The sequence below is a fragment of the Saccostrea echinata genome, unplaced genomic scaffold, assembly GCF_033153115.1.
Source record: "Saccostrea echinata isolate AGI-Se365-2 ecotype Australia unplaced genomic scaffold, CSIRO_AGI_Sech_v1 ptg000033l, whole genome shotgun sequence".
Classification (NCBI taxonomy): Eukaryota; Metazoa; Mollusca; class Bivalvia; order Ostreida; family Ostreidae; genus Saccostrea; species Saccostrea echinata.
In genome coordinates, this window is record NW_026889782.1 from 37,415,734 (window position 1) to 37,530,697 (window position 114,964).

The 114,964-nt window shown below is 32.0% G+C and overlaps 5 protein-coding genes and 1 long non-coding RNA gene across 6 annotated transcripts; all 6 read right to left on the reverse strand.

The window, feature by feature from the left end:
* Positions 1-3,895: 3,895 nt before the first annotated feature.
* LOC133198523 (uncharacterized) lies at positions 3,896-6,302 on the reverse strand. The gene is made up of 3 exons (XM_061334606.1): positions 6,293-6,302; positions 5,936-6,026; positions 3,896-5,717 (listed from the first exon to the last, which is right to left on the reverse strand). The coding sequence occupies exons 1-3, from the start codon at positions 6,300-6,302 to the stop codon at positions 5,309-5,311; spliced, it is 510 nt and encodes a 169-aa protein (XP_061190590.1). The 3' UTR covers positions 3,896-5,308.
* Positions 6,303-10,739: 4,437 nt separating this feature from the next.
* On the reverse strand, positions 10,740-14,328 carry LOC133198524 (uncharacterized). Its single transcript, XM_061334607.1, has 4 exons — positions 14,289-14,328; positions 13,363-13,578; positions 11,621-11,724; positions 10,740-10,910 (listed from the first exon to the last, which is right to left on the reverse strand). The coding sequence occupies exons 1-4, from the start codon at positions 14,326-14,328 to the stop codon at positions 10,740-10,742; spliced, it is 531 nt and encodes a 176-aa protein (XP_061190591.1).
* Positions 14,329-19,150: 4,822 nt separating this feature from the next.
* LOC133198526 (disintegrin and metalloproteinase domain-containing protein 10 homolog) lies at positions 19,151-44,229 on the reverse strand. Its single transcript, XM_061334608.1, has 21 exons — positions 44,221-44,229; positions 43,624-43,771; positions 43,363-43,500; positions 39,625-39,738; positions 39,470-39,532; positions 37,311-37,404; positions 35,487-35,647; positions 34,593-34,777; positions 33,144-33,254; positions 28,695-28,896; positions 27,745-27,835; positions 26,878-26,909; positions 26,461-26,691; positions 26,002-26,156; positions 25,688-25,803; positions 25,165-25,249; positions 24,532-24,682; positions 24,073-24,192; positions 22,605-22,744; positions 20,161-20,283; positions 19,151-19,664 (listed from the first exon to the last, which is right to left on the reverse strand). The coding sequence occupies exons 1-21, from the start codon at positions 44,227-44,229 to the stop codon at positions 19,536-19,538; spliced, it is 2,598 nt and encodes an 865-aa protein (XP_061190592.1). The 3' UTR covers positions 19,151-19,535.
* A 12,429-nt stretch (positions 44,230-56,658) lies between these two features.
* Positions 56,659-83,534, reverse strand: LOC133199282 (disintegrin and metalloproteinase domain-containing protein 10-like). The gene is made up of 18 exons (XM_061335113.1): positions 83,469-83,534; positions 81,498-81,633; positions 77,754-77,875; positions 76,670-76,853; positions 69,375-69,471; positions 68,854-69,036; positions 68,618-68,776; positions 68,017-68,218; positions 66,991-67,163; positions 66,161-66,341; positions 65,695-65,854; positions 65,315-65,416; positions 64,793-64,877; positions 64,071-64,221; positions 62,667-62,786; positions 61,222-61,361; positions 58,298-58,420; positions 56,659-57,784 (listed from the first exon to the last, which is right to left on the reverse strand). Exons 1-18 carry the CDS (start codon positions 83,518-83,520, stop codon positions 57,656-57,658), a joined length of 2,499 nt encoding a protein of 832 aa, XP_061191097.1. The 5' UTR covers positions 83,521-83,534; the 3' UTR covers positions 56,659-57,655.
* On the reverse strand, positions 73,964-74,929 carry LOC133199283 (uncharacterized). Its single transcript, XR_009722784.1, has 3 exons — positions 74,705-74,929; positions 74,224-74,311; positions 73,964-73,992 (listed from the first exon to the last, which is right to left on the reverse strand). It is a non-coding gene; the product is annotated as an uncharacterized LOC133199283 (long non-coding RNA).
* Positions 83,535-86,364: 2,830 nt separating the features above from the next.
* On the reverse strand, positions 86,365-113,279 carry LOC133199297 (disintegrin and metalloproteinase domain-containing protein 10-like). The gene is made up of 18 exons (XM_061335123.1): positions 113,167-113,279; positions 110,039-110,177; positions 109,595-109,716; positions 108,777-108,963; positions 108,045-108,150; positions 107,447-107,626; positions 106,849-106,998; positions 105,320-105,515; positions 102,224-102,396; positions 100,024-100,222; positions 98,695-98,869; positions 96,004-96,099; positions 95,085-95,169; positions 94,754-94,886; positions 94,053-94,187; positions 92,909-93,048; positions 92,487-92,663; positions 86,365-88,393 (listed from the first exon to the last, which is right to left on the reverse strand). The coding sequence occupies exons 1-18, from the start codon at positions 113,222-113,224 to the stop codon at positions 88,277-88,279; spliced, it is 2,568 nt and encodes an 855-aa protein (XP_061191107.1). The 5' UTR covers positions 113,225-113,279; the 3' UTR covers positions 86,365-88,276.
* Positions 113,280-114,964: the final 1,685 nt, after the last annotated feature.

Here is a 114,964-nt window from a genome sequence, read left to right on the forward strand (position 1 = left end):
TTATTGATTGGTTTGATTGGGCTATTTGTATTCCTTTTCGGAACAATCAATTTTACGTAATATAGTTCATAATGACATCATCATATTCAATTTGTTCTATTAAGATAACTGGTTCATGCCATTAAAGGACTTTTTCATATTTTTGGTCATTCTATTTATATTTTTTAATATTTCAAAAGTCCATTTAAAAAAGAAAAGCTGGTGATTAAGAAATCTCAGACTTAAAAAAAATAAATATAAACGTTTTTATTACCATCTTCGTAGAGTGCATCAGTTGCATCCACTCAATGTTTTGAAATGCATTTAAACCTATTTCAAGTTAGGATGGTAATTATAAAAAAAAGATAAATTTGTACAAAATGGATAATGATTAAAGTAATGTGTGAAGTAGGGTGAGATTTAAACTGTACTTCAAAGTTTAAAAGACATTTTCCTACTGTCAGAACGGTTAAGATTGACATAAATAGTAAAGGTTTATTGTGAAAATTGAGGAGGAATAGCTTGAATACCTTGAGAGTCGAGTTGTCCTGTACTCTTTCTAGAGCTCATAGTTGGTCATTTGTAGTTGGATGAATAATAATAATAATAAAAGTGACAACTCACTGAACTACATACTAAACTGACCTCAACCCTCACTGTTACGAGAAAATTAACGAGAAAATTAACATTCCCTAAAACAAACTGAATGTTTTATGAGCTGAAAGGTTAAGACAATGAACAGTGATCGATCTAAAATAAATTCGAAAACAATACAAATCTACAAACAAGGCATAAACACGGACCCCCGGAAATCCAGAGGTGGGATCAGGTGTCTATGAGGAGTAAGAATCCCATGTTGACCGGTCAAACCTGTCGTGAGCCCTATGTAATGATCAGTTAGACGGAGCATTCCGTAGTTGAACTTTTATAAAAACAAAGGCCTAACAATTAGTATGAAATCCCTTTAATATCAACTTATCTGTCGGAAGCCTGCATCGCTTTAAAATTTATAGTATCGGAGCATGTTCTTGAGTATCGAATAAATTAGGAGACGTAAACACCCGATAGCGGAACATAACTACATAAACAAGGAAAGTTGACAATGGAAAAGCTGAAGTCATCTCGTTTATCGTACAGTTTAGTTGTTAGATGGCCCTTTTCGTCTATAGTCAGTAAAACATTCCAATATGAAACAGATGTGAAGACTCTGTCGTGTCTTTTATTTCAAGTTCGATGGAATATATAGAGTCGATTTATGAATTGAGTAACTATCATTAATTGTTAAACCGTCGAAGGTCACAGCAAGTGTTTTCTTATTTTCATGTAGAAGTTTTTTAATAAATTCTGCTTCATAAGAATATAAAAACAAATCGGCTAATCATGGAGCACAATTAGTGCCCTCCGAAATTCCAACAGTTTGTTGGAAGCCCTGGTCTCGGAAAACTACATAAATATTGCCAATGAGGAACTCCAGTATCCTTCAGAGTAATGGAATCAGAGTTCTTTTTAACAAAGTAATTTTGTATGACCAGTCCCAGGTTACGAAAATTTCACAGTTCCATTTTTATTGAAGAAGCAGTTTTTATTGATATAAAAAAAAGTCTTGCTTGGATTTTTATGTATTTTAGGAATCCAGGAGAGGCATGGTAGATAAAACACATATTGGTTGACTGGAAAGTTAAAAGTATTAAACACTGAAATGTGAATGTGAGTATGAAATGAATTTCCAGAGGTAGAATTAAAGCCAAGTTCTTCTAAAATACAGTAATAATAATCAGTCTTAAAAACAAAAAAAGATATTGTTACCAGCCTTGTCTGCTGGAGCCATAACAAATTGTTTACGTAGTCTTTCTAATTCTTTTTATCATCTCCAATTTAGTGAAAACGGAAGGACAGATGGTTTGCATATTGCCTTTAACTTCTTAATTTGGTTCTTTAGTTTATTTCTAAAACACTTAATCATTCTGGCAAAGTGTTTAGGTCTTCCCTTTCATATTTAGCCAACGTCTGCCTATCCCTCATCAAGAAGAAGACGAGATTATGCATACCAAATAATGATGGATAACAAAATTGATTTGCTTTGTAGCATGGTAAAGAAAAAAGAAAATTAGATTTAATTTTTCCATAGCGGATCCTAAAAGCTAGCTGTTAGTTTATGTCAATCATTTATGTACATATATATACGAGAAAAGCCCTTGTAAAAATAGTTTTTTGAAAAATGTACATTTTATTTTTATTTACTATTAATGAGATTATTTGATGAGATATTTATATTTTCATTATTTTAAGACTAAAACAAACATTGTACGTTTATACAGTACATAAGATTTATTCCGTGTCAATTAAATATATCTTAAGCCCCAGTTTGCGATTGCAACACAACCTACGAGCATGATTCCACAAAACTATAATTGTAATCACCGGTAACTTTTTCAAACCTACGAAAGCATACCGGTATTGAGCTCATTTTTGTAGGTATGCGAAAGTAACGCGTTATAATGCTAAAAATATTTTATTTACCTAAGAAAATGAGCTCAATGAGTTTTTGTACAAACATATTTTTTGCTGGGAACATTTTAGTTCGCGAAAAAAATATAGGTAAAATACATTCTTTTTCCTCGAGTTTACCTTTAGGCTATGACTTTGATATACTTTGAATCATCCGTGATTACTTACAAATGGTAGATCTTCCTGGAATTCGGAATCGTCCCTGTTAACTTACAGATAGTAGCTCTTTCTTAGACTGTGATTCGATCTTGCTTACTTACAGATGTTAGCTCCTTTAAGGACTCTAGATCTTTTGGGGATTTTGGATACTCCTTGTTTACTTACAGATGTTAGCTCTTTTAAGGACTCTGGATCTTTTAGGGATTTTGAATTATCCCTGTTAACTTACAGATAGTAGCTCTTTCTTGGACTCTGCTCCAACCTTGTTTACTTACAGAAGGTAGCTCCTTAAGAGACTCTGGATCTTCTTAGGATTTTGGATACTCGTTGTTTACTTACAGATGTTAGCTCCTTTAGGGACTCTGTATCTTTTGGGGACTTTGGTTACTCCTTGTTTACTTACAGAAGGTAGCTCCTTTAAAGACTCTGGATCTTCTTGGGATTTTGGATACTCGTTGTTTACTTACAGATGTTAGCTCCTTTAGGAACTCTGAATCTTTTGGGGATTTTGGTTACTCCTTGTTTACTTACTGAAGGTATCTCCTTTAAGGACTCTGGATTTTTATGGGATTTTAGATACTCCCTATTTACATACAGATTGAAGCTCCTTTAGGGACTCTGGATCTTTTGTGGATTTTGGATACTCCCTGTTTATTAATAAATGTTAGCTTCTTTAAGGTCTCTGGATCTTTTTGGGGATTTTAGATACTCCTTGTTTACTTACAGATGATAGCTCTTTCCGAGATTCTGGACTAGGACAGATCCTACGGATGCTACCAACAAGATAACAAACGTCCAGAATTTTACTTCCATTTTCTGCAAAGATGGTCAAAATCTTTGTACGTATGGTTTTATTCCTGTCTTAATTTTGCGAGATTATCAGAAGTTTTCATAAAATGATAGAATGGAGTTTTCTATTAAACATAGCTAGGAAACGTACATATTTATGTAGTATTGGGTATTTGGCACTTGTAAACATTCATTTAGTGTTCAGAGTAAATATTGCATCTGATAAGTACAAAGGATCAAATATATATTTAATGAGATACTCGAATATGTATATTACATTGTATTTATTGAAAACTAGTTATTTACATTAACAGTTATTTAAATTTGATATAAAATTTAATTAAAAAAAACACAAGATTTAAGAAAAACATGGATGTACAAAGATCATTTGTAAAAAGATTTCAAAAATAAAACAAAACATTTAACTGTTATACATTTTGTGATGATTGTAAAACTCCGCCAAAAGTTATAAAAATATTCAAATTATTTTAATAGTAATGACATATTACAACATGAAAATCAAGAGGGTGTAAAAAAAAAAAAAAAAAAAAACAAATGCAGAATCTGGTAAACTCACTTAAATAAAGGAAGCGAACATCTTTGTCTTGTTTTTGCAATTAATCTTACTGAGAAGAGAGTTGCCTGTCTCGTCAAAAGCTCTTTCTTTCTTTTTCAATGAAGATAACGAACGGTAATCAAGCTCAAAAGTCCATTTACACAATTACAATTTGTAAGCAAAGCAAACAGGGACCTCTGAAAACAGAGGTGGGATCAGGTTTCATGGAGGAGTGAGCATCCCCTGGAGACCGGTCACACCTGACGTTGCACCTTGTCATGATGCAACTATTTCTCTATAAAATACCGAAGGAAAAAAAAATCCTTATCACTGTGTATGTGATGAATCATAGAGAGTAAATGGGACCTTAAGGTATGTCAATCGTCATCTTATGTCAAAAGTATTGATCATTTCGTTTTCGTTGCAAATTTGAATTAAACAATGAAAATGATAGTGATACAATATAAATTATACAATATAAAATCTGCTTACAAAGTCAATAAGAAACAAAATTTATTGGGGACTATTTCTAATGGTGAAAGGAATCAAAATCAACACAATTGCCCAATTCGACATTTGGATATATCGATGACGTATTATTAATTAACAATAGTTATATCCATTCATATGTCGACTCTATTTATCCCAATTGATTTACATAACTGGGCCCAACTTTTCATTTTTTTTTTTTGGGGGGGGGGGAAATTCCACGGTAATTTCTAATCGATCAGCAACAAGCTCATGAAAAGCTTGATGTAAGAAAATATTTGTATTGCCGTTTTGATTCTCGAAATATGATATTTTTATTAATGCAGAAAGTTCTCGTTTTATGCGCATTAATTTGCACTATTTTTTCAATAATAAAATGATCTAAACTATTTTGCACAGAGTACTGTTATACTTATTGGCATGATAACATCTGGTTGAAAAGATGAAGGTTTAAAGGATTAACCTTAAAGTTACAATTTAAGTGCAGAAAGGTCAAATTAATTGTACTGCTGCTCCTTTGCGATTTTGATTGATGCTGTATGAGTAGATTGCTATACTTCTCAAAAATATCATTAATATACCCATGTCAGGAGTGACATACCTGAAATTAAGAGTTAAAATAATATAATCTTTTTCAGAATTCAATATATCCGGACGTATATTTTGCAGAATAAAACGACACTGAGTGATCTCTGCCCGGAGGTACATTGTGCATTATGAATACTATAAATAATTTTGCAGTTAGTTTGGTATCATCAATGACTTATTTTGAAATGAAATTCTGTATCTTTTGGGGGGATCCGGACATCTTATTTATTTAATCGTCTTTTAATTCTCTTTCATGTGTCCATACCTATTGTCACTGATTTGTGTAACATTATGAAGTGTTGTCGGAATGCCATACGTATCTTGTCCTGTCCTTTTTGGATCGTCATATAAATCTATATCACAATTATCAAGTTTTATGGCCGTCTTCATTCTACTGTCATACATATTATCTGTCATCGTTTTATCATGTAATAATGACTGGTCCCTGATTGTGACGTCATAGATTCCACTGCTCTGTTCCTTTGCATGATCATAGAGATCTTGATCATTATGAGTTGTTTGTCTCTGTTGTCTCAAAACATCATATTCTTCCGGTTCTTCTTTCTCATTTGTTAAAACAGCTTTCATTGCAACATCGTCTTTTGGTTCTTCTGAGGTTATCCTTTCTTTATTCTTTGTTTTCTTCAGTCTTCAATACAAATGAAAAAAAATTAATATAAATTTGAGAAAACTGCTCTGCTTACCTGTAAAATCATAAAGCAGCCCAGGGATCTATCATTTGTTGACATTTAGATGTACAGTGATGAAAATAAGTATCTTCAAATGAAAATTTTAAATCAATTTTTTTATTTTTTTTAATTTCATAAATTTCAATAGATATTTTTTTTATAAATAATGTTATTTTACCTTATAGTGACGCAGATAATCACTGTTAAAAGAATGACCAGACCCAAAAACGAAGGTATGATAATGATCAATATATTAAAGGAATCTGTAACTAGAAGAAAAAAAGACAAAACATTATGATCATTACAAGCTATGTTAATTGCTCCGCTCCCGATTTATGTTGTTTCAATATAATGGACAATTATTTACCGTTTGTCTTTTGACAAGGAGTACACGACGGGTGTGACCGATCGACACAGGATGCTTACTCCTCCATGGCACCTGATCCCATCTCTGATGTTTTTAGAGGTCCGTGTTTGTCCGCTCCCGATTTATGTTAGATTTCAATGGACCTTTGACCTTAATTACCTTAATTACTGTTCGTCATCTCCATATTACATACGTAAAGTGTCAAGTTTGGACGTAGAACCAAAATAGCAAGCTTTAAAAGCTATACATTATTTCTCTCTCTATATATAATTATATTTATTATCTAATCATTTGTCTTAAAAATTTCAAAATTTCATCATAGACAAAAATAGACTACACTGTACCCTGCATCTGATCGACTTGAAAATTGCTTGTTGTCTTTGATTTGTCCGAATCGCTCCTTTGAACTGTGAATCAAATGAAGAAATCTACGTTTTATATCTCTATGCATTTCAATTAAAGTAACAATTTAGACAATTTTTATAAAAGGTAGTTTACCAGCTGGTTCAATTAATAATTCGCAAATAAACGGAAACTTTTCCCTTCTTCCAGTCGTAGATTCAAGAACAATGCTGCCATTTCCCTTCTTGCTGAGAACACCGAGTGCCCTTTCTGTTAAAATAAATAAACGAAGTCTATCATTACAGCAACTAAATATCCATTGTAGGAAAATATACATTCAAGTAAATAAAAATCAGGTAAAATATTTAATCAATGGGAATTAAGTTTTCAAACAATCTATGATGAATATTTCATCTAAGATAATTTATTAGTATTATTTGAAACGGCTATTGAAACGGGTTTTGTGCTATCAAACACACACAGACACACACATACACACACACACACACAGTATATAATTTTTAATTCAGGAATGATGAACATCAAGAACGAGTCAGGACTTCTCAAACTTACACTTCAAAGGTATTCTTAAACTTTCGACAGCTACTTTCGGAAGAGATTTTGTGAAAGAGGGGACATATGAAATAGACAAAGATGTTTGGATGTAAAAGTAGAAAATTAAGAACAGTAACCAATCTCATAAATTAAAAGAGGAATACGAATAGCGAACAAGCAACAGCACGGAACAGAGGTCAGATCGATGAAAAAGCATGGTCAACGTAATTGTAATAATGTACACGTAATTTTTCCACGCGGGACATATTTCCGCTTACTCTGTGGGCACGCATACATATTTCCGCAAAATATCATCATAACGGACTAAAATGCTCAACTATATATACATAGTCAAAAGCATGGCATTTTCATTTCTAGTGAAATATTAAGATAACAAACACTAATCAAGCTCATAAGGTTATTGGAGCAATACAAACTGGGAACAGACTCTGTTCAACAGAGCAATCAGGGATCTTTAAAAACATCAGAGGTACCACGAAGGAGTAAACATTCTCTGTCGATGGCTACTATCGCCTTGTATTCTTTGTAATGATCAGGCAAACGGAAAATCCGGAGACAATCCAGTGTGTGAATAATTGCTAAACAGATTGCCTTTAAAACTATTCAACATTCGACTTAAAGATGGAATGTATTTGCTAAATAAGACGACGATCAGTTTGCATTTATAGGTCGTTAAATTTGTAAAAATATATTTGATTGACGAATTAATGTACAAATTTAACGTAACTTAAATATTAATAAACATAACAAGCATGTTTTTATCTTAAACAAATGGTACTTGCCATAAAATTACAGGCCTCACCAGGATCACAACAATTAGGGATGAAATCTCAATGTTTGTTTAATGACATATAACTAAAAAAAACAGTACGCACAGTAAAACACGTTTAGATAGAATGTTTGAATGACGAATACGTTATGTAGAATGAAGCTGATAACTCAAATGTACACAGTTTGAGGAAATATAATTTTTACTAATTAGGTGAGGTTTACGTAGGGAAGTTTTACTTGTAGATGAAATGAGAACAGTAATCAAGCTCAAAAGTTCATTGAAACAATGCAAATCGGAAGCAGAGCAAAAGCATTGAAATGGCTTATGTTTGTAAATTAATGGAGACATTATGAAAGTACTGCATTTTATATTTGTTCCCAAGGATTAAACAGCAAATGCAAATCCGTTGAAATATGACCCCCGTGACTGAATACTATACAGTAAATTTCAGATCTTTCTATGTCCATACCAAAAGCATTGCCCCGTGGACAATGCAGTTATACTATAGAAAATACAGCATGGCAGTAGCCAAACTAAACACTGAAAACTGATACAACCCTCGTAAAAATACTTTTGTTCACTGATTTTCTATAGTTTCCCATAGTATTAACTAATATATAAATGATTTAATAATACTGTAATTATAATTAAATAATACTGTAATGTTATAATTCATTAGTTAATAGTTTCATTGATGTAAAACTTACTGTCGAATAAGTTGATAGTTTGAGTTATCGTGAGACTTGATCTTATAACTTTATCTGAGATTTAGAACCCTTAAATATCGTAAGTTCCATACTAATGTTGTAAATTAGAAAAAAAACAAATTTATATGTTAGATGATAATTTTATGATTGTTGTAAATGCATCTATGTGTTTGATGATTTTTTTATGATTGTTGTAAATGCATCTATGTGTTGAATGATTTTTTTATGATTGTTGTAAATGCATCTATGTGTTGGATGATTTATTTTTTTTTATGATTGTTGTAAATGCATCTATGTGTTTGATGATTTTTTTATGATTGTTGTAAATGCATCTATGTGTTGGATGATTTTTTTAATGATTGTTGTAAAGTCTTTTGTACTGAATGATAAAAAAGATGTTTCCTTTTCATCAATTTTGTTCTTAGAAGTGGAAGATAGGAGGGTATATATATCTTCTCTAGCCCCAACGGAATACTGATGTAAACCTTATAATATTTATATGGTTTTGATAACATTTCTCAGCACATTTTGCTATAGATTTTTTAGACAAATTTGAGCTTCAACACACAATGAACACTTTATCGGAATGTCTTTAGGGACCATTAACAATCTTAATAATATTCCAAATCGACATCAAACAGATTTCAATTTAAGAGAAATACTTAAAGCATTTCAAAACGATATCTAAAATTTTTAATTCAAGAGAATATACAAGCATAATATATTGAGGAATAAATCACCATATTAAGTTGTATTTCTAGATTAGGTATACTGACAAGATATACTTGCCTTTGAATATCAGTAGAGTACTCTTTATTACTCCAAGACATGGAAATTCAGTAAAGTCATAAGAAAAATTTCCTCTTTCGTCAGGAAGACTGGCGTTATGTTCAACACACGATTCCCAAGCCTTCATCCATTCAGTTGTATTAGAATTACGATACTTGTTGACTAGGGTAATTTCGTCAATGTTATTTCTAATACCTGTTAATAATGATTATTAGATTAAAAAAGATCTATTATACCATAAGACATAGACTTTATTTGAAAGAAAAGATTGACATTTAGGGACCATGCAAAATATTTATAAAACACCGACAATATATTAGAGTCTTTTACCAAAATACTTCGAGGGAAGCACATGATAGGTAAAAGGAAGCATTTCAACTCGGAATTTCAGAAGAAACTAGCTGATATTTATTTTAAAAACCAGAATGAGTTTTCATCGAAACATTATATATGTTACGGTGTAAAATATGACCTTTTTGGAATTATCATAAATTACTATGTGAATTAACTTTTCGGACTTTGTGTAAATTGTTATTAAAACTTTTCGTATATTTCCGCAAATGTGTTTAATTCTATAAATTCTGCACAGCCTTAATCCCATCCGAGACACAATCAGAGATGGACACTTAATCCCTTAATTGACTTCTGTTTATATTTATTGACACTTAATCTTTAATCTACTTTAATTCCATTGTATACATGTCGCTTAAATGTCATCATTCGCTCAATAATTATTTAATGCTTGATTTCTTAATTGTTAATCCTTTTATTTTGTTCTATCATTGTTCAATATGTATGTTTTGTTGTTAAAAATTATGGTCAGTTAGAATCAGACCTTCGGTGCTGATACACCCCAAACTCATGTAAAAGTATGTTCAATGCTGATTCTATATAAAAGTACTAAAACTATAACGCGTGTTGGCTTATTGGAGGTTTTATGAATCTGGGTTCAACAATAAGAGGAAAACTCACGGTTGGCCCAGAATTTGAATTTGACGGACAATTTATCCCATAAAATATTCCCCATTCCTTATTTTTTATGCGCATGAGGATTGAATTGAAACAAATGTTCTTCATCGACCTGGACTATAGAAAATTCTCCAAGAAACACGCTATATCATTGAAATTACATGGGATATATTGAAGGACGTCAGTATTCCTATATATAAACTTTTTTGACAGATATAACTTACTTTGTAAACACAGAGTTGTGCACGTTGAAGTGTTTAGGCAGGCAATTCTTTGATAAGGTAGATCAACATCAGTTAGATACAAAGCATTGCATTGTTCCTCATGGGTTGGTTTAAACCCCGAAAAACTTTTGTAAGTCACTGAAATTTATCAAATGCGAATGATTTTATTCCCTATATATAATTTATTACTTCTTTTTGACTTTGAAAATTTTATTGAAAATCATACAGGCATTAATTTAATGATAAATAAATATATAACCATCTATGACTTTGTATAGTGAGATTGCCTCTGTTCCGCCACATGAAGTCTCAATCACATCAGTACATCGCCAATCACACAGTGATTCTGGAAGCTGCTTTTTCTCAAATTCTTCTATATTCTCTGGTATAACATAGCAGGAAGTGTTCTGCAGTATTAAGAGAACCATAGTAACAATTTTACCATTTTTTTTTACATAAATGAATAAGTAATCCTGGCAAATTGACATGACTTTCTAGACATGCTTTCAAACAAGAAAGAGAATTCAATTAAAGGAAATCAGCGATTTGAATTAAACTAGAATTAATATATTTTTGGAAACGTGAAAAATAAATCACTGTTAGGAAGAACCTAACTAAATATTGTTTAGAAATTGTAGCATAATAGATTTTTTTTCGGCTAAATCTGAACCAGAACAAATAAGATTGAAATTTTTTGCAATAAAAAAAGTCTTAGATGAAACTTTTAGTAAATTTGAAATGGTTTTGTTGCCTAAGATTTATTTTGGTACAATGTGGCAGAAATATTGAAAGCATATTGTTAAAAATAATCTTTTGCATAAATTTCAAACATGGCCTCTGATAATTCGTTAATTGTTAATTTTTAGTAATGAGTATTTCTTTTAAAAATCAGTATTGTAACACCATTATTCAGAGAAATAAACCACTAATTGAAACAAAGCAAGACATCTCTTTATGTTCTGTCAATAACAGGAATTGCCCTAGATGTTTAATACAACCTTTATCAAAGTTTTCCTTAGTAATATTCAGCGTTCTGTCCTGTTTCGAATATCTTTTTAAAATATAAAATTCAAACATAAACGAGATCAAACATTATACATGAAAAGACCACACGTACATGTATTCCAATATATGAACTCATCATCCTGTCCGGTGAATCAAATACAAGATTACAGTTGTTGTGCAGTTCACCATTGTGTGTCAGATTTAGATGATGACAGCCTATAAATAAGTTACAAAGGACTTAAATGTATACTGCATTACGAAAATTATAAAGGTCAAACTGATAATAACCTTGGAAATTATCAATATCATCTAAAGTTGGAATATTTTTTTTCAATTTTTGGAATCTGGACATCCATTTCCATTTATTGCGATAACCTAATTTTTGTTTTAAGGGAACCGACTGGGGTTTTATTGTGTGAAAACTACTATAGAGAAATCATTTAATTTTATACCATATGTACCTAACATTGACTTCCGTATACATCCCAAGTTTAGTGAAAATCTACCATCTGGTTAATTTTAGCAACCATCTCAAAATACTTGTACAGCTACATTTACTATAGGACTATATAGGAAAATACCATTTTTTCGCACTTCGGAGCAAATTATACCAATGCTACTTTATACTTTTTGCTCAAATTATATTATTTGATGGGTAATACAATATTGTACATTTCGTGCAAGAAACACAAAATTCTACCGTCTGTTTTCAGAGGGGGCATCTCAAAATGTCAAAATTCATATTTTCCTGTTTTTATGGAGTACAACAAAACATGACATATACCACATATTTACATTAAAAATAATAAAAATGATTGCGAGATTCTCAATTTCCCATGTAAAAATTTCAAGAGCATCTATTTTATATTTTTTAGTTTATGACATAATTAATGACCCGCTTAAAGAACTGCGGTTATTCATAACGTCAAAACACACTAATATGACGTTTATCTATCCATCATTTGAAAAATCGTTAAAAAAATAGCTATTTAAAAACATAATTAGATTTTTTAACCTGAGGTTTCCTAAATTTGTTAATATTTATAAATTATGTAAAAAATGGTTGCTTTAAAAGAGTAAATACGCTTTATTTTACTATGCTGCGCGAAGTATTGCGCAATGAAAACCCCAGTTAGCCCCTTAAGAAAGAGAGACGATTTTTTTTTTTCAGAGTATCCATCAGATAAAAAAAATCTTAAAATATAAACTTCATCAAAGAAGTTAATCTTCAGCGGATCACTAAAAATACAAGAGTATTTGTCCAAGGAAAAAAAAATAAATGAAAATGGAATAAATTCCAACGTTATGTTAAATGTGAGCAGAAGGGAAAGCTATTTTGTCTTCATAAAATGATATAATTACAACTGAGCCTGCAAATAATCTTTGAGGTAAAGTTACAACTATACTGCCCTTGCTTGCTGTCTCCATTATTTCTTTCTTATGGAAAAGGTGGAGATAACAAACAGTGATCGATCTAAAAGAAATCTATAAAAATACATATCTGTGAGCAGGGCATAAAACACGGTCCCTGAAAATTCCAGAGGTCAGGTGTCTAGAAGGAGTGAGCATTCCTTGTTGACTGGTCACTCCCGCCATGACCCGTATGTAATATCAGGTAGGCGGAATATTCCGTAGTCAAATTTAATATAAAAACAAAGGCCTAACAATTGGTATGAAACAAGTCAGCTAAAATACGTCCAAATGATGGGTTATATTTGTTTAAAAGGTCATTATAACGACCATAGAATACACAAAATGCTGAATTTAAAAAAGGTTTATGGTCATTCTAATCACATGGTTTTTATTTTTGTACAGGTGAGGAATTAAGTGTTAAAGAGCGAAGAGAATGCCTACCTCTGATTGAAAGCCATTGACGATGCCTTACGAAAACATCTCTGTCGTCAACAGTAAGCGTCCACACCGTTTCATTAGATTCCATGATAGAACTAAGATCATGCTCTGTTGCCTTGTTGTCTGGCTTCTTAAAGCCATAGAAAGAACACTTCTTATCGGCCTCCTCTCTTGGCACTTCGTAGTCAATGAACACGAGAGAAGTGTTGGCAGTTTCATCTGTAAAAATATCAATCATCAATATAAGAAATGTTTTCAGTTTTATCAATGAACTTAATGAGGAAAAATAGAAATCGAAATGTTTTATCCGTCACTAAACTTTGAAATGTAAAAATGCAATAAATACAAGAGAATTCTTTGATATTTGGTTGTTTTATATGCAAAAATTTAATAAAGGCAAAACTAGATCAAAGGGTAAGAGGATTTGTTGCTTCTTTTTTTAATATATAAAATGCATTTGCTTGTAATAAATGAAATACCAGGAAAAATTCGCAGTGTTGATTGTTAATCATTTGCACAACGGGAATGAAGGCATTTTTACGTTGAATATTTTTTTCAATTAATTTCTCGGCAGAGTTCAAAAGAGAGGTCGAAGATTTGACAGTTAGATATCTGAAATGTAAATTGACACAAAAAGATCGACATGTAGAATTTTTTTTCTCTAAGATTGCGATAAAAACAGGAGATATCTCTAGAAATTGATTTAATTCTGTGATTGTTGTGTTATTTATTTTTTACTTCTGCCGTGAATTATGAAGATTACGATCAGTTATCAATTTTGATACACACTGGAACAGAGCCAACGTGGAAATCAGAAAAAATAAGAAGTGATATAAGGTGCTATGGAGGAGTAAACATCCTCTGTCCGAAATACGAAATATATGGCTTATAATTATCTGAATTATTCAGTGATTAAGCTTAACTCTCACCTGTTAAGTTAAGGGTTTTTCTAACTACCTCAGACCCCATGGAAACCACGCATTTGTAAATTCCTTTGTCTTTTTCAGTTACCTCTACAATTAAAAGTGTATCTTCGGATGTAATTACTTGACACTGTCATTGTAATTAAGGAAGTCTGCTCCTTAGCCAGGAACAATAACTCTTAATTTTTTTTTATTATTATTATTTTTTTTTTGCAACAATCGAAATTTCATGCATTTTTTAATATAATTTAATGCTCTTTGAAGTATTAGAAACGGTCTTGTAATAAATAGTCATTTGCACTCCATAAAAGTACCAAAAATGTATATCTTTAGAGAAATCAAGATTCCTTTAATCTTGCCTTAGATACCAATGTTTATTAGCATGAAATAAAATTTTAAGTGATTTGAGATATTTGCGATGATACCACAGGCTTTTTATACTATGTTTTGTATAAGAATTAGTTAATAAAAGAACTTAGATACTACATAGTTATATAAAGATGCAATTTTTTTTCTGAATGCCTAGATACCTACATTTTTTTCATACTAAAATGTATCTGCTGATTAATTTTCAATTAGAAAATGCATAACTGGGGTTTTTATTTACGTTTCCAGAAAATATATATACATGTATATTACTTCTCCCTATATAATATTATTAGCTATAATGATGAGCAATGAAGACATAACATGGGTTCATACAAATATGTGAATTCAGTGATATTTTGCTGAGCATTTTCAGTTGTTTAATTGCTGATTTTCAGAACCTGACTACCTTAACTGTGAATTTAGGAATGAAATGTAAAGATAACGAATAGTAATCATGCTCAAAGTCCAATCAAACAATACGAGGGTCATTCAAAGAGTTCGTAGACTTTTGTCGTAAGATTTTTATTTAACGTCACATTGTAACAAAAAAAGAGCGATATTGTCTACGTATTTTTTGAATGACCCACGTACTAATCGTGAGCAGAGCAAACACGGACTTCTGAAAACAGAGGAGGTAGGATCAGGTGCCAGGGAAGATTGAGCAGTTCCTGTCGACCGGTCAGATTTGTTTTTAATTTCGGAGCTTAATTTACAACTTTCCCATGGATCATTCTAGACTTTAGTGCGATGTCAGTGTTTCAGTGTGACTACACATCGCTATGTCTAATTCAATATTAATGAACTGAATTTGCATACACTATAAATGAAATATGAAGATAACGAACAGTATTCAATCTCAAAAGACCACTGAAACAATATAAATTTGGAGCAGAGCAAACACGGACCTCAAAATTTAGAGGTGGGATCAGATGCCATGGAGGAATGTGCATCCCCTGCCGACCGGTCACACCCGCCGTGTGCTCATTGCCATGATAAACAAATAAGAAAGGACCTTAATTGCATAAAACTTGAAAAATATATTTACTCATCTGTAATATTTTCAACACCGCATTAAAAAATATATATTGCCAGTCTTCATCTTCTAACTTACCATTAATAACAATGGTAAGATTTATGGCATTCTGCAAAGTATTATCGACAGATGTTATATTCCATTCATCTGGTTGTATTTCGTATTTTGGTTGATAAAATCTTTTTGGAAATTGGCCAAGAATTACAATCCTGTTATTGGTTTGAAATATCCAATCGACGGAAGCATTTGAGGAATCCAAGAAGTGTAGAGCAGGTATTCCATACACAATGCATCTGATGATAAAGTTTTCTCCCTCTGTTATTTTTGTTATATTAGTTACCACTTCAACTGAAATGAGAAAAACAAAACTAAAACATATATATAAAAACTGCAATTATACATTCGACTACTTGACTTTCCATATTTTATGAAATGAATACAATAACAAATGTATTTAAATGTACAAAATGAAAGATTTGTAATGATGATAAAGGAGAATGAAAAAAAGGGGAAAGTAAAGAAAAAAGAAATCCGTAAGAGATAGGTTTTTTTTATGTCACTGCTTCAACCTAAAAAGAAGAAATGTTTGTATTATATACAAACAAAAAGCTGATCGTTATGTCATCGTTCTTGCAAGATTGTAATACAGTAAAACACGCTTATAGCGAAGAGCCTGGGATGTGCAATTTCAATTCGTTATAAACGTAATTCGTTATAACCGTTAATATTACAATACGTTTTAAAGCCACCGGGACTGAAAATCACTTCGCAATAAGCGTGAATTAATTATAAGCGTGTTCGCTATAACTTGTTTTACTCTAGAATGATGAATATCTTTATGGTGTAGGGATTGAAAATCATACTGAAAAATGTTATGCAACATAAGGATACAGTGATATCTCATGCAATACAGTGCTTAGTACATTCTCAAGCACCTTTAAATAAGTAGGTGTCTGACCGATCATGACAAGGAGCACACGATGGGTGTGTACGGTCGACAGGGGATGTTCACTCCTCCATATTTCATATGTTTGATACTTGAAATAAACAACATAAAAGATGTATATTTTTTGTAGAGGAGAAGAAAAAGTATGAAGACAGATGGCACAAGCACGGGTTAAACATTAATGTATAAATTCCTTACTCTTTCTGCTAATAAAAATCATTCCATCTTTTAGACCAAGGCGTCAAAAAGTCACAGAATAACATGTACATAATTTATATTAAAAAATCCATTTAGCAATTTAAATAACGATACCAAGGGCTTACCATTAAAATTACCCGCTGGTGTGACGATAGGTAGCAAAGCAGACAATACAAATAGACACGGTATCATTTTTCTACACACTTCCTTCACTCTGAAGCTTCTTATACGTTTCATTGTTCACTTTGAAGTACGGCAAATTCCTTTACATGGAAAATACAGCGGACGTTTGAAAAAAAAGAATATGCTTCTCGTTCCTGTATCGGAGATTTGTATCTCCCATGGTAAATGCAGATTTCTTATTTCCTGTTTCCTTGCCCTATTTGAATCTTCCTTGTTGTTTAGATTTATTCTAAGCTTCTTTATATGTAGAGATGTTTGATGTTTTGCGTCATGTAAGTCTGCCATGCAGGAGACAACTACATCCTGTTTGTATTGCTCTATCATCACATCATTACAAAGACAATAGATTCATTGCTGCAAATATATTAATGAAAAAAGTGAATTCATGAAAACTGCGCGATATCAATGATTACAAGGATTAAAAAAATTATACCTGGATTTTAAAATATCTTATTATTTTCACTTTTTAAAGTACATAAAATGTTTTACAGTATTCAGACATACATGAGAATAATTTGTACTTAACAAGTAGGTCATTTGAGTGGTTTTTATAGGGATGTATATGATTAACATTGAAGGGTTATTTTCCTACATCAATGTCTACCATCAGCCTTACATTGTTTAGCGTAATATTGAGGACACTGTTGTAGTACACTGAAATACACTGTTTTTATTCAGATAATTCTATAAGTACATATACATTCAGAGGATAAGCTTCAAAGTTTTTATTGTTCACAGGATCCTCAAACATAAATCTTCTTCCTGGGCGTGCGAATCAAACATGTGAAAAGAAATTTAGCTTATACATCTGCAAGAACGTCTCCTATAATAGCAACCTATGGATTTTCTCGTCTTATGGTAGATTATATATCAAAATTAGAAAATCTGACATCTTATGTTAGTAACACATTTTAAGCAATTTGCAAATGAGCCAAATGAGTAATATAGGCGCTGTTATTCCCCTGTTTAATTGTTGTCCTCTATAGAGACTACACCTTTGTCCTAGGACCATTGACTTTATCAAACTTGATTAAACAATAAATAGAGATGGTCGGGCATCAAAATGACTAAATGTTGAATTATTCATCAATTTCTTTTACGTTTCTATGAAACACTTTCCTAAAGAAAAAATAACCCTAATTGTGGTTATACACTAGCCTTGGGATCAATGTTTTGACCATACTTAAATATTCATATGACTATTTGTCACCCTTCTATTCTTCAGATGATTAAAATAAAAACCGTTAATATTCTCAAATAAATAAACCTGCGTCATTGGTTCACTGTATGATAATTGTACAAACTGATAAGGACACTGGTTTCTATGTTTATTTAATGCTTTAATTTATATTTAAACAGCTTTCATGATATATAGTTCATTCATGCATGAAATAAACACCCCGAAGTAAGACATTCGTAAAACATGTAATAATCTCTGCTGGAAAGAAGGAAAAATTAATCTGCAACACAAATCACCATAAATGACAAAATTCTACACAAGAGTTTGCAATGACTTACAAATCAACAGTTATTTTTTTTTCTTTTGGCATTGTTCTGACACAATTCTATAGCCATCATCTCTAATCTGTTTTTCACTATAGAGAGGTATTTCCAAACTGAATGATTTTTTTACTATAGAAAGGTATTTCCAAACTGAATGATTTTTTTTTCACAGTAGAGAGGTATTTACAAACTGAATGGTTTTTTGAGTTGGAATGAAAATGAATTTGTTTTTGTGCGTAGGATCACAACGTACACAGATTTTCTGTGTAAAAAAATTGAATTTGAGCAAAAGAAATAAGCGTGTCCATCTTTATGATATATCTTTATATCCTCAATAATATATAATATATTATCTCTTTATACAAAAATCTCAAAAAGCATAACAAAAGTGCATGCCTTTCGCACAATAACGGAATATGAAACAAACTCTTAAAGACTGATTATATAAACAGTGTGATGACAACAAACATTGCGTTCTATTTACGTAAATATCATTCATTTATACATTCAGCAATCATCAATTAGAGCGAGAAACACAATCAAAATTTCTTACATCTGATAATAAGTACATAATGTTTTCTAATATACATAAGTTTAAGTAAGATAAAAGCAAACAAAATGCTTTTTTCGAAAATCTGTCATTCAGTACAAAATGAAATAAATATGTATTCTAGATCTAGAGACAGCAAGTAAGTTAAAACATTGACCAGAATTTGGCACATTATAAAATCATCAGTTACAAAACATATACAACTGCTAATGTAAACAAAATAATTTATAGTCAAACACGTTTATAGCGAATTACTAGAAACGGTTGCATCCGATTCATAATCTCTTTTTTTTTTTTTGTTATCCAATTAACGTACTCATAAATTTGTAGTGCTGTGTGAAAAAAAATATTTTAACAGGATTGTCCATGACCGCTCAATGCCAATGTGCGCTATAAACTTGTTTCACTGTACACTGTACATGTCTGGACTTTTTTACTGTACATTTCTGGACATTTTGACTGTATATTTGTCTAGACTTTCCTCAGTTCCATATTTCGCCTGTTATTCCCCACTGCTCCCCTCCCGTCATCTCTTCCTTTGTTATTACCTCCTATGTAGTATGGACCTGGATTTTTCACCGGCCCCCTTTCCTTTTTATTCTAAATATGAAAGCTATTATCTTTATTAAAGCTCATTTTATGATCAAACAAATGTATGTAATTTTTTCACCATCATAAACTTTTCATTACTAGTGTTATTATTTTTCTTATGAAGAAACATTTTTGTTTGTCAGCAAATACAATCCATCAATAAATCAAATGCTGACTTCGCATTGAATTTTCTAGGGATTTTTCAGGGTTTTTTTCCAGATCATGACAAGGAGCACACGGTGGGTGTGACCGATCGGCAGGGGATGCTTACTCCTCCATGGCACCCGATCCCACCTCTGATGTTTTAGAGGTCCGTGTTTACTCTGCTCCTGATTTGTATTGTTTTTATGAACTATTGAGTTTGAATACTGTTTGTTATCTCCATATTTCATTTTCTGAATCTATGTAGCTTTTTTTTAAAACAGATTTGTATTGCAACTGATTTTTTGAATTTTCTCTGTTGATTTTATACGTTAAGATTACACATAAATGTTAAGATACCAACCTTTTTCCTGAATTTCTTTAGCTTTGGGTCTTCGCTCGGTGTGTTAACAGAGCAAACTTTGATGAAGACGCCCATCATAATCACAATCCCGACTACAATTAGCATTACACCCCACCAATGTTCCTGTAAAAATAAAGAGAATCACGACTCCGACTACAATAAGCATCACACATCACCAGTGTTCCTGTAAAAATAAACAAAATCACGACCCCGACTACAGTTAGCATCACACCCACCACTGCTAACCCTAACCCTAACACTGACGCCCCCGATTACAATAAGCATCAAACCCCAACAATGTTCCTGTAAAAAAATTAACAGAACACAGTAAGCATCACACCCCACCAATGCTCCGGTAAAAACAAACAGACTGTGTAGATATGCCAGATGGAGACACTGTTCTTCCTGTAAAAATAAAAACAAGTTCTTTGGAAAATACTACTGTTTTTGCTTCAATATATAGTTTAGTATCAAAAATACGAGGGTTGTTCGGAAAGTTCGCGGACTTCTGTCATATCTTTTTTACGTAACGTCATATTATATCAAGGTTTGGTAGAAATGTTTTTACATTAAATTCAAATGATTTTTATTATAAATTTTAGAGATATTATAATTTATTTCCAACTTATTCAGAGTTTAAAACTGTAAAAATCGGGTCGCGGAGCTGGTCAAAACTTTGTAATTTACAAACAATACCCTAAATAATGTCTGTAGTCATATCCTCTAAAAATGATACAAAAACGCAAAAACTTCTAGACGAAAGAATAAAAAAAATGTTTCATCGTTTCATATTTCAAATTATGAATTAATAGATTGCTTCGTGGAAAAGAAATCAATTTCAGAAGATAGGTAGTCCTGGGTAAAGAAGGCAAAAAAAGGTGACGTAGAACGTCACGGAGCAGCAGTTTACGATACAATTTCGTGTGTAATCTGGAAAACTCCAGAATAAACTCTGAAAATGTAAGAGAAAGGGAAATATATCAAAAGCCTGTCGTGCATGTGTGTGTAAATGGCTCAGGGGGCATTTGAATGATACAGACTCTGTTTGGGACGAGGACAATCTGTGAGGAAATGGATTATCTGTAAAAATCTATCCAAACACTTAAAGTTGGTTAGGTCATAGAAAGAGAAAGGCACTTCACAGTTGCTGATTTTGTGAAAGCACATTTACGCGCTAAAAAAAAATAAAACATAAAATACAATAAAATTATGCTACTGGAAGGATTGTTAGCAAAATAAATTTCAATTGATAGAGAAACGTTTTTAGTATGTGGATATTGGGCCAGACTATGTGAAATGTATAGGGAGATTATTTTGAGAACCTCATGATGCAATGTTTTTAACGTTATAATGTTGCTCCGGGGTTACCAAACATGTTGATTTTAAAATTAAGTAAATTAATTTCTATTGAATCGAATGGAATGAAACTTCATACACCAACAAAATGACATATGATAATGTGCTCATTTTTAATTTCTTGGAAATAGTATAACGAAGATTGAAACGGTCCGTGAACTTTCCGAACAACCCTCGTAAAGTGTTCACAAATCATGACAAATACAGGAATATAAAAAAAATACAGAAGGGAGTGGGGGTTAAGATTTATAGTTATTCCAAGTTTACAAGTGTATGATGGGATAATTGGGCCTTATAAAAACTCTGCAAAACAATACATTTTCACAATAACTATTACAAAAAAAGCGTTAAAAATCTCTTGTTTCAATGTTATTGACTTTTCTAGAACTTCAGTGCTTCACATATAAGCATGTCTTATTTTTGCAAATACTAAATACATTTACATTTTCGTAGAAATTTGTAAATTTTGTAAACATCCTTGGTAAAATTAAGTTTGGGATAAATCTATAGAGAACAGTCAAGCCAAAGAAGTCTAACACATATTAGCTTAATTGCAAAATAAATAAATCGATCTGTAGACCTTTCCACAAAAGATATTAGAACTAAGACAAAACCATTTCAAATCTTTAAAATGTAGTTAAGCTATATATGACCTAACAACCTTGCAACATTGTTAGGCCATTATTTACACACTGAATTGTCGACGGATTTTTCCCTGATTTCCCGATCATGTCAAGGAGCACACGGCGGGTGACCGGTTGGCAGAGGATGCTCACTCTTCCATGACACCTGATCCCACCTCTGATGTTTTAGTGGTCCGTGTTTGCTCCAAAAATTGTATTGATTAAAGAATTTTTGATCTTGAATATTGTTCGTTATCTCCATATATTTCATCTCTATAATATTTTAATTTGTTGTGAATAACCTTTTACAATGAATTGATATCCTTATAAAGCTAGGAAATCAAAATTATCTTAGTCTTAAGAACTGTTATAAACAAGAAAAAAATAATTTGACGCAATTGTGAAGAGTGATTAAATTTGTTTTGTTATAACACACAATCACTAAGTTATGACGTCTTTACATACAATGATCCAGTCTTTAATTGTGGTAAGAGTTTCTTCTCCAAAGATCAAATTTTTCAGTCGTTCCAGAGGACCCTCGTTATCCACGCCTCTACATCTGTGGAATACGTCACAATAGCCCTGATAGTTGTTACAGGGTGTGCCTAATATATGCATCAAAAACGTCAAAATACCTTCAATAGCTGTTATATATTGTATCTAAGATATTCACAAACATAAAAAAAAATAACTAACAATATGTCACAATACCCTTTATACTTGTTACAGGGTGTACCTATATATTTACAAAAAATTACTTATTCATAGTCGTAAATAAATACATATGTTTGTTGATAATTACATCAGTAAACAAGTAAATAGTTAAATAAATAAAATAATTAAATTAAATATAATCGTTAAATAAACAAAATAATTAAATTAAATATAATTTTATATAGAAAATATGTATTATTATCATTTTTAATGGTCATGTGCATACAAATTCGTTTTTCTTAATTACATTTATGAAATAAATATATTTTTACCTACAGAATATTAAATTTATTAGTTTTAATATTACTTTGATCGCTCAATCGCTAACCTCCTTTGCTCTGGACGTAGTATATAGTTGAAATATTTGCATTTTTGTTAAAGTTATTTGAATTTTATAATTGTTACCGCTACTTTGTACTAGATTTGCGCTAGAGAGTGTTTTATAAATGATATAAAACTCTTAAGATTATTATCAATACCGTATGATGGGATTTAAGCCACCATACCATTTTGGGACTACTAGCAAAAGTCTTGGCAGGGCTAATTATAATGCAGCCTATAATTAAATAAAAAAAATATTTCCCAAGAACAATGAATAAATTTATTCCTGAAATTGCTAAGATTGATAACGTTATTTATAAATTCGATAAAATTGTTATATTTGGCCAATCCCTAAAAACACATAAAACGGTATCTTTTATAATTATATCCGATTACCGATATACCGGCCAGTCCTATAAACCAATGCAGGTCTTGAATCGGATGTGTTGAACTTTGTTAAAGTTTTCTAGCACTATTTGTATCCATATGAAAATTTGAACCTATACTGATATTTGTGTATCTAAAAGCTTTTTCAGATTATCTGGCTATGAATAAAAATTAAATTTTCTCTTTTGCTGTATGTTTGATAAATTTTTTTTCTGTAATAAAAACATTATAAATAACGTTTACTAGATCCTTTTAATTGTGATATCTTAAGTTTGTGACTTCCATAGAAAACATTAATGAATTGGTGAGTAGCTTTTCGTAAATTTGTGTTTAATCTATTTTTTTTTTTTTTTTTTTTTTTTTTTTTTTTTTTGTAAAAAAAATGTGTTTTGATTATATAGATAGTTTACTTGTTCTTTTGTGTTTGTTATGGCCTTGTCTTTGTAGCTGTGTTTAATATATCTGATGTTTGTTTGTATATGTGTTTCTAAATCATAAACTATATATATACCTGAAGCTACCGAAATAGGTGAATTATCTCCTCTCTTATTCTTTACTTCTTTAACTAGGTTACTGAATATATCTGGAATTCCTTTTTGGCCCTCCGAGACGTAACACGTGTCATTGGCATCTTAAAGAAAAGAAATAATGATTATTATCACATTCTTACTTCATATTAATGAAAAAAAAAAGGAAAGAAAAAAGTTCCATTCTATTCTGATTGGACAGAGTTAGCGAAATAAAGGAGTACGTCATTAAGTTTTGGAAAACTTAAACAAGAATAGTCTTTTGCTTTCAAACTGAGAAAAATATAGATACATGTATGAAAACGCTGAAGATGAAAACCATGAGTGTCGTTTCTCGCCTCGCCACTTTTATATTGTGAGGCCGGATAACGGTATTGCAATTAGATAAATCAAACATCTTAATTTTGTGTTCCTGAATTTCAGAATGAAATAAAACTACAAACCTGGTTTACAAGATAAGTAACACAATTTTTCTTTCTGTTCAACAGAGAGAGACCCCGACATTCCAATGTAACAATCATCCCACGTAGAATTCCAGTGAGCATGTGAAGAATGGTTATAACCTATTCTTTTACAGAGGGACCCTTCACATACCTAAGGGAAAAATGTGGTGTATTAAAAAGCATTATAAAAAGTAGACTGCATTTACAGGAGGTCCTTTTAAGCGCTTAGGGACAAAATGGTGGTTTATTACAAATCACTGGAACATGGAGGCTGAATATCAGGACTTATATATATATAAAAGATTTATAATACAAGTTTTGATGACAAATAAGGTTTTTTTTCTAATAAGGAGGCTTAATATACTTTTAATGTACTGCTTTTAAACTTGGCTATTTTCTAAACCCTGGAACAGGTAATTTTTTTTTAACAGGTAGGTCAGGAAATCCAACGATTCAATTATCTCACTTTATATTGTACGGATTGAGAAAGTCTATTACCTTATATACAATTTGGAGTTCTACTCATTTTGAAAACTGGCTTTATTCTTAATAGATATTTGAATTTTTCATAAGTTCAGTTTAATTACAATGTATAAAACTATGTATGTAAAAATTTAGTTTGTCCATTCTTACCCCCTTTATGCAGACTTGAGTATAATCGTTACAATACGTCATATCCTCTTTATTTTTAGGAATTGGACACTTTGCGCTACTTCCGGTGAAGAAGTTAAGAATCAATACTCATAAATTATTTTAGATTTAATATGAACAACCAAATCTACTAAAATATACTTTTTTTGCATGCACTATCTGATATCAATTTTTTTTCACAACGTTTTTAAAAAACATTGTACGAATAAACATTCAAGGAAATATAAATTTGTTGTGAGATACATTGAACTAAAACGCATGAATTTGAATACCAAAAGATTTAGTTTCATTTTTGCTTGTTCTTTTAAATCTCAGTACTTCCTCAGGCATGTTTTCTTTTAATATAATTTTCTCGTGTTTGTTCTTTTTTATTTTTTCCAAAAAAATATAACTAATGCATTGAAAAATTCCTGATTAAATTTGTAATAATATTTTTCTTAAACAAAAATATTTAACGTAAATTACAGAAAAGTTTGATTTATGTTTTTTATGTAGAAAAGGATATTTGCATTTTTGCTCTTCGCTACAGTCCGTGGCAGCTCGACAAACCATCATATTTGCTGGTTTAAAATCACATTTGTCTGTACAACATGGGCCTTCAGTTGGACTAAAAATACACATCTTATTGTAATAATCCTTCTGAAATAGAGGCTTTTTGTGATATATAGAGAGTGGAAATTAATTACAGTAAGATAAAAGATGAGAATGTGATAATTTTAAACTGATGATGAAATTTAAAACGAAAGAATATCCTTTTTCATAACAGAGACCTTAAAACTTTTAAACTTATTTCAATTATGATCTAGCGGATTTTGGTACTTGTTTGTAAGGATCTTTATATTTACACATCTGTTTGTCGTTTGGATCGCTGCTCCGAGGGTGGCAGCAATTGTCTGTACAATCATCTTTATAGCCACAATCACACTGCTCCCCTTCCTCTACTATACCGTTACCACAGAATGCCGAGTTCGATGCTAAAAGAAAAAAATTATTTTTATATGTTAGTATTTTACTTCTCTCAATCAATTCAATTCAAACCTCAAAGGTCACTAAATGTAATAGATTAGAATAATTATGTATGTATCTTTACTTGACAAATGTAATTATCAACTTAAATATTAATTTTCTGCGTCAAGAAAAAAAAATGTGAAGAAAGGATTAGATGTTGCAAAACAAATGACAGCAAAACGTTATTGTATTTCCAGTTTCTGACTATTACTACAGCGTCTAACACTTATATTTCCTTTACTGTTAGAGAGAAGATAAGGTACCAATTACATTTGAAGCAGTTGTATTTCCCGTTCCTGCCGTTCACTACGGCGTCTAAGACTAACGTGATGTTTTCCTTACTACACTTGGAGAAATGGTCGTTGTTAGGACGGTTACCCTTGGTTGCGCTTGGATACATGATAAAGTTACCTGGATCTCCACCTGGAGCACAAATAGTTCCACTGTCATGCTGAAAATAAAATAATGTATAAATTAATAAATCAAATAGTTGATGAATAAATCAGCAAATAATCAATAAATCAATAAATAGAGTCAGCAAAAAAATTAAATACATTTTAAAAATTGCAATGAATACAGGAATGAAAATATAATTAAAAAGCTGAATTGATATCATGATACTATACACTTATTGGATGATCGTGAGGGAAATATGAAGATTTATTCAGCCAAGAAAAATCATATTCCCCGAAGGCTTTGCCCGAGGGGAATATGATATTTCTTGGCTGAATAAATCTTCATGTTTCCCGAACATTCATCCAATAAATTGTTTATTATACCAAAACAAGTAAAAACTTTAGATCTAAACATAAACTTTCAATTTCGGCAAATTCGCTTTCAAAAGTTTTTTTTTGTTTTTGTTTTTGTTTTTGTTTTTTGTTGTTTTTTTTTTAAATACCGTGTAAACTTAAATCTTCAAATTCGGCAAATTCACTTTCAATTTTAACAAAGTGTTACTGAAACAATTTACACAAGTCCATTAGCAATTTTGTTACGTGAACCAGACTATTGTGACATCTACTATTCTCTGGAGTTTTCGTTCAACGAACGATGACTATTGCGGGAAAATGCACTAGGTCTCCGAAAAGGTTGAATATGATGAAAAGAATGACGAATACATGGAAATATGAAGTTTTGTGTCCCTGTCACGTGATAATCTAGAACCAATCAGATAACGCGTTGTATGAGGTATAATGAGAAATATAATACGTATTATGGATTTTGCATATTGCTAATCCGAATAACATAGTATTCAAAAAATGGTTGTGGTACTCTGTTAAGAATGCAAGCAAAATTTCGAAAATGATAGAAATATATTTTTTAAAAATGATTATACTTAGGTGAAAGCAGTGACAGAGTCTCTGGGAAGAGATGGACTGTATATTCCCTTCGACTTAAATCAAGTATTACGTAATATTCGATATATTTGTATTCTAAATAGCGAGATTCAACTGTAGTTAATGATTAATTAAATTTCTATTTATATCGTTAGTCCCCTTAACCCCAAAACGCACATTTCAAAGCTTAAAACTCCATGTATATTTCTAAATATCAAAGTTTACTATCCCGGTATTCAGGCTCTTCTGTATACTTCTTCCCTGTTCTCGTACTGTCCTATAGCGCTCACATACGCCCCCTGCTGCAGCTGCACGGTGAAATATCCCTAAAATGTGAAGATAACAAACAGTAAACATGCTTCAAAGTTAAATTCAACAATACAAAACCAATATAAGAGATTGGATCAGGTGTCATGTGGGAGTAAACAATCCTGTCAAAGTGACACGCCCACCGTGAGCCATTTATAAAGCATGACAGTATACAGGATCTCTAAAGAATCTAACATTTTAATTCCTCTACATAGCTATTTTTAAGCAGTAAATCTAATTTTTTTATCTTCGTTATAGGCATATCCCTTTGAACTACAGACATTTTTAGAACCGCACGGCCGTAACGTAATAAAATTCCAGATTATAAAGCCAAGTGTGCTTTCCAGAAGGACAACGGTACGTTATAAAACGAATATATACATATAAAACTTTTTTACACACAGCATAAATACGAATTATATTTTTATTTCATTTCACTATAAATTCCATATAAACTTCCATACTTTTACACATTAATACGGCATATATGTTTTTTTATGAAAAAATTGTGGCCGCTCCACATCATCACACCCTTTGGTATATAAACCTGGAATTTCATATCCCTTTTTTATATTGAGGTTGTCTTACAGGAAATCACTTGGCTATATGAATCCGGTTTTTTTTACGTTTCTGCCGTCGAAAATATATATATGTATATGTTTCTTTGTGTAATATGATAAAATTTGAAAATGACAAAAAGTGCCAAGATCATGGAAATTTGATTCGTAAAAGATTTTTTTACAAGTTTTTTTTTTCGGAGGAGGAGCTAAGTGAAGTTATTTTTAGTGTCTCATATATGAAGTCAATATGAAACGAAGAAAAGGTTTGAAATAGGAACAGTTAGAAGGATAATTTTACCCGTGGGCGATCCAACCCAGGCTAGTCCGAGAGTGCCTTTTGAGAAATCCCGATAGGTGAAAGCAAACGCCAGACAGAAAGGATCATGATTGTCCAAGGAATTCAGATTCAAAAAATTACTGACGTCGATGTTCGGATTACAGAAGCTCAGAGCATTGGTCCGAAGATACGTGGTACACTGTAGGGATTCGTCCGTCATCATCTGATTTATAAAAAATCCGAAATTTATAATCTTTATTTAGGGAAATGTAAAATTATTAGGGATGTCAATTTTGTCAATAATTCATATTCGAAAATTCAATGAAAGTATTCGAATATATTCGAATATTCGATAAAAGAAATAAAATCTGTTTTATTTTAAATATGCATCATCCTACCCTCATGAAAGGTTTAGCGTAGGTATACTTATATTGGAAGTAAAATTGTATGAAGACTTTTGTAGGTGTACAATAAGAAATTTCATTTGATATTTGTCAACGTTTGAAATATATAATTGATTTAAAGGTAGAAAAGTATAATTTTAACAAATGAAACGTGTATTTATAGTAGCTTCAACTGAGGAACCAGTCGTCTTACAAAAGGCAAGACAGTCGTAATGGTATAATGTTCAGATTTCAATACGTGTAATAAATTACAATTATCTGCCTAATAAGAGATATGATTATAATCTTTGATACAATGTAAACAAATATTTCCATAGACAATTTTCCTAGGTAATTAACTTATTTCCCGATAATGAATATAAAATTCAGGATTATGTACAACCCGAGATAATTAAGTAATTTACACATTTATCCTGAAATTAAGCCCTTCAAAATATTAATTACAGATTAATTCTATCGGACATTCATTCAATGATCAATTAATTTTATTTTGATAAGTATACTCTTCACGCCTTTTAGACATTCTTAGATTTCATTTGTTGTTCTCGATTCTAGATCCGATCGTATCTAACTAATAAGAACTATGAGATTGCGTTTTGTATTATACATAAAGCATTATTGTACGATTCTTTAACACCTTACTCAAAACAAAATACATGTAATTTAGTAGATTTATAAGTTAAGAAAGTAGTGAAAGAAATCAGGCGATCGAAATTGATCGCTAGTAAATTAAACAGGGATAATTCCAGCACTGTTCTAATAAAAATTTATAAATCACAATACTTCTTTTTATGAAATCTGAAAAAAAAAACGAATATTCGAATCTTGAATTCATATTCTAATATCAACTCATCGAATGAATATTCGAATGTTCGAATATTCGTTGCCATCCCTAAAAATTATATAACCATGACACAAGGAAAATATTTGCAAGTAAACTGAAACACATTCCAGATATCTGTCGAATGAAACTATAATATATTTCAGATATCTGCACAATGCAAAGATTAACATATTTATATGTCTCTTTAATTTAAACTGTAATATGTTCCAGATATCTGTACATTGTAAACTGTTACATATCCCAGATGTCTGTACAATGTAAACTGTTATATATTCCAGATGTCTGTACAATGTAAACTGTAGTATATTCCAGATGTCTGTACAATGTAAACTGTTATATATTCCAGATGTCTGTACAATGTAAACTGTTATATATTCCAGATGTCTGTACAATGTAAACTGTAATATAGTCCAGATGTCTGTGCAATGTAAACTGTAATATATTCCAGATGTCTGTACAATTTAAACTGTGACATGTTATAGATATCTAAACAATGTAAACTGTTATATACTATTATATATTCCAGATGTCTGTACAATGTAAACTGTAATATAGTCCAGATGTCTGTACAATGTAAACTGTAATATATTCCAGATGTCTGTACAATGTAAACTGTAACTTGTTATAGATACCTGTACAATTTAAACTGTAACTTCTCCCAATGTAAACTGTTATATATTCCAGATATCTGCACAATGTGAAATGTAATATATTCCAGATGACTGTACAATGTAAACTGTAATATATTATAGATATCCGTACAATGTAAACTGTAATATATTATAGATATCTGCACAATGTAAACTGTTATATACTATTACAGTGCCCACTGCCCAATCCGACAACTGTGCAATCCGGCACACTGGACTTTCCGACCTCATATTTTATTCCCAAAAAATTCTTTAAATTTTATATAGAACAAAACACTGTATATTCCGACCACTGTACATTCCGAATTCCGGCGCTTTTTTGTCATCAAAACTAGATAATTACATTATGATTTCGCCTGGGTAATCCGACATAATTACACGGGTGTTCCGTAATTAGCCGCAGGCCAGGTGACATGAATGTCCCGTTTGGCCACAAGATTGGTCTACTTAGAGAGTAGTTAATTACATGTAAGTTTGAAAGTGTTTATGTTGGTTTTAAATGATCAGTTTTTTAATTAAAAAATTAGGCAATCAATTCTCTTTGTTGTTATCAGTTTTATTCTCGCATTCACGCGACAGAAAATAAAAAGAGTACATGATATTTTGATTACATTAAGATTTTTAGCTTGAAATTAAAATCAAACATGCAGTCAGTCCTTCATAAAGCCATGGCCCGAAAAAAAAGAGTACGGCGAACGTAACATGTAGACAATACACAAGTTGAATGGTACATCTTGTCTAAAAGAAAAAGTTTCATTTCAGGGTTAATATACACTGAATTAAGCAAGGCTGTGCACATAAAGGATTTGCCAGAAGCAAAAATACCGCTTTAAGTTGCCCATTAAATTATAAAATATTACGATTGTTTGATAAAAAACACAATGTTTTAGAGTTACGTCCGGTTGGTATGAAAAGTCGCGTGACGGTATTAAGAGCACAGTCTATATTGAGAAGTAAACAGTGGAGAAAATTCGGAGAGAAATGTAGTGTAGAAAAAAAAATACCACTGTGTAAAGAAGGTACATGTAAACGAAATATTTACTTAACCATCTACTGCTTTAGTAAAATGCTAAAAATTAAATTGCAACATCTCGAAGCGATCGGCAGTTGTTTTGTCCATTAGAAAAAGAAACATCGTATATAACTACAGAGTTTACTAATGCTCAAAGAAATGCTAATTAACGAAGGTATATTTTATACAACAAAGAAACACACAATTATGCAAACATGTTGACAATTAAATACACGTGTACTCTAAACCTAATGAAAAATGGTTTTTGAAGTCATTTGACACCAATCATAACGCTCAGAAATATTCAACACTGGGTAATCCGACACACTGTCTAATCCGACATTGATTTTATTTCCCGCAGCATGTCGGATAAGACAGGTTTCACTGTATATATTCCAGATGTCTGTACAATGTAAACTGTGATATATTCCAGGATCCGGTTGCACGAACGTTAGTTAAATTTAACTGGCCGTTAACTTTGCGTTAACCCGACGTTAAATTTAACGGCGAGTTAAACCGGTTGCACAAAAGTTAACTAACAGTTAAACCTTAATTAATTTTCAGATTTAACTGAGGTTACCTAGGTACATTAAATATTTAATTAAACATTATAATCAAGATCGCGGACTTGTTATCATTTCAAAATTTGTTTTCTGGGAAGGAAGAACTTATACAAAGATAATAGAAATGTCTGACTTGAGCAACTTGCAAATTCAATCCCGATTTTTATTTAGCAAGGTTGTATAATACATGTGCATATTGCGGATATGTGTTGCGATATTATCTGCAAAGAACGAATCATTCCATATGAGTGGAGATGTATGTATTTTTTTTATTCGATTATGCATACAATAAGTGACATTATATTTTATCACAAAGATCATCATTTTAAAAAAAATTAACTTCAGACAAGTTACTGAAAGGTAGGTTAATCGTTGAATTCTACATACATTAGGCATGTAAAACGAGTATGGTCCCACTTTTTGAAAGATTTTTTTTTTTTTTTGAAAATTTTTTTTTATTTTTATATTCAGTACCCCTCCCAAAAATCAATGCCTCGTGTTAGAACTTAATACAGAAAACTACATTATATACTTTGTAATTGTATTGCTTTTACTGCATGTAAAAGACTATATTTCAATGCAAAAAATTATATTTGAAGTAAATATCTTTAATAATATATTTAGTTTTAACAAATATAAGATAAACATTTAAAGTAAATAACTTTGCAAATAAAAACATTTATGAATTGACGTCATCTAAATTATGGCGTCAGAAATATTTCACCATAGGTAAGGGATATGCGCGTGTAGAACGGTTTTAACATAGAGTTTTAAAACTATAAGGCATCAATTAAATGTGAGTTAGCTAATTTGTTTTTAATAGACTTTCGAACAACAATATTTTAACTGACAGTTACGTAACTCGTCGTTAAAAATTTTACAGCTAGTTACGACACTAACTGGAAGTTAATCTAACTAACGTTCGTGCAATCGGATCCAGATGTCTGTACAATGTAAACTGTAACATGTAATAGATATCTGTACACTGGCGTCTTACTGTTGTTCTCTGTATCCTGAAACTCATTTCTTCAAAACATGGCGGCCCTGGTATCGGGCCCCAATAAGTCTGAAACTTGGTAAGTTTTTGAACTGTTGATTTTGGTAAAATCTTGTGATTTCAAATTTTCCAGGTCTTCCAACAATCTGTTGGAATTCCCATGGGTACCAATTGCGCCCCGTTCTTAGCGGACCTATTTTTGTATTCATATGAAGCAGAATTTGTCCAAAATCTTATACGTGAAAAGAACCGTTCACGGTAGCTCAGTCGGTAGAGCGCTCGCTTCGTGATCGGGAGGTCGTGAGTTCGAATCTCGGCCGCGACTGACCTAAGTCGATAAAAAATGGGTAGCAACTGTTCCTTCGCCATGCGCTCGGCACTTTGAAGTGAAAGTTGCGGGTCCTTCGGATGAGACCTTAAAAACCGAGGCCCCGTGTCACGGCAGGCGTTGGCACGATAAAGATCCCTCACTGCTCAATGGCCCTGAGTGCCGAGTAAAGGTCAAAATTTGAAGCCCTTCACCGGTATATGGTGACGTCTCTATATGAGTGAAAAATTTTCGAATGGGACGTAAAACAACATACAATCAATCAATATACGTGAAAAGAAGAAAACACTTGCTGTGGCCTTCAACTCGACATTTTGATATATCGACGACGTATTGTCAATTAACAATGGCTATCTCCATTCTTATGTCCATACGATATATCCCGGTGAGCTTGAGATAAAAGATACCACAGAGTCTGACACATGTTTCATATTTGGATATTTTACTTGTAAAAGACGTTAATGGTAATCTAAAAACCAAGCTTTATGATAAACGTGATGACTTTAACTTTTCAATCGTCAACTTCCCTTACTTATGCAGCAATATACCTTCATCACCTGTATACGGGGTATATAACTCTCAGTTCATTCGATACGCAAGAGCATGCTCTACGTATGTACAATTTCTAAAACGAGGTAAATTATTGACGAACAAGTTGATGAAACAAGAATATCAGCTGTCTCGTTTAAAGTCATCATTTCGTAAGTTCTATGGTCGATACAATGACTTTGTCAGCAAATACAATTTATCATTGAGTCAAATGCTGACTGACGTTTTTCATACTAATTGTTAGGCCATTATTTACACACTGAATTGTCGACCGATTTTTCCGTTATTTCCCGATCAAGACAAGGAGCATACGGCGGGTGTGACCGGTCGGCAGGGGATGCTCACTCCTCCATGGCACCTGATCCCACCTCTGATGTTTGGAGGTCCGTGTTTGCTCTGCTCCTATTTTGTATTGTATAATGGACTTTTGAGCTTGAATACTGTTCGTTATCTCCATATATTTCATTACAGGTGTAAATTGTGCAATAGTTTAATAATAATACTCTGTAATAGTTTTTTTTCTGTTCCGTTTTCCCGTGCTTATTAGTAGATGCCTAATAATTATAACTCACCTGTAAGGGCCAAGATTCATATATGTCCTCCTTGTATATAATGGAGTGAAAATCTAGGAGTCGGGGAGAATTCGGGAAGTACCGGTCCCCCGACTGGATGAAGTAAATTTTCTCTGGTGACAGCATTATGGTACCCTGAAATATACCACGCAGTACCGCGCCATGGACAGCGCTGTCTGGGACTCCTATAAATAAAATCAAAGTATTAAGAGTACTGATAGGCGGAAGTAAATAAACGGTATTAAAGTTTACATTTAAATATTGATTTGAGGCAGCTAAATGGCTCTTCGAAACATGTTGACCTTATAATAAAATACAATATTCTAATGCTGTCAAACAATACACATTAAAAAAATCTCTTTAGAAATATTTTCGTTTTCCAGTATAACTAAAATTCTAAGCCGTTTTCATATACTTATATATATTTTAAGAATATTAAAGAATCCTTTTCCTCTGGGGAGAAGTTCGGAAACTTTTAGATATTCTGAAAATATTTTTGTTGTAGTTGTTTACAAATAATCAATTAAATAAAAAAAATACTAAAAATTTCGAAAAATGTAATCATCTTACCAATACTTTATTTTTCTGTTCAGTTTTCTCTAGTAAATGTTACATAAAAAATACATTAAAAATTAAAATAATTAAAAAAGTAGGTGGAAACCAATCAAAATTCTAATGCTTCGATATAAAATTTTAGTGAACTCGTTGGTTTTATACTACAAAAAAAAGGTATGATCTCAAAATGAAATGTGACAAAATTATGTTCATAAATGGCTTCATGATGAGGAAGGCATTTGAGAATGTTATACAAGAATATTGCTTAATTTAAAACACGCACGCACATACACGCCCCCCACCCAACCCCCCAACCCCCACACACACACACGAAGTTACCTCGAACATGACCATCATATATAAAAGATGTATCTACGTGCTCCTCGGAGCCCTCTGGTTGGCGAGATTTGTGATCAGCTGAGAAAACGCTGTCAGGAGGATGGAGATTTAGATGGAAGTTTCTTAGAATAGAAAATAAAGACTTAAGAGTAACCCCAACCCTAAAATAGAAAACAAAAAATGAAGACTAACCCTTATCCTAAAATAGAAAACAAAGAGTGAAGACTGACCCTTATCCTAAAATATAAAGCAAAAAGTGAAGAGCTCCACAAATACAATACAGAGAAGTAAAGACACAAAGGATAAATCAAACAAACAAGAAACCTTTTTATAAATTTCTTAAATATCACGAGTTTCCACAAAAAATATAAATATCTTCTACGAGCTTAGAACATAAGTACGTTCTCGTAATGCCGTATATAATCATTTAAAATCCGATGTTCTGTAGTAAAAAAAAATAATTCTTAAAATGATGCAAGATGATGACTTATTCGATGGATGCATTATAAAATTATGTAAGATAATTATATATTCTATGGATGCATTTTATCAGGATGTACGTTATTTATTATTTGGAGAATTATATATGGATGTACTTTACTTATTCTATAGATGTATTATACAGGCAAGAAGTATTGAAAATGAGGGGTGGACAGCAAGACACAAAAGAATTATCTTATCTGAAAAATAGCTCATTCTCTCCATCTACTTGCTGCTGAGCTATCAATTTGATTCTGTGATCGAATCCGTCTTCTTCCCACCAGTCTTTCTTAATATCGCTTATTTCCTCGGAGAGACTTCTGATTGTGCTAAGTGAGTCTGTTATTTCCCCGAGGCTAGCTTGAAGACTAGAGAGTGAATGCACAGCACTGATCAACTCAGGTGTGAATTGGTTACCTGTAATGCTCGGTACAGAGAAAGTGTGTACTTCTACAAGTGATTTCTGCTCACTGCGGCTCCTGTTCGCGTTTGTTAAATACAAAATATCATAAGTTTTGCAAAATGCAAGCAAACACGGACTTGAAAAAACAGAATTCAGCAATCTTCAATACTTACTCCAAGAAATGTATACCTTACATACACACATTGGAAGAAATATAGCCTTTTTTAGGTCTGAAGAGCTTAGAAAGCAATGACTGGCCTTAGCTCTTTCACCTGATCAAGGTACTTAAAAATCTGGAAAATGGCCTTATCTACATAATAATACATCTCAGAACTCGCCAGCTTAATCAAGATACTTACAAATCTTGGAAGTGCACTGTCTGCATAATAATACATTTGATCAAACCTTTCCAGCTTCATCAAGATATTTACAAATCTTGAAAAGGGCCTTGTCTAAATATTCGACATCCCAAAAATGCCAGCTTTATCAAAAACTTTAAAAATCTCAAAAAAGCGTTTTCACATTATACATTAATCCAGCTTCATCAAGATATTTTCAGATCTTGAAAGGAACTTGTCTGCATCATACTACATCTCAAATCTTGCCATTTCATCAAGACACATACGGATCTTTACAAGGGCAATTTTTGCATAATACATCTATGATTCTAGACCTTACAAATCTCATCAAGATATCAAATCTTGAAAGAGTCATATTTACTTCATAACAGATGAAAACCAAACCAGATCATGATAGATGCATCAGGAAGGTAATCTTAAAACGGTCCATTCTACGAATATTCAGTACAACATCTTAAAGCCAATACTCTAAAATAGAAATGCTCTGAACCAAAACAGGATATTCGTATTTATTCAGTGTCGGAATACATAAATACGTTTTGGTTATGTACAAATTATGGAACATCAATAACATACATGTACCTTATGTACTTCTTTTCTACATCAACATCAATGTCCAAAAAGGAACAGAAAGCCACTTTGGCACCAAAGAGGTCTATTGAGTTAGAATTTAACTCTACAAAATAAATTAAAAATGTTTCATCACTCTTCAAGGTTAATATCAGGAAAAATCCAATTATCTTATTTACAGAATTTGAAAACAGCTTCGGTACATTTACTAGATCTTTCCACTTTAGAATTGTGAGCACTAGCAATTATGCCCGAAGTGTGTGGACCCCAAACATACTATCAATGAATTGAGAAATTCGCTAGTGATCTGCCACTTATCATAATCAATAACATTAAAGTCAGGTAAGGTATTATCCTCTCTTGGAATCCAAATTATATAAAGCGAAATAGCAAATCATACACTCTTGGTTTGATACTGAAAACTAGAGTTTGAATGACTATTGTACTGGCTTTCTGAACAATTTACGCACAATTTTGCAATCAATGTTCCACTGTGCTGCTTTCCATTATAAAGAAAATTGCAAGAAAATTTAATACCATCTATCAGGGTAATTCAGTGACGTTCAATTCTCTTCATATAGAACTCGTCAATGATTGGAATTTTTACTACTTATGATGTACAATTTTCATTTCCATTTCTGCAAGCTTGGCAACATTGCTAACATTCGAAAATACTATAACAGAAGATATCATTACATATTTTGATTAAATTTCATCAAGATTTATGCATAGAACTCTAGATCTGTTCTAACCATATCATGAAATTCAAAATAGATTAAATTGTTCCCGGTGAACTTAATTTTCTAAATGTAATTAATTGTGTCTCGTAACTTTTGTGTCAGATTTGTATTAAAAACATTGGAATTTTTGGACTTTGTTCATAATTGCTACCAAATATGAACCCATTCAAAAAATGATATTAAATAACTATCATGGCTTCTCAAGAGTTAAACGAAAAGTCTTAGACATTTCGTAAAACTGTACGGAACTAAATTCAAACCGAAAAGTTGACACATTAAAAAATATATAACCATCCTTCCACAAAAGGCAAAAGAGGTAACATAATTCCTGTGCATCTATATTAATGTGATCGTGACCAAATTATAAGTTAAATTTAATTAAAAGAAATTTATCTTTCTAATTTCTACGAAATTGTTTAATTCGCTTAAACTAGCATTAGCCTCTTTTTACCTGAACCATTGTTATCTGCAACCATAAGTGGATTGACCAGGAACTCTTTGCCTACGATCTGTGTCCAAATGCGTAACAGGTTCTCTGTTTGGTGCGTGTGTCTATTTGCTTTCAGAATCGTAGGCGAATTCTATACTTTTTTCTGTTTTTCAATTTTTGTGAGCTATGTACTAATGAAAGAAACTATACTGGCAGAGGATGAGTTTTTAACTGAAAAACAATTTTGTAGTTTTCTTTTAGTCACTAAAGCTTTCGTTGTTATTAAATTGTTATTAAATGGATTTTGTTACCTTCATGCGAAAGTTACGTAGAAGACTAAAACGGCTGTGCATGCTGCCTAGTCCCCTTCATCTTATTATGAATAAAACAGTGTTTAAACTTACAATTTATTTTGCACACCTTTACTTCTTGGAGAGAGTCGTAATAAACTACCAGTTGATAGCTGCTCCTTCTTTTGTGCAAGTTTTCCCACTCAAGGTCTTAATACGTCTTGAACAATAAAAACGTGTCAAAAATGACCGAAACCTCGTACCCGTTTGTTTGTACATACATGTAATCTTTTTTTCTGCAAAACTGCATGAGAAGAAGCTAGGCTCATCTCGAATAAACTGATTTCGATATTCACTTAAACAATTTGTATTTATCTGCTTCGACATAAGCAAGGAATAGTCTGTTGCAACGTAGCAGCGAACTTCGAATGACTTAAAACACGCGACTATCTACCTTACACGTAAGTGAATTATGCGAGGCAAGGATTTTACATATTCACCCGTTAACAAAATAAATAACCAAGCAATCTGCTTTACCGATAGACCTATACTGCATTCATAACCAACACACCTGTTTTCCCATAATTTTATAAATATATTTATACATTATTTCCCTATATATGCATAATTATATTCCTCATCTAATCATTTGACTTTAAGATATCAAAATGCCAACGTAGACAAAATAGAATGCTTTATCAGGAGACATACCCGACATAAGATCGATCTGAAATTTTTTTGTTGTCTTGGATCTGTCTGAGTCGGTGCTTTGAACTGTGAATCAAATGAAGAAATCTAAGTATTTATATTTCTATGCATTTCAACTGCAGCAAAAATTTAGACGATTTATATAAAAGGTAGTTTACCAGCTGGTTCATTTAATAATTCGCAAATAAACGGAAACATTTTCCTCCTCTCCAACGTAGATTCAAGAACAATGCTGCCATTCCCCTTCTTGCTGAGAACACCGAGTGCCCTTTCTGTGAAAATAAATGATGCCTACTATTACAGCAACTAGATATCCATTGCAGGAAAACACAAGTAATCAAAAATCATTTAAAATTATTTAATCAATGAGAATGTGGATTTGAAACAACTTATGATGAATATTTCCTCAAAATATATCTTATTAGGGACTTTGAAATGGCTTTTGTGCTTTTCAAAGAGGCAGTACTAAGGGTATTTAATTTTTAATTCATTTTTAAGAACATCAAGAAGCATTGCTGGATTTTTCAAATGTAAACTTCAAAGGGCTTCTTAAAGCTTTCTGCATCTATTCTGGGAAGAGATTTTGTGAAAGAGGGGACATATAAAATAGACAGAAAATAGATGTCTGGATGTAAAAGTAGAAAAAGACGAACAGTGACCAATCTCATAAATCAAGAGAAGAGTACAAATCACGAACAGAAAAAGCACGGACCTAGAGGTGAGAACTAGGAAAAAGCATGGCTAAGCTAATAAAGTACACGTAATTTTTCCACGCCGGACATATTTCCACTAACTCTGTGGGCATACACACATACACACATTTCCACGGAATATCATCATAGCGGACTAAAATAGTTCAATTACATACTCAGAAGTATGACATATTCATTACTAATGAAATATGAAAAAACGAACAGTAATTTAACCAAAAGTCTATTGGAACTATAAAAAGTGGGAGGAGAGCAAACACGGACCACTAAAAACACCAGAGGTGCCATGGAGGAGTAAACATACCCCGTCTACAGTCACATTCGCCGTGTGCTTTTTGGAATGATCGGACAAACAGACAAATCCGTACACTATTCAGTGTGAAAATAATTCCTTAACTTTATTTTTATAGATTAATTTATTAGTAATCTAATGCAACTAAATATAATTATAATAAATATAAATAAACAAAAATAAGCCTGTTTTTTGTCGTAAGCGAATAATAATTGCCCTAAAACTGCAGGCCCTACCAGCGTCCCAGGATCACGACAATTAGGAATCAAATCCCCTTATTTTTTTAATGACATAGAATTGTTTTAAAAAAAAACAGTAAAACGGTTCTCAAAATAAAACACTTTATATAAAATTTTTTGAATGACTAATACGTTATATATCATAAAGCTTATAAACCATATGCACACAGTTCGAGAAAATATATTATTACTGCGTAGGTGAAGTTTATGTATGGAAGTAGTACTTGTAGATGAAATGTATTATGGAGATAACGAACAGTAATCAAGCTCAAAAGTCCATTAAGACAATACAAATCAGGAGTAGAGCAAACAACAACCTCTAAAACATAAGAGGTAGGAGCGGTGCCATGGAGGAGTAAGCTTTTCAAATCGGGGAGCACAAGTATTTATATGGTTGGTAGTTGTAAACCGGAGGCATGATAAAGGTTCTGCATTTTATTTTTGTACCCAAGGATTAAACAGCAAATGCAAGTCCGTGGAAATATGGCTCCTCGTGAAAATGAATACGACTACAGTAAATGAGAATCTTTAAAAGATTTAATTTTAGATCTTATTTGTCCATACCAAAAGCAGTATCCCAGAGGACAAGGCTGTTATATGTATACTGTAGAAAATACAGCAGGACAGTAGCCAAACAGTTCCAAGGACGAAATCACTGAAAACTGAGGCAGCCTTCTAAAATGTCTTTTGTTAACTAAATTTTTACAGTTTCCCATAGTACTTACGAATAAAAACAGTGGCCAAAGGCATGTTATAATACTGTTTTATAATTTATTTGTTAATAGATTCATTAATGTAAAACTTACTCGTAAACTTCTGACAAATAAATTGATACTTTGAGTTACCGTGAGACTTTTATAACTTTATCTGAGACTTAGAGTCCTAATATCTCCTAAGGTCCATACAAATGATGTAAATTTTAGAGAAAAACAAATATGTGAATATACGAGTACAATATACCTGGTACGTATACTCCTCCTATGCACCTGATTCCACTCTGGAATTTCAAGGATCCGTGTTTTACTCCCTATTCACAGATTTGTATTTTTTGTATTCTATTTTGAGATCGATTTCTGTTCATTAACTTGACCTTCTAGGCATCTGATCCCACCTCTATAATTTTTGGGAGTCCGTGTTCACAGATTTGTTTTGTTGGTAGATTTTTTGAGATAGTGCATTGTTCATTATCTTCCATTTTTCATTTTTCATGTAAGAATTGGATAAAATAAGATATTAGAATTTAACATTCAAAGTAAAAAATATGTTGATTTACTATCTTTAAAACTAGTTAAATATACTTTACTATAGTGCATTTTATTAAGGAAATGTAAATTAATAAGGGAATGACTTTTTTTTACAAAGATTGATCGAAAGAAAATGTGTATGGCATAAAGCGATAGACCTTTCTTTGCTATTATGAGTATTTACTGGGTTTTCTAAGAGATAAATGTATAATAACACAGAGAACCAGTAGTTTAAAGGGGATTCATTTATGGAATATAATTTTTGCCTTTCTTTCCGGAAAACAGAACGTTTGCATCATTGTTGTAAAGTGTTTTGCAAATCGCATTGCACTGAATGATAAAAGTTTTATGTATTCTTTTCATCGATTTTGATCTGAAAAGTAGAAGTAGGAAGGTATGAATATCTTCTTTAGCCCAAACAAGACCCTGACTTGAACCTAATAGAAAGTATACGGTTTGATAATATTGCACAGCACATTCTTTTGTCAAAGATTCTAGAGACAAATTGGAGCGTCAACTTCAAAACACCATAAACAGTTTATAGTCTATAGTGACTATCAACAATGATAGCAAAGTTGCAAAAATGAAATCAAAAAGTTTTTAATTCAAAAGAAAATACTTAAGTACTGAGTATTCCAAAACGATATCTAAGCGATTTTGATTCAAGAGAAAATACAAGTATAAAACAAGATATTACGTTGAATTTCTAGAATAGATATGCTTAAAATATATACTTGCCGTTAAATATCAATTGAGTACTCCTTATTATTCCAAGACAGGGAAATTCAGTAAAATCATACAAAAAATTTCCCCTTTCGTCAGGAAGACTGGCATTATGTTCAACACACGATTTCCAAGCCTTGATCCATTCAGTCGAACTAGTATTACGATATTTGATGACAATTGTATTTTTTCTAATACCTGTTAATAATGATTATTAGATAAGAAGAAAATAAATAAAAATAGGGATCATGCAAAATATTTATAAAACACTTAAATATAGTAGATTACTTTACTCTGATAAAAAAAAAAGCAAAATGTGAAGAAAGCTTTATTTAGCACGTGATAAGTTCAAGGAAGCAATTTACAGCTGAATTTCATATGAAACTAGCAGATTTTTTTAAATCAGAAAAAGTTTAAATCGAAGCACTATAGACCTACTACATTATTTATTTATGCACATGAGAACTGAACTGTAATAATGTTCTTCATCTACAAGACTATAGAAATACTCGAAGAAAACACCTCATCATTAAAATAGTATCAAGAATTCTATGAGAAATCAGCATCCCTATATATATATATATATATATATATATATATATATATATATATATATATATATATATATATATATATATATATATATATATATATATATATATATATATATTGACAGATGAAAACTTACTTTGTAAACACAGAGTTGAGCACGTTGAAGTGTTTTGGCAGACAATTCTTTGATAAGGTAGATCAACATCAGGTAGATACAAAGCATTGCATTGATCCTCATGGAGTTGTTTAAACCCCCAGAAAGTTGTGTAATTCACTGAAATTTATCAAATGCAAATGATTTTATTCCCTATATATAATTTATTACTTCTTTTGACTTAGAATATTTTATTAAAATTCATATTACAAGCATTTATTTAATGATAAATAAATATATAACCATCTATGACTTTGTAGAGTGAAATTGCCTCTGTTCCTCCACACGAAGTCTCAATCACATCAGAACATCGCCAATCACAGAGCGATTCTGGAAGCTGCTTTTTCTCAAATTCTTTAATATTCTCTGGTATTACGTAACAGGAAGTGTTCTGTAGTATTAAAAGACCAATAGTAATATTTTACTATTTTTATTAATGAATAAACAGTCTTGGTAAAATAATATGTCTTCCTAGAGTCTTTCAATAAAAAAGAGCATTTTATTTAAGAAAATAAGAGATATAAATTAATTAAGAATCAATACAACTTTTAAAAACGTGGAAAAATAAATCGTACTTAGAACAAAACAAACAAAATGTTGTTTAGAAATTGTAATAAAATAATTTCCGAAAAATCCTACCCAAAACTTACTTAGGTATGTCACTCCTGATATGAGTTTTACAAGGATTTTTGTGAGAATTATATTGTAGGTAACTACTCATATAGCATGACTAAAATAGCAAAGAAAATTGGGGGTCAGTGGGTATCTTACTGAGCAACGGTACAATTAACTTATCCTTTTTTATACTTAAATTGTAACATTTAAATTGATCACTATTACCTTTGCCATATTTGACAATAAGAAATCCTTAGCATAATTTAAATTGTTTAATTTAAAAAATATTTAAAATTGAATTTTGACAAAATAATTTTGGAGTTAGATGTTTTGATCAAATTTTTCTCCAAAGCTGACAAGTAACATACCTTAAATTAAAATTATTTTCCTTAAAAAATTCATAAATAAAATCTAAAAATTTGAAAGAACCTTGCAGCCTTAAAGTTATTTCGATACAATGGGGCATAAATTTTAAACACAGGTTGTCTAAAATAATCTTTTGCATAAATTTAAAACAGGCGACATCCGATAATATCTTCAATGTTAGTAAATCAAAAGAAGATTTCTCTGAATGTTATATCAAACAAGAATTGTCCTAGATGTTTAATACTAGCGTTATCGTAGTTTACCTTAGAATTATTTAGCTTTCTGCCCTGTTTTGAATATCTTACTTTTCTAAAATGTAAGATAAAGACACAAACGAGATCATAGAAAAACCGCACGTACATGTATTCCAATATATGAACTTATCATCTTGTCCGGTGAATCAAATACAAGATTACAGTTGGGGTGCAGTTCACCATTGTGTGTCAGATTTATATGATGACAGCCTGTAAATAAGTTAAACAGGACTTAAATGTATACTTCATCAAGAAACTTATAAAGGTCAGGCTGATAATAATCTTGGAATTTATCAATATCATCTGAACATGGAATATTTATTAGAACTTTTGAAACCTGAACATTCGTTTCCTTTTATCATGATAACCTAAACTTTTGTTTTAAGAAAGAGAGAAGAATTTTTTTAGAATATTCATCAGATAAAAAAAATCTAAAAGTACAAATTAAACTTAATCACAGAAGATAATCTTTAGTGGATCACTTGAAATAAAAGAGTAGGTGTCAAAAGAAAGAAAAGAAATAAAATGGAATAAGATCCAACATTATGTGAAATATGAGCAGAAGGGAAAGCTCTTTCTGACGTCATAAAATAATATAATTACAACTTAGTCAAATTTGATATAAAAGCAAGGGCAACAATTGGTATCAAACACATCAGCCACAACACAACCAAATGATAGGTTATATTGTTAACAAGGTCATTATAACGACCATAGAATTTACAGAATGCTGATTTTAAACGAGGTTTATGATTATTTTAATCTCATGATTTTTATTTTTGTAAGTGTTAAAGAGCAAAAAGAATGTCTACCTCTGATTGAAAGCCATGGACGATGTCTTATGAAAACATATCTGTCGTCAACAGTAAACGTCCATACAATTTCATTAGACTGCATGATAGAACTAAGTTCATGTTCCGTTGCCTTATTATCCGGGGTCTTGAAGCCATAGAAAGAACACCTCTTATCTGCCTCTTCTCTGGGTACTGCGTAGTCAATGAACACGAAAGAAGAGTTGGTAGTATCATCTGTTAAAATATCAATCAGCAAAATGAGAGAGGTTCTCGGTTTTATCAATGAACTTAATGGGGAAAATAGAAATCAAAATTTTTTGTCCGTCACTAAACTTTGACCTATAAAAATTCAATAAATACAAGGGAAATCTGGTTAAATTTTGTGGTTTTATATGCATTAATTTAAAGTACACAGAATAAAGAAATGATACTGGCAGACGTGTCGCCCAGTATAAAAAGGCGTCACTCTTTTGAGTCTATAAGGGACACAGACTCAAGGAGTTCATTCGGTGCCCCTCGGATAATCCTCAGGGATATTAAACATATGTCATATGTACAGTCTTCAGATTCCCAGTTTTGGTATGAAACCAACAGTTCATACAAAAAATTGAAAGAATGTAAAGTTTCTATTAGAGATATATTCGAAGACTCCTTTTCCGATCCCATGTCTTCTATTTCAAAATGTTCTGCGAAAAACTGTAAAACCTGTGACATTTTGATAACTAACACTTCTTTCACCAGTAATCTTACTGGACAGAGCTTCTGTACCAAAACTTGGGAAAATCTGAACTGCAGATCTTTTAATGTTGTCTACGGAATAGAATGTAATCTTTGTGGACTTGTTTATGTTGGTGAAACCAAAGGATCACTCAATAAATGAACATCAGATCATAGATTTCAGATAAATAATGGGGGCCAGCAACTTCATACAAACATTTCAATTTACCTGATCATTCTATTTTGTCAATGAAAGTTAGAATTCTGGAAAAGATTTACCATCACACAGACAGTCCATCACTGAGTACACCTTTCCGTAGACGAGAAGAATTCTGGATAAGGAAGCTAGGAACAGCCTTTCCCTATGGATGTAATGACAATGTCGTTAGTGTTGGAAATCTTTCCAGTCCACAGTGTAACAATGTAAATGTGATGATACTTTTTAATCATACACAGAGACGTAAGCGTAGTCATGGGCATTGGTCTTACAATAAACCTTTAATACACGATGTCTCTTTTGATCCATTACTACCTTACGTAAATAACAGTAAGGTCTACATCATATTCGCACCAAACTTTACTCTGTCCCTTTGAAACTTTTAAATAGTCTTCTTGAAAAGGTCAAGGAAAGTCCATTTTTTGATTCCTCGACACCAGAATATAGGCTCGGATCTGTAATTATGGATATTGCCAACCATAGGCTTTTTAAATCCCCGCATTTTACTGAAGAAAATGCAGCTAAAACAATCCGTTTTTTTCCTTAAACCTCAATACGCCAACAAAGGAATTGACGCGGTTAATATAAGTAATATTCTTAATCAAAAAAGGGTCCAGTCTTGTAATCCACCATATTTCAAATTAAAGACTACACCTTGTATTTCCTACAAATATACATCGAATATTGCTTCCAAACGTTTCGATTACAAGAAAACTTAACAGGGCCTGGATATCGAATATCTGAAACATAATCCTCCTTCGTGTTCTTGTTCTTCTACGCCCTATAACTATAGTCCTGCTGGACACGTTATTACTAGTGACGTAAATATAGTTAATAATGAGGACCTTAGATCGCTAATTTTAAAAGGTCCTAAATTTAGGGAACCCAGATCCTTCAACTGGCGTCGGAATTTCATAAATATTATGGATTCTGTAGAGGACTACGCCAGGCGATGGGCCAGACATGAAAAAGAAGACCTTGACACTTTGTCAGAATGGATTAAATGTATCAGGTGTATGTTAAAATCGCGCATTAAAAGATTGAGAGGCAATATGAAAACCATCTATCCTTCTGTATTCAATAATCCAGAAGTGAAAAAAGAATTAGATATATAACATGATCAGTACGTACTGGTCCCTGCTGACAAAGCAAGTAACAACATTGTCTTTGCTTGTAAGACTCATAATATTGAATGTATTTTATAGGAACTTGGATTTAATTCTACAAGTGGTAATCCAACTTATACTCATAGTTCCCTTTCTAAGGAAGAAATTCTTCAAAATCATATTTTTGTATTTCATGTCAGTTTTGAATATTTTTAATATTCCAAACAACCAAAATGAATTTGAATTACCATATTTATATTGGATTCCGAAACTTCATAGAAATCCTTACAAACAAAGATACATAGCGGGTTCCAGTAAATGTTCAACCAAGCCTCTATCTTTACTCCTCACTAAGATATTAACAGTGCTGAAGGAGAAACTTCAAGAGTACTGTGCAACAATATATATTCGAGAAGTGGTGTAAATCAGATGTGGATACTTAAAAATTCCAAGGAACTTTTGGAAAATTTGAAATCACAAGAATTTACCAAAATCAACAGCTTTAAAAACTTACGACTTTTCAACTTTATACACAACCATTCCCCACGATAAATTAAAGTCCAGGCTTTTTGATCATTGACAGCTGCTTTTTCAATAAAAATGGAACTCGTATATATACTTATCTTGTCATTGGTCATTTGCAAAATTATTTTGTTAAAAAACATTCTGATTGTACACACAAGTACTCTGAAAATGACATTAAACAGATGCTTGAGTTTCTGATTGACAATATCAATGTGGTATTTGGAGACCAGGTCTTCCAACAATCTATTGGAATTCCCATGGGAACCAATTGTGCCCCGTTATTAGCAGACTTTTTTGTATTCTTATGAAGCAGAATTTGTCCAAAATTTTGTACGTGAATAGAAGAAAACACTTGCTGGGGCCTTCAACTCGACATGTAGATATATCGACGACGTATTGTCAATTAACAATGGCTATTTCCATTCTTATGTCCATACGATATATCCTCGTGAACTTGAGATAAAAGATACCACATAGTCTGACACATCTGTTTCATATTTGGATATTTTACTTGAAAAAGACGTTAATGGTAATCTAAAACGAAGCTTTATGATAAACGTGATGACTTTAACTTTTCAATCGTCAACTTCCCTTACTTATGCAGCAATATACCTTCATCACCTGCATACGGGGTATATATCTCTCAGTTGATTCGATACTCAAGATCATGCTCTACGTATGTACAATTTCTAAAACGAGGTATATTATTGACAAAAAAGTTGATGAAACAAGAATATATGCTGTCTCGTTTAAAGTCATCATTTCGTAAGTTCTACAATGACCTTGTCAGCAAATACAATTTATCATTGAGTCAAATGGTGACTGACTTTTTTCATACTAATTGTTAGGCCATTATTTACACACAGAATTGTCGACGGGTTTTTCCGTTATTTCCCGATCATGACTAGGAGCACCCGGCGGGTGTGACCGGTCGGCAGGGGATGCTTACTCCTCCATGGCACCTGATCCCACCTCTGATGTTTGGAGGTCCGTGTTTGCTCTGCTCCTATTTTGTATTGTTAAATGGACTTTTGAGCTCGAATACGGTTCATTATCTCCATATATTTCATGAAGGCAAAACATATCAAAGGGTTATCAGTTTTGTGTGTTTTTTTATGTAAAATGCATGTACTTGTAACAAATGTCGCCCGTGTGGCACAGTGGTTAGAACGTCTACTCGCGGAGTAAGGAGTTGGTCCTTACGTTGCGGGTGCGGGAGACCGGTCTTTCGGATGAGACCGTAAAAACCGAGGTCACGTGTCGTAGCAGATGCTGGCACGAAAAAGGTCCTTCACTGCTCAACGACCCTGAGTGCCGAGTATAGGTCAAAATTTGCTGCCTCCACCGGCAAGTGGTGGCGTCTCCATATGAGTGAAAAATTCTCGAGAGGGACCTTAAACAACATACAAAAAGTCTAATAAATCAAATAACACAAAGGAACTCACAATATTGATTGTTAATCTGTTAACATTCATAAAATCGAAATGAGGACATTTTTACGTTGAACATTTTTTTGATTAATTTCTCGGCAGTGTTCAAAAGGGAGTCAACGATTTGACAGTTAGATATCTTAAATGTAAATTGACACAATAGGTATGCAATAAAAACAGGAAATTTAATTAATCTTGTGATTGTTGTGTCATTTGTTTTAGGTTTTGGGAAATATGAAGAAAACGATCAGAGCAAATGTGGAAATTAGAAAAAGTGGGATAATGTGCTATGGAGGAGTAAACATCTTCTGTCTCCCAAATAGGAAATGTGCATATATGGCTTGCACTTATCTGAATTACTCAGTGATTAAGCTTAACTCTCACCTGTTAGGTTAAGGGTTCTTCTAACCATCTCAGACCCAAGGGAAACCACGCATGTGTAAATTCCTCTGTTTCTTACAGTTGCCTCTATAATTAAAAGTGTATCTTTGGATGTAAATACGAGTCAGTCGCCATCGTGGCGCAGTGGTTAGAGCGTTTGCTCTAGAGTCGCGATGTAAGGAGTTGATCCTTACGTCACGGGTTCGAATCCACTGCGCGACCTGGAGACCGGTACATCGGATGAGACCGTATAAACCGTGGACCCATTTCGTAGTAGGTGTTGGCAGGACAAATATCCCTCAGTGTTCAATGGCCCTGAGTGCAGAGTACAGGTATAAATTTGCAGCCCCCCACCGGCAAGTGGTGGCGTCTCAGATGAGTGAAATATTCTCGAGAGGGACGTTAAACAACAAACAAACAAATAAAACTAGACACTATCACTGTAATTAAGGAAGTCCGCTCCTTAGCCAGGAACAATAACTCTTAAAATTAATAATTACATGTAATGGAATAAATCTCAAAATTAAGACTGACATTGATTTTTCTTCATCTTCTAACTTACAGTCCCTGAAACGTTCTACTTTCCCATTTTTCCGTTCGCTCACCGTTCGTTCACCGTTCGTTCAGCGTGCGTTCATCGTTCCTTCACCGTGCGTTCACCGTTCGCTCTCCGTTCAGTTTTGCGTTCACCGTGCGCTCGCGTTCACCGTTCACAAAGCGTTCACCGTTCGCTCTTCGTTCCGTTCACTTTGCGTTCACCTTGCGTTCAGCGTTCACCTATCGTTCAGTTTTGATTGTCATTCGGAACTCCGAAGTGAAAGGACTTATCTTTTTGTAGGTAAGGAGCTACAGGGTTTTTTCAATTTAATAACTAACATATCGTGTTTGAAAAATCATTATTTCATGGGGAAGAATATCTACGATATATATATTTATTATTCTAACTTAGCTGTTAGGTTATTTATTAAATTACTCTGGAAAATAAATGTTGTTATAAGCACATTCTGTACCTATGTAGACCGATGCTGAAATATTAAATTTAACCAAGGGCAAAGTGCAAATACTTCAAGCACTGCAACAATTTGTTGTTTTGTTAAAGACGACAAATCGTTAATGGTGATATAATTATCCAAGCAAAATAATTACGCAGCAAAATTACGAAAACATTTATTTCTAACACTTTTTTTTTTCAATTACTACAGAAAATATGATAGAACTAGTTCTGAGAGTTATACATAGTACTGCGGATATCCTGTTAATTTATTATCTTTGGAGCAAATTAAATTGATAGTGTGTTAAAGGAAATATTTATTAAAAATGTAATACACTAAAGAATTTTCTCTACAATAATATGTTAAGTTTATATATAGTTATAGAGAAAAAAATTCTTTCTTCACCGTAACTTTATATGTTTGCCATTCGATATGATTAATACCCCCCCCCCCCCCATTTCCCCCTAAATCGGTTACTTAGTCAGTACTGTATTTCCAGAATATTTTAATTAACATTTAAAAAAAATGTTAAGGTCTTTTTTAGAACAAAAATTTCAGTCTCAAAACAAACATGCATCTAAAAAAGTCACAAAACAATAGTAGTTCAAAATGTACACGTGTCGGCGGTGGTATTTGGAATTGGCAGAGAGTATGTTTCAAATTCAAGTGTTAATACCCAATGTTTTTCATTCAATTCTTATTCAAATGTTGGAATCAAATCTAGAAATGATAAAAATAATTGTTATAACTTGTTGGAAATACTCGCACTTCGTCTTCGATGTGACGAAACTTTCACACCTGCACAGTGTCGAATGATTTTGATTGACAGGACAAGCACGTGGACTTCGTGTGAACTTGAAGCAGGAAAATAAAAACGGTCAAACAAATGGATATGATTTGTTGATTTAAAAAAAAAAGGTTACTTTCACTGTCTGATATATTTAGAAAAAAAAATTCAGAGTTTTTGTTTGATATAGGTACAAACATTTAGTGAAGCCTGAAAGGAGGGGGGGCTAAAACGGAATATTTATCTCTCTCTCTCTCTCTCTCTCTCTCTCTCTCTCTCTCTCTCTCATTTGTCTGTTTAATAAACACTATAACAGCATATTACTTAAATATAAAGATTTGAAAATTGAATTTATAACAAATAATATGAATATGCATCTTTGTATTATCTTGTCCGAGTATAATCACGGCCATCTACAGATACATGTAGAAGTCTGCTCAATAAATCATCATGAAAAATAGAAATGATACACAATATATTATTGTATTAAACATTCAAATACGAGCGTATAAATGCAAAACGTCCACTGACCTTTGTGATTAATTTTTTTTCATTACTTTACACGAAATCGCCTTAACATGGAGATATATGAATGGATGTTACAACCGCTTTAATTCATTCTGTAAGTCGGAAGTTTTCTCTGATTTGTTATCAAATAAGAATAAACATTTTTATTTTCCAACTAAAAAAACATCTTTTATACTTCAGCGTTCGGCAACAATTACAATGTTTTAATGCGATAAAAATCGTGTGATTAAAAACTTATTGTGCATGCATCGTCTTTCTTAGGACAATTTTGGAGAATTTATTTTATTGAATTATTTATTCATTCATTTATTGGTTTACCTATTTATTAATATTTATTTATTTATTTATTTTTTGGCACCTGACATTATAATACAATAAAATAGTTTCAATGCAAGGAAAAGATCAGAGGCATTCCGAAAATATCGTTCATCTTGCGTTCACCGTTCGTTCACCGTTCACTTTGCGTTCGCGTTTGCGCTCCGTTCGCGTTCTGCGTTCGCTCACCGTTCACCGTTCACACATCGTTCACCAAGTTGCGTTCAGCGTTCACACATCGTTCACTCACCGTTCGCTCTGCGTTCGTTCAGCGTTCGTTCAGCGTTCGTTCAGCGTTCGCTCACCGTTCAAGTGGGAAAGTAGAACGTTTCAGGGACTGTACCATTAATAACAATGGTAAGATTTATGGCATTCTGCAAATTATTATCGACGGATCTTTTATTCCATTCAACTGGTTCTATTTCGTATTTTGGTTGAAAAAATCTTTTTGGAAATTGGCCAAGAACTATAACCCTGTCATTGGTTTGAAATATCCAATCGACTGAAGCATTTGAGGAATCAAAGAAGTGTAGATCAGGTATTCCATACAGAATGCATCGGATGAAAAAATTTTCTCCCTCTGTTACTTGTGTTATATTAGTTACCACTTCAACTGAAATGAGAACAAAATTAGAAACATATATATATATATATATATATATATATATATATATATATATATATATATATATATATATATATATATATATATATATATATATATATATATATATATATATATATCATAAATCATTGGGAGACTACAATTATATATTCGACGATTTGACATTCAATATTTTATGACATGAATACAATTACAAATGTATTTAAATGTACAAAATGACAGATTTGTAATGACGATAAAGGAGAATGAAAAAAGGGAAAGTAAAGAAAAGAGAAATCCGTAATAGATAATTTTAACTAACTGACCTCAACATTGATAATGAAGAAATCTTGGGTTTTTGAAATCACTGACGGCTGCTTTTTCAATAAAAATGGAACTCGTAAATTTACTTACCTTGTCATTGGCCATTTTCAAAATTATTTTTTTAAAGACATTCTGATTCTCCATATATCATTGTTTTTATACAAAGAGCAGGTCGATCTTTATGTTCTCTTACTTGCAAAATTATAATGAAACATTGAAAAACATACTGGAGTATGCCAAGCAGCCTAACAATACAGTGTCATCTTATGCAAAACTGTGTTTAATTGTACATTCTCAAGCACCTTTAAATAAATATTTGTCTGAACATGACAAGGAGCACACGGCGGTGTGACCTGTCGGCAGGGGATACTCACTCTCCTCCATCGTACCTGATGAAGTATATGGAGATAACGAACAATATTCGAGCTCAAATGTCCATTAAACATTACAAAATAGGAGCAGAGCAAACACGGACCTCTAAGACATCGGAGGTGGGATCAGGTGCCATGGAGGAGTAAGCATCCCCTGCCGACCGGTCACACCCGCCGGGTGCTCCCTGTCATGATCAGGATATAACGGAGAAATCCGTCGACAATTCTGTGTGTAAATAATGGCCTAACAATTAGTATGATAAATGTGAGTCAGCATTTGACTTAATGAAAGATTGTATTTGCTGACAAAGTCATTGTATCGACCATAGAACTTACGAAATGATTACTTTAAACGAGACTGCTGATATTCTTGTTTCATCAACTTGTTTGTCAATAACTTACCTCGTTTTAGGAATTGTTCATACGTACAGCATGCTCTGAATCAACTGAGAGATATAAACCCCGTATGCAGGTGATAAGGGTATATTGCTGCATCAGTAAGTGAAGTTGACGATCCCACCACTGATCTTTATGGAGGTCCGTGTTTCCTATGCTCCCGATTTGTATTGGATTAATGGACTTTGAGCTTGAATACTGTTCGTTATCTCCATATTCCATGTGTAAGATACTTGAAGATACTTGTAATAAACAACATAAAGGATGTATATTTTTGTAGAGGAGAAGATAAAGTATAGAGACAGATGGGACAAGCACGGGTTAAACATTAATTTATAAATTTCCAACTCTTGCTGCCAATAAACTTAACTAAAATGCAAATAATTCTCAAAAGAATATACATTCATTTCTTCGAAAACCCACGGAATACATAAAGAGAAAAAGGATAATTCAAATGCTTAAATTAAAATATTTTTCCTTATTTCTGATGAGTTGTCAAAAAACGCAATATTGAATAAAAAAAAATGTCAAAGCATTCAATGTTTTGGAGCAAGTTGTCAAGACATTTACAAAATTTATACTACATAAATCCAGATAGCAGTAATTTAAATAACAATACCAAGGGCTTACCATTAAAACTACCCGCTGGTGTGACGATAGGTAGCAAAGCAGACAATACACATAGACACGGTATCATTTTTCTACACACTTTCTTCACTCTGAAGCTTCTTATACGTTTCATTGTTCACTTTGAAGTACGGCAGATTCCTTTACATGGAAAATACAGCGGACGTTTGAAAAAAAAGAATATGCTTCTCGTTCCTGTATCGGAGATTTGTATTTCCCATGGTAAATCCAGATTTCTTATTTCCTGTTTCCTTTCCTATTTGAATCTTCCTTATTGTTTAGATTTATTTTAAGTTTCTTTATATCTAGATATGTTTGATATTTTGTGTCATGTAAGTCTGTCATGCAAGAGACAACTACATCCTGTTTGTATTGCTCTATCATTACATCATTACAAAGACAATAGATTCATTTTTGCAAATATATTAATGAAAAAAGGGAATTCATGAAAACTGCGCGATATCAATGATTACAAGGATTAAAAAAATTACACCTAGATTTTAAAATATCTTATTATTTTCACTTTTTAAAGTACATAAAATGTTTTACAGTAAGGAAACGCACATGTGAATAATTTGTACTTAATAAGTAGGTCATTTGTGTGGCTTTTTTTATAGGGATATATATACTCAACATTGAAGGTTTATTTTCCTACATCTATATCTACCATCAGCCTTACACTGTTTAGCGTAAATATTGAGGACACGTAAACTGTAGTGCACTGAAATACACTGTTTTTATTCAGTTAATTTTATAAGTACATATACATTAAGAGGATAAGCTTCTCTTAATTTGATCCAAGATTTTTATTCTTCACAGGATCTTCGAACATGAATCTTCTTCCTGGGCGTGCGAATCAAACATGCGAAAAGAAATCTAGCTTATACCTCTCCAAAAATGTCTCCTATAATAGCAAACATTTGGATTTTCTCGTCAGAAACACACACACGCTCAAATTATGTACCTTTGCTAACATCTTATGATAGATTATATATCAAAATTAGAAAATCTGAAATCTTATATTAGGCCATCTTTAAAAAATTGTTTGGTTGCCCTCTCCTGACCGAATGGCTAAAAATGGCCCGACTCAAAACTTTTTTTAACCTACAGGAAGCAATTATTTTTTAATGCATTCCAGAAAAGATTTTGAAAATTCAGCATTGATTTTGAAATTTTCTTTGAAAAAAAATCTCTCCTACCTATCGACTCAATTTTTTCATCCTGAATCGGGAGAGGGAAAGCAAACATTATTTTAAAGTTGGCCTTAATAACACATTTTTAGCAATTTGGCAATGCGCCAAAACGCCCACCTTCGTAATCTAGGCGCTCTTGTTCACCTGTAAAACTGTAATCCTCTATTGAGAACACCCCTTGTCCTAGGACCATTGACTTTATCAAACTTGATTCAACAATATAAAGAGATGATTAGACATCAATATAATTAAATGTTCCCAAATGATTCATCGAATTTCTGAAAAAAATCTCTTCTTATTTCTTTCCTAAAGGAAAAAAAATGATCCTCATTGTAGCCATACTTTAGCCCTGGAATCAATATTTTGACCATACTTAAATATATACATGGCAATTGCCCGGCAGGTTTTTCAAATATATATTTATAAAGATTGTATAGTTCAAAGGAGCAACATTTGAACAAACTTGAATTTTCAAGACATGGGGATGTTTATTATTTATATAAATCGATATTATGTTCAATTATTTTTAACGGATAGGGCTATTTGTCACCAGTCTAATCTTCAGATGATTAAAATAAATAAGTTAATTTTGACATTTAAAATAAACTAGACTCATTGGCTCTCAGTAGATATATGTTCAATGTACGGTAAAAGTACAAACAGCTAAGAACACGGGTGTCGATGTCTATTAAAAAACTTTTATTTAATTTAAAATATATTTCATGATATACAGCTCATTCATGCATAAAAAAGAATCTAGAAGTCTGACATTCATAAAACATGTAATAATCTCTGTTGAAAAAATGATAAATTTTCAATACGACAAAATTCTACACAAGAGTTTGTAATACCTTACAAATCAGCAATAAAACTTTTAATCTTCGGCAATTCTCTGAAACAATCTATATGTATTTTCTCTTATCTTTTTTCACTGTAGAGAGGTATTTACATGTTAATGAATGTTTCTGAATTAGTTTGAAATTAATTTGCTGTTTTATGTGGGTAGCACCACAGATTTTCGTATAAGAAATTTGAATTTGAGCAAAAGAAATGTCCGTCTTTATGATACATCTTTATATCCCCAATAATATATCTCTTTATACAAAAATCTCAAAAAGCATAACAAAAGTGCATGTCTTTCTCACAATAACGAAATATGAAACAAACGCTAAAAGACTGATTATATAAGCCATGTGATGACAACAAACATTGCGTTCCATTTAAGTAAATATGATTCATTTATACACTCTGCAATTATCAATTAGAGCAAGAAAAACAATCAAAATTTCTTACATATGACAATAAGTACTTCATGTTTTTCTAATATACATCTGTTTTAGTCAAATAAAAGCAAACAAAATGTTTTACTAAAATCTGTCATTCAATATAAAATGAAATAAATATGTATTATTCTAGATCTAGAGACAGCAAGTAAGTTAAAAGGTTGATCAGAATTTGGCACATTATAAAATCATCAGTTATAAAACATATACAACTGCTAATCTAGACGAAATATTTTATAGTCAGACACGTTTATAGCGAATTATCAGAAACGGTTGTATCCGATTCACAATCCCTTTTTTTGTTATACAGTTAATTTACTCATAAATTGAAAGTACTGGGTGAAAAAAAATATTTTAACTTCATTGTCCATGACTTTTCAATGCCAGTGTGCGCTATGAACTTGTTTCACTGTATACATTACATGTCTGGACTTTTTTTACTGTATATGTCTAGACTTTCCTTAGTTCCATATTGCGTCTGTTATTCCCTACTGCTCCCCTCCCACCTTCTCTTCCTTTATTATAACCTCCTATGTAGTATGGACCTGGATTTTTCACTGGCCCTCTTTCCTTTTTATTCTAAAATGTATAGCTATTATCTTTATTAACGCTCATTTTATGATCAAATAAATGTATGCAATTTTTTTCATTGTAACTTTCACCATCATAAACTTTTCATTACTAGTGTTATTATTTTTCTTATGAAGAGACATTTTTGTTTGTCAGCAAATACAATCCATCATTAAATCAAATGCTGACTTCACACTGAATTTTCTAGGGATTTTTCAGGGGTTTTTTTCCAGATCATGACAAGGAGCACACGGTGGGTGTGACCGGTCGGCAGGGGATGCTTACTCCTCCATGGCACCTGATCCCACCTCTGATGTTTTAGAGGTCCGTGTTTACTCTGCTCCTGATTTGTATTGTTTTTATGAACTATTGAGTTTGAATACTGTTTGTTATCTCCATATTTCATTTTCTGAAACTATCTAGCTTATTTTTTTAAAAACAGATTTGTATTGCATCTGATTTTCTGAAATTTCTCTGTTGATTTTATACGTTAAGATTACACATAAATGTTAAGATACCAACCTTTTTCCTGAATTTCTTTAGCTTTGGGTCTTCGCTCGGTGTGTTAACAGAGCAAACTTTGATGAAGACGCCCATCACAATCACAACCCCGACTACAATTAGCATTACACCCCACCAATGTTCCTGTAAAAATAAAGAGAATCACGACTCCGACTACAATAAGCATCACACATCACCAGTGTTCCTGTAAAAATAAACAGAATCATGACCCCGACTACAGTTAGCATCACACCCACCACTGCTAACACTAACCCTAACACTGACGCCCCCGACTACAATAAGCATCAAACCCAAACTATGTTCCTGTAAAAAATTAACAGAAAACAGTAAGCATCACACCCCACCAATGCTCCGGTAAAAACAAACAGACTGTGTAGATATGTCAGATGGAGACACTGTTCTTCCTGTAAAAATAAACACAAGTTCTTTGGAAAATGCTACTGTTTTTGCTTCAATATATAGTTTAGTATCATAAATACGAGGGTTGTTCGGAAAGTTCGCGGACTTCTGTCATATCTTTTTTACGTAACGTCATATTATATCAAGATTTGGTAGAAATGTTTTTACATTAAATTCAAATGATTTTTATTATAAATTTTAGAGATATTATAACTTATTTCAAACTTATTCAGAGTTAAAAACTGTAAAAATCGGGTCGCGGAGCTTGTCAAAACCTTGTAATTTACAAACAATACCCTAAATAATGTCTGTAGTCATATCCTCTAAAAATGATACAAAAATGCAAAAACTTCTAGACGAAAGAATAAAAAAATTGTTACATCGTTTCATATTTCAAATTATGAATTAATAGATTGCTTCGTGGAAAAGAAACAATTTCAGAAGATAGGTAGTCCTCGGTGAAGAAGGCAAAAAAAAGTGACGTAGAACGTCACGGAGCAGCAGTTTACGATACAATTTCGTGTTGTAATCGGGAAAACTCCAAAATAAACTCTGAAAATGCTGGAGGAAGGGAAATATATCAAAAGCCTGTCGTGCATATGTGTGTAAATGGCTCAGGGGGCATTTGAATGATACAGACTCTGTATGAGACGAGGACAATTTGTGAGGAAATGGATTATCTGTAAAAATCTTTCCAAATACTTTAAGTTGGTTAGGTCATAGAAAGAGAAAGGCACTTCACAGTTGCTGATTTTGTGAAAGCACATTTACGCGCTACAAAAGTAAAACATTGATAAACAAAATTATGCTACTGGAAGGATTGTTAGCAAAATAAATTTCAATTGATAGAGAAACGTTTTTAGTAAGTGGATATTGGGCCAGACTATGTGAAATATATAGGGAGATTATTTTGAGAACCTCATGATGCAATGTTTTTAACGTTATAATGTTGCTCCGGGGTTACCAAACATGTTGATTTTAAAATTAAGTAAATTAATTTCTATTGAATCGAATGGAATGAAACTTCATACACCAACAAAATGACATATGATAATGTGCTCATTTTTAATTTCTTGGAAATAGTATAACGAAGATTGAAACGGTCCGTGAACTTTCCGAACAACCCTCGTAAAGTGTTCACAAATTATGACAAATACAGGAATATAAAAAAAATGCAGAAGGGAGTGGGGATTAAGATTTATAGTTATTCCAATTTACAAGTGTATGATGGGATAATTGGGCTTCAAAAAAACTCTGCAAAACAATATAGTTTCACAATAACTATTACAAAGAAAGCGTTAAAAATCTCTTGTTTCAATTTTATTGACTTTTCTAGAACTTCAGTGCTTCACATATAAGCATGTCTTATTTTTGCAAATACTAAATACATTTACATTATCGTAGAAATTTGTAAATTTTGTAAACATTCTTGGTAAAATTAAGTTTGGGATAAATCTATAGAGAACAGTCAAGCCAAAGAAGTCTAACACATCTTAGCTTAATTGCAAAATAAATAAATGGATAGATAAAAAAAAATATAATAAATAACTGTTGAAAAATAAGAAAGTTTTAAGTCTTATCTATCTGAACCACGTACACATTATCTACTTAATTCACGGAACAATGGCATATCGCCAACATATTCAACGTTTTTAATGCGCGTTTAATGGGGTTTATTTTTTTAGAATGTTTAAAATTCTTATGTTTATCGTGTTTAATTCCTCTTATATTTTCATCTTCTCTGCCAAAGTGTTTGACATTGAAGTAAACAGATTTTATTTTAATGTATGACTTTTTTTTTATTTATTTACTAGTAATCATTAATGACAATAACATTAATGAATTAAAATAGATTTATTTTAATATTGCTGTTCTGAAAAAAATATAAATAATCAGAAAACTACGCATTGAGTATTCTTACTATTACATGAATAGGACATAAAGCCAGAATGTCATTAAATTACCCATTCCAGATAAAGAGGAGTAATATCTAAATATATATTAAAGATCTGTAGACCTTTCCACAAAAGATATTAGAACTAAGACAAAACCATTTCAAATCTCTAAAATGTAGTTAAGCTATATATGACCTAACAACCTTGCACCATTGTTAGGCCATTATTTACACACTGAATTGTCGACGGATTTTTCCGTGATTTCTAGATCATGTCAAGGAGCACACGGCGGGTAACCGGTTGGCAGGGGATGCTCACTCTTCCATGACACCTGATCCCACCTCTGATGTTTTAGTGGTCCGTGTTTGCTCCAAAAATTGTATTGATTAATGGACTTTTGATCTTGAATACTGTTCGTTATCTCCATATATTTCATCCCTATAATATTTTAATTTGTTGTGAATAACCTTTTACAATGAATTGATATCCTTATAAAGCTAGGAAATTAAAATAATCTTAGTCTTAAGAACTGTTATAAACAAGAAAAAAATGATTTGACGCAATTGTGAAGATTGATTAAATTTGTTTTGTTATAACACATAATCACTAAGTTATGACGTCATTACATACAATGATCCAGTCTTTAATTGTGGTAAGAGTTTCTTCTCCAAAGATCAAATTTTTCAGTCGTTCCAGAGGTCCCTCGTTATCCACGCCTCTACATCTGTGGAATACGTCACAATAGCCCTGATAGTTGTTACAGGGTGTGCCTAATATATGCATAAAATACGTCAAAATACCTTCAATAGCTGTTATATATTGTATCTAAGATATACACAAACATAAAAAAAAATAACTAACAATATGTCACAATACCCTTTATACTTGTTACAGAAAAGTTACACAAAAAATTACTTATTCATAGTCGTAAATAAATACATATGTTTGTTGATAATTACATCAGTAAACAAGTAAATAGTTAAATAAATAAAAAAATTAAATTAAATATAATCGTTAAATACACAAAATAATTAAGTTAAATATAATTCTATATAGAAAATATGTATTATTATCATTTTTAATGGTCATGTGCATATTTTTCTTAATTACTTTAATGAAATAAATATATTTTTACCTACAGAATATTAAATTTATTAGTTTTAATATTACTTTGATCGCTCAATCGCTAACCTCATTTGCTCTGGACGTAGTATATAGTTGAAATATTTGCATTTTTGTTAAAGTTATTTGAATTTTATAATTGTTACCGCTACTTTGTACTAGATTTGCGCTAGAGAGTGTTTTATAAATGATATAAAACTCTTAAGATTATTATCAATACCGTATGATGGGATTTAAGCTACCATACCATTTTGGGATTACTAGCAAAAGTCTTGGCAGGGCTAATAATAATGCAGCCTATAATTAAATAAAAAAATATTTCCCAAGAACAATGAATAAATTTATTCCTGAAATTGCTAAGATTGATAACGTTATTTATAAATTGGATAAAATTGTTATATTTGGCCAATCCCTAAAAACACATAAAACGGTATCTTTTATAATTATATCCGATTCCCGGTATACCGGCCAGTCCTATAAACCTAAGCAGGTCTTGAATCGGATGTGTTGAACTTTGTTGAAGTTTTCTAGCACTATTTATATCCATATGAAAATTTGAACCTATACTGATATATGTGTATCTAAAAGCTTTTTCAGATTATCTGGCTATAAATAAAAATTAAATTTTCTCTTCTGCTGTATATTTGATAAATTTATTTTCTGTAATAAAAACATAATAAATAACGTTTACTAGATCCTTTTAATTGTGATATCTTAAGTTTGTGACTTCCATAGAAAACATTAATGAATTGGTGAGTAGCTTTTCGTAAATATGTGTTTAATCTTTTTTTTTTCTTTTTTTCTTTTTTTTTTTTTGTAAAAAAATGTGTTTTGATTATATAGATAGTTTACTTGTTCTTTTGTGTTTGTTATGGCCTTGTCTTTGTAGCTGTGTTTAATATATCTGATGTTTGTTTGTATATGTGTTTCTAAATCATAAACTATATTCATACCTGAAGCTACAGAAATAGGTGAATTATCTCTTCTCTTATTCTTTACTTCCTGAACAAGGTTACTGAATATATCTGGAATTCCTTTTTGGTCTTCCGAGACATAACACGTGTCATTGGCATCTTAAAGAATAGAAATAATGATTATTATCATATTCTTACTTCATATTAATGAAAAAAAAAAGAAAAAAGTTCCATTCTATTCTGATTGGACAGAGTTAGCGAAATAAAGGAGTAAGTCATTAAGTTTTGAGTCACAGGTAAACTTAACGAGGTTCGCTCCTGAGCTTTTGAGCAGATTCTTATATTAACCTATATTTAAAAAATTCTGCATAATGTTTTAATTCTTACAATAAATTTTGATTCTACAGTGCCAATTTAACTATATTCAGTTAAAACTCCATGAATAAATTCCATACCAAAAGCATTAAGTGAGGAACTATATTTTGTGGCGGAAGGTTTTTTTAGAAGAAAATGATCATTTTTTTCTCTTTCGAAGTATTTAAAGTATGTTAAGTTTGGATTCCTATTTTTACATGCAGTCTGCACACATAGTTATTTTGTGCAGTTGACTGTTTTATACTGGTCCTAAATTATATATTAAATAAATTGTCATGGGTTCTATCATCATATTTGATAAATATAGCAAATATATTGTGGAAATGAAGAAAAAAAAATGGCCCTAATTTAAGCTTAAAATTAGCACTATTTTAGTAATATCTTAAAATTAACATCACAGACCCCCACTTTTAATTTTCTTTTCTGAATATATACGATACTTTTAACCATTCTTCTTAAATTCAGTATGTTGTCATTACTTTCAAATGATTTTTTGGCTTGTTAAATTTTAATGCCAGAAAAATGAAAATGTTTGAGTGCAAAAAGGTCAAATAATTGAACATGCGCAGTTATTCGAAAATTTCTTCGTTGTTACAAATTTTAATGTATCTATTTAAGATGAAATAAGACTGTGTTTTTTCACCATAATTTATTTGAACAAAAAATATTGAAGGAAAAACTTTAAAAATTGGTTTATGTGTAAGACGTATTTACAGTGCAAAAAGGTCAAACTAAATGCTCTGTAGCGCCAAAAGAAGCGCATTGACCCACATTTTTTGTTTTGATTTTTAAAAAAGCTATGTGTATAAATTCTAAAAATATACTTGATAAAAAATTCTCATTTACTTTTGATGGCAGGATCCAACCTCCTTAAATAAGGATAGATTTTGCTTTCAAACTGAGAATAATATAGATGCATGTATGAAAACGCTGAAGATGAAAACCTTGAGTGTCGTTTCTCGCCTCGCCACTTTCATATCGTGAGGCCGGATAACGGTATTGCAATTAGATAAATCAAACATCTTAATTTTGTGTTCCTGAATTTCAGAATGAAATAAAACTACAAACCTGGTTTACAAGATAGGTAACACAAATTTTCTTTCTGTTCAACAGAGAGAGACCCCGACATTCCAATGTAACATTCATCCCACGTAGAATTCCAGTGAGCATGTGAAGAATGGTTATAACCTATTCTTTTACAGAGGGACCCTTCACATACCTAAGGGAAAAATGTGGTGTATTAAAAATCATTATAAAAAGTAGACTGCATTTACAGGAGGTCCTTTTAAGCGCTTAGGGACAAAATGGTGGTTTATTACAAATTACTGGAACGGGAGAGGCTGAATATCAGGACTTATATACATGCATATATATATATATATATATATATATATATATATATATATATATATATATATATATATATATATATATATATATATATATATAAGATTTATAAAATAAATACAAGTTTTGATGACAAATAAGGTTTTTTTTTCTAATAAGGAGGCTTTATATACTTTTAATGTATTGCTTTTAAACTTGGCTATTTTCTAAACCCTGGAACATGTAATTTTTTTTTGAACAGGTAGGTCAGGAAATCCAACGATTCAATTATCTCACTTTATATTGTACGGATTGAGATAGTCTATTACCTTATATACAATCTGGAGTTCTACTCATTTTGAAAACTGGCTTTATTCTTAATAGATATTTGAATTTTTCATAATTTCAGTTTAATTACAATGTATAAAACTACGTTTGTAAAAATTTAGCTTGTCCATTCTTACCCCCTTTATGCAGACTTGAGTATAATCGTTACAATACGTCATATCCTCTTTATTTTTAGGAATTGGGCACTTTGCGCTACTTCCGGTGAAGAAGTTAAGGATCAATACTCACAAATTTTTATAGTTTAATATGAACAACCAAATCTACTAAAATATACTTTTTTGCATGCACTATCTAATAGTAATTTTTTTTCACACGTTTTTAAAAAAACATTGTACGAATAAACACTTAAGGAAATATAAATTTGTTGTGAGATATATTCAACTAAAACACATGAATTTGAATACCAAAAAATTTAGTTTCATTTTTGCTTGTTCTTTTAAATTTCAGCACTTCATCAGGCATGTTTTCTTTTAGTATAATTTTCTCGTGTTTGTTCTTTTTTATTTTTTCCCAAAAATTATAACTAATGCATTGAAAAATTCCTGATTAAATTTGTAATAATATTTTTCTTAAACAAAAACATTTAACGTAAATTACAGAAAAGTTTGATTTTTGTTTTTTTATGTAGAAAAGGATATTTGCATTTTTGCTCTTCGCTACAGTCCGTGGCAGCTCGACAAATCGTCATATTTGCTGGTTTATAATCACATTTGTCTGTACAACATGGGCCTTCAGTTGGACTAAAAATACACATCTTATTGTATTAATCCTTCTAAAATAGAGGCTGTTTGTGATATATAGAGAGTGGAAATTAATTACAGTAAGATAAAAGATGAGAATTTGATAATTTTAAAATGATGATGAAATTTAAAACGAAAGAATATCCTTTTTTATAACAGAGACTCATTGTGAAAGTCCTTATTAACTTATTTCAATTATGATCTTGCGGATTTTGGTACTTATTTGTAAGGTACAATGTGATCTACAATGATAAAAATTTCCTATAACTGGGCCCCACCTGCATTTAATTGAAGGATCTTTATATTTACACATCTGTTTGTCGTTTGGATCGCTGCTCCGAGGGTGGCAGCACTTGTCTGTACAGTCATCTTTATAACCGCAATCACACTGCTCCCCTTTCTCTACTATACCGTTACCACAGAATGCCGCGCCCGACGCTAAAAGGAAAAATCATTCTTATATATTTAGTATTTTACTTTTCTTAATCAATGCAATTCAAACCTCAAAGGTCACTAAATGAAATAGATTAGAATAATTATATATGTTTCTTTACTTTGACTGACAAATGTAATTATAAACTTAAATATTACTTTTCTGCATCAAGAGAAAAAAATGTGAAAGGATTAGAAGTTGCAAAACAAATGACAGCTAAACGTTGTTGTATTTCCAGTTTCTGATTATTGCTACGGCGTCTAACTCTTACGTTTCCTTTACTGCTAGAGAGAAGATAAGGTATCACTTACATTTGAAGCAGTTGTATTTCCCGTTCCTGCCGTTCACTACCGCGTCTAAGACTAACGTTATGTTTCCCTTACTACACTTAGAGAAATGATCGTTGTTAGGACGGTTACCCTTGGTTGCACTTGGATACATGATAAAGTTACCCGGATCTCCTCCTGGAGCACAAATAGTTCCACTGTCATGCTGAAAATAAAAATAAAGTAATGTATAAATTAATCCATCAATTAGTTGATAAATAAATTAATAAATCATTAATAAATCAATAAATACAGTCAGCAAATAAATAAATGTATTTTAAAAATTGCAATGAATACAAGATAGCAAAATTTCGAACATGATAGAAATATATGTATAAAAAATAATGATTGTACTTATGTGAAAGATGAACTGCGTACTCCTTTCGACTTAGATCAAGTATTATGTAGTATTCGATATATTTGTATTCTATATAGAGAGATTCAAATGTAGTTCAATGATTAAAAGAGTTTCTATTTTTCGCGTTAGTCCTCTTAACCCCAAAATGCACATTTCAAAGCTTAAAACTCCATGTATATTTCTTTTAATATCAAAGCTTTCCCCTCCATTGTGTGTCAAAAGATTTTCTTCTGTTATGCTTGACATAAATCAAAGATAACTGGAGAACCAAATGTATTTCCCACTTTTTGTACCACTTCATGAGAACGTGTTAGCTGGAAGACCCAAGGGACAACGCGTTTGTACTTGTTATGCCATACTTTCTGAAGAACCAAAGTTCTGTCCCATTTCCTGAGGGAATGTAAAATGTGAGACCCGCGGTGGAACACGGCGGATTTAGTTGTAATGTCATACTTACTGGAGAGCCAAAGTTATGTCCCACTTCGTGGGCGAACGTCAGATGTGAAACCCGCGGTGGAACACGGCGGGCGTAATTGATGAGTGTTACTATCCCGGTATTCAGGCTCTTCTGTATACTTCTTCCCTGCTCTCGTACTGTCTTGTAGCGCTCACATACGCCTCCCGCGGCAGCTGCACGAAAAAGTGAAATATCCATAAAATGTGAAGATAAGGAACAGTAACCATAGTTAAATACAACAATACAAAACCAATATAAGAGATTGGATCAGGTGTCATGTGGGAGTAAACAATCCTGTCAAACTGACACGCCCACCGTGAGCCATTTATAAAGCATGACAGTATACAGGATCTCTAAAGAATCTTATATTTTAATTTCTCTACATAGATATCCAATAAATCCAATTAATTTTTTTATCTTCGTTATAGGCATATCCCTTTGAAGTGCAGACATTTCTAGAGCCGCACGGCCGTAACGTAATAAAATTTCATATTCATAAAGCCAAGTGTGATTTCCTGAAGGACAACCGTACTTTATAAAACGAATACATATATAAACAGCATAAAAACGAGTAATAATTTTATTTTATTTCACTAAATATTCCATATAAACTTTCATACTTTTACGCATTAATACGGCATAGATGTTCTTTATGCAAAATCCGTTCTACATCAACACACCCTTAGATATATGAACCTGGAATTTCATAACTCTGACATATCCATTTTTTTTATATTGAGGCTGTCTTCCAGGGAATCAATTTTGGCTATATGAATCCGTTTTTTTACGTTTCTGTCGACGAATGAACATATATGTATATGTTTCTTTGTGTAATTTGATAATTTTGAAAAAAAAAAAATAAAATGTGCCAAGATCAGGGAAAATTTGATTCTTAAAAGATTTTTTTTTAAGTGATTATTTTCAGAGGAGCTAAGTGAAGTTATTTTTAGTATCTCATATACGAAGTCAATATAAAAAAAGAAAAAGGTTTGAAAGAGACTGTAACAGTTAGAAGATAATTTTTACCCGTGGGTGATCCAACCCAGGCCAGTCCGAGAGTCCCTCCCGAGAAATCCCGATAGGTGAAAGCAAACGCCAGACAGAAAGGATCATGATTGTCCAAGGAATTCAGATTCAAAAAATTACTGACGTCGATGTTCGGATTACAGAAGCTCAAAGCGTTGGTTCGTAGATACGTGTTACACTGTAGGGATTCGTCCGTCATGATCTGTTATGAGTTATAAAAAATCCGAAATTAAAAATCTTTATTTAGGGAGATGTAAAATCATATAACTATGACACAAGGACAATATTTGCAAGTAAACTGAAACATATTCGAGACGTCTGTATAATGTAAACTGTTATATATTCCAGATGTCTGTACAATGTAAACTGTAATATATTCCAGATGTCTGTACAATATTAACTGTAATGTGTTCCAGATATCAGTACAATGTTAACTGTAATATATTCCAGATGTCTGTACAATGTAAACTGTTATATATTCCAGATCTCGGTACAATGTAAACTGAAACATGTTATTGATGTCTGTACAATGTAAACTGTATGGATATCTGTACAATGTAAACTGTAACATGTTATAGATGTCTGTACAATGGCGTCTTACTGTTGTTCTCTGTATTCTGAAATTCATTCCTTCAAAGCATGGCGTCCCTGGAGGTGTGACCCAATAAGTCTCAAACTTAGTTTTACTGTAGATTTGGTTAATAGCGGACACGTGGGTAGAGAACAAGGCCAGAATCTCATCCTTAGCGGCCGCAACATTCTGTTTAATAAATAACATTTACATTAACAGTAAAACAATATCATTCCTTATAATAATAGTCGCAATAGGCAACTCACCCCTCCGAGTCTGTCTCTTGTATCATTAAACAACACAGGATCGGCTCTAAGATAGAGGTTACATGTTCGCTCAGGTTTAGAATAACAACTGCTCCCAGGGGGCGCTCTCTTTATACGGTGGGGTTTACTGTTGGAATCCCGGCTGTACATGTTACTCGACCGGTGGTGATCTTGGACATCACTCTACAATTAAAAATGTACAAGAACAGGAAACAAGGTTAAAAATGCGTTACAAATACTTAAAGATTATAGGTGCATACACTCTTCAGAGTTTGCTTGATTATTTTTCCGACTTTAAGTCACATAATGTATATAGTTCTTGTGCCATTCGGCTTTCAGTGTTTTTATTGTAAAGATTAAATTAATAACTATATAAATCTGTCTTACATATAAATCTCTGTCTGTGTGGCTTCTTTCTACCACCCAGTCCCGATGTTTGTCTAGACCAAAACTTACATATAAATCTCTGTGTGACTTCTTTCTAACACCCAGACCCAATATTTGTCTAGACCACAACTTACATGTAAATGTCTCTCTGTGTGACTTCTTTCTAACATCCAGTCCCGATATTTGTCTAGACCACAGCTTCCATCATGTCCCGTACTGGCACGTTTGTGTCTGAGAATATCAAATAAGCTACATGTATTTAAAAGGAAATTGAGCTACTTGTTTGGCGCCGGGAATCATTTTTTTGTTTGGCGCCGGGAATCATTTTTCTAATGAACGAAAAAGTAGAAAATAATGAACAATGATCATTTTCATAAATCTAATATTAGCATCAAATTCGCAAAAAAGGGCAAAAACTGGGACATGGAAACAACAGATGTAGGATCAGGTGCTTAGGAGGAGTAAACATCCCCTTTCAACTGGTCAACCCACCATGAGCCCTTGTTCTTGATCAGATTAAAGCATTGTACCGTAATCAAATGAGTATAAAAAGAATGCTTTAACAATTTTTATAAAATTTGCTAGTCAAAACTCGATCCAACTGAAGGTTTTAATTGCAAACTGGGTCATTGGACCCATAAAATTTCCGAATTGCTTATATACACAAGTTATGTTGAAAGCCCTATAAGATATCTTTAACAAATATTTACTATATATGTAGTTAATATGTAAATATACAAGTAATATTATCATTCAACATCAAAAATGTGTATGTATGAATTAGAGAACATAAAACATAACCATCTGAAATCCATAGTAAAAATAATTTGATTTTCTATAATAAAAATATTTGATTTTAAATTTTTTTTTATAAAAATAAAAACTTTGATTTACTTTAGTAAAAACTTTGATACTGTAGTAAATTCTAGTTTACTATAGTATTTTGGGGGACATCAACGTATTTGTCAGTAGCCTGCCTCGGTTTACTTTTACTTATTATTAATCGGAAATACTCAGAACATGCTCTTGTGTGCCAAATCCGTTAGGAGATATAAAAAATCATATGTAGGTAATAATGAAATATTACTACTGTATAACATTTAAAATAGTAATATTTTATATAGTAACATTTAAAATCGGAAGATAAGGATTGCAAACCAAAAGTCATCCTGTTTGTCTACTCTATTGTTTGTTATCAATATCTATAAACACAATATTTTATAAATATTTTATAAATCCAAAACTGCAACGGTTGTAGTGAGCTATGTTTTGTCTTTTATTTCGAGTTTTATGGGATATGTGGAGGCGATATATGAATGAAAAATAACTATTGTTCATCGATGATATGTTGTCACAAGATATATAAATGTCTGATTGAGGCTGCACAAATAATTTTCTTCTTCTAATACAGATAATTTTGAATATATTCTGCTTCATAGGAATTTAAAAAAGACAACAGAAGAATAGCACAATTCGTGCTTATTGGAATAATGAGAGATTATTTTACAAAAGGTATGTTCTCCATAAACTAATTTAGTACATCTATTGTCAACGAGGACCTCTAACTTTTTTATACTTACTTCAGAGTACATTCATATAGAATCTGAATGATTTTTAACACCAAAATTTCGTCGAAAATCAACCACAAGATATAAAAATTGTCGAGTTCCTTTTCCCCGCAGAAGGCCTGGAACAGTTTTCGAGGTAGGGTTGGGGGTGGGGGTTGGTCCGTGTTTTGTCCTGTTTAGGATTTCCATTCTTTACCTGGAACAGTTATGGAGGGAGGGTTGGGGGTGGGGGTGGGTGGTGGGTCCGTGTCAGGATTTGTATCTTTAACTGGATACATGAGATTAATCACTGTTTATCTTCAGTCTTTACATGAAATATGAAGATAACGAACAGTAATCCAGCTCAAAAGTCGATCGAAATAATACGAATTGATAGCAGAACAAACATGCAAAAACATCAGAGGCAGGATCAGATGAAGGAATGAGCATTCCCGCCGTGAGCTCCTTGTCATGATCGGGCAAACGGAAAAATCATTATAGTGAATTCAGTGTGAAAATAATGGCCTAGCAATTTATATGAAAAACGCCAGTGTCATAAAATATTGAAAAGTGTTAATGTCGATGATTTTTTAACAAAAAAAAAATGTGATTTTAAATTTTATTGAAGCTTTTGAGAACACAGAGATGTTTACAGAACTCCTGTATATGATGCATAGAGCGTCTGAAGTTTCTTCTTCACAGCAGCTACACAGGCAACTTTGCCACATATGATCCACATATGTGTATCATATGTGAATCATATGATTGGTTTCATATGAGAATCATAAAAAAAGGGCATCATATGTGAATCATATGAAGCAAATCATATGAGTCACATATGATTCACATATGTGAATCATATGAAAAGAATTTCATATGATTTGCACATGAAAAGTTTTAGTGTGTTTCAAGTCATTTACATATGAGAATCATATGAAATGGGCATCATATGTATATCATATGAAACATTTATGTTTTTTTTTTCATATTTATCAAAAGGAAATACACACTTGTACACATTGAAAATCAGGTATTTCTGCTTTAGATGAAATTTCAGTACATTCCAATGATCTATTAAATACCTGTAAATATTTGATAATGCTTGCACAATTTTCCAAAAGTATCTTCATCAACAGAAATAACTAATATCACACAGTGCACACTTTAAACAAGAAAGTATACAAACAAGTCAGTAGCATTTGTCGATACATGTATTTTACATATTCTAAAACGAGTACAAATTATTTGAAAGGATTTCAGCAAAATGATCAAGGAGATGAACATGTATACATGTACCCATGAATAAAATAATTAGATCATGAACTTGTATAAAAATACTATATGACATGGAAGTGTCCTTAGCAAAATTGAAATATCTGCAACAACATTTGTCAATATATGTAATCTCTATTGTAAATTTATGACAAATCATAAGTAATTCAGATTACATGTACCTACAGCATATTTAACACATAAATGAGTATGAAATCACAAAGGATGATGTCTCGATTGAACAAAGATACATATATATATATATATATATATATAGTTTTTCATAAAAATGTTTATGTATTTATGCATAAAGCATGAAATATAAAATGTGAATACATTAGAATGAGATTTTACAATCAAAATGATATTCCAGTATACAAATAAATAGAAAGCCTTGCATGTCAAAGTCTGACAAAATTAAGTACATCCTTCTCATTCATATTTATTCAAGTTATTTCCTAATTCTTTTCTTTCTCTGTCAACTTTTCCCATTTGTTCTCCCTCTGATCTTCCATCATCATATTGAAAATTCTTTGAACTGTACCCAAAATGCAAATCCACCAATGTCCCCTATCTGAACAATTTGTTTGTGGCACAGAATAATCTCTAAAAATTATTTTTAAAATAATTAGCATTAATAATAATAACAAGAGGTCCATGGACCACATTGTTCACCTGAGCAAACAATGGCAAACTCACTTAACTCTGACACAAGTGGCTTTTGTGAAATGTGTGTCAATACAAAAAAAGTGCTGGAATAAATTGCAAAAGTATTTTTTTGATATTTGTTCCATACTGATCAAATTTACTCAAGATTCCCTCCTTAGGCCCCACTATTGTAGCAATGTAGAAATTGTTAAAAAGACTTAATTTTTTCCTATACACAAGTATAAATTACTATGTAAAACTTTGCAACCCTTCAGGGGCCCCACTGGTGGTTTAGTGGTCATTGTTTCAACAAACTTGAAACAACACTGCATAGGGATGTTTGCAAAATAATATCACAAATTGTAGTGTGGTAGTTCTTGAAAAGCAGATTTTTAAAGACTTTATCCTATATAATCTGTAGATTGAACTTTGAACCCCTACTGGTACCTTACTATTGGTCCTCTTTGCCAAGTTCAGTTGAAATTAGTCCAGTGGTTCTGGAGAAGAAGACATAAATGTGAAAAGTTTATGCCAACAACGATGATGATGGACAATGGACAATTTTGATCAGAAAACTTCACGTGAGCCTTTGGCTCAGATGAGCTAAAAACAAGTACTTTCATTTAAAATGAAAGTACTTGTTTTTAGCTCATCTGAGCTGAAGGCTCAAGTGATTCTAAAGATGAATATGATTGGAAAAATTGTTTGTGACATTCAACAAACATGAACTAATTTTCTATCATTGTATCATTGATCATATTTACTAGCAAAGATGTCCTTCCAATAAACAAATATATATCTCAAAATTTTAACATTAAAGTTTAACTTCAATATTTTTACAATTTAAAATGTTGACTCTTACTGTTTTCATACTAGCATCATACTAGCATCGGTGTGAAGTATTCCCTCTCTGGATTTGTTAGCATAATTGTAGGAGGAAGGAAACATTTTCATCGATAATTATGTAGAGACTTAATGGAGGGACCCTCTACATCAACTTCTTTGTTACCCATCAGCTAAAACATTTTTTTCTAAACAATTCAATTCACAATGTATAGCTTAAATGGAATGCAGTGCAAAATTTTGTTTTGACAAGGTAATTCAATTTAGCAATAGACTTTGATACTTCTTAGGATGATATGTAACATATATAAATAAAATGTGTGCACACCTTTGCTCTGATCTGATTTCTGTAATATGTGAATTCAGTGGATCCAAAGCTAGACATAACTCCCATAACATTTCATGTCCAGCAAGCCTTCTATGCCAGATTGCTGAGCATCTCCTGAATGAATAAAGCAATGCATTTTTCACTTATTTTTCTATACATCAAACACATACTAAGATTCTTCAAGAAAAAATGCTTCACTATTATACATATTGACTATAAACTTTATTAGTTTCATATAACATGACATACATGCTCAGTGCATCTACTTAAATGCTCAGTGCATCTACTTAAATGCACAATTCTTGCAAAATACATGTAGTTAGCTAGCATTTATATTCATCATACCTGTACTTCTGTATCCTTAAAAGAAATCCAGGGGTTGATGTTAAATCTTTTTTTAAGCCAATTGACATTCTCTCTGCAAATTTTTAATCTATATAAAAAAATAATAGATATAATATATATAATCCATTTCTGCTTGATGCAGACCCCCAAATCATTAACCAAAGTACATGAAAATGTATACAATGTACTTTCAATGCACATGTAATAGTACCTTGAATGTCTGATTAAGCTAAAAGTCATTATCCCCCAGAAGATAATGTATAGTTTTATAGTTCTTCATAGTTTTTATAGCCAGCAAGTTCTATAATATATGACTTACATATTTTCATATGTTTTCATACTTATACATGTATATATATTTTATTAGGGTGCTGGATTTGTTCTATAGAAAAAGAGTTGGATTTATTTAGTTTTTGATATATGTTTAAGTCATTACTTATATATACTGTGATGATTAATGTATTTATTTATTTATTTTTACCTGCATTGTGATCATGCATCGTCTGCCAAACCAGCTTTGGGTTTAAATCGTCAGTCAAATCAGCTTTGTGTTCAATCGTCAGTCTAATCAGCTTTGGGGTTCTTTGAACAAAAAAAAAAAAAATACAAAAACAGCACTGTGACACTGAACTCAGTTCCTAAATACATTATTTAAAACACGTTTCTCATTCATTTGATGAAAGAACCGAATGAATAACGATCTCAACAAACATTTTATGTTAACTGCTTTACAAAGTTTCTACTTTCACTTTCATATCGAATATAAATATCAAGCGTAGCTATTAACAAAAGGGAAATAAATCTGAAAAATAAGTGATGCTAAATGGCCTAAACATTCGTCGTTAACAAACAAAATTACCGTACTCATTCAATAAGTAATTTATTGATCACTAGGTTTATCGGCTTTTTACGAACTGCATTAATTTAACAATTATATACAAGTGATGAGAGTACTAGAAAGTTTATACGGATCTGTTACCGTAATGAAATGATCTAAACACAATGAACTGGCCTTTAAAAAGTCTTTTAAAACGTATCCGAAATCACTTACTTTTTTCAACACCCAATTCTTCTGCTGCAGAAGTGACGTCAAACATGACGTACACTTTCATCTGATAAAAACCGAAACCGGTCCGTAAATAAAATGTGGAATGATTTTAATTTTACTCATAAAATAAAACCAACCATAACGGTTTTTGGATAAAATACAAATCAATTTATTCTTGATGAATTTTGTTTTTCAAGAAAACAAATTTTGAATTTTATGAAAGGATTTTTTTTTGGGGGGGGGGGGGGGTAACAGAGTACTTATTCCCTTTTTATCCAAGCTTCTTAAGGAAATGAACATCTTGATTCTTTTGAATAAATATACATTTAAATTTACACATCTTGATATATGTTATTGAAATTATTTTTTAATCATGCAGTCTACTTGTTAAAATATAACACCAACTTATTCATATTAAGCTTAATATGAAATTACTCAAGTGTTAACTGATGAACAGTTAATAAACGTATTTTTTTTTATCTCATTGAATTAAAATAAAAATGAATTTTACCTGCTTATAACAAGGACAAATAAATAAACACACACAGATCTGTTTCATATGATTCTCATATGATAATTCTCAAAGTATGCATATGATTCTCATATGCAGAACTTTTCATATGTGTATCATATGTATATTGCTTCATATGATTTACATATGCGTATTCATATGATCCACATATGATTTGCCACATATGATACTCATATGATTGAATATACATATGATTCTCATATGATCCTCATATGATCTTCATATGAAAAGCAATGCATATGTGGATCATATGTGGCGAAATTGCCTATGTATTATTAATGTAAGGAATAAATATTGGTAAGACATTTAATGACCCTTTTATATATTATTGTTCGTAAGTCTTTTTATGGTTTTGGAATCCAGTAGGCACGGTAAATGAATTCTACTTCTTTTGACTGGGATATTATAAGTATTTCAAAATGAAGCGAGATTTTGAAGAGAGTTTCATCCTGTAGATCACCAAATATTCGCTATACCCTATTTCCGCGAGATGGGTAACTAGTATTTATAAGCAAGACAAAATTTTGATGAATTCTAACTATTATCCAGTATAATCTTTAGTTCTAAAAATATACAAGAGAAGGAAATTTTCGCGAGGAGACAGTCTCGCGTAATTACGCCAAAATAAAGTTCTCGCGAATAAAAAGTGATTTACGGTACTTTGGTTATATGCTATATTATATTGCTTACAGGAGGTTTAAATTGTGCAATAGTTTAATATTAATATTGTGTAATAGTTTTTTCTGTTCGTTTTTCCTGTGATTATTGGTAGATGCCTAATAATTATAACTCACCTGTAATGCTTATTGGTAGATCCCTATGTAACTCACCTGTAATGCTTTTTGGTGGATGCCTATATAACTCACCTGTAAGGGTCAAGATTCATATGATCCTCCCTGTAGATAATGGAGTGAAAATCTAGGAGTTGGGGAGAATTCCGGAAGTACCGGTCCGCCGGCTCGATGAAGTAAATTTCCTCTGGTGAAAGCATTATGGTGCCCTGAAATATACCACGCAGTACCGCCCCATGGACAGTGCTGCCTGGGACTCCTATAAATAAAATCAAAGTACTGAGAGTACTGATAGGCGGAAGTAAATAAACGGCATTAAAGTACACATTTAAATATTGATCTGAGACAGCTAAATGGTTCTCTTCGAATCGTGTTGACCTCATAATAAAATACAATTTTCTAATGATTTTAAACAATAAACATTAAAAAAAAATCTCTTTGGAAATATTTTATTTTTCCAATATAACAAAAATTCTAAGCCGTTTTCATATACCGATATATATATTAATTTAAGAATTTTAAAGAATCTTTCTCCTTTGGGAAAAAGGCTGGAAACTTTTAAATATTCCAAAAATATTTTTGTTGTTGTTGTTTACAAATAATCAATTAAATAAAAAAAAATCTTAAAAATTTCTAAAAATGTAATCATCCTACAAATACTTTATTTTTCTGTTCAGTTTTCTCTACTAAATGTTACATAAAAAATACATTAAAAATTAAAATAATTGAAAAAGAAAGTGGAGACCAATCAAAATTCTAATGCCTCGATATGAAATTTAATTGAACTCGTAGGTTTTTTACTACCAAATAAAGGTATGATCTCAAAATAAAATGTGACAAAATTATGTTCATAAATGGCTTCATGATTAGGAAGGTATTTGGAAACTTTATACATTATTTACACACTGAATTGTCGACGGATTTTTCCGTTATTTCCCGATCATGACAAGGAGCACACGGCGGGTGTGACAGGTCGGCAGGGGATGCTCACTCTTCCATGGCACCTGATCCCACCTCTGATGTTTTGGAGGTCCGTGTTTGCTCTGCTCCTATTTTGTATTGTTTAATGGACTTTTGAGCTTGAATACTGTTCGTTATCTCCATATATTTCATACAAGAATATTGTTTAATTCAAAATCACACGCACTCAAGAAATTACCTCGAACTTCACCATCATATATAAAGGATGTATCCACGTGTTCTTCGGAGCCGTCTGGTTGGCGGGATTTGTGATCAGCTGAGAAAACGCTGTCAGAAGGATGGAGATCTAGATGGAAGTTTCTATAAATAGAAAATAAAGATTGAAGAGTAACCCTAACCCTAAAATAGAAAACAAAGAGTGATGACTAACCTTTATCCTAAAATAGAAAACAAAGAGTGAAGACTGACCCTTATCCTAAAATAGAAAACAAAGAGTGAAGACTGGCCCTTATCCTAAAATAGAAAACAAAGAGTGAAGACTGACCTTATCCTAAAATAGAAAACAAAGAGTGAAGACTGACCTTTATCCTAAAATAGAAAACAAAAAGTGAAGACTGGCCCTTATCCTAAAATAGAAAACAAAGAGTGAAGACTGACCCTTATCCTAAAATAGAAAACAAAGAGTGAAGACTGGCCCTTATTCTAAAATAGAAAACAAAGAGTGAAGACTGACCCTTATCCTAAAATAGAAAACAAAGAGTGAAGACTGGCCCTTATCCTAAAATAGAAAACAAAGAATGAAGACTGACCCTTATCCTGAAATAGAAAACAAAGAGTGAAGACTGGCCCTTATCCTAAAATAGAAAACAAAGAATGAAGACTGACCCTTATCCTAAAATAGAAAACAAAGAGTGAAGACTGACCCTTATCCTAAAATAGAAAACAAAGAGTGAAGAGTAACCCTTATCCTAAAATAGAAAACAAAGAGTGAAGAGTAACCCTTATCCTAAAATAGAAAACAAAGAGTGAAGACTTGCCCTTATCCTAAAATAGAAAACAAAGAATGAAGACTGACCCTTATCCTAAAATAGAAAACAAAGAGTGAAGAGTAACACTTATCCTAAAATAGAAAACAAAGAGTGAAGACTGACCCTTATCCTAAAATAGAAAACAAAGAGTGAAGACTGACCCTTATCCTAAAATAGAAAACAAAGAGTGAAGAGTAACCCTTATCCTAAAATAGAAAACAAAGAGTGAAGACTGACCCTTATCCTAAGATAGAAAACAAAGAGTGAAGACTGACCCTTATCCTAAAATAGAAAACAAAGAGTGAAGAGTAACACTTATCCTAAAATAGAAAACAAAGAATGAAGAGTAACCCTTATCCTAAAATAGAAAACAAAGAGTGAAGACTGACCCTTATCCTAAGATAGAAAACAAAGAGTGAAGACTGACCCTTATCCTAAAATAGAAAACAAAGAGTGAAGAGTAACACTTATCCTAAAATAGAAAACAAAGAATGAAGAGTAACCCTTATCCTAAAATAGAAAACAAAGAGTGAAGACTGACCCTTATCCTAAGATAGAAAACAAAGAGTGAAGAGTAACACTTATCCTAAAATAGAAAACAAAGAATGAAGAGTAACCCTTATCCTAAAATAGAAAACAAAGAGTGAAGACTGACCTTTATCCTAAAATAGAAAACAAAAAGTGAAGACTGGCCCTTATCCTAAAATAGAAAACAAAGAGTGAAGACTGACCCTTATCCTAAAATAGAAAACAAAGAGTGAAGACTGGCCCTTATCCTAAAATAGAAAACAAAGAGTGAAGACTGACCCTTATCCTAAAATAGAAAATAAAGATTGAAGAGTAATCCTAACCCTAAAATAGAAAACAAAGAATGAAGAGTAACCCTTATCCTAAAATAGAAAACAAAGAGTGAAGACTGACCCTTATCCTAAAATAGAAAACAAAGAGTGAAGACTGACCCTTATCCTAAGATAGAAAACAAAGAGTGAAGACTGACCCTTATCCTAAAATAGAAAACAAAGAGTGAAGAGTAACACTTATCGTAAAATAGAAAACAAAGAATGAAGACTGACCCTTATCCTAAAATAGAAAACAAAGAGTGAAGACTGACCCTTATCCTAAGATAGAAAACAAAGAGTGAAGACTGACCCTTATCCTAAAATAGAAAACAAAGAGTGAAGACTGGCCCTTATCCTAAAATAGAAAACAAAGAATGAAGACTGACCCTTATCCTAAAATAGAAAACAAAGAGTGAAGAGTAACCCTTATCCTAAAATAGAAAACAAAGAGTGAAGACTGACCCTTATCCTAAAATAGAAAACAAAGAGTGAAGAGTAACCCTTATCCTAAAATAGAAAACAAAGAGTGAAGACTGACCCTTATCCTAAAATAGAAAACAAAGAGTGAAGAGTAACCCTTATCCTAAAATAGAAAACAAAGAGTGAAGACTGACCCTTAATCTAAAATAGAAAACAAAGAGTGAATAGTAACCCTTATCCTAAAATAGAAAACAAAGAATGAAGAGTAACCCTTATCCTAAAATAGAAAACAAAGAGTGAAGACCGACCCTTATCCTAAAATAGAAAACAAAGAGTGAAGACTGGCCCTTATCCTAAAATAGAAAACAAAGAGTGAAGAGTAACCCTTATCCTAAAATAGAAAACAAAGAGTGAAGAGTAACACTTATCCTAAAATAGAAAACAAAGAGTGAAGACTGACCCTTATCCTAAAATAGAAAACAAAGAGTGAAGAGTAACCCTTATCCTAAAATAGAAAACAAAGAGTGAAGACTGACCCTTATCCTAAAATAGAAAACAAAAAATGAAGACTGACCCTTATCCTAAAATAGAAACAAAGAGTGAAGACTGACCCTTATCCTAAAATAGAAAACAAAGAATGAAGACTGACCCTTATCCTAAAATAGAAAACAAAGAGTGAAGACTGACCCTTATCCTAAAATAGAAAACAAAGAGTGAAGACTGACCCTTATCCTAAAATAGAAAACAAAAAATGAAGAGTAACCCTTATCCTAAAATAGAAAACAAAGAATGAAGACTGACCCTTATCCTAAAATAGAAAACAAAGAGTGAAGAGTAACCCTTATCCTAAAATAGAAAACAAAGAGTGAAGAGTAACCCTTATCCTAAAATAGAAAACAAAGAGTGAAGACTGACCCTTATCCTAAAATAGAAAACAAAGAATGAAGACTGACCCTTATCCTAAAATAGAAAACAAAGAGTGAAGAGTAACCCTTATCCTAAAATAGAAAACAAAGAGTGAATAGTAACCCTTATCCTAAAATAGAAAACAAAGAGTGAAGACTGACCCTTATCCTAAAATAGAAAACAAAGAGTGAAGAGTAACCGTAATCCTAAAATAGAAAACAAAGAGTGAAGACTGACCCTTATCCTAAAATAGAAAACAAAGAATGAAGACTGACCCTTATCCTAAAATAGAAAACAAAGAGTGAAGAGTAACACTTATCCTAAAATAGAAAACAAAGAGTGAAGACTGACCCTTATCCTAAAATAGAAAACAAAGAGTGAAGACTGACCCTTATCCTAAAATAGAAAACAAAGAGTGAAGAGTAACCCTAATCCTAAAATAGAAAACAAAGAGTGAAGAGTAACCCTTATCCTAAAATAGAAAATAAAGATTGAAGAGTAATCCTAACCCTAAAATAGAAAACAAAGAGTGATGACTAACCCTTATCCTAAAATATACAGCAAAAAGTGGAGAGCTTCACATATACAATACAGAGAAGTAAAGACACAAAGGATAAATCAAACAAATCAAACAAACAAGAAACTTCTTCTTTTTTTTTTTTTTATAAATTTCTCATATGTTTCCACATTACATATTAAATACCTTCTACGAGCTTAGAACATAAGTGCGTTCCATGAACCCAGAAAATTCTTACTTACTTTTCAGGAGATGTGAACGTTACAACGTACCTTCCAAGAGATGAGAATTTGAGTTCCAGATATTTACTTGTTGACCTTTTTGCTCTGAGGTGGTCATTATGGAATTGTTCTGAATCATATCGTAGTTCTTCGTAATGTCGTATATAATCATTTAAAATCCGATGTTCTGTTGTAAAAAAAATTATCTCTTTAAAATGAATCAACAATGCAAGATGATGACTTATTCGATGGATGCATTAAAAAATTTTGTAAGATAATTATATATTCTATGGATGCATTTTATCAGAATCCATGTTATTTATTCTATGGAGAATTATATATGGATGTACTATATTTATTCTATGGATGTATTATACAGGCACGTATAGTATCGATATCGTTTTCGAAAATGGGGGTGGGGGTGGGCAGCTAGACAAAAAATATCTTACCTGAATAAAACAAAACAGACAAGGGAAAAAAATCCTATTCTGGGGGCGTGGATAGGTTCCCACTTTTTTCATGACCAAATACCATGTTACCCTGATTTAACTACATCAAAAACTGGGGGCAGGGGGGGGGGGGCAACCAGTCTTTTAATGTTTATTTATGAACAGAATAAATAAAGTATATCTTGATATAACAAACATGTAGTATCAGGGAGAGCCCCCTCCCCCGACTTTTTTCCAAACATTATTTTTACTATTGAGACTACTGATACTACCTGCCTGTTATATCAGGAGGTACTTTATTATTTATTCTGTTAATATAATATATAACGATGTACGTTATTTATTATATGGATGTATTCTATGAGGCTATAAGTTACTTATTCTATAGATGTATTCGTTACATGTATATATGGATAAAAGTTATTTATTCTATGTATATAGATGTAATTTATTTTACTATGTTTGTACAGTGTTTTATATATAGATGTAAGTTATTTATTGTATGTATGTATTAAATATAGATGTAAGTTATTTATTGTGTGTATGTATTAAATATAGATGTAAGTTATTTATTGTATGTATGTATTATATATAGATATAAATTAATTATACTATGTATGGTTATATATAGATGCAAGTTTTTTATTCTATATATGTATGTATTATATTTACATTGCACATCTTTATAAAGTAAATTTTACTAAAACTTTACTATCGGTAAATTATTTTAATTTTTATTTCCATATCTTCTATATTATTTCTATATTTTTGACTGATTATGATAAATAAGTTTAAGAAAACTGATATTTGACTTAGTTACATAGACATCATACAAAAGTTTCATTACCTTTTACTGGAAATATAAAATATTATATATATAATGACTCTTTATATAAGGCTTACTTGTGTAAATTTAAGAAAGCAAATGTTTAAATAAGAAGGCATTTCTTTACACAAATCAGGACAGGTTTGCTGAATGTATTAGTATGTGCAATATTTGATTTGATTGGCTCTTGCAAAATCCTCCATTTATATTAGGATATTTAAATGCCCTAAACGTACACGAAATAAGATTCTCGATTCACGTTAAGTCAATGTTGTTTTTTTCACCAATGAATGTAAATACATGCATTTTAAGATATACTTGAAGTTTTGATATGAGTCCCTTTTTAATGTCCTAACAGTAAGATATAATCACAAAAACTTCAAACTTGATTTTGTAGTAGACGTATAAGGCCCTTTTTCCAATGTTTGTAAAACCTTTTTTAAATGTAATTGTTCCTTTTCTATCCTTGCGATTTTATTCAATTACGTCAGGCTTGATAAAAGTGATTTTAGATTACGTAACAGGATCGTTTCTATATTACATACTGCTTAACAACAGTTTGATAAACAAAAAAAATCATTTAAAAAAATTGCTGTAAAAATTCATACTGTAATATAAACAAATTATGAACCAGGATCATGTACATAACTATATTTTTTTAGAAAATGTCTTTTGAATTGATTCTTAGTTAAATGCAGCAATTTGAATTTGAAGATAAATTTAACTTAAATTGTTTTTTTTACTAACCAGCATTTGTAATATGGATAAGAATCACAGCTGACAAAATACCGAGTCTCATGACTATTCCGGGGACAATAACATCCTGTATAATAATGGCGCTAGAGGACTTCCGGGATCTGATAACGGGGGAGAGAGCGAACGATAACAGATAACACAGCATGTAAGGATAGGTGACAATGATTTATACAGGTGAGATAAGTAAATACAGGTAAAAATAGAGCTCAATGCCTGACAACCCAAGACTGTAGATTCTTAATCAATATATTTGTGGTATCATCGAAAATATTTACATGACTTTTAAACGATTATTTTTTTAGATTCTGAGCCAAGGAAATATCATCATGTTGAATATACATTTTTTTAATAACAAAAAAATTAAAATCTGGATTTAAATTTAAAGTTGTGAAATGTAATAAATATATAATGAAAAAAAGCAAAAAGAACGCTAAATCTGTGGAACGAAATGCAAACATTAAGAACAAAATAATGCTCAAATGTTTCTTATATTTCTGAAAAAATAAATAAATAAATAAATCTCACGAAATGAAATCTACCATCAATAAACTTGATTATACTTAATTAGATGAAATAGAGAATTTTAGGTTCTAATAGGATCAAAACAATACGAGCGCTCGAGCAGAATTAACACTGTTCACAGACAATCGTAAAGAGTAAACTACAAATATCTGAATATTTTATCTAATGATTTTCAAAAATGAATACAGTAAGGTAAAACTTAATTTAAAAACTTCAGAGATTTGATAAAATTGTTGAATGTTATCTTTTAACTTTTGAAAGTAACACATAACTGTTTAACCCCCACCCCCAATCCCGCCAATGGCGTGGAAGTCCGCCATGCACAACATTTGCAGCTCGATTTCTACGATGCATTAAGTTAATCAATCTCTTGATCTGAGCTAAAGAAATATTCTTTGGCATTTTTAAGTGCCTGTTTTCAGATGCTGAGGTTGAATTCCTCAAATCTAGCGCAGTGTAGTAACCCTATATATAATGGGTTCCGCAACTTCATAAAAATTCTTACAAACAAAGATATATATGGCGGGTTCCAGTAAATGTTCTACCTAGCTTCTTTCTTTACTCCTCACTAAAATATTAACAGTAGTGAAGGAGAAACATAAGGAGTACTGTGCAACAATATATTCTAGAAGTGGTGTAAATCAGACGTGAATACTTAAAAATTCCAAGGAACTTTTGGAAAATTTGAAATCACAAAATTTTACCAAAATCAACAACATAAAAACTTATGTCTTTCCAACTTTATATACAACCATTCCCCACGATAAATTGAAGTCCAGCCTTTTTGATATCATTGACAGCTGCTTTTTCAATAAAAATGGAACTCGTAAATTTAATTACCTAGTCATTGGTCATTTGCAGAATTATCTTGTTAAAAACATTCTGAGTGTACACACAAGTACTCTAATGTTGATATTATACAAAAAAAAGATGCTTGAGTTTCTGATTGACAATATCTATGTGGTTTTCGGAGACCAGGTCTTTCAACAATCTATTGGAATTCCCATGGGTACCAATTGCGCCCCGTTATTAGCAGACCTATCTTTGTATTCATATGAAGCATAATTTGTTCAAAATCTTATACGTGGAAAGAAGAAAACACTTGCTGTGGCCTTAAACTCGACATTTAGATATATCGACGACGTATTGTCAATTAACAATGGTTATTTCCATTCTTATGTCGATACGATATACCCCAGTGAGCTTGAAATAAAAGATACTATAGAGTCTGAGACATCTGTTTCATATTTGGATATTTTACAAGAAAAAGACGTTAATGGTATTCTAACAACAAAGCTTTATGATAAACGTGATGACGTAAACTTTTCAGTCGTCAACTTCCCTTACTTCTGCAGCAATATACCTCCAACACCTGCATACGGGGTTTATATCTCTCAGTTGATTCGATACGCAAGAGCATACTCTACGTATAAACAATTTCTAAAACTAGGTATGTTATTGACAAACAAGTTGATGAAACACGAATATCAGCAGTATAGTTTAAACTCGTCATTTCATAAGTTCTATGGTCGATACAATGGCCTTGTCAGCAAATACAATTAATCATTATAAGTCAAATGCTGACTGACGTGCTTCATACTAATCGTTAGGCCATTATTTACACACTGACGGTCGACGGTTTTTACCGTTATTTCCCGATTATGACAAGGAGCACACAGCGGGTGTGACAGGTCGGCAAGGGATGCTCACTGCTCCATGGCACATCCTATCTCTGATGCTTTAGAGGTCCGTGTTTGCTCTGCTCCATAATTTGTATTATTTAATGGACTTCTGAGCTTGAATACTGTTAGTTATCTCCATATATTTCATTGGACATCCGGTCCACGGACTGCCATTCATGCTAATGATAAGTACGAGCCTGATGAGGCGCAATGCAGTGAATATTCCTTCACCTTTATTTTGAGAATTTCCAGCTAGAAGAATGTAAATGCATACTTTTTGAGGAAGCCTTGGCATCACGTCAAGAAAATTGAGAACTTTTTTCCAGAATTTTTCTGCATTACTTATGATGAACAGAAACAAACCCTTAAAAACCCATTTTTGCCAAATATTTTGTTAAACATCCAATTTTTGATTACTGTTAAGCGGGCTCAAACTTAACTTCCGGTAATGATATGAAAATCTTTCAACAACTTAATAATATTATAAACCTTATTAAGATGATAAGGAATTATATTTCAGTGAGACTAAATTCACTCGAATTTCCTCATCTTTTATCAGCCTGAAACAATTCGATTTCAGTGAGCAGCAGGTGTGCTCTCTCCCTCCTTAGACATCCTCATAAAATATCATTCAAAATTCTTCCTCATGATCACATTGCATAGTGAAATATACAATAAAGATCTATAATATGTATAAATTTATTGATGTAAAAATAAGACCAATGACTGACAGCAAAACTTCTGAAGATTTTACTGTTAAGTTAAGGACTTGCTTGTTCTTTTTGAATGAATTCAGACGATGTTACATATGTGTGCTGTATCAACTTTTCACCTTTTTGAATCTACGATATTTCTGTACTTCAGGAAATGATGTAGTCTTATGAACTACTTCAAACTGATTAAAATTCAGCATCAAACTCGTAAAAAATGTTATAAAAAAAGTTATAAAGAACACAGATTTCAACATAATATTCCCCCATTCAAAGATAAAGTGACAAAATAATCTTGAGTGAGATTCAACTTGTAAATCTATAGAATGAGAATGTTGGTGTTACGACAGAATATTTCTCTTGTTTTTTTTTCTTTGTATGAACCTCATTATGAAAATAAATACACATCTAAACCATAATAGCAAGCATCAGATTATGTGTCAGCTATTACAATGACTTATCTAAGAAAACATTTAAAATCTGAATTAAGATTCACATTTCATAAACTAATGGTCACCATGTTATAACAGTAGGAGTAAAAACAAATTTAAGGACATATGCACCAGAACAAATTGCATTTTAAAGGATACACATACATTAAACAAAACTAATAAAGTAATGAAGTAGTGAGGGTTTGTGGGGACTGAAATTTAAAGTCATTCACTGTAGGTAAAAAATACACAATTGTAATGATGATAAACAATAAATACAAATGATAACAAATGCTCTGCATATATACATAATAAATACATTGGTAATACATTAATAACTGACAGAACATGATAAACAATTGTGTCTTAGTATGAAAATGGCTCATGAATCTCTCAACAAGCGGTAGTTTTTGGACTTGGATGTCAATGAAAACAAAATTCTATTTCACTATAGACAAATGCAGCTTAATTTTGCTGAAATGGTTTTCTTTAAACGCTTTTTTTTAATTCTAGAATCATTATAATACAATTTTTTTGATGAAAAGCTGGAATATATTAACATAATTCATTATAACAACACAACTATCATGCTCTCTACAACCGAACTAGTCTACCGGTAACCATGGTAACAAAGACATTTGCGTAAAAAACATTATTATAAGGTAATGCAAAATTTTTTGAATACAATAATGTTTGTTTATAATAATGAAATATAAATGATTAAAGACTCACATTGTTACAGATATCATTTTTACCAGAAAAAAACAAAAACATTACATGAAAACTTACAATGTCAAAGTCTAAATTCTGTTATAATGCAAAACAGCAGATATGTTTTATAAATAAACAAAGTATATAAATGGTACTAGAACTGGTACTTGTGTTAAGTTTACAATGTTTGTAACATGATAATAAAATTACATATATTCAGTCAACATTATACAGTTTAGGAACATAAGAAATATTTATATTAAATAAAAGATAACTAGGTTTTCAGCCTACAAAAAAAGAAATGAGAACGAATACAGCATAATCAATGATAAACCATCAAATTAAGTAAAGCATGTCTTCAGTTTAATCATGATTTTTGAGCAGATCTGAGATGTTGTCCTTGTAAATAAGCGAGTTGTTCAATATTCCAGTTCTGCAACTACAGGGGACACCTAAAGATAAGGCTCTTAATGTTTTGTAGCATTTAAATGACAAATATCAGATCTAAGTAGCTTGTTTATAATCCTTTCACATCGTATCAATGTACAAATACTTTTATAAACTTTTATATTACATAAATATACATGACATACACATTAAATTAATTTCTGTAGAAGATACATACATGTACACATTGAGTAAATACATAAAAAATGGAATCAATCAATCAAAAAGTCAAGTATAGCTATGTATCAAATAAAAGAACATGACTAAATAAAACTTCACTTAATCTCACACTTTGTTCAAACCTTCCGCATTTCTAAATTATTGTATCTGCCTCCTTTGGCCCCTCCCCCTTTCCGATGCCCCTGTGGGGGGCCTCCATGAGCTGAGTATGGTGGTGGGGGTCCTGAAGGGCCCTAGAAAATTTTTTAAAAAAAATATTAATCAATAGGGGGATTTGCAAAGTGACAAAACTACGAAAGCAATGTCTTATACATTATATATGATAATATTTTAAGTGAAAGTACCTACATATGCTTTGTGTAATCTTAGACTCTACACATGAACAATAAAACATTGTGAACAAATCAAAATAAAATCACCCATATAATCAATTTGTGTGTAACGCCATACAGAAGACAAAAAACCAAAAAAAAATGATTGTATCAAACAAGATGTTGAAATGCCAGAACTATTATTTATTTTAAATTAACTCCCTCCTTTCTTGTATTTTTATAGAACTTAATAAAAAGTGAAGTTGACAAAATGATCAACTTTAGATTTAGAAATTTTAACTTATTCAGCAGGTATCTACTTGATATAATTTATGTCTTTTTCACTTTTTATTCATTATTGAAAGCAGATGAATGGAAAGTGTAAATCTTGGTTTTCCAGAAAAAGGATGCTGCCCCTTTAAAAAAAAAGGTAAAGTAAGCAAAGAAAGGTTCTACCAGGATCTAATTACATATATATATATATATATATATATATATATATATATATATATATATATATATATATAAGAAACCATCTGTAGATAAATACAACTCATGTAAAAAATGTTTTATTCTCTAAACCACTAAAACATGAAAGCAGTACTTCCATAAAATGATGTTCTGATAAAATGTAAATAATATATGGCACCAATTTTGATGCAATGCATACTAATGATGAAATAGTCATCCTACATTAATAATGAAATAATTCAGAGAAATATTCTATCAAATATTGTAATATTGTGTTAAATACAGAGAGGTGGTAATCAGATATTCCTGGTAGAACCTCAGTTTCCCGACCACCAGCATTGCTGTTACTAAGCACCCTATGTTATAATGCTGATTGCCTGTATTTACCAGTACCCTATATCTTGGAGGTTGTAGTTGGCCGCTTTTAAATAAATAATAAAAATAAACAATTACTATCAATTTTCTACCATATACTGACCAAAAAACAAATCTCAAGTCTGAGAAAAGGATTGAATTTTCAGTTCCGTATTTAAATGGAACTTAGGGAATTAATATTCCGTTAAACCTGGTCATGTTATATGATCAACCCCACACATTTTAATATGATATTTGCAACTGGATAAAATGTAGTACCTTATACTTTGTAGACTAGTTTTCATTTGTGTTTTGGATTTTTGAGGACATTGGAACATGTCAAAAGAGTCAACTGTGTCTTAGAAATGCTTTTAACAATCTACATACATAAGCTTTAAAAGACCATGTGAACAATGAAGCAACAGAATTTTACAGTATGTTTCATGAAAGACCAGGGTCTCTTTTCAAACATTTACAATCTTATGGTTATGATGGTCTAAGGAAAAATTCTTACTGGAGATGAATGAACTATTGACACTATATCTGTGAAAGTTTTCCCTGATCGATTGACAGAACAGAATGACAACTCAGATGTTAAATGATGTACATTTAACACAGGTTAAATGGTGTACATTTAACACAGGTTAAATGGTGTACATTTAACACAAACAACAAAGGAAGAAGCACTGATACAAAGTCTGAAGGGAAATGGGAAATAGTTAACAGTACAAGAGGAGGTGTCCAGTGTGTTAAGCGTGCTGAGCTGTGATCTGCTGAGCTGTGATGTATTTCAAAGCTTCTTCTGATTATCTCATGTTTATGACAATGTTATCTCACAGTGTATCAAAATGTTATCTCACAGTGTATCAAAATGTTATCTCACAGTGTATCAAAATAAATGCCAAAAATTAAGATTCTCTTTGATTGCTTTTTCAATCCTAATTTAACATGTTTATCAGTTAATCATTTAAAAATACTCAAATAAAACATCAATTTTTTTTTTCTTTTAGATGAGGTTTGTGGTGAAATGTAGTGCATGAGCAGCAAAGTATAATTAAATATCATTTTTAAAAGAGATAGTAATTCTAATTTTCAAATTATGCCTAAATTGTTTTTAGGACATCCAGTTACACAAACAAACTGTCCAATGTGAGTTTTTAACTTAGACATCAGTTGATCAGCTATAACAAGAAATCCTCAGTCTCTGCCATTCTAACAATCATTTCTACATGCTCCATTTATGTTTTCCATTAAGACAAATTAATAAGTATGTATTTAAACATTCTCCTTTATAGAACTTATCACAAAACCAAAAAAAATCACCAAGAAATCAATATTCAAGTACAATATAAGAGCAGAGCAGTTTTTTCAATTATGTAGATGAATTCCGCTGCCAAAAACGACTAGCGTCATAATCAGGGAATGCAAGGATTTAAAACAAAGACAAATGACGCATCCATAATCAACACTGCTGACTGACATCACAATTTAGTGACGCCATGAATATGTATATGTTTGGCTTTAATTCTACTTGAAATAAGCTTAAACTCTAATTGAATTAAGCTTCAACTCTACACAAAATAAGCCTTACTAGTACAGATATATTAATATGTAGCATAGTGTCTCTGTTTAAAATTCAAGTGCAGAGAAAAATGATTTCAGGAGAAAAACTGGTCAGAGATAATCTTACTGAAAATTTTATCTTTGTCAAGTAGGAATAAATTCCACTTAATAAAATTTACATGTATGCTTAAATTATTAAAAGCAGTTTGCCTTAAATAGGAAAAAAACATAGAAAGCATTAATCTTTTACACTTAGAGGATAACTGAAAGACAAAGTACTAAAAGGATTGACACAAAATAAATAACATTGGACATAGAGGGTCCCCTTGTGAAGTGACAGAATTCAGTGGTTAAGTCTCTGTTTAAAGAAACAACAACACAGGACCCAACAGAACCGGGTTAATCTGAGCTTACAAAGATTCTACATCTCTACATGTGTTACACGTTGAATACACATGGATGCATTACACATTTCTACCTTAATTAGGATAGACATGTATGGCGTCACTACTTGTGGTTATTGTGGGATTATCAACACATAATTTGCCTTTGTTTTTATACTTACACTTAATAAATATCCATGTGCCTCTGGATTCTAAAAGACATTAACAAGCTTTCATCTCTGCTGATATAATGATTTTTACAGTGCGGCCACATTAGTTTTACATCCATTTCCCCTGTGTTTCAATTACACGTACAACCCAAAATAACCAAGGTTAAAGAAAAACTATTTTAAATGCAAAATACCTCACTTAAATTGCTTTTTGATTGCTTGTTTTATATTTTTTGTTTATAAGTCAAACCTGAAAATATGTTATACTGATTTAATGATGTATTAAAAGAAAAGTATGAATTAAATTAATACAGTAAAACTCATTTAGTACGAATAAGGATCTTGCATATTTAGGGATATATATGTATATATATATATAGCAAAGTTTTTTGAGATCCCGGCAAAAGTTTTAACCCATTGCTCATAAAATTTCATGCTTATAATTAACATTGATATAACAAATTTATGGATATAGCTAACAACTTTTGCTTTATGTTGAGGTTAAAAATAACAAAATTTATGTTTTGCGACAAACTTATAAAAATCTCAAATTTTATAATATTGAACTGACTTTATTTTTTGTAAGTATCATTATCTATTTAAAATATAATTCAACAGAAAATTTTAGTGCTTTTAGGTAAGTTTTTTAATTAAAATTTCACTAAGCATAAATTGTAGTCATAGTTGAAGGAAAACAGGTAAAATGCAAATTTGCTACATAAACTTAAATGATTTAATGCATTACAAATATAGCAAATTCACAGATCCCCCAGATTTTGTCATAAACGAGTTTTACTATACTGTATCTACATCCAGATGAACAAAACATTCACTCTTAGTTCCATCCCCCAAGGAAAAAGGTCACTCTTTCTTATCATTCAATGGAACTCATTTTTGGATGCAAGAATTTTACTGTCTTACATTATGAACTAATTATTACCAAGCTCATTTAAATTTTACAGTAAATTTCCAGCATAACCAAACAGTAATGTTAGTAACATCAAACACAGACAGCTGTTCAAATAACAACAGGAACACAAACACCTTCCCTAGTTTTACACCCCCATTGCTTACCTGGGCTCTATACTGTTGATCTGGTTGTCGCCGTCTCCGGCGGAGCGTGTCGGTCAGTTTTACAGCTGGTTTTGCGTTAGGATTGGAGCTTGGTGTATGTATGGCACAGAATTTAATGAAAAGACCCATGAACAAAATAAGACCAATGGCCATCAACATCACAGCCCACCAGTATTCCTGTAAATATTTCCATAACTCTATTAGTATTCCTGAAAATAGTGTCAATATTCCTATTATTCGAACAGAAATAGGATTGCGTTTAATAAAAATCAGTTCTGTCAACATTACAGCACTAGATATCAGTCTGTGCTTAATATCACTCAGGTCTTGATGTTGGTCAACTTCTCTTCACTATAATACATGTATCACTCTGTACATTAATTATACAGTGTTGGACTGACTACAGGTACATCTGTACTTACAATTATCCAGTTTTTGATATTGGTGAGTGTCTCTTCACTAAATATAAGATTTTTTAGCCTTTGTAGTGGCCCCTCATTGTCAACCCCTCGACAACGAGAAAATACATCACAGTAGCCCTGGTAATTATTACAGGGGGAACCTGAAACAGAAATAACAAGGATGCTGTAAAATATTTAAACAATGCTTTGTACTGCAACAATTATTACATGAACTCAATAACTCTTTCTCAGAGACAATTTATTTAATTTCTAGAGTCTTTTGGCTGCCCCTGTATGTGATGTAGTGTGTAATATTCCACACTAACTTCTCCCTGTATGTGATGTAGTGTGTAATATTCCACACTAACTTCTCCCTGTATGTGATGTATTGTGTTATATTCCACACTAACTTCTCCCTGCATGTGATGTAGTGTGTAATATTCCACACTAACTTCTCCCTGCATGTGATGTAGTGTGTAACATTCCACACTAACTTCTCCCTGTATGTGATGTAGTGTGTAATATTCCACACTAACTTCTCCCTGTATGTGATGTAGTGTGTAATATTCCACACTAACTTCTCCCTGTATGTGATGTATTGTGTAATATTCCACACTAACTTCTCCCTGTATATGTATTGTGTAATATTCCACACTAACTTCTCCCTGTATGTGATGTATAGAGTAACAACAAGTTAACTGCCCCTGTTTGTACTGTGTAAAGACCACAGTTACCTGCCCTTGTTTGTTATGTATAAAGACCTGAGTTACCTTCCCTTATTTGTAATGTATTAAGACCACAGTTATATGTCCTTTTCGTATTGTATTAAGACCACATCTACCTTCCCCTATTGATAATATTGAGTACATAGTTACTTGTCCTTGTCTATAATGTATTAAGACCACAGTTACCTGCCCCTGTTCATAATGTATAAAGACCTGAGTTACCTTCCCTTATTTGTAATGTATGAAGACCACAGTTATATGCCCTTTTCATATTGTATTAAGACCACATCTACCTGCCCCTGTTTGTAATATATTAAGTACATAGTTACCTGCCCTTTTTGTAATGTATTAAGACCACAATTACCTTCCCCTTTTTGTAATGTATTTAGACCACAGTTACCTGACCCAGTTCGTAATGTATAAAGTAAGATCCTATTTACCTGCTGGTAGTTTCACTCCTCCGGATGACCCTTTTTTACTGTTCACTTCATCCAACAGAGCCTTAAATTCTGGAGCTGGATCTAAATTCTGATTGGATGCAAAACAAGTTGATGCTGATGTGGTATTTGTTTTTCCTGCAAAATATAATAGCAGTAACTTATAAATTGACCAAAAAATTGTCACAACTAGGAACAACAGGCAGACAGGCCTTGATGGTCAGGTGTCTTGACTTTGATCAACTCAGCCCCACCAGGGACTAGAACTAGACCCCTGAGAAATCAGTTTTTAACTGAAATCAAATATTTTGGTTCATCAACATGTAATTAGTTTCAATGTCACTCCCATGCTTAAGAGTAAAGAAAACCTGATTAAAAATATAAGGAATTTTTAAGATATGGTAAGAGTTGTCATAAATTCTTCTTTGTGTAAAAAAAATATACTTGATTGTCCAGTATTGATTTATATAGTTCCAGTAAATACCAGACACCAAAGATAATTCCAGACTAGTGAACGGTGTGAACTTATTTCAAAGCAAGAAAATCATAAAAAATTAAGGATTAATCCAGAGAGTAGGCAGGTCTGCTGTAATTAGTGAGAACATGTAATATTCAGAACAGTTTCTGTCTTGATTAACTTATAACAACCTACTGGTAGATAACATTGTGTAACTTACTATAATCTAGGTAACAGAGTTACTTACTACAAGCTAGGTAACAGAGTTCCTCTTTCTGTGTTACAGTCAGGTCCCCCTCCTTTGTAATGAAGCATTCCTCCCACTCTCTTGTTTTTCCATTTGTACTGTTAATTCTTAGACATAGGGACCCAGAACAAAACTGGAAAAGAAATATTTCTTACGAAAGACATTGAAAAGCTAATTTTATTTACAGATCCTGTAATAAGAAACCTTGAACTTTTATAAAAGCTATTATTTGAAATCACAAGATAAATGTTTGAACAGAAACAAACTGGTAGGAAATGACATCTGGCATACATCAACACAATTCTTAGAAAGACTATTTATAGTTACTTACCCCTTGAACACACACTTGTGAGAAGTCATTACACAGAGTGAGTTCTGGCTCCCTCACAGACTCTGGACATGTTGCATTAGTCCCAGTGATTAAGAGTTAAGGTAAATATAATCTCTAATATAGGTTACTAAGTGAATGTAGTAAGTATTGCACTTATGTAATTTTGACGTAATAATATACAGAGAGCATTTTTTGTAGTTGGATATAGATTTCCATAAGTGGGACAGGATTTTGGGTTATTTTCATGAATGAAAATATTAAAAATCATGTCTCACAAGTGATATAAATTCCATATTCAACTAAAAAATATTAAATTTCCTTAAAACATTTTCTGTATAATACAGTGTCATTGGCTGTGAGATTAAAGTTGATTGGTTGAGACACCATAGGTAGATTGAAAATTGTAAAATGGAATACAACAACAATTTGGAGAACTTTGGCAGTTTTAGTCTAAGTCAGTATGGTTATGGTTTATTTATTCTCTCTATTTTATAATAAGCAATGGAGTATTACTTTTTTTACAAAGCTGTTTGTAAAGGGAAGGAAAATCTCAAGTTTTATGATTTTTTTTCTTCATACTATGAAAAAATTTCACTTTCATTCAATGGATAAATTACAATATTTCACTGTTGAAAATGTCATTAAAAGGTTAAACCCAGTTTTGTATCGTTTGAAGCATTAGAATAAATTCGATAATTCATTTCCGGACATTTAAAAAGGAATCAGATCAGAATTCTCCATCCACATACATGTAATTGATTATATTTCACAATCTAAGTCAATGATTCACACTTCTGTATATAGTACATAACTAGCTGTACTTTGTTTCCTACAGAAGTCATTTAATACTGTACATTTCTTTTACAAAAAAAAATACCACTGTTCATTTTTTGAAGGTGGATATTTGTAAAAAGGATATTCGCATTGTTGAGCCCTCATACAATCTGTCTTGGCTCGACACTCCCCTCCAGATGTAAAGGCGCACTCAGAACTACAACAAGGACCCTGTGATGGACTACAATTAAACAGAAAGTAGACTACAATTAAACAGAAAGTAGATATATACAATAAGGACCCTGTGATGGACTAAAAATAAACAGAAAGTAGACTACAATTAAACAGAAAGTAGAACTACAATTAAACAGAAAGTAGAACTACAATCAAACAGAAAGTAGACTACAATTAAACAGAAAGTAGATATATACAACAAGGACTCTGTGATGGACTACAATTAAACAGAAAGTAGATAAATACAACAAGGACCCTGTGATGGACTACAATTAAACAGAAAGTAGATATATACAACAAGGACTCTGTGATGGACTACAATTAAACAGAAAGTAGAACTACAATTAAACAGAAAGTAGAACTACAATTAAACAGAAAGTAGACTACAATTAAACAGAAAGTAGATATACACAACAAGGACTCTGTGATGGAATACAATTAAACAGAAAGTAGATAAATACAACAAGGACCCTGTGATGGACTACAATTAAACAGAAAGTAGATATATACAACAAGGACTCTGTGATGAACTACAATTAAACAGAAAGTAGATATATACAACAAGGACTCTGTGATGGAAGTAGATATATACAATAAGGACTCTGTGATGGAAGTAGATATATACAATAAGGACCCTGTGATGGACTACAATTAAACAGAAAGTAGATATATACAACAAGGACTCTGTGATGGACTACAATTAAACAGAAAGTAGAACTACAATTAAACAGAAAGTAGAACTACAATTAAACAGAAAGTAGATAAATACAACAAGGACCCTGTGATGGACTACAATTAAACAGAAAGTAGATATATACAACAAGGACTCTGTGATGGACTACAATTAAACAGAAAGTAGAACTACAATTAAACAGAAAGTAGAACTACAATTAAACAGAAAGTAGACTACAATTAAACAGAAAGTAGATATATACAACAAGGACTCTGTGATGGAATACAATTAAACAGAAAGTAGATAAATACAACAAGGACCCTGTGATGGACTACAATTAAACAGAAAGTAGATATATACAACAAGGACTCTGTGATGGACTACAATTAAACAGAAAGTAGAACTACAATTAAACAGAAAGTAGAACTACAATTAAACAGAAAGTAGATAAATACAACAAGGACCCTGTGATGGACTACAATTAAACAGAAAGTAGATATATACAACAAGGACTCTGTGATGGACTACAATTAAACAGAAAGTAGAACTACAATTAAACAGAAAGTAGAACTACAATTAAACAGAAAGTAGACTACAATTAAACAGAAAGTAGATATATACAACAAGGACTCTGTGATGGAATACAATTAAACAGAAAGTAGATAAATACAACAAGGACCCTGTGATGGACTACAATTAAACAGAAAGTAGATATATACAACAAGGACTCTGTGATGAACTACAATTAAACAGAAAGTAGAACTATAATTAAACAGAAAGTAGAACTACAATTAAACAGAAAGTAGATAAATACAACAAGGTCTCTGTGATGGACTACAATTAAATAAAAAGTAGATAAATACAACAAGGACCCTGTGATGTACTACAATTAAACAGAAAGTAGATATATACAACAAGGACTCTGTGATGGAAGTAGATATATACAATAAGGACTCTGTGATGGAAGTAGATATATACAATAAGGACCCTGTGATGGACTACAATTAAACAGAAAGTAGATATACAATAAGGACTCTCTGATGGACTACAATTAAACAGAAAGTAGATATATACAATAAGGACTCTGTAATGGACTACAATTAAACAGAAAGTAGATATATACAATAAGGACTCTGTGATGGACTACAATTAGACAGAAACTAGATATATACAATAAGGACTCTGTGATGGAAGTAGATATATACAATAAGGACCCTGTGATGGAATACAATTAAACAGAAAGTAGATATATACAACAAGGACTCTCTGATGGACTACAATTAAACAGAAACTAGATATATACAATAAGGACTCTGTGATGGACTACAATTAAACAGAAACTAGATATATACAACAAGGACTCTGTGATGGACTACAATTAAACAGAAAGTAGATATATACAACAAGGTCTCTGTGATGGACTACAATTAAACAGAAAGTAGATATATACAATAAGGACTCTATGATGGACTACAATTAGACAGAAAGTAGATATATACAATAAGGACACTGTGATGGACTACAATTAAACAGAAAGTAGATATACACAACAAGGACCCTGTAATGGACTACAATTTAAACAGAATTCTATGATCACTTTGGTAAGTGAGACAAACTATTTACTTACTACTCATATCATGCATACAAAGAATGACTTAATCAGTTGATTATGAAAACTTTTGATCTTGTCTTGATTGTTATGGTAGTTACTGCTCGGTTGGTCTTGAGGGTACATGTGTATGTGTGTTAGTATTTAACCTGACCTGTAGGCATATTTCCCAATGATGCCAGGTTTGATTTTGAGGGTATATGGGTGCGTGTATCTATATGCATGTATAAGTATGGTATATTACCTGCAGACGTATTTCCGATTGTTGTTGGGGTTGATTTTGAGGGTACATGTGTGTATGTATTAGTGTGGTATGTTACCTGCAGACATATTTCTGATTGTTGTTGGGGTTGATTTTGAGGGTACATGCGTCAGCGTTGGAGTTTCCTGTCCGTCGTGGATTACAGCATTTATCTGTACAGTCTGTATCATACCCACAATCACACTCCTCCCCCTCCTCAACGATTCCATTACCACAGAACGCCATGTTGGACTCTGTAATATATAACACTGATATAACACAGAATGCCATGTTGGACTCTGTAATATATAACACTGATATAACACAGAACGCCATGTTGGACTCTGTAATATATAACACTGATATAACACAGAATGCCATGTTGGACTCTGTAATATATAACACTGATATAACCACAGAACGCCATGTTGGACTCTGTAATATATAACACTGATATAACACAGAATGCCATGTTGGACTCAGTAATATATAACACTAATATAACACAGAATGCCATGTTGGACTCTGTAATATATAACACTGATATAACCACAGAACACCATGTTGGACTCTGTAATATATAACACTGATATAACACAGAAGGCCATGTTGGACTCTGTAATATATAACACTGATATAACCACAGAAGGCCATGTTGGACTCTGTAATATATAACACTGATATAACACAGAAGGCCATGTTGGACTCTGTAATATATAACACTGATATAACACAGAACGCCATGTTGGACTCTGTAATATATAACACTGATATAACACAGAACGCCATGTTGGACTCTGTAATATATAACACTGATATAACACAGAACGCCATGTTGGACTCTGTAATATATAACACTGATATAACACAGAACGCCATGTTGGACTCTGTAATATATAACACTGATATAACCACAGAACGCCATGTTGGACTCTGTAATATATAACACTGATATAACACAGAACGCCATGTTGGACTCTGTAATATATAACACTGATATAACACAGAACGCCATGTTGGACTCTGTAATATATAACACTAATATAACACAGAATGCCATGTTGGACTCTGTAATATATAACACTGATATAACCACAGAAGGCCATGTTGGACTCTGTAATATATAACACTGATATAACACAGAACGCCATGTTGGACTCTGTAATATATAACACGCAATGAGAGAAATTGTTTGTGTAGTACAGAACCACTTTTATGTATTACATTTGTGCAGCTCTGGGTGATGCACCCAATATTTTGGTACTTGTATATCAAAAACTAACCATTTTTAATTACATGTACATTTATGTCAATAATTAACATTTTTTGTTCACATGAATATGTCAACAATTAATTTTTTGTACTTTCATGAAAAAAATATTGACCATCTTGGTACTCATGTACTTACGTGTAAAGCAGTTGACCTTGCCACTTCTCTGGTTCATGACAGCATCAAGGACATAGGTGATGTTGTCACGGCTACACGGGGAGAAGTCGTCGTTATTGCCAAGGTTTCCTTGTGTGGCGCTTGCAAACATGATGTAATTTCCCTGACTAGACGTGGGCTGGGATGTGCCATAAGGGGCACAATACTGACCATCATCGTGCTGATGAAATAAAAACAAAAACATCAATGTATGGGGTTCAATATTCACTGTCATCATGCTGATGGAGGAAAATAAAAGTCATCAACGTACAGGGTGCAATAAATGTCATCAATGTACCAGGTGCAATACACACTGTCTTCATGCTGGTAAAATTAAAAGCTGTGATACAGAGTTACAAGCTTGTTTTTGTTACGTTGTACTTACTGGGGACCCAAAGTTATGTCCCACTTCATGAGCGAAGATTGAGCTGTGACACAGAGCTATACATTTGTTGAAGTTTTGTCATACTTACTGAATACTGTAAACCAACTATTATTATGTTCCCCAAACGGAGTTTGGGAACATATTGTTTTTACTCTGTTTCTTCTTCTTATTATTATTATTATTATTATTCTTTTTTCTTCTTATTTCTTCTCCGGTACTTTTTTGTCCGCGAGTGTTCTCGGAAACTGCTCATCCAATTGAGTTAAAACCTTTTTAGGGTTAATAGGCATTTTATGTAGATTTGCGGAACAAAGGTCATTTTGCGCGCACGTGCGTGCACGTGCGTGCGCATGCAATGGGTAAAATGATCAATATACTTGATATAGCTGTAATTTTTATATTTTTTGGTGAAATGCTTTGATACTCAGAATATAAGGATATATTAAAAGTGTGAACAAGATGACATGGTCAACATGCACATGCATGCGCGTGTGCGCACGCGCAAAGCGTAAAATGACAAATTTACTTGATAATATCGTAACCTTTATACTTTTTGATGAAATGCTTTGATACTCAAAATGTTTATATATATAGAAAGAGTAGACAAGATGACATGGTCATCATGCACATGCATGCATATGCATGCACGTGCGCGCGCGTGCAATGTGTTAAATGACTAATATAATTAATATAGCCGTAATTTTAATATTTTTTTTATGAAAAGCTTTGATATTAAGAATACATAGATATATTAAAAGTGTAGACAAGATGATTTGGCCATCATACACATGCATGCACATGCGCGTGCGTGCAATGTGTTAAATGACCAATATACTTAATATAGCCGTATCTTTTATATTTTTTGATGAAAAGCTTTGATACTATGAATTAACAGACATATTATAAGTGTACACAAAATGGCATGGTCATTATGAACATGCATGCATGTGCGCGTGCGCGCAATGCTAAGATGACCAATATGCTTGATTTAGCCGGAACTTATATTTTTTGATGAAATGTTTTGATACTGAGAATATAAAGATGCACATATAGTATAGACGTGGGATGACATGGTCATCCTGCACATGCATGCACGTGCGAGCGCGTGAAATGCAAAAAATGACCAATATACTTCATTGCCTTATTTAATGAAGCTTACAGGAAAAAAGTCACCAAAAGGGAGTTGGGGAGCGTTTGGGGAACATCTGTAACGGTCCCCGTTACAATTATAACTAGTTCACATTGTTTTTTATTCGCGATTCATGAGTTTAAAATCAATCCACAATAATTAATTTCCACGACTCGGGAAACATTACCTAAAAATACAAAGCAAAATATATGGTTCGCAGTGATTTATATTCACAAGTAAATGTAGGTTGCAAAACTTGCGAATATTTCTCGCACTCGAATAAAAGTTGGTTTACAGTACCCAGTTATGTCCCACTTTGTGAGTGAAGGTGAGCTGTTACACAGAGCTATACGTTTATTGTTGTAGTAATACCTACATGTATGTTTGTTGTATTAATATATACTTACTGGAGAACCAAAGTTGTGTCCCACTTCATGAGTGAAGGTGAGCTGTGACACAGAGCTATACATTTGTTGTAGTAATGTAATACTTACTGGAGAACCAAAGTTATGTCCCACTTCATGAGTGAAGATGAGCTGTGACACAGAGCTATACATTTGGTGTAGTAATGTAATACTTACTGGAGAACCAAAGTTATGTCCCACTTCATGAGTGAAGGTGAGCTGTGACACAGAGCTATACATTTGTTGTTGTAATGTAATACTTACTGGAGAACCAAAGTTATGCCCCACTTCATGTGCGAAGGTTAGCTGTGATACCCGGGGAGCCACGCGTTTGTTGTAGTTGATGATGGTGACGATTCCAGTGTTCAGACTTTTCTGGATTTGCTGGTTCCCCTCCGTGTAAGATTTGTATTTCTCACATATGCCCCCTGCTGATGCTAAAAATACACATCATCAGGTTACTCAATTTCATTGAAATGATAAATTTGATAAAAACTGTACATCAATTAAGTAAGTGTTTCAAGTTAAGTAAACAATGAAATATGGTGTAAATCAAGACTTGCACTTCAGTAAAACCGAAAACCAACTATTATTCGCGCCAACTTTTATTCGCAATTCATTAGTTTGAAATCAATCTGCGACGATTAATTTTCACGACTAAGGAAAAATTCTCTACAAATACAAAGCAAAATAAATGGTTCGCGGCGATTAAAATTCACGAGATAAAGTAGGTTGCAAAAATATTTTCACACGCAAATAAAAGTTGGTTTACGGTACTTTAGGGTAACATCCTCATTGCACACTTCAATATTACTTTTAGGCCAACATTTTTTTATTAAATGATTTAAGGGAATTTTTTTTTAAAAATTGGGTGGGGGGGGGGGGGATAAATAAAAATAAAAATAAAATTCCATATTTTACGCAGTCGACTAAAAAAATAAAAATAAAATTGGAAAAGGTGTTTGATTTTTTTATTTTCAATTACTCGATAAAAATTGCCATTTATACGGCGTGGAGCTTAAAATATGATAACTGCAACACAATAATTGTAGTAGACTTTTAAACCCTTGTTAGAAATGGGGGAAATCTGAGGAATTTCTTATCAAAATATTCATCATGACCACAACAAGATGACCAAAGAAAAAAAAGTTTACAAAGAGAACCTCACTACGCTCAAAGTACTGAAAAAAATCATGAACCAACAAATCAAAAATGGAAAATATAGTTTTATAAAGAGAATCTCAATAAGTATAAAACTCAGAATCATGATTTAAACCTGTATTATACAAAACAGCATATGTTTATGCATATTAAAAACTTCTGAAAGCTTGAAAGTATTAACAAATTAAATACCGTTTCGTTTGCAGTGTCTGTTTATATCTATTCTAAAACTATTTAACACAACACGAATTCCCAGTCTGTACAGTGCTGCAAATGATCTTTTTAAAATGTTAGACCTACAAGTTTGAAAACGTTTCTTGCATCAGGGACCTATATATACTAGTAGTAGTATATAGGTCCCTGCTTGCATATACATGCAAGTTAGATACATCACATTTTATTCTTCACAAAATTCAAACGTCTATTTTCGATTTCCATTCTTTTACCACGTTCATCAAAGGTATCAAAATTGTAACAGTGAACTACTGTATCCGGTACCCACAGCGATAGTGACAGTTCTGTCATCATATCCTCTACCGAGTAAACTTATGCTGATCATTTCTTTAATTTCTTTTTAACTCCAACTTAACTTCTTCAACGGACATACTCTAATTTATTTTCCTGTTAGCTATGGTTGACTTGGAAAAACTATCGTGTATAAGGACAAAGTATTCTCAACTTTTGGAAAACTTGACATTTCTGCATCCATGTTGGCACGTTTTATACACTTCCGAAACAGTTGATAACAAACGTAAATTGATTGGATGATAACAATGGCTTTCAATAAAGCAGCCAATCAGAATTACCGACTTATTTGCATATTATTTTATTTTCTTAGTGCACTTGCATTGACGATCAGCGGGAAATTCAAAAATAAAAGCAACAACAGGGACTTTTAGTTTTATTTAGTTTTAGCTAAAATTGCAGTCGGCGCTCCCGTAAATCATTTTATTAAAAAAGTTGGCCTTAGATTAAAAATGGGGAGAGGCTACTCGACACCAGAACAAAGAACACATTTTTCTGTTACGTCCTGTGGATTTTCACTCAATCCAACAGACTCTTTTTCTTGTAATTTTTTTGGAATTATTTTTTATGAATTGTTTTGAATTCACAACTAGCAATTCTTATGTTTCGTCACAAACAATAACAGTTTAAGGATATGGCTAAAGGTTTTAGGAAATAAATTTGAAAATGGGTTACTTGATTGACTATTTAAGAGATATATTCCAAAATTTTATGGGTTACTTCATTGATCATTTATAAGATAAGAATTTATGAATATTCCAAATTTTTATGCTTTATTTGATTGATTATTCATAAGGTATACATTTCCTACATAGTTTACTTGATTGATTATTCATAAGGTATACATTTCCTACATAGTTTACTCAATTGATTATTCATAAGGTATACATTTCCTACATAGTTTACTCGATTGATTATTCATAAGGTATACATTTTCTATGTAGTTTACTCGATTGATTATTCCTAAGGTATACATTTCCTACATAGTTTACTTGATTGATTATTCATAAGGTATACATTTCCTACACAGTTTAATCGATTGATTATTCATAAGGTATACATTTCCTACATAGTTTACTCAATTGATTATTCATAAGGCATACGTTTCCTACGTAGTTTACTTGATTGATTATTCATAAGGTATACATTTCCTACGTAGTTTACTTGATTTGATATACAATGCACAAGTTACTGGATACACATTAAAAAATTACAATCACCTTTCGAGTAATTTCCTCAAATCTATGTATTTATAGGGTTTTAACTTTATAATACACTTGTATTGACAACAAAATTAATCAAGATGCTATCTCGAGTTTTAATATAGAACATATTCATAATTACATATCATTGTTACCATAATTATAAATAAGCATGTACAATCTAAATTGTAAAAATTACAGATTGAATTTCTTGAATGTGTACAATACTTACCAGCTGAAATAGAAATCCAAATTTTTACTAATTTTTAATGGAATTAAAAACAAAAAAAAAAGGAAAAATCTTTACAAATCACACAGTTGCTAACCTATTTCCCTCCATGAGCAGAAAAATTAAAGAAAATGCAAATTTTTCGGCAATGAACATCCTTTCCAAGTTTGTAATTAAGAAAACCTACATCCTATAACCACTGGAGTTTATATATAAATATAAACTATATAGTATATATCTTACCTGAGGGGGACCCAACCCAGGCCAGGCCCAGTGTACCATGTGAAAAGTCCCGATACGTGAAGATATACGCCAGACAAAATGCGTCGTGATTGGTCAGGGAGTTCAGGTTCAGGAAGTTACTCACGTCAATGTTGGGTTGACAGAATGCTGTCTTCTCAAGAACATTTCCACACTTTTCTGTCTCATCTGTCATAATCTGTAACAAAAATCACACATCTTGTCTTAAAAACCTAAATATCAATGTACAGATGTTAAAGCTTAAAGGTGCTTAAACACAGATTTGAACTTAATATTTTCTCAAATTTTCTGTATATCACGACTTAGATATTGCAATAGCATTTCACAAGAAAATATAATTAAAAACTTATTTTATCTGGAAATTATTGGAAGTACGAATTCCGGGACGCGTTTGATTAACACATCTTTGCACTTACACAAATTTTAACTTTATCCTCGATATTTAAGAAAAGAAGCGATTTTGTTATGTAATAATGAAAAAATATTACATCTAAAATCCAGAAAATTCAGAGTAGAAATGTTCAAAAGCAAATCCAAATCACCAGTATTGTCAGTACGTGCTCTGTGATGTGTATAGAGTTTAAAAAATTGAACACACCCATGAAACATCAAGTGTTTTTGTAAACAGGGCACGAGCTCTGTTATTGTTAAGGTTTACGATTCACCAGGTGTGTTCAATTTTTAAACTCTGCACACTCCAATGAGCACGGACTTACAATACTGTGAGTGGGTTTTGCTTTCGAACATTTCTACTCTGAATTTTCTGGGTTATAGTTTTAATATTTTTCATTAATACACAAAAAAATTGCCACTTGAGAAAATATTAACTTCGAATCTGTGTCCAAGCACCTTTAACAATTCAATACTACTCCTTGTGAACAACATGTCTCATTATCTTTAACAAAAATAGCACGCCTCGTCTTAAAGATCCAAACATTAGTGCATGTATGGAATCCAATACTGGGAACCAACTTTTATTTGCGAGTGATAAATATCCATGAGTTCAACCATACTCATTGTGAATATTCTTTGCCATGAACCAATTTACGTTGAAAATTTCTCCTATCACAAAAATTAATAGTCACTAATAGTTTTCAAACTGACATAGGACAAATAAAAATTGTCGTTAATAATACTTAGTAGTTGTTTTAGGGTAACAATACACAAGTACTAAAATCAGCACAAAACTTTTTGAAATTAAACATAAATAAAATGCAAGATGAATGAATATTCTAGAGATTGGCTTGGGGTGTACTGTATATGCTCTTTAGATAAACTGACTTCTTTCCCTCTAGAGGAATTCAAATCATGAATGAGCAAATCTGTTTCAGTCAGAATACAAAATAAAACAGAAACAGTAGATAATTTATGAAACATACAAAATTTTAGAAAGAATCACAATACCAGTGTACAAGTGTTAAAGAGATGATGATCTTGCATTTCTGTGGCTTGTAGCAAAAACGAGAAAGGTAACAATAAGACTTGCAAACAAAGAGATGACATGTACTCACCGTGGTTCGCTGAATCTGGAACTGGACGCCCTGAAAACACGGTGACTGTCCATTGAGGGGGGAGAATTTTGTTCGACCATAAATATCATTGATAGCAGCAACATGACTGGCAAAGAAGGAGAGAATTTCATCTCTGGCTGCGATCTCATTCTGAAATTAAATTCTCACCATAGTCAAAACAACACTAACACCATCATAAAACACATGTAGGAATTTAGGCTGGACTGAGGACATCGACCTGGACAGCTCAGTGGTTAGAGCACCTGACTAGTAATACAGGGGTCCCGGGTTCGATTCCCGATCCAGCCACGTTTTTCATTAATTTATATATGTATTTATGAATTTTCAATGTATGTTTACTCATTCCTCCTTTCTTACATAATAGTCTTAAAGTTAAAATACCAAAATAAATACACCTATACATATTATATATAGCTGTCAGTGTTAAAAATTTAATCAGAGTGTAAACTCATAGTTTAGTGACAGACAAACTGACAATTTTAATGACAACATCATACAATAAGCTGTTTATAACATTATTTTATTTACACTTATACATTACCCTGGAAATTAATCCTGCTTTTTTATCTTAACTTACACCATTCAGGTCTGATTTGAATTTGTTGAACAGGATTGGGTCTGACCTCATATAGAGGATACAGGTGTTCTGGGACCCGATACTACAGCTGGCTGTGGCTCGACGCTGTCGGTTATTGTAAGAATTGCTCTCCGCAGAGTATTTATTGTGTCTGACGGATTCCTTATAACTAAAATAGGACTGAAGAAAAAAAGAAGGACAAATTATCTTCACTGAACCAGGCATTTCATCTTTTTCAATACAGCAAAAAATTATTTTAGTTACTTCTCCATGATGAACTGTCTAATCATGTGATGTAACTATTTATAGACTACTCACTCTTTTCTGTCATATGTTGACCTCCGCCTCTGTCCGACTATTTATAGACTATTCTATTTATAGACTATTCTATTTATAGACTATTCTATTTATATACTACTCACTCTTTTCTGTCGTATGTTGACCTCCGCCTCTGTCTGACTATTTATAGACTATTCTATTTATAGACTATTCTATTTATAGACTACTCACTCTTTTCTGTCGTATGTTGACCTCCGCCTCTGTCTGACTATTTATAGACTATTCTACTTATAGACTATTCTATTTATATACTACTCACTCTTTTCTGTCGTATGTTGACCTCCGCCTCTGTTTGGTGGACCATCCAGTCCCGATATTTATCAAACGCACACTGCGCTGCTTCAGAGTCGGCTTCACGTTTGTGTCTGTCAGAGAAAGTATGTCAATAATAAAGAAACATAAAACAAGGTGAACAGCCTTCTTATTCTTGTCTTTAGAGAATTTTTATGGAAATAAAGAAAAGATGCCTCAAAATAAACAGTATTATTATAATATTCTTATAATATTTGTACCTGCAATGAGGTAGCTCTCTCTCCAGTTTTTTTTTCTGATTTTACATTGGAGAGGGCTACATTACTGCAGCTAGAATCTCCATTTTTAATAACTATTTAAGAGAATCTGTCTTGGGTTTTTTTTTGGCATTACGAAGTACAGAGAAGCATGTTCATATGTAAATAAGAACGAATAAATATATCTGTTAATATAGAAGAGAATACTGTTTATCTTTATACATATTAATAACAGAGTGGTATGATAATTACCTATATGTGTACATCTTTATATATAACACAATGATATGATAATTACCTATATGTGTACATCTTTATATATAACAGAGTGGTATGATAATTACCTATATGTGTACATCTTTATATATAACACAGTGATATGATAATTACCTATATGTGTACATCTTTATATATAACAGAGTGGTATGATAATTACCTATATGTGTACATCTTTATATATAACACAGTGATATGATAATTACCTATATGGGTCTATATTAAGGTGTTCTTCTTTATATATAACAGAGTGGTATGGTAATTTTTGTGCCTCATTAAGGCCGTAAAATCTGTACGCCGGCTCAATGTGGTACAACGTGTCACCCAGAACATGAATCGTACCCCGGAAAATCCCCAGAATGACCGCTCCATGGACACTGCTCCCAGGCTCACCTGAAAAAAATAAAGGGGTGGAACCAAATATTTTACAAAATGCAGTGTAATAGAAAGTCATCTATAAGAAGAAAAGTAGTGTCAGCTCTTATAGGATTCATACATATTGTATACTTAAGCACTGGATGGTAGATGAATCTCATTGACAAGCACTTGATACAGATATCAACTGTAGCCTTAATTAACCAGAAGACTCTGGGGAGACTGTAGCTCAATGTACTAATAATATATGATCTTCCTTTGAATGGGGGCAAATCTCTGGCATTAATAATCAGGTATTGACTACAGCATTAAATTCGACCAAAAGTGTCACAACAAACAATCAATCAATCAATCAATAGACCAAAAGTCTATTGGGTCAGCGTACTTATATGGGTTTGTACTAATAAAAGATGCATATTGACAGGTAACAGTATGTGTTCCTTCTGGTTTGTTTATGGATTTAAAGACAAACAACCAGCTAGACTGACAGAAAATTAGAAGAAAGACACTTTACCATCACATATGTTCCTCCATCTTTCACCAGAAGAGCTAAAAACTTTTCATAAAAGGTTAAATTTTGAATTTTCTTAAAAGATTTTAATTGTTAATTTTTTTTTTTATCTAATGGTTTACAGTTAATATGACTTACCCCTAACTGACCCCTCGTATATTATAGATAGATCCACTGGATCCTCCGTCCCATTGTTGTGGGTGGATCTAAAGTTTTTGGTAAAAACAGAGGTGGACGGCTTCAAATCTAAATGGAAATCTCTGGAAAAAGAGTGAAAGAAAAATAAAGTCTGTAATTTAAGTACCGTATATACTCACCTATAAGTCAGTTTTTTGGGAGTTAAACTTTTGTCCAAAACTCTTTATCCGACTTATATGTGAGTTATAAAAAGACTGGTATTAAAGGGTCAATCCTTCTAATTTAAGCTTAAAAAAGAAAACCAACTTGAAGGTCTGGTGTGTTTTAATCTTTGATTGATTTAAATACATCCACAACATAAAGACATGATGATTGCAGACAAGTGCACTCACATTTATTAAATGCAATAATTAACTATAAAGAGGAAATAACATGTCAAGTTACCTATTGTGAGCTTTAAATTTCAGCTCCAACTTCTTGTTTTGTGTTGACCTTTTTGCCCTCAGATGTTTGTTGTGGAGATCCTGTGTATCGTAACTCAATTCCTCATAATGTTTAATGTAATCGTCTAGTGATCTCAATTCTACAAACATACATATATAAATAAATATGCAGTCTTTAATGTAATAATCTGACTATCTAAATTCTATAATCAAAAAGATATTTTTATGTTTAATTCAATCATCATGATCATCTATTAAATTGTAAAAACAAAAAAAACATCATGTCCAAATTTATAAACTCATAAAGACACAAGTTTTTAAACATATCAAATGAAAAGAAAATCTAAAATCTAAATGATTTCCTGAGAAAATGCAAATGAGACTCACAAACTGACTACACCCTAATTCTGTCTGTAAATTAAATGATCATAATCATGACAATCAACTAATACAATGACTACCCCCTTATCTGCATGTACATTAGATGATCATAATCGACTCACACTAACTACCCCCTAATTCTGTCTGTTAATTAAATTATTGATAATTGACTAACAAACTGACTACTCCCTCATCCTGCCTGTACTTTGAATGATCATAATCAACTAACAAACTGATTCCCCACTAATCTTGTCTTAATTTTGAATGATCCCCACCTATTGAGAGAATCCCAGTCTAGAGATCCTGGGATTCAAATCCTTGTCTGTTCTATAATATTTTCTCCTTTCCTGTTACATTTAGGAGTTTGTGATATATTTATCCTTTAAGCCATTTCAAGCCAAGCACTATATAACTAGACGAAAGAAAATATGACAGACCAGAACAGGGTTTGAACCTGAACCCCCTGAATTCTAGACAAGGGTCCTACTTATTGAGCTTTCTGGGTAATGGTGAACAAACCAGTGTCTTGTGATTACATACAAACAGCTGGCTTCAAATGGAAACAGTCCTAGTTGCAAAGAGCATTCATACCTTTCCTTACTACTATATAGTGTGTGAAATTAACAATAGATAAACGAAAACCTGCATCCTATCTGTATTTTAAAATTGTTTAGTCTTCAGGGTGAACACAGCCATTGAGTCAGTTATAGTTTCTTCCTAATATTTCTCATATGAGTCAGAGTTATGAAACAATTATTTTTATATCAATGTCAGTGTATGATGTACCTGGGCCTTATCTCATTTGTTTACAAACAATCAACCTATTCAAAGAGTGCTCTGCCCCCCCCCCCCCCCCCCCACTGGAAAAAAGGAGAGACAGGGAAATCAGACAATTGAGAGTGTGACTAAAATGGATAGCAAAACCCGGACCGGACTGGGAATTTCGAAACTGAAAACCGGGTTTTTGCCAATTACTCACATAATACTTAATTCTTCATCATGAAATTTACAGATGTAATTTAATACAACAAAATTTGTCTTTGCTGAGAGTTTTAACTCCAGATTTCATGTTTTTTAGTGATTATTAACGATTGACATTTTCCTGGTGACTAAAATGGGTAGTAAACCCGGTTTATTCATTTTTGTGATTTAAAGCAAATTGCACGCAGAAAATGGGATTCCTTAAGTTTGTGTCTTATAATTGTTTATTAACTTTAAGAACTTAAATATTACAACCATTGCAAAAATAAATATTGATAATTAAAATAATCGCCAATTTTTTAATATACCTGGGACATGACAAAACAGGACAAGTTTTCCCGGGGCAAACTGGAATATTCCGAAATATTGCCATCAGATAACCGAGTGCAGAGAAAAGAATGTAGAATTTATTATGATGTTAACCTGTACATAAGGCCAAATAAAAAAATATGCATGGTTCCGGTTTCCAGACCGTCCCTATTTTATACCCCTGACCCTAAACTTTTTTCGGCAATTTTCATATTTTTCCAGAATTTTATTTGTGTTTTTATTATTTTTGATTTAAAAAAAATGTTTGATATTTATAACTAGGGTGCCCCCTACCAATGTTGACTAATATATTATCACACCACATCTAAATGCCATTTGCAAAGCAGTGATAGAAAATCATTTTGTAAAAAAAAAAAAAATCCCTACCTACCTACCCTAATTTTTTTGGAGGTGTAACCAGAACCACACATCTTTTTTTGTTTGGCCTAAACAAAAAAAATATACAAATGGAAATAAAAATGAAAAATACACCCCAAAAAATCTTGATTTTTTTTTTCAAATACAAATACTTAATATGGTGTTGTTGATTATCTTTACGAATATTGACAAAATAAAGACTGTACACTGTACAGCTACATGTAGCTTGGTATTCAGTTATATGATCATGTGTTTAATTTAATTATTAATAAGATTGATGATTAACATATTACCAGTAAATTTGATAAAATCTGCGAAGTTGGCTAATTCACGGGTATTAAGTTGGAGTTATGGTTTTAAAAAAACATAATTCGGAAATGTGAGGTTTGTCCCAGGTAAACGTATCCGGTTTTGGTCAGTCCGGGTATTCAAAAAATGCATTTATTTTCAACAATCGGTATATATTTATAAAATGGTCATAATTTGTTGGTATTTTAAGTTAATTTTCATCGGTCCAACACACAAAACTGCAATTATTTCATCAATATTAAGTACAAAACACCAAAATATGTAACCAGGTTTACTACCCATTTTAGTCACTGGGATAATGATGATCGGTGATAATAATTGAAAAAAAGTAATATTTGGATTTGAAATTCTCAGCGAAGGTATATTGTGTTGTAATAAATTACATCTGTAAGTTTCATGACAAATAAACGAGTATTTACCAGTAATTGGCAAAAACCCGGTTTTCAGTTTCGAAATTCCCGGCCCTGCCCGGGTTTTGCAACCCATTTTAGTCACATTCCCCAATTGAACATTAAAAATGTCCAGGAGAAGTTAACTTTACTGTAATTCTTCAACATAATATGGTAATGGTATGTACTGTATTCATTCACCAATATAGGACAACCACAGTAAATATTTATACACAAGCTTTATAAAATTTATTGATAATTTATGAGCGTCCATATTCCTTAATATGTGCCATTTTCACAAAACATACAAACGATACCCGCCCGTCTGTGACGGCACACCCCGCCCGGCTATCAGCTGACAAAACACAGGTCACGAACTTACCCGCCAAACTAAGCGCCAGGTGGACAAAGACAAACACAAAACCCTGTAATATCCGCATTCTGTAGTTCACTCCCTGAGCGAAGGAAAAACAGCAGATTCTCCTCAAACTTAAACACGACTATTGACTACCTTCGCATCTCCTCTTCTTTCTACTAAAAACAAGGAAGTCACTTTCCCGCACATGCGCATTTGAGATGTACACAACAACATCGTGACGAAAGGAAGGTTCCGGTGTATAAATAGCCGGTGAATCACCTTTGTGGCGGATCGAACAATTTAAACAGATAACAGATTACCCACAGAATATATGCATATTTTATATCCTTTCGCTAGCATTCGACAGATGGTAAATCTAGAACGCAAGAAATAGAATTATTTAACATTCTTAATCATATACAGTTGGTGAGCAAAGGCGCGGATCCAGTAAAATGTGTTCACTTTTTCCACACCGTCTTCCACGCGAACTATATTGAGTAGAAATAAATAAATTAATTAATAAAGAAAGAAGATAATAATATAGCTAATGCGATTTATTAATTTATGGGGAAAAATCCTTTTCAAATCAAGAGCATTGAATATTCTGAAATCAATTTTACATAAAAAATTGAATCTTATTCAAAAATTGATAAATACTTATCCCTTTTGCCGCACACTTTTCATCGCTATAGTATACAAATACTCTATTAAAGCCTTTTATATAAAGCTGTATTTCACCTACGTGTATTTGTGAGGGTTAGTCTGATCTTTTTCTGTCTTTTTACCTTTTTCTGGCTTTGTTTGCCTTTTAGTCTTAATCAACATTTCACTTTTAACACCTAATCGGTTGTTCCAATCAGCATAAAATATTTTATGTTTTGAATACACTCATTGTTCCTATGAAGAAATGACTATTCATCCTGAGAATAGACTTAAGTCAAAAATTTGATTTTTAATATCTTGAGTTTTATTTAATGTATTTGCTTAAAATTTTGCAATTTTATATAACATTTAAATTCAAAATATGATTAAATTTTGTTCCATTATCAACATTATTTCAAAAGTTATATTGGTTTGAAATTTTGACTTAAGTCTGTTCTCAGTTTATGGTCTTGGGGCCTGTTCAACAAACGGGAATAAATAAAATACACACTGGCGAGTCTTTATAAATATTTAGACAAATACGACCAAGATCATAAAGAAAAAAAAATCTATACATATTTAAAAATTTCATTTCAATTTATTTGATATTAAATAGGGGCATGATAACTAAACAAGTACATGTATATGAAATAGCAGACGTACACGAATACATTAAATTTAAAGGCTGTGTTTAATACTGATTTTTATAGGTACCTATATATATGTAGCACATCAAAATATTCTGGTGTTCATGCTGTATCCTAAAGAAATCACAAAACACAAAGTCGAAGTTCCGATACATGTAGTAGGGTGTTTTTGATAAATTACATATAAGGCTGATATGCAATTTTAAAAACTTCGTAGCCATCAAAGTGTAGAATTTTATAATTGTATATACTAATATATGCTATTAACATGAAATATCTCAACTTTAGAGCAATGGGGGGGGGGGGGGGGGCACCCGGCCAGCTCCTTCCTAAACTTAAAAAAAGTCTAGATAAAACGTATGTTTTTAAGCTCATATTAACTAGAAAATTATTCTGGGTTTCTATTGTTATTTAACTTGTTTTAAAGACCCTACCGGCCCCACCCCCCAATCTTAACCTAAAATCCTGGATTCGACCCTTTATAATGTTACAAGATCGAGAAGTCAATGCCTATAACATATAGGTAAAGGTCC

Excerpts from the sequence above, each read along its gene's own strand:
- LOC133198526 (XM_061334608.1), bottom strand. Across the intron at positions 39,739-43,362 it reads CTCAACTCTGTGTTTACAAA|AAAGGGCACTCGGTGTTCTC; the intron begins GTAAGTTTTCAT and ends TTATTTTCACAG. Across the intron at positions 24,193-24,531 it reads TTACTTATCTTGTAAACCAG|ATGCCAATGACACGTGTTAC; the intron begins GTTTGTAGTTTT and ends CTTTTCTTTAAG.
- LOC133199282 (XM_061335113.1), bottom strand. The coding sequence starts at position 83,520 with ATGAGACTCGGTATTTTGTCAGCTGTGATTCTTATCCATATTACAAAT. Across the intron at positions 69,472-76,669 it reads ATGAATCTTGACCCTTACAG|ACACAAACGTGCCAGTACGG; the intron begins GTGAGTTATATA and ends TGATATTCTCAG. Across the intron at positions 65,855-66,160 it reads GAAATACAACTGCTTCAAAT|CGTCGGGCGCGGCATTCTGT; the intron begins GTAAGTGATACC and ends TTTTCCTTTTAG.
- LOC133198523 (XM_061334606.1), bottom strand. Across the intron at positions 5,718-5,935 it reads ATTATCTGCGTCACTATAAG|ACTGAAGAAAACAAAGAATA; the intron begins GTAAAATAACAT and ends TTTGTATTGAAG.
- LOC133198524 (XM_061334607.1), bottom strand. The coding sequence starts at position 14,328 with ATGGGGTCTGAGGTAGTTAGAAAAACCCTTAACTTAACAG. Across the intron at positions 13,579-14,288 it reads AAAAACCCTTAACTTAACAG|ATGAAACTGCCAACACTTCT; the intron begins GTGAGAGTTAAG and ends ATATTTTTACAG. Across the intron at positions 10,911-11,620 it reads GTTCATATATTGGAATACAT|AACACTTCCTGCTATGTTAT; the intron begins GTACGTGTGGTC and ends TTAATACTGCAG.
- LOC133199297 (XM_061335123.1), bottom strand. The coding sequence starts at position 113,224 with ATGCGGATATTACAGGGTTTTGTGTTTGTCTTTGTCCACCTGGCGCTT. Across the intron at positions 92,664-92,908 it reads ATATCAAAAACTGGATAATT|GAATACTGGTGGGCTGTGAT; the intron begins GTAAGTACAGAT and ends AAATATTTACAG. Across the intron at positions 88,394-92,486 it reads ATCAACAGTATAGAGCCCAG|GGCCCTTCAGGACCCCCACC; the intron begins GTAAGCAATGGG and ends AAAATTTTCTAG.